Source organism: Alosa sapidissima, chromosome 15 (assembly GCF_018492685.1).
Source record: "Alosa sapidissima isolate fAloSap1 chromosome 15, fAloSap1.pri, whole genome shotgun sequence".
Classification (NCBI taxonomy): Eukaryota; Metazoa; Chordata; class Actinopteri; order Clupeiformes; family Clupeidae; genus Alosa; species Alosa sapidissima.
Window position 1 is genome coordinate 17327484 of NC_055971.1, and position 144179 is coordinate 17471662.

Sequence of the window (144179 nt, forward strand, 5' to 3'; positions counted from 1 at the left end):
TAATATGACATTCAATTCAACAAGTTTGTTAAAATGGTGATTTTTATTTATTAGGCCTACTGTAGGCTATGTCCGATTTATTTTAGGCTAACCTGGTCGGAGCAGGTTTGAGATGCAGCGTAAATTGCCATGGCAGCATACCTCGGTTAAAACCTATCCACCTTTCGTAGTACGGGTTAATCGGGAAGTTACGCCACACGTGATCAAGTTACTCTCGAAGTTACCCAGATAAGCCAGAAACCCCGCTTCGTAGTAGCCTACAGGCCCCTGGTAACTGCACATTTGTGGTAAACTCTAATCGATTTGTAAACAATACAAAATGTTGTGTTTTACTATGCAACTTGCTGTAATATGTTCATTTTGTTTCCTCTAATGTCACAACATAATGTTGTGTTTTACTGCTATGCAACTTGTAATATGATTTATTTTGTTTCCTATAATGTCATATTAATGTTGTCTATTATTGCCTTCCCATTTGACAGCTCTCCCTGGGCCCATGCTCATATTTTCTACTTGTTTATTTGACTGAGTTGAATACATTTGTCGCTTGAGTGAGTTATTGTATAGGTATTCAGTATGTACATATTTATGACAAGCCCAACAGTCTGGGTATTTTTGCCAATGATACATGCCTCTGTACGGTCACTGTAAAACAAACTGCTGAGCTAAAATAAAAGTTTTTTTTTTTCAATATGTTGGACAATCTGTAGATCTTAACAAATAAACCATAAGTAATGAACCATATAGAAGACAAGACTTAAAGGGAAACTCTGGTCTATATTAACCTAGGGTCTATTTATGGATATTTATGGATATTAGTCCGGGACCAAAACAACATCAATGGGTGTAGTTTTGAGTAAAATCAGATTATGCATTTGCAACTGAATAGCATAGCATTTGGAGCAACGTTGCTACGTCACAGTATTTTGCTCGCTTAAGCCATTAACTATCTATGCTATTATGGAGGGGTCTTTGCAGACAAAGTAGAGTATTTTTTACTTTTGTTAGTGTAATGAAATGGTATTAAAATGGCTGTTTGTGCAGTCAGTTCCCTTGATCTTCTTCAAGTCGCTGCTACCTTGTGAGGAGAAAGTCTGAACAAGTCGTTTATTGAACTTTCCTCCTTCCATCCATTGACAGTAGCTTATGCCGCATTTGGTAATCGACTTGTACAGTGTTTACAGTGTTTTTCCACACAAAATGGTAGCAACTGGAATAATAGCAAGGTAATGCACTGACTGTACAAACAACAAAGGTAAAAAATACTTCATTTTTTGCTGCAGAGACCCTCTCCATAGTAGCATAGCCAATTAATGGTATTTTTGAACCTAGATAATGGCTTTAAAAAGGGATTTATTTTGACGTAGCAAAGTTACCCCAAAGGCTATGCTATAAGCTATTCAGTTGTAAATTTATATTCCTGTCTCACTCAAAACTGCCCCAATTTATGTTCTTTTGGTTCGGTCATACATATTATGTCTGACAGTTCTGTACTTATTTGGATTGAATTTAACAGAAATGCTGTAATTGATAAGAACATTTATTTCTATTTGGCAACCAAACTAAATTGCAAGGTTTTGGCTTTTGTGTACTCTCAGAGGAACAGACTCCAGCCTGGTATTTTAAAAAAGTATCTGCTGGTTAAAAGCTGGTGCAATTCTAGGGGTGTATGGTCCTGAGCAACTAAGCATGCCAAAAGCACATGTGACTTTCTATTAAATAAAATAATAATCTTGAAATAAAATAATATACTTATTTTTTTAAACAATAAAAGATATTTCTTTGTACCTCATCTCACTGCCAAGTTAAACACAGATGGACAGCTTAGCTTTTGAAAACAGTATTGAGCAAGAGAGTCTGAAAGTGCTCCCATATTTGGCTGGACTTGCTGATTTCTGGGAAATCATGTGACTTCTTCTCCAACTCCAGGGGTAATTCATGTAATTATTATACATCTGTATGTCTGCAAGCAACATCAAGCACACATTGAGCAGTTTTTTTCTGTGGTTTCATGACAGCTAGATGTTGACTTTTCCCATTTAATACTGTCCCCTGGATTGTTTCTGGTGTCAGTTGAACAAAATAAATTAATAAATAAATAAATGTAAGAAGTTGCATAAGAGCTGTTGAGCAGAGGGATAAAGGCAAACTCGACTAGCTCACAAGCCACTCTGGTAGCAAGATGGCGATCACACTCCTGATCCTCTGCTGTGTGGTCACTGCGCTGGACGCCCAGCCTCCCAAGTGAGTCGGTCAGTGGGTACTGAGGTGCTGTGGAAAGCTTTGTTTACAGTGGTGATTGTTAGTATGCATCGTATTGTGTATGCCGTAAGTGTGTGTGTTTCTATATGTGTGGAGGGGTGGATGAATATGTACATTCTATGGGGCATACATTTTATTTGTGTGTTTGTTTTGGTTTTCTTTGCTCTTTGCTGTATGCCTGTGAGTTGTGCCTGATTTGAAAGCTTATGGTGGTTGTGTGCATGAGCATTGTTTTGGCCTTGCTTGCTTGATGTCTGTGTGAATACATATTTTAGGTAATACTTGATTTCTCTCTCTCTCTCTATCTATCTATCTCTCTGTGTGTGCGTGTGTGTGTGTGTGTATGTGTAATTGTGTAATTGTGTGTGTGTGTGTTGCATGTGGGTGTGTATGTGTGTGTGTTTGTGTGTGGGTGTGTGTGTGTTTGTGTGTGTGTGTGTTTGTGTGTGTGTCAGGTGGCTCATCACTGCTCCCAACATTATTCATCTTGGAGCAGAGGAGACAGTGAGCATGCAGATTCATGGAGCAACTGAACCTGTGGATGTTGATCTCTATATAAGACACCATAGAACACAAGACATTCTCACATCAATAGAGAACATAACTCTCAGTGAAGATAATAAATTTCAAGCCGTGGTCAAACTAAAGTTAAGTTCAGTGGAAGCCCGCCGTTGATTACTTATTAACCCATTTACTCCTAAAATGCCTGCTAAAAACGCCTATAGAATCCTATGGCATTCTAGACTAACAATAACCTTATTTCCTGAGGGTTTTCTGAAAAAATTCAAAAAATTGTCAACGTCTACCAAAATTTAATATCTAAGCCTCTGTAGCACCTAGAAACATGAAATAAAAAGCATGCTGCGCTACGCAGCAACCAGCGGGAGATTCAATGTTGCGCTATGCAGCAACCGGCGGGAGATTCAATGTTGCGCTATGCAGCAACCGGCAGGAGATTCAATGTTTCGTCGTGCAGCATCAGGTGCGAATGGGTTAAAGGAGAATTCCGGTGTGATATTGACCTAAAGTGTATTGAAACATGATACCGAGTGTGAACGTATGTCTCATAGCCCATCTCGACTTGTCCCCTGCACTCCAAAATCTGGCGCTAGTTAGCCGATGCTACCAACAACTTTTTCAGTAGTGGTGCTTCGGCATCGGGCTAGCCATGCAAATAAATCACTGTTTTACACCCATTTATGAGGCTCAATGTATCTCCACACTTCATTGGTAGACTTCCTAGGGCCCTGACATTTAAAACGAGACATTGAGAACTTTGAAAAAGCACTGGTAGTTTACTTACAAGACGATTTATACAGACAGTATCTTCACGAAGTTTAACGTTTGCAGCCATCTTGAATTTAGTCACGAGACAAAGTCGAGCAACGAGTAAGAATGAACAGGTATGATAAGGGATCAGATTCCAAAAATAATTCAGTGGAAATGCATGGATTCCAGTTGCTAGCAGGGTTAGGGATTTATTTGCATGGCTAGCCCGATGCCGAAGCACCACTATTGAAAAAGATGTTGGTAGCATCGGCTAACTAGCGCCAGATTTTGGAGTGCAGGGGACAAGCCGAGATGGGCTATGAGACATATGTTCACACTCGGTATCATGTTTCGATACACTTTAGGTCAATATCACACCGGAATTCTCCTTTAAGAGACTGATGATGATGATGATGATGATGATGACGATGATTAATGATAATTCATTAATGATATTTATTTATTTATTTATTTATTTGTTTTTTGTGTTTAGGTGGACCCTAAACTATTCAAACATGCCCAAGAAAAAAACCCTGTGAAAAACATGTATATCCAATTGTATGCCAATTCCCCAAAGTTTTTTAATAAACCACAAATGGTCAACATCCATGTGTCAACCAAAAGGGGTTACATTTTCATTCAGACTGACAAGCCAATCTACACTCCTGGAGAGACTGGTAAGATGGTTAAAATGAAATATTTTTTGATATTGGGATATGATGAATTCATTAATTTTGTTATATATTGTTATTTGTGATATATCCCAGTCAAATACAGGATCTTCACATTAGACCAGTACATGCTTCCGAAAGATGAACTGATCAACCTTAGAATATTCGTAAGTATGAGTTCGTATCTCACCTCACACAAGAGGAAAACTTACACTTTTGATCATATTTTGATTACATTTTATTTATTTTTATGTATCCCTCCATAGAACTCCAAAGGCTTGGTAGTCCATGGCACTTTATTAAAATCTAATGAAATCACTCAGCAGATTGTCAACATCCCTGACACTGAACCGTAAGTTAGCAGTAACAGCAAGAAGAGCAACAACAACAACAGCAACAACAACAACAAACATTTATGTGTTTCTTTGTTTGTTTTTTCTTTTGCGCCATCATGTTGCATACCAACGTTTTGTCTATGAACTCTCATATATGCTTTTATTTCATGAACCTGACATTTCTACATGTTTCAGAGCTGGACACTGGAAAATAGAAGCATATTTTTCTGGTGCACCTGAATCAAATACCATAGTCGAGTTTGAGGTGAAGGAATATGGTGAGAAATGATGACTAAATTTCTGTGTTCACAAATGTCAACTAATTATCACCCATTTGCTACAATATGTTTTTGTGTATAACATTAGTGTGCATTCCTTTTTTATGTTAAGTATCCTCCTAAATTCCTTATTTCCAGTGCTGCCAACATATGAGGTGAAGATTGAAGCAGTAAAACCATACTACACACTGGGAGAAGAAAGCTTCCAGTTCTCTGTTTCTGCAAGGTTTTTAAATCGATTCAAAACTACCAAACCGGATTAGTACATTTTTTATTTAGCTATGACAAATTAGTAAGGCCTAATGTATGTTGTCTCTAGGTATACCTATGGGAAAGCTGTTGATGGTGTCGCTTACATCCGATTTGGGATCATAGACCAGAAAATGAATAGAATCTATCTACCTGGTCTTGAGATCCAGACACCGGTCTGTATGACTTACTGGCACAGCACAGCTGCGAGGCACCATTAGTGATTCTACCTTTTCTTATTATTGGGGGCCAAGCAGCGAAGCTGCAATGCACCATTAGTGTTTGTACCTTTTCTTATTATTCTTCTCCTCTGGAAGTCTATGGCAGGCCATAGAACCGGACTGTAAAAAGTTGTAAAATTTGGCACATTGATTCGGGACAGTCCCATAATTAATTTCACTAAGTTTCAGATCTGAACTACAGGCAGTCTAGCGCCAGCAATGGGTCAAAGTTGACATTGCATTCATGTCCGATTTTGAACATCAAGATATAGTTGGAATCCTTGGATGAGGCCGAACTCAACACACCCCATGACGTCAATATTCGCCATGTTGGATCTTCCTCCATATTGGATTTCATCAAAAACACTTTTTTCACAGGTCACAAATTTCATCAAATTTTCACGAAACTTGGCACAGATGATCTTCAGACCATGCCTCAAAGTTACAGTATTTGTTGCATATTGATATTCAAAAGTGTTTGCCCGTCACGACCAATTGAATTTGCCCGCCAAACAGGAAGTGAACTCATATCTCGGCGAGGCTTTCACGTATCAAAACCAATCCAATCCAGTCTAGTCCGGTCCAGTTCAGTCCAGTCCAGTCCAATCGAATCCAATCTAATCCCAATCTCAATCCCAACTCCTGCTGATCTGCTTGGCCCCCTCATTGTTGCTTGCAGCTATATTTAACGATAGGTTAGATTGAACTAGTAGGTTGGTTGTTAAAAGTAATAATAGGCTGTAATGTTATGACTGTGAAGCTGTACTTATTTTCTTCATCAACATTCAACATGAATATATTGAGTTATATTTGTTTTTCATCAAATCATAATAGTTTAATGTCTATCAAAGCTTTTTTTATATTGAGTTCTTCGTCTGTGTAAGAAATATTGGTAACACTTTACGGTAAGGGTACATGAATTATCATGAATTCATGCATGAAATAATTAATGATTTATGCATGATTTCATTCATTTATATCTTATGAATCATCAGGAATTTACATGAGTTCATAGTCTCTCATTAATGACCTCATGCATGGACAACACATCAACTAAAGCATTAGGTATGGTGGGTCCATCATTATGATTTATGATTTCTTAAGCATGATTACATGTATGTCAGGTTAATTACTCATGAGTTCATCATGTTTGTGGCCCCTCAACTAAAGTGTGAACAATGGCATGTGTTTAGAGAACTGCACAAATTGTGCTCAAATCAGAATTTACTCATGTAAATTCCTGATGATTCATGAGATATTAAGGAATGAAGTAATACGTAAATCATGAATTAATTCATGCATGAATTCATGATAATTCATGTACCCTTACCGTAAAGTGTTACTGAAATATTAAGCATGTGTGCAGACATTTAATACATTTTTACAGTTATTGTTTTCTCTCTTAAACTTCAGATTATGGATGGCCGTGCAAGTGTCAAACTCCTTACTGAACATTTTCAAGAAAAAGTAAAAGAAACAAATATCACAGACCCAGAAGGCTGCAGTCTTTATGTGGCTGTAACCGCTTTGGAGAAGGCCAGTAAGTCACGCTACAAAGACTCACACAGAAATCCACGTAATGCTGAGAAAAATATGTGTATACTATCATATGGTGTAATCAAATTAATATGCTGACTAAAGAGTATGGTTCATTGTTATGTGTGAGAATGCACAGGCCTGGCATAGGTTTAGTAAATTCTGTTTTTTGAAGGTGGAGACTTTGAAGAGGCAGAAACCAGTTCTGTGAAAATAGTGACATCACCCTATATGATTGACATGTCCAAGACCAAAAAGTACTTTTCCCCTGGCAGCAAGTTTTCGATTTTGGTATGCTATCCTTACTTTAAGCTCTCTGGTACACAGAAAAAATGTGTAGTTTATGAAGACTACATTAAAGAACACAAAAAAACATGAATTTCTGTGGTTACGTTATCAACTAAAACAATCATCTTAAGGCACACCACCAGCGCAGCCCCATTACTTGGGCATTTATGCACCCCCCTCCATGTAGTCTTAGCAAAGGCTATCGAACAAAGGCTATCAACCAATCAGGGAAGGACTGTTATTACATTTACACAATATCAAACCGTACTGTTCTTTTGGAATGTAAACTGATTGCAGTACCCTACTACAGAACCAACTGCTTTTAGGATTAGCAAAGCCACAATGCAACTGCATAATCTATCCTTGTTTTTTCCAGGCCACAGCCACCTATCCTGATGGCACCCGCATCCCAAACGTGAAGCTAAATGCTGCCATTACTGTGAAATTAACTGACCAGACAGAAAACATCATTAATAAAGAGGTTGTAGCGACTAAAGAGGGAGTTACTGATATTCCTTTTGAAGTCCCCAAACAAGCTACATCCCTAGATATCAAGGTAACAGTCTAAAGGAAGAGGTTAACAGTGCCATAGCCTTCTTATCTTTATCTAACTATAAAGCAAAGGAAAGAATGCTCAACACTTGTAAGTGCAGTGTTTAAAAGTTTTCAAGCCTATATGAGTCACTCTGACCACTCATTCCTCTTAGCTATCTGCTGAAGGAGAGAACACACCCTCTGGACAAATGATGGTGAGAGCAGTCGAAGACACACAGGATTATCTCAGCATTGAGATGGAGCATCGTGTTCTTGCGCCAGACCAGAAGCTAACAGCTCGCTTCAGAGACATCTCTCCAGCTGGCACGACCCGGCCCTCCCACATCTACTACATGGTAACTGGCATAGGCTACTTTTCTTTTTCTTTTTATGTTTTACTTGGTCTTACATGACGTGACAATATAGAGGAAACAAGATATCTTAAATGGCAAGCTAATTTGAAACACTAGACGCATCATTCTCGGATTAATTTAGCTTCTTAGCCTCCAGTGAAATAGATAAACATTGTCAACTGACCATGGTGTTCTTTACTGAGTAGTTTATTCCAAGGAAACTCTGAAACCTTGTGTTAATACAATGCAAATGTAGCTTTTACATCAGACTGTAAATGAATATAAGATGTAAGGTATGATATACTGTACATTTGTCAACAAATTGGCTATCTTTCATCTTTGCATACTGCTGGCTGTTAGCTATTAGCATAGGATCATGTTGCATTGTGATCATGTTAACATCACGATCATGTCACTCTCCCAACAGTTTTAGCTAGTTAGCTGGCTAGTTTTAGACAAACACTCTACAATGATTCTTTGACATTAAATTAATTGTACTTATAGGCCTAAGTGAACTGTTGAGTACATCTGAAAAAGCCAAGCACTCCCTTATTCCCTCTACAGGTCCTGAGTAAAGGTAAAACCTTACAGACAAAGAGTGTTCAGACAACTTCAAGTGAACTCACAGAAATCACCCTCCCGTACAGCACTGACATGGCGCCCTCTTTCCGTCTGCTCGCATACTACTTCAGAGGCTCGACAATAGTGGCAGACTCAGTCTGGGTGGATGTCATGGATATCTGCAAGGGGAAGGTGACTTTATTTTTTATAATATCAAATAGTTTCAGAATGTTTATATGGGAGACATTACATTACATTACGTTTGGCTGAGGCCTTTTAACCAAAGCGAAACAATATTTGGGAGACGATCACCACTTTTGCATCATGTCTCGATAGATTGAGATCAGTCCATTGAAAGATCACAAGCCTGCAGAGATTGTGAATGTGGAGGTGAAAGCAGACAGCCGCAGTAAAGTTGCACTGGTGGCTGTGGACTCAGCTGTGTACATCCTAAACAAACAGAACAAGTTGACCACACAGAAGGTGAGAGCACTCTTAACAAATCTAATCTGTTTTTCAATTCGGCAGCCATGTTTGTGCCTCCTATAATTTTTAAAGCAACAAGCAATATTTGCCCTTTGGTATCAATTTTCAACTGATGGGTACACCTTTAGCGTCACTTTTCAAATTACAAATACGCCATTTTCCTTATAATAAATCAGTTGCCTTTGAAGCAGGGGCACTGTGACGCAACTGGCTACAGCGCCCAATGTCCATACCACATACTGTATGGGTCCATGTGCCCACAGGGACCTTGGGTTGAGCCCTACATGGGTCATTTTCCGATCCCACCCCCATCTTTCTTATCCAATTGCTTCCTGTCACTCTCCTCACTGTCCTATCAGATTAAAGGCATAGCAAAAATATTTAAAAAGAAAGAATTTGACGCTGTTATCTAAAGAAAAAACCTACATAGTGTTTCTTTACTATTACATAATTTGCTTGAATTATTTGTGTAATTGTTCAACTGTCTGTGCTTTGGTAGATGTTTGATTACATGAACTCTTATGATCTGGCCTGTTCTGTCGGAGGAGGGAAGAATGCCCGGTCTGTTTTTTGGGATCTAGGCCTCATTTGGATATGCAACTGTGACATGCCAAATATTCTCTCCAGGCACAGTATGTGTTTAAGCAGTTTATAAAATTGTACTCCAGCCATTCTGTATAGAGATGAGATATTTGCCAATATGTGATTATATTCCCTTTGGTCGCTGTAGGTCACTCTTGCTCCTCTGAAAATAAACGGTCCAAAAGAGCAAACACAGTTATTGACTTTTCTTCTGTTGGTGAGTTATTGTATTGTATTGACAATACTGTTAGATACAATATGTTACTATGCTGCATACTATATTGATAGGTAGAGATGAAATGTCTCTTATTTATTACAAACTCATCAGAACTGTTTTATACAAAAATATTTAATGTAAACTCAACCTTGGATCCTGTGCTCAGTGATGAAGCACGGGGAAGACGTCCGGCCATGCTGTGCTGATGGAGTCCGGTATAACCGGATGGGACTCACCTGTGAACAGAGGTTTAGAAGGACTGCTGGCAAGTCCAAAAAGTGCAGAGACGTGTTTTTTCAATGCTGTAAAACGGCTACTGAGATGCGAAAGGCAACGCGAAAATACAGCCTTGCAAGAAGTTAGTACAACTATTCTGTGGGTTACACTGGTATTGCTTTTATGCCATCCCTTGAGCTAGATGGTGGGTTAGATCAAATCTTTGAAGAGAGGAAGGTTAGCTTTGACTATTGTAATTTTCCTCTCACACAGCCCAAAGTAATGAGGCAGATGAAGCCATCGATGGGACAGATGTGCACCTGAGGAGCTATTTTCCAGAGTCTTGGATGTGGCAGCTGATGGAGACAGATGAGAGTGGTCAGCTCAGGTAAAACCCACTCAGAACTGACACAAGAGAGAAAGTGTTCCTTTTTCCATGCATTTTTTTGCATCTAGATAGAACAACATGCCTATTGCTACTCCATGTTTCTCTGTTAAAAAATGAAATAAATAATGTTGGCCATTTTTGTGTACCAAAGGCACTCTGTACCAACTCCCGATTCTATCACAACCTGGGAAATCCAAGCGGTGGGGATCTCTCCAAGCAAAGGCAAGTGCTCTCTCTTTACTTGTATAACGGCATGACCACAATTACGCCCTGCAGTAGTGTAAACATGTGTCTGGTCCCTCAGGCTTTTGTGTTGCAGAGCCCAAACAACTGAGGGTGTTCCAGGACTTTTTTGTGTCTGTGAAGTTGCCATACTCAGTGAAAAAGAATGAGCAGCTGGAGTTGAAAGCTGCGGTGTTCAATTACAAGGACACAGAGTTGAAGGTAGTGTCAGTCAATGTAAATTCTAAATGACTCTTAATTACTCTTAGGGCCCTATCATGACATTCTAAAGTGCATCGTCACTCGTCAAAAGTCTATTCAAATTCAGTAGGAAGTCCAGTTCACATTGGGAGGGGTTTCGTTATCAAACGTGGAGCGCATGGCGCAACAAGGTGTTCCTAGGTTTTTTTGATCAGTCATATGGGTGTGTTTGGGGCGTAACATCATTTTAAACCAATGAGAATGACATCTGTCATTCCCTTTAACGGCGCAACGCGCGATATGTCAAATAAATGCATCGGTATTTTGGCATTCAACTGCGCATTTGAAGGAGGCTGCTTGCGAGACCGTATGGAATAGTCATTCTTAAACCATGCTTTACTAAAACCTAGCATAGCCTTCACGCATTTGCACTCGTCTATTATTTGAACTCATTGGCAAAGTGAAACTAACTTCATCAAGGAGTCAGTCAACGACAAGACAGTTATATGCAGTTACTTTCACTACTGACTGACAATGGTTTACCACCGAAAACATAGGCTGGAAAAAGTACAAATGACTGAATAAAACAACATTTATCCTGCAGAGGAGTTGCTTATATCTCGTGACAGTGCGTCTTCAGCTGTGCTCCATACGTGTCTCTCGCCTCTCCCCTAATCAGTTTTAACCGTCATTACCAATTTGCAAATGATGGTGAATAACTACTCATTATGAGATGTACAGTGTATTATGTACTGCTTTGCATGGACGTGCGCTGTTGTGCGTTCATGAATGATAGAAGGATGGTGCGTGCACCTGCCAATATGACTGTTGACATGCGCTCTTCAAATAGCATATGAACAACTCGCCAGTGACTTCTGACCAGGTTTAGGTGGTGTATGATAGCGATTTTTAGACAACGCGCCAGGCCCCTCCCTAGGTTGTTAATTGCCACACCCCTGGGCGCAATGCTTAAAAAATAAACGTGCAAAATACCAAATTAAACTTTCCGCGGGTGAATAACGAGTTTTACGCCATGCGCTGGTGCCCAAAATACAGCCCATAAAGTGTAAGCTCGAGTGTACTTTACCAGATCCAATCACATATGCTGTGTCTAATTCACACCAGACCGCCAAATGTTTTCCATCTTGTCCTGGCCAATGTCCATGACGTGTATCTTGGTTGGTTCACTATATCTGTCTACTACTATCTACTACTGTATATTTAGTGGTCTTGGGTGTGATGGATGTGTTAAGTATATATAACCATTAACAACATTCCAGGTGACTGTGGAGATGCTGCCCTCTGAGGGCTTGTGTACTGCTGGGGGAGACAGAGCCAAACAGAGCATCACAGTCTCTGCCAACTCGGCGTCTTCCGTGTATTTCACCGTGGTGCCCCTCGAAAAGGGCACATTTCCCATCACCATTCTGGCCCACAGTTCAAGCAATGTAGCTGATAAAATACAGAAGGAGCTCAGAGTTGAGGTACAATGTGTGGTCACTTCTGCACCTTCATATATCCTATATTTATACACTACCAGTCTGGAGTTTGGAGACACTTCCATTCCACTCCATTATAGACAGAATACTCATTTGCATTGCTTTTTTTACTCAGGGCAGCAGTTTTCAGATTACATTATGTGCTTACATAATTGCACAAGGGTTCTCCAATGTTTTCTCAGTTAGTCTTTTTAAAAATTATATCAGATTAGTAACAGAATGTTCCTTTGCAACATTGGATGAATGGTTGCTGATAATGGGCAATGTAGATATTACATTAAAGATCAGTCATTTCTTTCTACAACAGTCGTGAACCCTTTTGCCATTATGTAAGCACATAATGTAATCTGAAAACTGCTTCCCTGATTAAAAAAAAAAACAATGCAAATGATCTCAGCAGGTATTCTGTCTATGATGGAGGGGAATGAAAATGTCTAGGTGTCTCCAAACTTTTGACTGGTAGTGTACATTGTATTATTATTATTATTATTATAATATATTAATTAATCTTAATTAATTATTAATTAATAATAATAATAATAATAATAATAATATGATGATGATGATGTTTTTTGTGCAGGGAGAAGGGGAGCTAGTCTCAGTTTATCAGCAGCACATCATCAACAGTAAAGGTAATACTAGCCTATACATTGACTAAAACACAGTTGTGGGAGAGTGTAAAGCTGCACTGTAACATCCATTCATGTCTATCTAGTTGACAAGCTGGACTTTGACATCCCAACACCCTCGGACATGGTGCCGGGAGATGAACCAGAGACCTACATGAGCTTGAAAGGTGAGAAGGGGATTTAGGAACATAGGAAATAAAACAGCTAGAGTCTTGCTTATAACTGTACTGTCAATACAGTGTTAATCTTTAGGGTACAAATGTTTGTTGTTTAACCCTTCAGGCAGAAATCAGTGTGCAACAAGTGCATGCACTAGAACAAACACCATCATTAAATCTTACATGTGTGAGAAGTGCTGTGAAGCAGAATAGAAATAGAATAGAAATTGACTAAGGAGATGGTATTCATAAATTGGGGTGGTGGTAGCGTAGTGGTTAAGGAGCTGGGCTAGCATGTAGTAGCCAGACAAATTGTGGGGTCAATTCCTGGCCTCCACCGTTGTGCTCTTGAGCACTTAAATGTGCTCTAAGTGATGCCATGCGTTTTTTAGGCTAAAACATTTTTTTGTCACTTACTGTACAGCAAACATCACCTCACCATCTGCTAGCTGCCTGTGTCCTGAATACACTGTAAAAAAAATGTGATCTCTGTGGACAGCCCAGGCTCCAAAAATGGCAACAAAAACAACCTGGGCAAACCTAGCCCATAAAAACATAACAAACTGTTCCAGCAAATCACAGACGAGATGCTCGTTTAGGAGAGTTTCTATTGCACGGGAGGGAGGGGGAGGAAGTAGCGAGCTAGCTCTCTGTTTTGTTTGAATGTCAACAGAAGTGACGTTACCCAGCATCGCTTAGAGCACCTTTAACCCCGAGTTGCTCTGGGGACAATAGCCCTTGTAATATAATTTGTAATATAATATGTAAGTCACAGCAGCTGGATTAAAGCTAACTGCTAAATGAATAAATGTAAATGTAAATTGAAATGTTGAGCAGGATTGAAACGGTGTGAAAGAGCTCTGTGTATGGTACTCTTCCAGGGGGTGTGATGGGAGAGTCTGCGGGTAACTGTCTGAACCTGGAGGGCATCAAGAAGATGATTATTCTGCCGACGGGCTGTGCAGAGCAGACCATGACAAAGATGTCCCCTGCCGTCAACGCCATGAAGTACCTGGACGCCACTGACCAGTGGATCAACCTGAGAGCTGACCTCAGAGATGAAGCCCTGTCCATGATCAAGAGTGGTGAGCTGGGGAGTGGCGCAACTGGCTACAGCGCTCATACCATATTAGGGTCCACATGCCCATGGGTTGAGTCCAACCCGGGTCATTTCCCGATCCCAAGCCATCTCTCTCTCCCGTTCGCCTCCTGTCACTCTCTCTACTGTACAGGGGCGTGTTTCCCAAAACCATTGTTGCTAACCTGTTAGCAACTTAGTTGGTTGGTAATGGGAAATTGCATTGCAACCAACAAAGTTGCTAAATTAGTTAGCAACTATGGTTTTGGGAAACGCGCCCCTGTCCGATTAAAGCCCTAAGAAGCCCAATGCAATGCAATTGAATGCAACACAACCCATCACAAGCCTGTTTGATTCACATTCTATTAATGTCACTTTTATTTTGGCAGGTTACAGCAAAGTCTTGACATACATGAAAGCAGATGGTTCTTACGGGAGTTTCTCTTCATCCCCAAGCATTATCTGGTGACTTTGCTCTGTTTTCAACTCCTTTTCTCTTCATCATTTTCTTCTTGTTCCTCATGTCCAAGTATTGTGCTCAGGCTTGATATGTCCATTTTGTGATGTGTTTGTTATAACTATGAAATGGATATTTTTCAAAAGGATTACAGCATTTGTTACCAGAGAACTCACTAAAGCCAGATCCGTCATTTCCATTGAGGATTCCTACATAAAGCAGTCCATAACCTACATCATCTCCAAACAGACCCAAGGAGGCTCTTTCCAGGGCATCAGTCCCTCTAATGGCAGAAGCATACAGGTATTACTGACTGGCAAAGCCCTACAATAGCACTATAAAAGTAGTACGACATTATAATTACTTATAGTATTACAAACATTTAATACAATAATTATTATTAAGAGAAAATAAACACCAAAAACTTCACTGTTTTTATAACATATGAATCCCCTGAATATGATGTCATTTGAATGTCTTAGGACACTTTTGGACACTATGATTTATTGACTCTTCTTTCACTCGCACTGTAGGGTGGAGTTGGGAAATCATCTGGAGATGAGGCACTGACTGCTTATGTTCTCATAGCGATGCACCAGGCACTGAGTGTCTTTCACACTTTTGAGTCTACACAAGTGGTAATCCAATACTTTCAAAATAAGTCGTATAAAGGCCAACGGCCACTAGGCAACGGCATTCGCGTCTACGAATTTGCTCAAGAGAAGTTTTAAAACTTTGCCGTCTAAAAGTAATGGAGTTCGGAACTTTGGCGTCACTTGATGTGCGTCAGACGCCACCAGTGGCCGTTGGCCTTAACTCTTGAATAGCACATCACAAACTGAAGGTCTTTAAAATAAAAATGATCTCTAATCCACCTCAGAGAATGGCCATGGAGAGTGCGCAGAGCTACCTGGAGCAGCAGTTGAACTCCCTGGAGGACCCTTATTCTGTAGCCATCACAGCCTATGCCCTCTCACTGACCCAGCATCAGAGCTCAGCAGCAGCTCAAGCACAGAAGCAGCTTATAGGCCTGGCCATCTGCGATACAAGTAAGTCCAGCCTTTGGGCCCCATCATGACATTCTAAAGTGCATTGTCACTCGTCAAAGGTCTATTCAAATTTAGTAGGATGTCCAGTTCACATTGGGAGGGGTTTCGTTATCAAACGTGGAGCGCATGGCGCAACAAGGTGTTCCTAGGTATTTTAATCAGTCATATGGGTGTGTTTGGGGCGTAACATCATTTAAACCAATGAGAATGACATCTGTCATTCCCTTTAACGGCGCAAAGCGCAATATGTCAAATAAATGCATCGGTATTTTGGCATTCAACGGTGCATTTGAAGGAGGCTGCTGGCGAGACCATATGGAATAGTCATTCTTAAACCATGCTTTACTAAAACCGCATTTGCACGTCTATTATTTGAACTCATTGGCAAAGTGAAACTAACTTCACCAAGGTGTCAGTCAACGAAGACAGTTATACGCAGTTACTTTCACTATTGACTGACAATGGGTTACCATCGAAAACATAGGCTGGAAAAAGCAACACTTACCCTAATATTGCTCAATGACTGACTGAACAACATTTATCCAGCAGAGGAGTTGCTTATATCTTGTGACAGTGCGTCTTCAGTTGTGCTCCATACGTGTCTCTCGCCTCTCCCCTAATCACGTTTAACAGTCATTACCAATTTGAAAATGATGGTGAATAACTACTCATCATGAGATGTACAGTATTTCGTAATATCTTTATTATGGCCGCCGCTAGCGAAGCTAGGGAAACGGTCATATAGGGATTGTCAAAGTTTTTTTTTTTTTTTCTCGTCATCTACTTCCTGAATTTTTGGTCAACGATACCCGGAACACCGAACCACCGGGGCACATGACATTTGGTGGGTATGTAGCCCCACTAGACTTTTACGGAAAAATTTCGTTTCGTCCCCGGGGGCCACTCCCCCCCTGCTGGGCCCCCCGAACCGCAAAAAAAGCAGTTTTTCCTAAATAACTACCTGAACCGTGGCACTGAGGATGAAGAATCTTTTATGGTATGTTGGTCTCAAGGGCCCACATCAACCTGGCCCATAATCACTCATTTGTGATTTGCACCCCCCCGGTAAAAAATGAAAATGCAATATTATTCTGCTTTAATCGCCCCTATCTTCAGTTAAGATGTTCAGAACTGCACCAAATTTTATGTGTATGATTGACCTGGCATTATCTGGGGGTATGCCAAGTTTCGTGGAATTTCATCCATGGGGGGGTCTAAAAAAAATTAGGTTATGTGTACATTTAGTGACTGTACACTCATTGGCCTGTAGATGGCGGTGCACACATATACACATGCACACACACACACAGGCACCCACATACTATCGGTATTAGAACGGCCGATACATAAGTACAAATTAAAGCCAAAATAAATATTCATCATCATGGCTGCATTTCCAGTATTGGCGATAAGTAGTCGTTTGTCCACTAGATGGCGCATCATTGCAGTGAGACGTAATTTTGTTGGAAGTTAAAAGTGGGTTGGAAAAACATTGGACGCTTCCTACAATGATTAGTTTACCGCAGATAACGTCTAATAAGGATAGGACGATGTTCACATGAAATGTAATTCCCATTTCTTCTTGAAGCCGAAATAAATCTGAGGATGTTTATCGGACATGCTTGGTTTTTACTGCAGGTACGTTAATCTTGTAATATCAATAAGGACCTAGGTAATGTTACCGTTAGCGTTGGTTGAGTGATGGAGGCCAATTTGATTGATTGCATTTGTAGAAAACTATAAATGCGGTTATACCAAGCAAATTGATAGCAGCACTGTAATTGTATCTTTCGACTGTCATTTGTTGCACGTGCTACAAAAATAATTCTGTGCAATGGAAGATTTACCAACGTTACACCGGTCTGATACAGTTTTGCCTATACATGCGTGAGACTGAGACGCCTGTTTATTTTGTTTTAAGTGCGTGCAGGGTGTGAGAGGGGAATTGATGTGCTTTGATTCCAGCTTGGTAGTTGTAGTCTGTGAAATTAAAAAGCACGTGTGTGTGAAGTATCCAAACAATGACACCTTCATTTCATTATGGCTGCTTTAGCAACACACCTTAAGCTACTGTGTAGCTTAGTGGGTCCCATTTAGAAGTGGCTACTTCATTCGCGCTTTCCTTGACTCATGGAGCTGCATGAATTTTATTACAACTTTTCGCCACGATATGGCAGTTTAAGTCCGCTTGATACTGTAAGGCGTAAGCCATTGGTCTCCAAATGAGATTTTATTTGTGTCGCCAGCATAGCCTATTGACAATTTATGTTGTAAATAGGCCTACCTTATAAGCCTACCTGTAGCTTAGGGAAGCTAACAGCTTTCTATTAGGATCTAGTTTGTTAGTTACAGTTTTGTCATATAACTCCCTGATGCATTTTTGCATTTAGAATAGCCAGAGCGTGGATATCTCAATCGGAAAATTAAACAATATCGGGTGCCTATGGACTAGGCTGGGTGAACCCAGCCTGATCTGCCCGCTGTTTATTTTTTGATTTCTTAAAAGATTGAGCTTGGTCTGGTGAAAGCCAGACTAGCCATGGACTCAGTTACACAATGCAAGGGAACATGAATCAGCCTATATTTGCATGAACAATAACGGACAACAGCTCTTCAACTTTGGCCCGTTAAAATGTGTGAACAGTCTAGCGACGCATTTCATCAAGGCCCATTTGGACATGTCAGTTATTTGGACCACTGGTTAGATGTAAAACAGCATTTCGTTTGAGACTACTGTTACTTAATTTCTGCATTAACAATAACGTTTCAGACTACTGTTACTTAATTTGTGCATTGACAATAAAGTATCACATGAACTAAAGATGACTAAAATCTTATGTAGAAGAAGAAACATTCACAAAAAATCCATCCATCCAAAAATGACCTTTGTTTTTGATAGCTGTTGAAAACGGCATGGAACTGACAGAGATGTTTTTGTTTATAAATAAATAAATAAATAAATAACATTATGCTGATACCTTTTGCTTTTCCCAAATACAATGTAGCCTACAGGTGTAAGTGACCTTTCATCATTCCAGTTGCAATGGATGAACTGTGATGAACTGCCCTACTTGTGATTGTTTAGAGATTTTAAAGGTTTTATAACAATGCTACATCTTCTTTGGCTATTCTACAATCTATTCACCTTTTCAGCACCAGTAGGCTACTTTCTGTGCAGCCACACACACACACTCAGGCATGCCAAACAAGCATACACAAAAGTTTCAAGAGTGGGGGATGGAGTAAAATATGGAGACAAATTGAAGTGTGATTTATTTTCGCGGAACAGATGTACAGGACTGAGCGGCGGTCATATTTTGTACCGCTGTGCGGTACATCTAGTTCTAATCATGTTTCCCATTATAATCGTGCAATTTGTAATGTTTTGCATGGACGTGCGCTGGTGTACGTTCATGAATGATAGAAGGATGGTGCTTGCACCTGCCAATATGACTGTTGGCAATGCGCTCTAAAAATAACATATAAACAACTCGCCATAGACTTCTGACCTGGTGTACAATAGCGATTTTTAGACAATGCACCAGGCCCCTCCCTAGGTTGTTAATTGCCACACTCCTGGGCGCATTGTTTAAAAAATAAACGTGCAAAATACCGAATTAAACTTTGCACGGGTGGAAAACGAGTTTTACACCATGCGCCAGAGTGCAAAATACAGCCCATAGGACACCTTATAAGACACACTGCTTTCAGTTCTTGGTGTGTTAACTTTATATACAGTGGGTTATATCGAAACAGAACATGGATCACAAACATCGATGGAATTCTGTGGTACCACTAGAGGACCATATTGCTCACTGCACTGATAACTTTAATTAGTACAAATGTTACCATAGTCCTTATAACTCGTTCCACACCGCAACAGAAAAAAAGTACATGACAACACATTTTAAAGCAAAATTTAGATTTATTGAAAAAGACTGAAAAAAGATAAAGCTACTAAATGTCTAGAGAAAAGTGAGTGCATGTAGCAGCATGCCTGTGTGGTGCAATGAAAGCGTCTCCCCCCAATCTAACATTAAAAAAGATAGAGAGATAAGGGGAGAGAGAGGGAGAAATAAAACAATGTGTCAGTGCGAGAAGGAGTCAAAATAAGTGCCTGCCAGATTGAAGAAAGGTGCCTGCAAGAATGAAGAGAAGTGCCTAAAGAGGATGCCAGGAACCTCCAATTATACAATTAGCCTAATCAGGCCCAGTCATGCACTGACAAGAGAATACCTGAAGGGGGCACAAGGGAGTCGTAACACATTATATCAATGTTGTGGCTGTACACAATGTATTACTTGAGGCCAAATTAAACTGTATCTAAATCACCATCAATGTTCTTTGCTTGCCCTGTGCCTGGGTATCATTATATTTACTTTTTTTGTGATTATGATTTTTTATTTTCAATCAATAAACAACACATATCATACAGAGAGAGCATTCGGATGAGAATAAAAATAACATTTAAATGAAATAAAGTAAAAAATAAAAACACACAGAACACAACACACTTAACAAATACTGGCAGCAAACTCATATTGACTAAAATATTTAAAGAAGCTCTTTGAGGGCAGAGGCTATATTCATCCAGGTGTTTACAGTGGTTGTCTTTGCCTTATTAATCTTTGCAGTTGTACACTCAAGGCAAACTATGTAATGAAATGAGACTATCCAGAATTGCTTTAAGTTTGTATCTGGGGTTATCCATTGCTGTAAAATAGCTTTTTTCGCAGCTGTGAACCTTGCCATCAACATTTTTTTGTCACGTAAAGAAAATTGGTACTTTGAATCATCATTCAATAATAGTAAACAGGGGTCCAAATCCAAATATAGATCTGTAAGATCATGTAACATAACAATCACATACTTCCAGAATAGATGAATCACTGGACAGTCCCAAAACATATGTAGAAATGTACCAGTGGCGTCAGTGTTACAGAAACTGCAGTATGGATTGGGTATGAGTTTCATGCGATATCGCTTGTAAGGTGTGTAGTAGAAATAATGGATAGTCTTAAAATGAATAAGTACATGACTAAGGTTTTTAGAAGTAAGGCAAAGGTTTGACCACACTGTTTCCCAGTCCGGGTGGAATCCTAACCAAGAAAGTTCCAAATCCCATGTTGATAGGATCTTTAAAGGCTTATGAACACTACTGAGTAAAGAATTGTAGATTACTGTGACCGCCCCTTTAGGATCTTTGGCAGGATCAATCCAGCTAAACATTGGGTGGTCACTCAAAACAGAATTCCATGGCACGCCATTAGCTTTCATAGCAGATCGCAACCTCAGGTACAAGAAAAAAGAGAAGCCAGGTAGGTTGTATTCTGCTTGGATATCCTGGAATGTACGCAAGCCAGTCCCGTCAAAAATATTGGAAAAAGTAAAAACCCCTTTAGACGACCACAAAGGATAAACAAAAGGTCGTTGATCAGATAAGAAGTGAGCATTGTTCCATAGAGGAGATTGCTGAGAGAATTTCTTTGAATGGCCTATTGCTTTTCCAGCACTGTACCATGCAGCTAAAGTGGATGAAATAACATGACCAAATTTATGGTGCGAGTTGCGACGTCCTATACCTGTAAAGGGCAGATCTTGAAGTCTATGGGGATATACAATAGCTGATTCTATGCTTTTCCATGGCACTTTACTGTCTTTATCCGTCCATGTTCGCATAGCTCTGATCTGGAATGCCCAGTAATATATCTGAAAATTAGGGAGGGCAAGGCCACCTTCTAATTTTGTTTGCTGCAAAATAGAAAAGCTTATTCTGGGTTTTCTGCCGTTCCACACAAATCTAGATACAGCAGAGTTTAACTCTTTAAAATATTTGGGAGGTGGTGTGAATGGGATCATAAAGAACAAGAAGTTCAGGCGTGGTAGAATATTCATCTTGACTGTACTGATTCTGGCTTGCATTGAAATCTGAAGGTTAGTCCATCTTTGAAGATCAAGTTTTATTTTCTGGCTGAATTCACTGAAATTTAACTGGATGATACTTGACAGAGAATCCGTTATTTTGATTCCTAGGTATGTGAATGATTTAGTGAACACAATATTGTTAGGAAGGGGAATGTTTTGAGAGATATTGTTAAGGGCCATTAAGGAGGATTTATCCCAATTTATCATGTATCCAGACATGCTACTGAAGTGGTGGAATAACTTTAAGACATTTGGCCACTCCTGGTATATATGAATTTAGGACCGAAACCAAAATGTTCCAGTACTGTCCATAGGAAGTCCCACTCAAGTCTGTCAAAAGCTTTGAGCGCGTCAAGGGAAAAAACTGTGCAAGTGTCAGTATATGTGTGAGAGTGTTCAATGATGTGCAATAAACGTCGCATATTGTCTGCGGCCAGTCGCCCTCTAAGAAATCCAGTTTGATCAAAATGAATCAAAGTATCCATGAAGGGCTCAATCCGGGAAACCAAGGCTTTTGCCAGAATGTAGGATAATAAGGATATTGGACAGTAACTAGAACAACTCAATGGATCTTTATTTTTCTTCTGTAATAAAATGATAAGCGCTATATTCTGGTCCCTATGAAGCATACCATGTTTAATAGCATAATTCATAGAATTCAAGATTAGGGGCCCAACAACATCCCAAACAGCCAGGTAGAGCTCCGGGGGAATATTCCGTCGGGACCGGGGGATTTCCCTTTTTTAAGAGATTTGGCCGCATTATGAAATTCCTCCAACATAAGAGGTTCTTCTAGAAGGCCTCTTCTGGAAAGATAGGCAGGTTCAAGTTCTCTAAAAAATGTTTGCATGTATGTCAAGAACCACCTCTGAAGAATGTAGTGAGGAATAAAATGCTTTAAAGCTGTTATTAATAGCCCTAGGATCTGTAATTATTTTGCCTTCACTGTTTCATAACATATCAATATTTGCTTTGGACTCGGTTTCCTTTAACCTCAATGCAAGCAGATGGCTAGTTCTATCTGAATGAAAATAATACTTTTGCTTAGTTCTGTGAATGATGAACTCGGCTTTGGACATTGACAGACTATTGTATTATTTTTTCAGCAATAACAAATTCTGAGCAGCCTCTTCTGAGAAAGACTGGGTCTGCTGATGTTCCAAAGACCTTATTTCTTGTTCAAGATAATCAAAGCGCTTATTTTTAAGACGCTTGGTCTTTGAGGAAAAGGCAATGCAGTTCCCTCGTAGATAGCATTTAGTAACTACCCATAACACCTGTGGGTTTGAGCAATGATCCGTATTAATTTCCAAAAATTCTGTAAGCCCAGATCTGAGTTGGTCCATAAATGTAGTATCATACAACAGGGAGTCGTTAAAGCGCCATCTACGGGACTTAGCATGAGCTGTAGCAGGTGTGATATTACAAATAATGGGAGAGTGATCTGAAATCAAGATAGGCAATATAACAATATTGGATATATACTGAAGCAAGGGGGCACTAACCAGGATATAATCAATTCTTGAAAAGGATTTGTGCCTAGGAGAATAGAATGTGTAGTCCTTCGTATGGGGATTGTGTATGCGCCATGGGTCAATTAGATTTAATTCTGTAATGAACCTATTTAGAAAGGATGAGGACATTGTACTAGAGGGGTTACAACTAGATGAGCGATCAAGTTGAGGATGAATTGAGGCATTGAAATCTCCTCCTATGACGACATCAAGATCACTAAATTGTAGAAGTTTTCCACAGATATTGTTCAGAAAATGTTGATCAGGCTCGTTTGGAGCGTAGATGGATACCAGCAGGAGTTTGGAATGATTTAGTGTTACAGCCGCATACGCAAAACGGCCAAGGTCATCTCCTCCCAGTAAGTCTATGGATATATGTAGCGACCTCTTTGCAAGTATAAGCACATCTTTGGATTTATTAGGGGCGCACGAGTATGCCAGTAACTTGTAGTTTTTATTTTGGAAGCGGGACACATCCTCTCTTTTCAAGTGCGATTCTTGAACTAAAGCTATAGCTATTGCTTTGCGATGTAAAAATTCTAAACAACGGGTCAGGCCACGTACATTCCAGGATATAATGTTTAGATCAGACATAGTCTACTGATTGGTAGTAGTACAGCAGGATTGGAAAAAACTTTCCGGGAAACAACTTCAGCAATAAACCGTTTGGTGCCCTTAGAGCAAAACGCCATGGCCAAAAAAGAGTCGCAATAAAGTTATAAGCAAAATAATAACATTCCAAACTATATACAAAACATACTTTACAGGCCGCAAGGAGTTCAAGAGAGCCCCTTTGGCTAGTATAAAGTTAGAGATGGTAAGAGACGTGGCTCCTCCTAACGATGCAAACTCCCCCACCCCACTCGTTACAGTGATGCATATTCGACTGAAAATGAAGCAATATGATAATATGTCCCTTCGTAAGAAAAAACAAAAAATGAATAAATACATAAGTACTGGTTATAGCTGCAGACAAAAACAGTGAAATAAAGCCTCAGCTATCGACCCAAAGAATAACATAGCCAAAGAATAACATAGACTAGGTGCTCGTGCAGTCTATGCTAACCTATAACGCAAGGGACCCCAATACACAGCACATTGTCTCACGAGGAAGCTTCTCCAACACACATATTGCACACTGCCCTCTCCCCACATACACAGCACACTATCCCATCTCCCCTGTCATCCCCCCAACACACACACCAAGACCCCTGGCAGTTGGGTTAGCCCCTTGGTGCCCCCCGCCCAATCCCAATCCTCCCCCACCTTTCTTATGCAGCCCTGCCACTTAATCTACTAAACCCCTTCTACTGCACCTTTTACTTCCAGTAACTATATGCATGTGATAATAAACTTCCTTGTATCCTTGTATCCTTAAGTGAGAGATGACATGCCTATGTTGCGCTAAGCGTAGAGATAGTCTCAACTAAAATGAAACCACAAAAATCATACTGACTAAGTCACCCATATGACAGCATCAAGAGAAAAGTCCACAGTCCCAAACTGAAATATTGAACATGCTAGTTTGCGATGTTGCTTGCAGTGGCCAGTGTAGGCTGATGCTCTGCTGTATCCATCTGATGTAGCCTACATCTGTGAAAAGGTAGCCCCTCCTTTTCCCCAACTCGCCTGACATTCCCCGCGACATTTAAACTGACTACCTTCTCCTACACGATCAAACACGCTTACACGCACGCACGCACTTAGTTTCAAATGTTTGTAATTACACGCGGTGCCGGCAACCGCGACGCAATTCATTCATGCGCGATCGTTATTTACACATCTTTCTGTTACTCACCCAACCTCTGCAAACATCATAGCGAACGACGTGGTACCCGTCGATTCTGCTCCATAACCCATTGCATTCACCGCCGTCATTCTATCCGGCAAAAGATTCTTTGGACGCCGCCATTGGCCGAATACCGGCGCCCATTGACTTACATTGAACACATGTAAACAAAACGTCAATTATGTGCTCAAACTAACGCCGCTGATTTATGACAAAAACCATTCCACTTTGATACGAAACTACATTTTTGTACAACATTTATCCAGCAAAAATTACAGAATTAGGATTAAGTAATGTGGAGAAATATCGATATTAAGAAAATTGCCGCTGCGTGACGCCGAGTTAATGGCATTTCCCCTTGTCCATGAGTCACGTATAACAGGTCACGTCGGTGGCCGTTATCCCTCACATGTCAGAGTAATGACATTCAAAAACGTACCTTTATATTACATTACAATTTATAAAGGAACGAAATGTCAAAAGAATTAAGCAATATGTTTGCTGGATGACACGAATATTAGTAAGGAAAAACAAGATTTTTACCGTAATGTCCAGTGAAATTACATATGTTGTGACGCTATTGCGCGGCACGGCCAGCAGATGACATCATTGCACTACAGCAACCAGGAACCAACAATAAACCTAGACACTCGAGATTTTAAGGCCGTTGTCAGCCACAACGCATCATCTGAAAATCTGAATTGTGAAGTAGACCTACTCCATAGTAACGTGTGCCTGTTCATTCATTCCATGTCAATAGAACAAACCAAATTAGAATAGGCTAGTAATGCAATATACAATACATATGTATGCATGGTTATACTGTATGTGTGTGTGTGTGTGTGTATATATATATATACACACACACACACACACACACATTACATACATACACATATAAATGTAGCGTGACAAGTGTGTTTACATGCAGCACTAACTGTTTACAAGCAATAACTTCAGTTCAGTAAAACTGACAGTAAAACTGAATATATATATATATATATATACAGAGAGAGAGGGCAATACAGAAGTTTTTGCTGTATGTAAACACACTTGTCATGCTACATTTATATGTGTGTGTATGTATGTAATGTGTGTGTGTGTGTGTATGTATATATATATATATATATATATATATATATATATATATATATATATATACATATATATATATACATATATACAGAGAGAGAGAGAGAGAGCAATAGAGAACAGGTTGTCGGTCTGAACTGAAGTTAGTATATATAGGTAACACTTTATTTTAATGTGTCACAGTGTACCTACCTAATTAGGTACGGTGGTATAACCTGTGTAACAACATATACTATCAGGTACTATCATTGTACTTGCATTATGTATTTGTGGGTACCTACATATAAGCTTAGTTGTTACATTGTAATACTGAGTGCTTTTACAAAACTTTGCCAATTGGCCTACATTTTCATCAGAGGCAAAGAGCTGACCTGAGACCTGCTGGATGGGGTAAATCTGGTCATGATAGATTTGATATACAAGCCATTCTTAGCTCCAGTCAAGGCCTCATTGTCTTCAGTGTACATGTTTTTTTGCTCTTGGGTGCTCCTTGTTGGTGCCCCCCCCCCAACCCCCCAATCCCAATCCTCCCCCACCTTTCTTATGCAGCCCTTGCCACTTAATCTACTAAACCCCTCTTCTACTGCACTCCCCTCCCCCCCCCATAAATGCACAAATAGGCTGACACCAGACATAATTTCACTGCATTTCTTACTTCCAGTAACTATATGCATGTGACAATAAACTTCCTTGTATCCTTGTATCCTTGTAACAGCTGTGCTGCTACAACCTTGTTACTCTTTGATACAGTGGAATAAACCTATTAAGTGTACCAGTTAATTACTTACATGTACATATGACATGTATGTTGTGTCTTCGATGTCTTGGAACAGGTCTACTAATTCACTACATCAACTGTGTTGGTACACACTTATTATGACCGCCGCGCAGCGAAGCGGCGGTCATATAGGTTTAGTCAGATTTTTTTTTTTTTTTTCTTTTTTGTTTTCTTTTTTTTTTTCTTTTTCGCATGCCCAAATTTCCGTCAATGATTCCCGGGACACTGAAAGACCGGGGTACACAAAACTTGGTGGACATGTAACCCCACATGGATAGCATGGAACCATCGTTTTTCGTTTTGATCTGTAGCCCCCCCGCTGAATTGGACCCCCCGAAAGGAGGGTAGGGCAGACACAGTTTTCTGTGAATATCTCGAAAACCGTAGGGTTTAGGAGGACCATTTTTTTTTTGTATGTTGATCTCAAGGGTCCATGTCAACCCATTCCATAACCACTCATTTCATGTATAGCGCCACCTAGTTAAACACAAAAAAGTAAAAATGAGGTGGTGTAATTGAAGGTATCTGTGACCTAACATAGTCAAAACTGCACGAAATTGGAAGTGTAGGATCATTATGACACCCTCTGTATGCACGCCAAGTTTTGTGGAATTCCGTTCATGGGGGGCCACACAATAAATTCATTTATGTTACTATACACCAACTGGCCTGTAGGTGGCCGGAGACAGTTTTCTGTGAATATCTCGAGAACCGTAGGGCCTAGGAGGTCCACCTTTTTTTTGTATGTTGGTCTTAAGGGGGCATGTCAACCCATCCCATTACCACTTATTTCATGTATAGCGCCACCTAGTTAAAAATTAAAAAGCAAAAAATTTGGTGTTTTCATCACAATATCTCTGGCTGACAAGGTCAAAACTGCACGAAATTAAAAGTGTAGGATCATTATGACACCCTCTGAATGCATGCCAAGTTTTGTGTACTTTCGTTCATGGGGGGCCTTACAATAAAATAATTTATGTGTACATTTAGTGACGTACACCAACAAGGATTCCCGGGACACTGAAAGATCGGGGTACACAAAACTTGGTGGGCATGTACCCCCACATGGATAGCATGGAACCGTCATTTTTCGTTTTGATCTGCAGCCCCCCCGCTGGACTGGACCCCCCCGAAAGGAGGGTAGGGCAGACACAGTTCTCTGTGAATCTTTTATGGTATGTTGGTCTCAAGGGCCCACATCAACCTGGCTCATAATCACTCATTTGTGATTTGCCCACCCCCCCCGGTAAAAAATGAAAATGCAATATTATTCTGCTTTAATCGCCCCTATCTTCAGTTCAGTTATCTTCAGTTGTCATTCAAAAGATGTTCAGAACTGCACCAAATTTTATGTGTATGATTGACCTGGCATTCTCTGGGGGTCTGGGGGTATGCCAAGTTTCGTAGAATAGAATTTCATCCATGGGGGGGGCTAAAAAAATTAGGTTATGTGTACATTTAGTGACTGTACACTCATTGGCCTGTAAATGGCGGTGCACACATATAAACATGCACACACACAGGCACCCACATACTATCGGTATTAGAACGGCCGATACATATTCAGTAGGATCAAAAGAAAGCCAAAATATTCATCATCATTATCATGGCTGCATTTTCAGTATTGGCGATAAGTAGTCGTTTGTCCACTAGATGGCGCATCGTTGCAGTGAGACGTAATTTTGTTGGAAGTTAAAAGTGGGTTGGAAAAACAATGGACACTTCCTACAAGGACTGTAATTTACCGCAGCGAACATCTAATAAGGACAGGACGATGTTCACATGAAGTGTAAGTGAGGATGAAGTGAGGATGTTTATCGGACATGCTTGGTTTTTACTGCAGGTACGTTAATCTTGTAATATCAATAAGGACCTAGGTAATGTTACCGTTAGCGTTGGTTGAGTGATGGAGGCCCATTTGATTGATTGCATTTGTAGAAAACTATAAATGCGGTTATACCAAGCAAATTGATAGCAGCACTGTTTGTATCTTTCGACTGTCATTTATTGCACGTGCTACAAAATCATTCTGTGCAATGGAAGATTTACGAGAGGCGGTTAGAGCCGAAACTGTACTGTACCGTACTTTTGTCCTGTCCTCTGTCTTGCGGATGTTGCGTACTGTCTTGTGGCACTGTCTTGCGGAAGTTGCGTACTGTCTTGTGGCACTGTATTGCGGAAGTTGGCTAGTGGTATCAAAGATTCTAGACAGATCACGAACAAAGCTATTTTTTGTCTTTATTTGTTTCGTTGGAAAATACAATTTCAATGTCGGGATGTTAGGAAGACATGTGGCTTGTAGAAAGTGGGTTCATAACTTACAACGCTGAATGTAGGGCGACGTCTGGCCAATATTATTCTGCTGTAAAACATGTTTTTTGTTTATCCAGCATTGTCTTGCTTAAGTTACGTTGTGCCTGGCAGAACTGTCTTGTGTAAAGGTGTGCTAGGTGTGTAGCGCTGTCATGATGGTTGTCTCGTCGTGGAAAGTGTAAAGTTAGGTAAAACGCCAAATAAAAACACAAGTATCCGTTGTCGACCTCAGTTGCTTTGGAAATGTTTTGTTATGCCACCTAGGCCTATTAGGCTACCTTCCACCTCTTTCTGTTCTATTTGTTATTAACTTGTAGCCTAGGCTACTTGTAACCAAGAAATATATAAATCACTTTTTACTTACAACAAATAGCCTACGTATATTAAACACTTAATGTATATTGTTGATATTCCACAAGCAGCATTAGTTCAAGTTCAAGTAGTTTATCGTCATGCATGCATAAAGGGAAATATAATTAATGAAACTCCTTGTGCCAGCAAATTTTTTAAGAATAAATAATAATTGTTTAGATAATTATTATAGGCAAATGTGTAAATATTTAGGCATCTTACCAGGGGGGTATTCCAAGTACGAGGTTTAGTGACAAACCTGGGTTAGTTAACACAGAGTAGGTGGTAAACCTCCTAATAGAAGAGCTGTATGGCTTCATTCTCCTAACAAAACAATACCATAGGGCTCTTGTTGTAGAAGGTTTACCACTTACTCTGAGTTAAGTTACCCAGGTTTATCACTAAACCATGTACTTGGAATACCCCCCAGGTCTGTTAAGTCATAGGATTGCTTAACCAAATGTTGTAGCCATCCATGGGTAGATGATCACAAAAACAGACAACTGGACAGTTTTGGAGAACACATTTTAATTCTAAACATAAGAACAAAAAAGCTTTGTAAACAAAAAAGCTTTGTAAATCTAAATACGGAAAACCTTGCATGGTTCAGTTCTCTCTCAGAACAAAATACACCATAAACTTAACACCAAAAAAAAACAAATTTCCCCAGTACACACATATAGTAAATAATGAAATGAAGATAATAAATTTAAATCCAATAAGACATAAATAAATAAATAAATAAAAAACTAATACATGAAAAAAGAATGTATAAATACAGAAAAAAACAGCAATGGTTGTTACTCCAATGCTGGGTGCATGGACATGAACCTCTCCGCCAGAAACCTGCAGAAACCCTCGTGGTTCGTGACAATGTTGATGGAAACCTTCAAATGCAAACAGATTTCAAATTGGAAATAGCATGAGAATGTAGTGACAATATGCATGTTTGGTATGGTTTGGTTTATTTATTCTGGAGAAACCACACTGATCATAATATGGCATGGCTTTTATATTCAAATTTCCTTACCTCAGGCATCATTACGTCGAGCACAAGGTCAACATCTATGATATCTTCATCACAGATTATGGCAGTCTGTAACATTTTTGCTAGTTTCCTGGACTAATTGGGGCCACAAAAGAGAAATAAATCTTAGAACAAAAACTTTAGGCTACTAATTGCATTCCTAATTGTATGTTTACTTAAAATAGTTGTTATTCATAACCAGTGCATTATTACTACATAAACTGTACAGTGTATTCATATCAATCAGTTTTCTATGCAATCTAATGCTTTTCGGATGTCATCTTCAAATTCCTTATTTGACAGTGACTGTTCATAAGTTTGGAGATGTACTGTTTTGCAGCGACATGCAATGCCGACTCTACAACTGTTGCACTTTCCAGCCAGTTGGTGTAATAGATTGCCCACTATGAATCAGTGACAATAACTGAAAGACAAGCAATCCAAATAGATGACTGATTTAGAAATTTAAGCTAGGTAGCATTTTAACCTTTTAAGTTATTTAACACCATCATTACCACACTTATAGTGAGTTTCATCACAGTTGAATAATTTTGTATACACCTAAAACTGGTGTGTGCACAACTTCTATCAATGTAAATACAAAAAAAAAGTAAAAATAAAAATCAGGTTGTCACATTAATACCATCCAATCAGTTGAGCCAATTAGAAGGCAATTATTATGACATTATCAATCATTTGTTATTTAAAATGTGCAAAATTGGAAATGTCCTTGTTTGAGGTATCTTATCAAGTTACCATAGCACTGAAATATTTCACAGGTCAGAGAACATAGACAAATTTAAACTGTAAAACAGAAAAAAGAAAGGAAAATAGCAAACTCAAGTGTTGCAATATAAGCTTGTGAATTTAAGTCCTTGTGCTGTCCTTGTGTGAGCAAAGGAGTGTGTGTAACCTTAGCTAGTCGTGTCTCCTCAGTTGATGCCTTGAGCACAACTAACTTCTCAAACAGTGTTGCATTCAGACTATTTTTTATATATATATATATAAAATATTTTTTATATTTTATAGTTGTTTTGGGGCCTATTAATCATTCCAGCTTGACCATGCAAGGGTGCCACAAACAGACAGAGACAGACATTTCGTGCTTTACAGTATAGATAGTTAGATAGATGTCATCACAGTGTTTCACAGAAAGTATTTTTAAAGTATTTTGAAAATACAAAAATACACAATACTGAAGTATTTTGATACAAAATACGAAGGCATTTTCATCATCTCAATAAAATACAAATTACAAAATAGTATTTTGTATTTTAAATACATATTTTAAATACATGTATTAGAAATACTGCCCATCCCTGCCCATGCCCAGCCATGGCCCAATCAGTGGAAACTGACATAAAGATTTGCTCTGCCCCAAGTGTGGCCCATACGCCGTAAAATGACTTATTGTTTTGTTATGCAAGGAAAACAAACTCCCCAAGACCAAGGAGATGGTTGTTGTGGACTTCCATAAACAAGCACTTATGTTATGTTATATTGTATTTATTTATTATTCACTATAGTACTTGGTCTGTTCAAGGCCTGGATTTACCAGCATTCCATCCTGCCCCGCATCCTGTGGCCTCTGCTAGTATACGCAGTACCCATTACAACTGTAGAGGCCATGGAGAGAAAGATCAGCAGCCACTTGCGAAGATGGCTTGGCCTACCCCGAAGTCTGAGCAGTGCTGCCCTGTACGGCAGTAGCAACACCTTGAAGCTTCCATTCAGTGGACTCACTGAAGAGTTCATGGTGACTAGAACTCGAGAAGCCCTGCAGTACAGGGAATCCAGGGATGAAAAGGTGGCATCGGCTGGCATCCAGGTGCGAACAGGCCGGAAATGGAGGGCAGTCGAGGCTCTGGAAGTGGCAGAGTCGCGACTGAGGCAGAAGGTACTGGTGGGGTCCATAGCCTCAGGACGCGCAGGTATTGGCTATTTCCCATCAACCAGGGTGGACAAGGCCCAGGGAAAACAGCGGCAACATCTCATCCAGCAGGAAGTGCGGGCAGGCGTGGAGGAAGAACGAGCCAGCAGGATGGTGGGTATGGGACAACAGGGAGCTTGGACTAAATGGGAGAATGTTCTGCAACGGAAGATCACCTGGCCCAACATCTGGAGAGCAGACTCCCTTAACATCAGGTTACTAGTCCAAGCTGTTTATGATGTCCTGCCCAGTCCATCCAACCTCCATGTCTGGGGCAAAGCAGAGACACCATCCTGCCTCCAGTGTCCAGGAGGGGGATCCCTGGAACACCTCCTCAGTAGCTGCCCTAAAGCCCTTGGAGAGGGGCGCTACCGCTGGCGCCACGACCAGGTGCTGAAGGCGGTTGCTGAGAGTATAGCCAAGGCCATTACTACCACCAAGAACTACAGCAAGCCTCAGTCAATCAGATTCCACAGAGCTGGAGAGAAGCCCACTATCCAAGCGAGGGCCAGGTCAGGTCTCCTCACTATCGCCACAGACTGGCAGCTAGAAGTGGACCTGGGCAAACAGCTGAAGATCCCAGCAAGAATAACAACAACACGGCTCCGACCAGATATGATCATTGTTTCTGATTCCACCAAACAATTGATCATTCTGGAACTGACAGTGCCCTGGGAAGAACGCATGGAGGAGGCTAATGAGCGGAAGCGTGCCAAGTACCAGGAGCTGGTGGAGGAGTGTAGGAGCCAAGGCTGGAGGACTTACTGTGAACCCCTGGAGGTGGGATGCCGAGGATTTGCAGGGCGGTCCCTCTGCAAAGTCCTCACCATGCTGGGCCTCACCGGTGAGGCAAAGAGGAAGGCCATCAGATCTGCAACTGAAGCCGCAGAAAGAGCCACAAGATGGCTTTGGATCAAGAGGGCTGATCCGTGGAAGAATGCTGCTGGGACACAGGCCGGAGTCTGATCAACTCTGGTCGGGTCGCCTGGGCGAGGGTGTCTGATGTTGAAAGACCCGAAACACCCAGTGACCCCAGGTTACATCACTGATGATGTGTCCCAGCGCATCAGCAAGATGTATCTTTCAATCAAAAGGTCTGTTCTCTTCATACTCCCATGTCGTGTAAATGACAAATAAAGTGTCTATCTATCTATCTATCTATCTGTCTGTCGGCCCAGGTGTGGGTGTTATTGTTTATCAAAGTGTTGGCTAAGGGGTTGCCTGGGTCCCCGGGCATGCACTGGCCCACACACTAACTGATCTGACTGAGTGTTGGCTGAATGTCAGCTGTGCTTGAACATTACTTGATAACAAAACACAAATCCAGAGCTACTACTTTAAAGCACAAGTCATCTTTATTAAAAATTCTAACAAACAACTTTGAAAATTCAAAAATCATAAAGCAAAGAAGGATTTTTACATGTACAATTTTATGTAAAACAATTTACATCTTTTATCTAAAACAAAACAAATAAAAAGGTCTAAGATACATACATACATACATGTACAATGATTCAAAGACATAAATGATTCTACATAATAATAATAATAATAATAATAATCATAATAACAATAACAATATGCTTAATTATAGCACCTTTCATTCACAGAATGCAGCTCAAAGTGATTCACATTTGGAACATTTGTCATTGGTGTCACGGGACAGTGGCTTGGTGTCACAGGACAGTAGCAAACTGTCTCAGGACAGTGTCTAGGTGTCACAGGACAGTCATCGGTGTCACGGGACAGTGTCTGGGTGTTACAGGACAGTCATGGGTGTCACGGGACAGTGTCTGGGTGTTACAGGACAGTGGCTTACTGTCCCGGGACAGTGTCTGGGTGTTACAGGACAGTCATAGGTGTCACGGGACAGTGTCTGGGTGTTACAGGACAGTCATGGGTGTCACAGGACAGTGTTTAACTGTCTCGGGACAGTGTCTGGGGGTTACAGGACAGTGGCTAACTGTCCCAGGACAGTGTCTGGGTGTCACAGGACAGTCATAGGTGTCACGGGACAGTGTCTAGGTGTCACAGGACAGTCATAGGTGTCACGGGACAGTGTCTGGGTGTCACGGGACAGTGTCTGGGTGTTACGGGACAGTCATGGGTGTCACGGGACAGTGTCTGGGTGTTACAGGACAGTGGCTAACTGTCCCGGGACAGTGTCTGGGTGTCACAGGACAGTCATCGGTGTCACGGGACAGTGTCTAGGTGTCACAGGACAGTAATCGGTGTCACGGGACAGTGTCTGGGTGTTACAGGACAGTGTCTGGGTGTCTCGGGACACTACTCAGGACAGTACTAACAGGACAGGACATTTTTTGCTGCTACTGCTGCTGAGATTTACCAACGTTACACCGGTCTGATACAGTTTTGCCTATACATGCTTGAGACTGAGACGCCTGTTTATTTTGTTTTAAGTGCGTGCAGGGTGTGAGAGGGGAATCGATGTGATTTGATTCCAGCTTGGTAGTTGTAGTCTGTGAAATTAAAAAGCACGTGTGTGTGAAGTATCCAAACAATGACACCTTCATTTCATTATGGCTGCTTTAGCAAAACACCTTAAGCTACTGTGTAGTGGGTCCCATTTAGAAGTGGCTACTTAATTCGCGCTTTCCTTGACTCATGGAGCTGCGTGAATCTTATTACAAATTTTCGCCACGACAGTTTAAGTCCGCTTGATACTGTAAGTCGTAAGCCATTGGTTTCCAAAGGAGATTTTATTTGTGTCGCCAGCATAGCCTATTGACAATTTATGTTGTAAATAGGCCTACCTTATAATCCTACCTGTAGCTTAGGGAAGCTAACAGCTTTCTATTAGGATCTAGTTTGTTAGTTACAGTTTTGTTATAACTCCCTAATGCATTTTTGCATTTAGAATAGCCAGAGCGTGTATATCTCAATCTGAAAATTAAACAATATCGGGTGCCTATGGACTAGGCTGGGTGAACCCAGCCTGATCTGCCCGCTATTTATTTTTTGATTTCTTAAAAGATTGAGGTTGGTCTGATGAAAGCCAGACTAGCCATGGACCTTAGTTACACAATGCAAGGGAACATGAATCAGCCTATATTTGCACGAACAATAACGGACAAAAGCTCTTCAACTTTGGCCCGTTAAAATGTGTATGAACAGTCTAGCGACGCATTTCATCAAGGCCCATTTGGACATGTCAGTTATTTGCACCACTGGTTAGATGTAAAACAGCATTTCGTTTCAGACTACTGTTACTTAATTTGTGCATTAACAATAACGTTTCAGACTACTGTTACTTAATTTGTGCATTGACAATAAAGTATTACATGAACTAAAGATGACTAAAATCTTATGTAGAAGAAGAAACATTCACAAAAAATCCATCCATCCAAAAATGACCTTTGTTTTTGATAGCTGTTGAAAACGGCATGGAACTGACAGAGATGTTTTTGTTTATAAATACATACAAAATAAATAAATAAATAAATAACATTATGCTGATACCTTTTGCTTTTCCCAAATACAATGTAGCCTACAGGTGTAAGTGACCTTTCATCAATCCAGTTGCAATGGATGAACTGTGATGACCTGCCCTACTTGTGATTGTTTAGAGAGAATTAATAACAATGGTACATCTTCTTTGGCTATTCTACAATCTATTCACCTTTTCAGCACCAGTAGGCTACTTTCTGTGCAGCCGCACACACACACTCAGGCATGCCAAACAAGCATACACAAAAGTTTCAAGAGTGGGGGATGGAGTAAAAGATGGAGACAAATTGAAGTGTGATTTATTTTCGCGAAATGGATGTACAGGACTGAGCGGCGGTCATATTTTGTACCGCTATGCGGTACATCTAGTTGCTCTTTGATACAGTGGCATAAGTACTAAGTACTTGGGCAATTCCATGGAAAATTACGTTTTTTCTAACATCCATAACGCCGATAAAATGTGATGGTATGGTATGATGTGAATGATTACATGAAATTTGAGCATTTGCTATTTCTGGCTGAAGAATGTACATGAGAAAAATGCACAAAAAATGAATAGTAACATTCACATCATACAAATGCCAAGGCATTTCACTGGCGTTATGGATGTGACAAAAAGTCAATTTTCCGTGGAATTGCCCACTTACAATTACATATTACATTACATGTTGTGTCATTGGTGTCTTGGAACATGTCTGCCATTACCCTACATACTGTAGTACATGTATCAACTGTGTTATTTATTACTCTTTTGATACAGTGGAATGAACCCATTCAAATAAAGTGTACCAGTTAAGTACTTGTACATATACATGTACATATTATATACATCCTGTCAATGATGTCATGCATCCTGTAATTGATGTGTTGAAACGTGTCTGCTGTTACACCACACAGTACATGTGAATTAGTAGACCTGTTCCAAGACATTGAAGACACAACATACATGTCATATGTGCATGTAAGTAATTAACTGGTACACTTAATAGGTTTATTCCACTGTATCAAAGAGTAACAAGGTTGTAGCAGCACAGCTGTTACATGTACACTGAAGACAATGAGGCCTTGACTGGAGCTAAGAATGGTTTGTATATCAAATCTATCATGACCAGATTTACCCCATCCAGCAGGTCTCAGGTCAGCTGATGAAAATGTAGGCAAATTGGCAAAGTTTGGTAAAAGCACTCAGTATTACAATGTAACAACTATAGCCTATGTAGGTACCCACAAATACATAATGCAAGTACAATGATAGTACAGTACCTGATAGTACATGTTATTACACAGGTTGTACCACTGTACCTAATTAGGTACATGTAGGTACACTGTAACAGCGACACATTAAAATAAAGTGTTGCCGATGAATTTCCCCAGTAGTGGACAATAAAGACTTCTATTCTAGCCTACACGTCACATGTAGCCTACTAGACGTGATGTTTCAGCTAGAAGTGATGGTTCATAAATTAACCCTCCAACTTTGCTGATGCACAGAACAGGTGTGCTGAGCTTTGTTTTTGGCTCTTCAAAGTGTTGTAAGTAAGGTGGTGTAAGTAGCCTACAGTATAGGCAGGTGGTGAGACAGGTCAAGAAATATGGTGCAGTACTATACAGTTGATTTTCAGAAGGTGGTTTAGAGTAGTATAAATGAAATATAAATATGTGCACTGTATTACCTTATAAGAGCAGAATAAATATGGCTATGAATAACAATGTCAGTTGATATTATTACAGTGCATGAAAATGCACTGTACTGTTCTTCCTAGGCTTCTTCTTATTACAGTGCATGAAAATGCACTGTACTGTTCTTCCTAGGCTTCTTATTCTTCTGCTTATTACAGTGCATGAAAATGCACTGTACTGTTCTTCCTAGGCTTCTTATTACAGTGCATGAAAATGCACTGTACTGTTCTTCCTAGGCTTCTTCTTATTACAGTGCATGAAAATGCACTGTACTGTTATTCCAAGGCATTTTATTACAGTGCATGAAAATGCACTGTACTGTTATTCCAAGGCATTTTATTATTACAGTGCATGAAAATGCACTGTACTGTTCTTCCAAGGCTTTTTCTTCTTCTTATTCTTCTTCTTCTAACGCAGTTAATGCAGCTTAAACCGTTTAACGTAGAAACTTCATTCAAACTATGTTACGTAGGTCTTACTTAGGACATGTGGGCTTTGTATTTTTCAACTTTGTAACTTTTATACTTTTTAAACTATTAATTAAAAACTAGTCAAAATTTCCCCATAGACTTAACATGGGCTGATGACATCACAATAGAGCCGTTAAGCAATTAGAATCCTATGGCAGGTGTTCGGGCCACCTGGACCAACTGCCAGTCTCAGGCTTTAAGCATACAAACTGGCCCTATTAAGACTACACATCCTGTTCAACTGCTTCCTCTGCCAAAAACTGTTTCAAAATAAAAGTCCTCACTATAATATTTTACTGTTAAACAATTTAACCCTTTAAACTACTGAACTTTTTAACTGTTCAGCCATTGTAACTGTTACTTGTCATCAACTATGACTCCTACCCACTGTAGCTAGTTAGCTAAGTTAGCTAAGTCACATGGTTAGCATAGTTAGCATGCTAGCATGTTAGCATGCTAGTTAGCATTTTTAGCAAAACTGCTTAAAATGATTAGCTAAGTTAGCTAAGTCACATGGTTAGCATAGTTAGCATGCTAGCATGTTAGCATGCTAGTTAGCATAGTTAGCATAACTGCTAAAAACGATTAGCTATGTTAGCTAAGTAATGTGGTTAGCATAGTTAGCATGCTAGCATTTTAGCATGCTAGTTAGCATTTTTAACAAAACTGCTAAAAATGATTAGCTAAGTTAGCTAAGTAACATGGTTAGCATTGTTAGCATGCTAGCATGCTAGTTAGCATTTTTAGCAAAACTGCTAAAAATGATTAGCTAAGTTAGCTAAGTAATATGGTTAGCATAGTTAGCATGCTAGCATTTTAGCATGCTAGTTAGCATTTTTAGCAAAACTGCTAAAAATGATTAGCTAAGTTAGCTAAGTAACATGGTTAGCATGCTAGTTAGCATAGTAACTTTGTTAACATTATTATCTTTGTTAACATAGTTAGCATAACTGCTAGCAAACATTAGAGCCATTCCAACTGTCAGTTATCGTCAACTATCTACCTAAATAATTTAACCATTTAAACTATCCACCTATTTAACTGTTCAGTCATTCCAACTATATTAAACCTCATCTACTTAGCAACCAATATAGTTTGTTTTTACTCTGTATGATATTTTACATCATATTTTTGCATTTTCATGCACTGTATTTCCTTCAGGAAATGCTTTTCTAGTTATTATTATTCTTCTTCTAACGCAGCTAATGCAGCTTCAACCGTTTAACGTAGAAACTTCATTCAAACATTGACGCGTAGGTCTTAATTAGGACATGTGGGCTTTGTATTTTTCATCTTTGTAACTTTTATACTTTTTAAACTATTAATTAAAAACTAATCAAAATTTCCCCATTGACTTAACATTATGATTATGACATCACAATACGGCCGTTAAGCAATTAGAATCCTATGGCAGGTGTTCGGGCCACCTGGACCAACTGCCAGTCTCAGGCTTTAAGCATACAAACTGGCCCTATTAAGACTACACATCCTGTTCAACTGCTTCCTCTGCCAAAAACTGTTTCAAAATAAAAGTCCTCACTATAATATTTTACTGTTAAACAATTTAACCCTTTAAACTACTGAACTTTTTAACTGTTCAGCCATTGTAACTGTTACTTGTCATCAACTATGACTCATACCCACTGTAGCTAGTTAGCTAAGTAACATGGTTAGCATAGTTAGCATGTTAGCATGCTAGTTAGCATTTTTAGCAAAACTGTTAAAAATGATTAGCTAAGTTAGCTAAGTCACATGGTTAGCATAGTTAGCATGCTAGCATGTTAGCATGCTAGTTAGCATTTTTAGCAAAACTTCTTAAAATGATTTGCTAAGTTAGCTAAGTCACATGGTTAGCATAGTTAGCATGCTAGCATGCTAGTTAGCATTTTTAGCAAAACTGCTTAAACTGATTAGCTAAGTCAGCTAAGTAACATGGTTAGCATAGTTAACATGCTAGCATGTTAGCATGCTAGTTAGCATTTTAAGCAAAACTGCTTAAAATGATTAGCTAAGTCAGCTAAGTAACATGGTTAGCATAGTTAGCATGTTAGTTAGCATAGTTAGCATAACTGCTAAAAATAATTAGCTAAGTCACATGATTAGCATACTTAGCATTTTAACATTTTTAGCATGCTAGTTAGCATAGTAACTTGGTTAACATTATTATCTTTGTTAACATAGTTAGCATAACTGCTAGCAAACATTAGAGCCATTCCAAGTGTCAGTTATCGTCAACTATCTACCTAAATAATTTAACCATTTAAACTATCCACTTATTTAACCGTTCAATCATTCCAACTATATTAAACCTTATCTACCAAGTAAATCATTTACCTATATAAACTATCCACTTATTTAACTGTTCAGTCATGCCAACTATATTAAACCTCATCTACCTAGCAACCAATATAGTTTGTTTTCACTCTGTATGATATTTGACATCATATTTTTTGCATTTTCATGCACTGTATTTCCTTCAGGAAATGCTTTTCTAGTTATTATTCTTCTTCTAACGCACTTAATGCAGCTTCAACCGTTTAACATAGAAACTTCATTCAAACTATGTTACGTAGGTCTTACTTAGGACATGGGTGCTATGTATTTTTCAGCTTTGTAACTTTTATACTTTTTAAACTATTAATTAAAAACTAGTCAAAATTTCCCCATAGACTTAACATGGGCTGATGACATCACAATAGAGCCGTTAAGCAATTAGAATCCTATGGCAGGTGTTCAGGCCACCTGGACCAACTGCCAGTCTCAGGCTTTAAGCATACAAACTGGCCCTATTAAGACTACACATCCTGTTCAACTGCTTCCTCTGCCAAAAACTGTTTCAAAATAAAAGTCCTCACTATAATATTTTACTGTTAAACAATTTAAACTACTGAACTTTTTAACTGTTCAGCCATTGTAACTGTTACTTGTCATCAACTATGACTCCTACCCACTGTAGCTAGTTAGCTAAGTTAGCTAAGTAGCATGGTTAGCATAGTTAGCATGCTAGCATAGTTAGCATGCTAATTAGCATTTTTAGCAAAACTGCTTAAAATGATTAGCTAAGTTAGCTAAGTCACATGGTTAGCATAGTTAGCATGCTAGCATGTTAGCATGCTAGTTAGCATTTTTAGCAAAACTGCTAAAAATGATTAGCTAAGTTAGCTAAGTCACATGGTTAGCATAGTTAGCATGCTAGCATGTTAGCATGCTAGTTAGCATTTTTAACAAAACTGCTTAAAATTATTAGCTAAGTTAGCTAAGTCACATGGTTAGCATGCTAGCATGTTAGCATGCTAGTTAGCATTTTTAGCAAAACTGCTTAAAATGATGAGCTAAGTCAGCTAAGTAACATGGTTAACATTGTTAGCATGTTAGTTAGCATAGTTAGCATAACTGCTAAAAATGATTAACTAAGTTAGCTAAGTCACATGGTTAGCATACTTAGCATTTTAACATTGTTAGCATGCTAGTTAGCATAGTAACTTGGTTAGCATTATTATCTTTGTTAATATAGTTAGCATAACTGCTAGCAAACATTAGAGCCATTCCAAGTGTCAGTTATCGTCAACTATCTACCTAAATAATTTAACCATTTAAACTATCCACTTATTTAACTGTTCAGTCATTCCAACTATATTAAACCTCATCTACCTAGCAACCAATATAGTTTGTTTTTACTCTGTATGATATTTTACGTCATATTTTTGCATTTTCATGCACTGTATTTCCTTCAGGAAATGCTTTTCTAGTTCTTCTTCTTCTTCTAACGCATTTAATGCAGCTTCAACCGTTTAACGTAGAAACTTCATTCAAACTATGTTACGTAGGTCTTACTTAGGACATGGGTGCTATGTATTTTTCAACTTTGTAACTTTTATACTTTTTAAACTATTAATTAAAAACTAATCAAAATTTCCCCATTGACTTAACATTATGATTATGACATCACAATACGGCCGTTAAGCAATTAGAATCCTATGGCAGGTGTTCGGGCCACCTGGACCAACTGCCAGTCTCAGGCTTTAAGCATACAAACTGGCCCTATTAAGACTACACATCCTGTTCAACTGCTTCCTCTGCCAAAAACTGTTTCAAAATAAAAGTCCTCACTACAATATTTCACTGTTAAACAATTCAACCCTTTAAACTACTGAACTTTTTAACTGTTCAGCCATTGTAACTGTTACTTGTCATCAACTATGACTCCTACCCACTGTAGCTAGTTAGCTAAGTTAGCAAAGTCACATGGTTAGCATAGTTAGCATGCTAGCATGCTAGTTACCATTTTTAGCAAAACTGCTAAAAACGATTAGCTAAGTCAGCTAAGTAACGTGGTTAGCATAGTTAGCATGCTAACATGCTAGTTAGCATTTTTAGCAAAACCGCTAAAACGATTAGCTAAGTCAGCTAAGTAACGTGGTTAGCATAGTTAGCATGCTAGCGCTAGCATGTTAGCATGCTAGTTAGCATTTTTAGCAAAACTACTAAAAACGATTAGCTAAGTAACATGGTTAGCATAGTTAGCATGCTAGCATGTTAGCATGCTAGTTAGCATAGTAACTTTGTTAACATTATTATCTTTGTTAACATAGTTAGCATAACTGCTAGCAAACATTAGAGCCATTCCAACTGTCAGTTATCGTCAACTATCTACCTAAATAATTTAACCATTTAACCATTTAAACTATCCACCTATTTAACTGTTCAGTCATTCCAACTATATTAAACCTCATCTACTTAGCAACCAATATAGTTTGTTTTTACTCTGTATGATATTTTACATCATATTTTTGCATTTTCATGCACTGTATTTCCTTCAGGAAATGCTTTTCTAGTTACAGTGCATGAAAATGCACTGTACTGTTCTTCCAAGGCTTTTTACAGTGCATGAAAATGCACTGTACTGTTCTTCCTAGGCTTCTTCTTATTCTTATTCTTATTATTCTTCTTCTTCTAACGCACTTAATGCAGCTTCAACCGTTTAACGTAGAAACTTCATTCAAACTATGTTACGTAGGTCTTACTTAGGACATGGGTGCTATGTATTTTTCAGCTTTGTAACTTTTATACTTTTTAAACTATTAATTAAAAACTATCGAAATTTCCCCATTGACTTAACATTATGATTATGACATCACAATACGGCCGTTAAGCAATTAGAATCCTATGGCAGGTGTTCGGGCCACCTGGACCAACTGCCAGTCTCAGGCTTTAAGCATACAAACTGGCCCTATTAAGACTACACATCCTGTTCAACTGCTTCCTCTGCCAAAAACTGTTTCAAAATAAAAGTCCTCTCTATAATATTTTACTGTTAAACAATTTAACCCTTTAAACTACTAACTGTTCGGCCATTGTAACTGTTACTTGTCATCAACTATGACTCCTACCCACTGTAGCTAGTTAGCTAAGTTAGCTAAGTCACGTGGTTAGCATAATTAGCATGCTAGCATGTTAGCATGTTAGTTAGCATTTTTAGCAAAACTGCTAAAAATGATTAGCTAAGTTAGCTAAGTAACGTGGTTAGCATAGTTAGCATGTTAGCATGCTAGTTAGCATTTTTAACAAAACTGCTAAAAATGATTAGCTAAGTTAGCTAAGTAACGTGGTTAGCATAGTTAGCATGCTAGCATGTTAGCATGCTAGTTAGCATTTTTAACAAAACTGCTAAAAATGATTAGCTAAGTTAGCTAAGTAACGTGGTTAGCATAGTTAGCATGCTAACGTGTTAGCATGCTAGTTAGCATTTTTAGCAAAACTGCTAAAAATGATTAGCAAAGTTAGCTAAGTAACATGGTTAACATAGTTAGCATGCTAGCATGTTAGCATGCTAGTTAGCATAGTTAGCAAAACTGTTAAAAATGATTAGCTAAGTTAGCTAAGTAACATAGTTAGCATGCTAGCAGTTAACATGCTAATTAGCATTTTTAGCAAAAAAACTTGGTTAACATTATTATCTTTGATAACATAGTAGCATAACTACTAGCAAACATTAGGGCCATTCCAACTGTTAGTTATCGTCAATTATCTACCTAAATAATTTAACTATTTAAATGATCCACCTATTTAACCGTTCAATCATTTCAACTATATTAAACCTTATCTACCAAGCAAATCATTTAACTATATAAACTATCCACCTATTTAACTGTTCAGTCATTCCAACTATATTAAACCTCATCTACCTAGTTCAGTCATTCCAACTATATTAAACCTCATCTACCTAGCAAATAATTTAACCATTTAAACTATCCACTTATTTAACTGTCCAGTCATTCCAACTATATTAAACTTTGTCTACCTAGCAAATAATTTAACCTTTTAAACTATCCACCTATTTAACTGTTCAGTCATTCCAACTATATTAAACCTCATCTACCTAGTTCAGTCATTTGAACTATATTAAACCTCATCATGTTGGTTGCCAATTAGCACATCATCTGTTTTAACAATATATTTCACACCATATGTTTTGCATTTTCATGCACTGGTAATTCCCTGGAATTGCGTTTTCTAGTTCTTCTTCTTATTCTTCTTCTTCTAACGCAGTTAATGCAGCTTAAACCGTTTAACGTAGAAACTTCATTCAAACTATGTTACGTAGGTCTTACTTAGGACATGTGGGCTTTGTATTTTTCAACTTTGTAACTTTTATACTTTTTAAACTATTAATTAAAAACTGTTCAAAATTTCCCCATAGACTTAACATGGGCTGATGACATCACAATAGAGCCGTTAAGCAATTAGAATCCTATGGCAGGTGTTCGGGCCACCTGGACCAACTGCCAGTCTCAGGCTTTAAGCATACAAACTGGCCCTATTAAGACTACACATCCTGTTCAACTGCTTCCTCTGCCAAAAACTGTTTCAAAATAAAAGTCCTCACTACAATATTTCACTGTTAAACAATTCAACCCTTTAAACTACTAACTGTTCGGCCATTGTAACTGTTACTTGTCATCAACTATGACTCCTACCCACTGTAGCTAGTTAGCTAAGTTAGCTAAGTCACGTGGTTAGCATAATTAGCATGCTAGCATGTTAGCATGCTAGTTAGCATTTTTAGCAAAACTGCTTAAAATGATTAGCTAAGTTAGCTAAGTAACGTGGTTAGCATAGTTAGCATGTTAGCATGCTAGTTAGCATTTTTAGCAAAACTACTAAAAATGATTAGCTAAGTTAGCTAAGTAACGTGGTTAGCATAGTTAGCATGCTAGCGTGTTAGCATGCTAGTTAGCATAGTAACTTGGTTAACATTATTATCTTTGTTAACATAGTTAGCTAAGTAATGTGGTTAGCATAGTTAGCATGCTAGCGTGTTAGCATGCTAGTTAGCATAGTAACTTGGTTAACATTATTATCTTTGTTAACATAGTTAGCATAACTGCTAGCAAACATTAGAGCCATTCCAACTGTCAGTTATCGTCAACTATCTACCTAAATAATTTAACCATTTAAACTATCCACCTATTTAACTGTTCAGTCATTCCAACTATATTAAACCTCATCTACTTAGCAACCAATATAGTTTGTTTTTACTCTGTATGATATTTTACATCATATTTTTGCATTTTCATGCACTGTATTTCCTTCAGGAAATGCTTTTCTAGTTCTTATTCTTATTCTTCCGCTAACGCATTTAATGCAGCTTCAACCGTTTAACGTAGAAACTTCATTCAAACTATGTTACGTAGGTCTTACTTGGGACATGGGTGCTATGTATTTTTCAGCTTTGTAACTTTTATACTTTTTAAACTATTAATTAAAAACTGTTCAAAATTTCCCCATAGACTTAACATGGGCTGATGACATCACAATAGAGCCGTTAAGCAATTAGAATCCTATGGCAGGTGTTCGGGCCACCTGGACCAACTGCCAGTCTCAGGCTTTAAGCATACAAACTGGCCCTATTAAGACTACACATCCTGTTCAACTGCTTCCTCTGCCAAAAACTGTTTCAAAATAAAAGTCCTCACTATAATATTTTACTGTTAAACAATTTAACCCTTTAAACTACTGAACTTTTTAACTGTTCAGCCATTGTAACTGTTACTTGTCATCAACTATGACTCCTACCCACTGTAGCTAGTTAGCTAAGTTAGCTAAGTAGCATGGTTAGCATGCTAGCATAGTTAGCATGCTAATTAGCATTTTTAGCAAAACTGCTTAAAATGATTAGCTAAGTTAGCTAAGTCACATGGTTAGCATAGTTAGCATGCTAGCATGTTAGCATGCTAGTTAGCATTTTTAGCAAAACTGCTAAAAATGATTAGCTAAGTTAGCTAAGTCACATGGTTAGCATAGTTAGCATGCTAGCATGTTAGCATGCTAGTTAGCATTTTTAGCAAAACTGCTAAAAATGATTAGCTAAGTTAGCTAAGTCACATGGTTAGCATAGTTAGCATGCTAGCATGTTAGCATGCTAGTTAGCATTTTTAGCAAAACTGCTTAAAATGATTAGCTAAGTTAGCTAAATCACATGGTTAGCATGCTAGTTAGCATTTTTAGCAAAACTGCTTAAAATGATGAGCTAAGTCAGCTAAGTAACATGGTTACCATACTTAGCATTTTAACATTGTTAGCATGCTAGTTAGCATAGTAACTTGGTTAACATTATTATCTTTGTTAACATAGTTAGCATAACTGCTAGCAAACATTAGAGCCATTCCAAGTGTCAGTTATCGTCAACTATCTACCTAAATAATTTAACCATTTAAAGTATCCACTTATTTAACCGTTCAATCATTCCACCTATATTAAACCTTATCTACCAAGTAAATCATTTACCTATATAAACTATCCACCTATTTAACTGTTCAGTCATTCCAACTATATTAAACCTCATCTACCTAGCAACCAATATAGTTTGTTTTTACTCTGTATGATATTTGACATCATATTGTTTGCATTTTCATGCACTGTATTTCCTTCAGGAAATGCTTTTCTAGTTTTAAATGTTGGTGACACTACATTAATAAGGAGAATAGCAATAATAAACAATAATGTGAATGCAATATCAATGGGCAATAAATGGAAATCAACAAATACTATAACATACAAACAATGACTCAGAACAGCCTAAGTGCATGGTGAACAAATATGTCTTTACACCCCTGTAGACAGGTGCATGCAAAAACACAGAAAGCAGACAAGGATTTTGTTTTTATAACACATGTAATAAGCAATGAACATTTGAAGATGTATTGTTTTGTTCTTCTAACATCAATAGTAGTTGTGCAGAGGTTGTAACATAATGATGAATACATGCTGCCTGTCACATTATGAATATATACCCTGTCTTGTCTTGCACATCAGAAGCAGCAGCACTATGCTATTACATCGTTCACCGTAGGGACTAATATGAGGGAGACTGAGCTGCCAATCTCTCTTAACAGGTCCTGCACCATATCTACAAATATCTGTTCTGCTCTGCACAAACATAAGCAGGGTCTGATTTAGCGTGGCAGAGTGCTGATTGACAATAACATGGTTCCCTGCAGTGTTTGGTTGATTCCCATTGATGTTTGTGGGTTCTGTTTGACTGTACATTTTATGTGTGGCATCTCATTCCTCAGTTGTCTAACATGTTTTCTGACGGCCACTGATTGCATTAGCAGCTGAAAGACCAACTTGTAACAAGGTCCCAATTGTGGATACACCCATTAACAGTCCTTGCGACCAATGACATCCGGATCAACTACAAACTTTTGATTGATTTTCAACAATGAACAGTTAGTTCAGTGTAATATGTCCAGCTCTCTCCCCCATCTTAATAAGTCAACATTATATGATATGACCCTATTTTTACATTATAGCCTACATATGTTATAGCCTAACCCTTATCTATAGGTGACTGATGAGATTCATGTTAGCATATATTTATTGGCGACACAATTAATATTGGAGCTATTTCACTGTCGCAGACACAGACGTGCTTGGTAGCCTAGACTACGTAGTCATAGGCCAACATGAGACTTAAGCCCTCGTGTCGTCATGACTTAGGTTAGCCTATGTTCTTACTGTTGTGATTATCTGTAGGACATACTGTCTGTGCAACACAATTGTAGGCTAGGCCTATATTTGATTGAGCTTCTTTACTTTTTTGGTGTAATTATTTAGTTTTTTATCTATGTAGGCTATTTTTTTAATGTTACATTATTATTTTGTTAATACATGGAATAAATCACCACAAACACACGCGACTGTAGCCTATTGGCTTCTTCTGTAGCCTACCCGGCTTGCGCAGCGTGGCTAACAACGCCCATAAAACAAGTGTAACCGTCGGCTCCTCGAGGCTTAATACTTAAACGAAGTTACAGCAGCTATTAGGCCCGAGGTGCAGTGAAATGGCGTCATCTGGTGGGCATACAATTCACCCGCTATTAGACCCGAAGTGCAGGAGAAGTGGATATTCAACCACGCCATCCTTCAGGTCGCAGCGACACATAGGTGTACTTTATGTGCTGTGTCATGCTGCCATCTAGTGGTTGTGGAATATTTAACACCCATTATAGTTCTGGGAATAGATGTGCCCTCGAATAAATGTTTACTTTGTTACAAATTATTTGGGTAATCCATCTGATAAATTGTGTTTTTCTTTTTATACTTCGTACCTTTATAAATTTAAGTGTATCATTAAGGTACCTTTTTCAATGTCATTACTCTGACATTCGACATTAGTCGACCATAAATTTGGGCAATGGGCACATTGTTAGGGGTTGACACTTTGCATAAGATTTCTCCACATTACTTGATCCAAATTCTGTGATTTTTGTTGTATAAATGTTGTACAATTATGTAGTTTCGTATCAAAGTGGAATGGTGGTTTTCATAAGTCAGCGGCGTTAGTTTGAGCACATAATTTACGTTTTGTTTACATGTGTTCAATGTAAGTCAATGGGAGCCGGAAATCCATAAATAGCGGCGTCCAAAGAATCTTTTGCCGGATAGCATGACGGCGGTATTGCATTCCGTTAGTCCATACATTGTGCACACAAACATTAACAATACACTGATAGCTCTTACTTTCACTTCCTGGTCCTGCATCACTTTGTTTCCCCAAGGAACACGAGCCCAGGGCAATGGCTATTTTATTCCCTGTGTGGGACAGGGGAAAGTGTTGTTTTGAGTGGGGGAAACGATGGTTGCAATATAAAGAGACATTCTACATTGTAGTGTAATTATTATTTAATTATACATGCATTGAAATGTTATTATTGTATAATATGGAAACTATGTAGAATTATGCTCCATGTATAATTGTGATCTATGCATAAGGGATGATTATCCTTGTATAGAGGAAATGACCCTGTTATATTGGTATCTACCAATTAGAGGTGATGGATGGCTTTATTTAAAGCGAGGGATTTTTGCTCTCAGGTGGGAGTCTGGAGAGTATCAGCTTGCTGAGAGGTTGGATACAGAGTATTGGCGAATTGTGCACGTGTTTTTTATAGCACTGTAAATAAATCTGCACTTTTCACCACAATCCGCCTTTTCACCACAATCCACGTATCCATCACCGCCCAACCTCAGTGTGTCCTTGTCGCCACCATCCTGTGTGGACGTGGGTTGCAAGGCCCATTTTTCACAACATCCATCTCAGAGCTTCGGTTCTCCGGTGCGCCCTCTCGCCTAGGTGAAGAGTTGGCCTCTCTGCAGTTCAGGTTGTTAGAGAGGATGAACTGCTCCGCTTCAGATGGAGACCGACAGAGTTTGCCTGCCACGATAAGTGATCTTCAGTGTGGCTGGGAACAAGAGAAACGTTTGAATCCCAGATGCTTCTATCCGCTTTCTCACCTCAGCAAAGGCCTTTCGTTTCTTAGTGGTGTCTACGCTTCTTCCCGGACTACAGCGCAAAGTGTCCATGCCATGTTTAACGGTATTAGGCTCTTGCACTATTCAGGATTGCTTGTCTATCAGTATAGTCTAGCAACTTGAATATAATTGTGCGAGGGCGGCTAACATTGGTGGTTCTGTCAGAGTACAGGCGGTGGGCTCGCTCGCTCTATTTTTATGTCTCGGTCAGCAACAGATGGGATCCATGTAGGTAGATTCGCCTTTAAAAAGGCGATGCCGTTGTCACCCTCCACTCCTTCACTCAGGCCAACTAACCGTAGGTTGGATCTTCTACTTCGGTCTTCCATATCTGCCACCTTGGAACTCAGCTCATCAATTTTCAGCTTCATAGCATTGACCTGGTCTCTATCATGTCTAGCTGCTGCTTGCGTAGAATCGCACCTTGACTGAAGTCGTTGAACGGATTTCTCCAGCTGTTCAATCTGACCAGTGGCTGTCGTTATAGTGTCAGTGGCATTCTTCAGTTCAAGTCTAAGGTCCAATATTTGCGGGAGAAGCACATCATCTAAAGCAGCTTTTACCACAGCAGTGACAATGTCATTTAGCTCTGACCTCTGTTCCGCTAAGGCCTGCTTAACTCCTGCTAAGATGGCGCTGTCCAGGTCTGCTTTGGAGATGCTAGTCGGTGATTCCTTGAATTTCTTCTTGACAGGGGAAAGTTCGGTTTCCTTAGTCGCACCAGTATTATGTGATACCGACATTTTAGAGGTTTTGACGTAATTCAACATAATTTGCTTTCTAATAAACTGAAAGTAAGGAGTAGTAAGTGGAGCACACAAAATTCACGTCTGCACCGCCATGAATCAGTAACGTGACTCCGGTATCATTATATTAACATTGAAACATTGAAGTCACTTTTAATATTTTCACCATTCTTGTGCTTGAAGGTGAAAATATGTGTTTCTGGGGACCAAAAATGGACTGGAGCTCTAACGTCCATGCACGAGCAGACCCGCTGTCTTTGGAGACCACAGCGTACGCCCTGCTACAGACCCTGGCCATGAATGACACTCAGACTGCCAGGAAAATTGCGTCATGGATAATGGGACAGCGCAGGTTTGGAGGCTCATTCCACTCCACCCAGGTGAGTCTAAGGGCACAGTGGAGTAGCGTAACAAATCGATGGTAGGCCCAGGTGCAAGAGTGCTACGCGAGACCCGTATCGAATTAATTTGGCCCAGGATGATTTAGCTCTGATACATGCAATACACATTAAGGGTGACTTCAATTGTTTAAGCAAAGGGCCTGAGGCACCGAAGTAGTTTAGTAGTTACAGATTACAATTTCAAATTAAAAACACACGACTACATAGGATCCATTACATGTGAAAACATTACAAATAATTTTATTAACAGCCTGCAGGCCAGGGTAATCTAATATTACTGCATTAACATCAACTCGCATGGAATTATGGGAACACTCAATGCGCCTCTTCAACCCTCTGCTGTAACTGCAAGCGTAGATTGCTTGCTTATAAACTCGCACTGCGCAGAAACAAAACTTAATGTAGCCTAACTTATTTAACCGTGCAGAAACCAAATAAAATCATTCATATGCATACAATCCCCAATATGCGTGAATTAGGCCATTAGAAGAAGGCCATCTTACGAGCCTTTCGTTGTGCAAAATCGTCAACGATGTTCCCAATATTTAATGCTCTGGCTCTCGTATTTTCGTATGGACAGGATAGCTAACACACTGAGCCTCCCCTGCCTAATGCTGCTCCTTAGGTAGGTCTTAATAAGTTTGAGTTTGGAAAAAGATCGCTCAGCTGTTGCCACAGTCACAGACAATGTCAGAAACAACATGAGAGCAGTACACCCTTTCCCCTTGCTCTTTACGCTCCTGCCGCTTCTTGCAGCCGCTCTCGTGTTTGAAGGGCATTTTGGTCGGAACGATGACTGAAATGTGCAGCCACCATCCATTCAAAAAATCACAACAAATCACTTAGCCTACCCATAATATACATACATGTATATTATGTCTATGGCTGCACCTACTATAGTTACGCCACTGGCAGTGAGGTCCTCAAATCATAAACTTTCAGGACCGAGTACCTCAACTCACGGCATTAAAAAGCCCAAGCAAAAAAATAAGCTTGTACCCAAAATGTATCAAGGCCAGCAGTTGTTGGATATTTACACACCAATGAGTCCAAATTCAGATAATCTGGATTCTTAACTGTCTGAAGGATACAGTTGTTGCCCTGGAGGCCCTTGCCACATTCAGCAAGCAGAACAATGATGTGAACGCCCTGGACCTCACTGTGGAGATGTGTTTTCAAGATGGCCGAAAGAATGTGGTGAGATTGACGAAACATAATGCTCTCACCCAGTCAGCCATCAAGGTAAAGGTGACATTCATTAGTCCAGTAACAGTAGTCTTACACACAAGTATTTTATCACTAGTACAATTGTGTAATACAATACTTTTACAGTGCTGTGTTAACATATGTAATTAGGATCCATTTCATACAGTAAAAAAATAAATGTTGATAGTATGAAATGCATATGCAGGTATTGTACCTAACGGGTGTGATTCCTACAGTAGATGTTTTACAGACCGTTTCCATATCCTTAATGATGCCATGTTTGTGTTACCTCAGATCAAGAAAGGGGGAAAAGTCTCTGTTCGCATTGAAGGAAAAGGAGACGCCACTTTGTCGGTATATACATATTTGGGCTAAAAAATAACAATAATTACTCTTTCTCAGATGAATCATTTAGTTATGTGCTTTTGGGTTTTGACAGGTGTGCCCCTTTTTATGCAACAGGTTTTGCAGAATTACAGGAGCCTGAAAAGGCCTGACTCAGCCTGTGATGAATTTTTCCTGAATGTCACGGTTGAAGGGGAAGTGGAATATGAACGTAAGCAAAGGGCTTTACAGATTCATATAGAATTTGATATTGAATTTCCCCTGGGGATCAATAAAGTATCTATCTATCTATCTATCCATCTATCTATCTATCTATATTGGATTTCTCAGTGCACTACTGTAACACTCTCTCTCTCTCACTCACTCACACACACACACACACACACACACAGAGACACACCGGGAGGGAGGGGAGAGAGATGTCAAAATAACTTAATTATCGAGAAATCCATACCTACCCTTAAATAAAAGCATCAGTAACTATAGCAATATCTTCGTTGAAACTATTTTCAGCCATCGCCAGTTTTGGGTTTTCTTGGTAAAAAAAAGTAACTAGTTATTATTTTATTCACAGCAAACAAAGATGATGACAGCTTGTATGACTATGAGAACTATGAGGATGAGGACCCACAGAAGGATGACCCAATGAGCCGGATGGACTGGTTTGACCTGCGCACCCGTAGGAAGAGACAGGCCCCTGCACAAGAGAAGAAGGAGAAGTCTCTGACCTACACAGTCTGTTATGGGTGAGCAAAGACGAACATGTCATCATCCAAAAATGAAACTCTACACAACTCTATTCATCTCATCTGATTAGTACAGACTGAACATTGAAGTGTATCACAAAATGGATCACATATGTACTGTATGTAATATATTAAATATGTGGAATATTGAAATATCTCACTAAACAATGTAAACATCAGTGCCTTGTGACCAATGTTGCTGCCACTTCCACAAATGTAAGAGTATACATCTTGCTTCTATATCAGATTGAAGAGTTTTATTTTTTTTTAATTCATGCTCTAGGATGCAGAATGGGGCCTCTAAAGGGATGGTCATCGTGGACATCTCTCTGCTGAGTGGACTTATAGCAAATGTTAAGGACCTTGAGGAGGTACATTTTGACTGCACTGTCCTAGACACCATATGTCCACACTGACTTTAAAGACCAATCACTCTCAGGTTTAGAGAATTCCACTATTACAGTTTGAATGTTTAATTGTATCACATGAAGGTTATCACAGCCTAGTGTACTGTACATTCTCCTCTAGAAAGTAAAGGGCACAGAGAAGTACATTGACCACTATGATTTAGGATCCAACAGAGTGTACCTCTACTTCAATCAGGTGAGTTCTACTCACATCCTTACATTCTCTGCTGTTATCCAATGATCTCAATATCTTGTGTCTGATTATTAGCTCACTTGCCTGATTGATTTTAAAAGAGTGCTGCTCTAATGACTGGCTTTTACATCAGATAACAGACACCACGGAGTGTCTGCAGTTCACAGCGGAACAAATTGTACCTATTGGACTAGTCCAGCCAGCTGTTGCTGTAATCTACGACTACTATACGCCAAGTAAAAACATCTGCCTCTCTTCACTCTGGAAATACATCCTTTATGATTAAATGACTCACTCATTTCCACACTTGTATTATTTGATGTCAACAGTTCCCTTTTGTGATGGATTGCTGTTATTTTCCAGCTAAGAAATGTGGAGTTTTCTACAGTGCACCCCACAGAAGTACTATGGTTTCCAAGCTGTGTGATGGAGATGTCTGCGCTTGTGCAGAGGGTAAGTGGCACCTGAGGTATCTATTAAACCATAAACGTATTTGTATGAGTTGCTGCAAATTTGGATGTTACTACAACCCTATGTTCTGTGGTCACAGGTTCCTGTCCGACACCTAAAGTGACTTTCAGTGGAAACATGCTGTCAAACACACGCACTAACTTTGCCTGTTACAAGCCCATTGTTGATTTTGGTGAGTTTCTTGAATGAGTGATTTCATTCTTTTATCACAGATATTGCCTGGTCAAAAATTGGGATGTAACCTGGTCTGACTAATTATTTCTGGTAGTTTATGTTGTGAAGGTGGTCAACTCAACAGATGATGGCGTCTTCAATTTTTACTCTACAGAAGTTATCAAAGTTCTTCAAACAGGCAAGTCTTCAAGTATGGGAACATCTCCCAAGGCAATTATGTCAGTTCTGCATTGATTTATGTTAGTTATTGTATCACTTGTTTAAACAGGCAAAGATGAAGGAATTCACGTTGGTGCAACACGGGAACTCATTCAAAGACTATCTTGTGTAAATTTTGCTTTGTCCATGGAAGCCCAGTACATGTTCATGAGTACTAATACAGCCATCACACACACACTAGATGCTAATGGAAGGTAAGCAGTGAACACCCATTTCTCCGATTAAAACCAATCACTAAATGACTTCCTACTGTACATGACAACATAAGCCAAGTGCACAATACAATGACAATTTATGTCCTCTAATGGCATCCTGGATGTGACATCCGCAGCCCCAGGTACTTACTGAGCAGGGACGAGTGGCTGGAGAAGATTCCGGAAAAGAGCCAGTGCCAAGCCACAAGGAACCGCAAGGCCTGCCGACTACTCCAGACCTTCATGGAGCAGCATGAGATGACGCGCTGTGCCTTCTGAACTTGCCTGATGGACACTCGCATTACGCTTTTAACTCTCATGCAGTAGGCCCTTAAAGGAGTTGTCCTGTCTTTAAGCAGGGGATTTTACTTCAAATGACCCTGAATGTTTTTAATTGCATGCACCTCTACAGTATTTGTCTTCCCTTAAAGTTCAGCCAGTCTGTTAAGAGGATACTTATAGGATGCTCCATTAATACATGTAAGCACTGTTTCACATAAAAAAACAACATCACTACATATATTCCATTTCTAAATGTATGTTTGTAATGACAAGGCAAGAGACCAGTAGATCAGTAAACCATGTGCTTTTATTACCAGTGCATATTGACAGAAATAAAATCATGGTCGTATCAGTCAACATAGTCAATGTAATGCAACAGGGAGGCCCTGGGGTAGGGAGCACAGTTACATTCCAAAAGTGTTTTTTTTTTGTTTTTTTTTTAAGTCCAGCAGCCTGACCTTCAGAACGGAACTGAACAGAGCAGAGCTGTGGAGGATTGGCAAAGATGGAGAGGTCTCCGAGGCCAGGGTTTGACATGGCCGGATAATGTCAGGCACAAAAAAAAAAGATATTTTTTTCTCATCTAACACAATAGTTTTGTGATTACATGTATGTGAAAGGTTTCATCTTTGCAGTTGTTGTGCATGGTAGTGTGTGAAGGTCCTTTTCAGTTGGTGAAACTTAAAAAAAGACAGATTTACAAATCTGTAAAAGTTTCATCGTCTTTTAAATGTGAGTTTTGAAAATTCACAGTTGCCAGCTGACCACAGGTTGATTTAAGTAATTGATGGTAATGTCTTTCTGATGACTGAAGAAAGGAGGAAAGTTAAAGAGCATGGTCATGTGTGTGATTTCTTATGGAACCATCTTGCAATATTCAAAAGTATTACATTCACTCCCAACAGATAAATAATTAGTTTGTTTCACATTTACAATAGACTATTTTAACTTATATTAGCTAAACATGTTTGGGAGATGGAATCAACCCTTTCCATGTTATTGCACAATTTACAATGGATCAGGATACAAAGACTGATGGACATCTCATTTGCAGTATTTGGATACTGTAAGAGTAAAATGGAGGAATACTCCTGTATGATCCAACACCTTGGCCGACAGGCCCACTCACGCTCTTCTCAAGCTTCAATATGTCCGTTTATTAAAGCAGATATGAATGGTAAAGTTTCATTGTGGTTGCTTTAAAAATGAAGGCTTTCTATGTATACCCCATGATCACCAAGTCAGCCGTACAGATGTCACAACCTCAACAGGTGAGAACAAACGGAGCAGCTGATATTCTAAAGCATGCCTCCGAAGCTTCTAAGCACCTCTAGACATTTGGCAACTTCTGCTTATTTTGGTGATTAATGATACAGTTGTGTTCCTGAACGGATGATCTACAAAAGATGATTATGTTCCACAAATGAGAGTAAATGTGTGCACAGTAGCACTGACATACCCACGTCCATGTGTGTGTGTGTGTGTGTGTGTATGTGTGAAGGATGGGCCAGATGAATCACCTGACCAATGTATGTTAATTCTTGGCTGAATTAATCCTGACCAAAAGTTTAAAATTTGTTGTACAGACAACAGCTTGCTACAAAGGTAAGATTTCATGCATTGGGGCTGAAAAGGGGTGTCTCCTCATATCAAGGCATATACCAGCAGCAGCGGAAATTCAGATGCATCAAATTAGAAAAATAATTTGTAAACTATAAGATTGCGTACAAAATGAAATAAATTAATGTTTTCTTTTTTACCATTTTTTTCTGCATTTTGTGTAAAAGACCTGATAAAATAAAAAGAAATTGTGCTATTCAAGTCAGCAATACATAGATAGAACACACATTTGTATGGCCAGGCTTGTGTGAAGCTGCTGATGCCGCAAGCACAATTTGACTACAAGCTGCCTTGCTCACACCAAAATAGTATACTGTCAAAGCTGAGATGTTACACTCGCGAACCGCTAGACTAGAAACAAGATCAATCAAGAGAAATCGGCAGATAGCTATTCAATTTATACACTATACAAAGCAGTCATATACAGCAAGTCAATGTACAGAGATGCAGTTTGAAATGGTTTGTCCCCTCAGTGTTGGCGTACCCTTACAGGTACAACCTATATTGTGTAGTGATACAAATTTGGAATTCTTTTGAAATTAATTTTAGACTTATGCACTTTGTGACACAAACCATGGCATTGTTCTTGGTGTAATGGTCAAATGCTCCTGTGAAAGTCTCCCTGTGGAGAAGTAGTCATCACCTGCTTTTCCAGGTGAAACTGAATCAAGGCATGTTTGCAGTGTAATACAAACTTTTTAAAAAAGGCTTGGATGGGTTACATCAGCTAGCTGTCTTCCCACCCAGGTCGGATATTATCTGAAAGGAGGTTATAAGAATGTGGAAAGCCACGGTCATAGTGACTGTTTTGAAATCCTTGCTAAAATCCTCATCTCTTCCGATTTGCGTTCAATAGCCATTGAGCCTGTGGAAACTGTGGATGGAGATCCTATTTGTATGATGTCTGTATAGCTGTCTCTGTCTGGAGGTACTTTTTGTTTTTGTTTATGTCTGGAGGTATCAGCTGTAGTTGGTGTTGGAACCACCTTTTAAACTCTCTTACACCTTTTCTTTTATTGTGAAGCACTTTGGATGCAAATGTGCTATATAATTCAAATTTACTGACTTACACCACTTCAAATCATCTTAGGTCATACCATGGCTGTTCATAGATGAGACATGGGCAAGTGCACAACGTCTCAGAATTCCTTCTTTAGAAACAAAAACACGACAACAACCACTGTTATGTGATCTTCCCAGCATGTCGAAAATGTGGATTTGATATTGATATTTACAATATGGGGATAACGTAGGGCACCTTAGCTTCTAATTGTGGCCTGTCCTGCATTGTTCTTTAGCAGAATATGCATGACTTGTTTCTTATTGTGCTGCCACCTGATTCCAATACTCAAATGAATAATGGGAATCAGGGATTGTTTTGAAATGTGTTAATGTGTTTCACAACTACACGTGGATGGTCTGATCTGTAAAGAAGTGATCCTTCAGTACGGATAATTGGCCAATTATTATGTACAAAGAAGCCAGTGGAATAACCTGGGTTACTACAGAGAAGCAAACAGCAAATTGATCTTCTGCCATAAATATTTTGCTCATGCTAGCACAAAATCTGCATTTCAATAGTTTAACAATATGATATGACTTGCATGTTCTTCCAACCACTTCAGGTACTGTAATGGACAGGAACTACCTCAGCAGTTTCCTGCCTTGAATTCTCTTACGTCAGGTTTGATAGCAAAAACTGTACTCACACTTTGTAAATGGTTCCTACTACAGTATGTCCATCAGAGAAAACTACATAAAAGGAAGCGAGAATGTGCAAATTAAAATGGCATTAAAATGGCATATAACAGGAAGGTCATGGCACCCTGTTTCAGTACATTTAGTTGTGTCCTTGTTCAGTGCTGGATGTGGTCAAATCTTGCCCGCTGACCTGGCGTCCGTAGGTGGTGCTACTGCAGGTAGCGGTAAACCTTGAAGCAGTGGTTCCCGGAATCAGCCACTGCCACGTGGCCGTCCGAGGTCAGGGCCAGACCTTGGGGTCCATACAAGGGGTCGGCAGTGGTGTTGATGTAAGACAGAAAGGAACCTGAGCTGTCAAACACCTAAAAGACACACAAGCACAATACACAAGACAACTTAAACACCCTTGGTTGGAATCTACAGTTCATAAATGTTGAATTTAACTGAACACATTTCTAAAAGAACAGACCGGAACGCTGCTGCTCCTAAATATAAAGAACAAACGTTTTATTTATGGATACCTAGTACACAGTACACAGAGACAAGAAAAGGGTAAGGCTAGATCTTAAAGAAAATGGCAGCCTTTCAGTATTCAGGGACACATTTTAGGCAAGGTGTCTTGCAGTGAACTTTGCATAATAAAATTCCCTTTCCCATTCCACACTAATACCACAGGGTGGCGGTAATGCACCAGGTTATTGTCTGTGCCAGAGACAGTAAACGAGTCTGTGCACTACTAGCCTTAAAACACTGAGAAGAAGAGGAAGGAGCAGGCTAACGGCCGTCATAAGCTAAAGAGCATGCTGAAATGCACTCAATGCACGTCACATTTCTGAATTCACTTATAGCAAAGACAGTAAAAGGCAATATCAATAATACATTAGGCATTTGAGTTTGAGTTTTTGAGATTACATCTGGGACGAAGTGCTATGCAAAAAAACCATAATGCAATAGATTTATCATTGAGTATAGGGCTTCAGACTGTGACTAAACCTAACCTGTCATTACATCCACAGGAACTTCAGTGACATCCCTTTCCAAACCCATAGGTATATGGAGTGTCCCCTCCCCCTGTTGCAGCTGTAAAAGCATCCACTCTCTTGGGAAGGATTTTGTGACTGTACACAGTTCACAGAGCAAGGTCCCTAAAGACATGATTTTGGTATGGAAGAACTTAACTGGCTTGCAGAGACCAGGGTTCTCTACGTCATCGAACACCTTTGGGATGAGCTAGAATGGACATTGCAAGCCAGGCCTTCCTGTCCCCACATCAGCGCCTGACCTCACAACCACTCTTCTGAATAAATGGACAGACACCAGACACTAAAATCTTCTGGAAATCCTTCCCAAAAGACTGGAAATGGCTAAAGCTGTAAAAGGGAACCAACTCAATATTAATACCTATTTAGAATGCAATGTCATTGAAGTTCCTGTTGGTGTAATGGCAGGTATCCCAATACTTTTGTATAGTGTATGTATGGGCATGACATTTTTGGAAAATGGCATGCACTGTGCAGCATAAAAGGTTGTGTTGTGACATTTAAAAACTGAAATCTAGTTCATCCTAACCGACATCCAGCATAGGTTTATATAAGAAAACTAGGAACTGACTGAACTGAAACATAGACCTATCTTTAAACTCCTGACAGTCATCGGATTGCAAATGAACACAATGGGTTGCCAGTGTGGCTATCCATATATGATGGCTGCAGCACTTCCATATTCACTTAATGTTGTATCATGTGAATATTGTTATTGTGTGCATTTCAGATGTGGAATGTGGTAACTATCTGGCTGATCTCTATACCTGTATTGTTTGCAGTTGCTCCATATCAGATTTAAGCAAGATACTTATGTCCTTAAATGCATGTTTACAGATATGAAGACTCCCCAGACTAGGCACTAGAAATGGTGAGCTCTCATCTCCATCAAAGAAAAAATGCAGGACTGATGACACTCTGTCAACTCCATGATGGAACACAGAGAAAGAGGTCGATGTGGCACCAGCAGCGTTGCAATTCAATCATCTACAGCCTCTGGGTGTCCAGCTGCTCACAGCAGAGGCCCACACCTGCGGTCAAGACCGCTGTCAAGGTTTGCGTGCGAGAGAACCAACAAGCAGACAGCTAAAAAGCATTGCAAGAGGATGCAAGTACAAGTGGACCAACGTGGAGGTCAGCGCTTTCTCCAAGTAAATGAGGCTGTTTTATTTTACATGGCCAAGGTAAAGCTGGAGCATATCTCCCGATTGCTGGCATCAGAATAACATTTTCTCCGCACCGTTCCCTGGCAGTCTCATGAGTAGGGACTGGTACAGAACGATTTCCTGGAGCGTTCACATGAGCGATCCACACCAAGATGCGAAAAATGACAAGAGGAGGGCAAGCGAGAGACACGACAGCCTGTTCAGAGCCAGACCTCAGCTGGACACCATCCAGAACGCCTGCAAAGCACTCCATCATCCCCACAGGAACCTTAAGGTGGACGAAAGAATGCCAGCAACCAAGGGCTTCAAGTTGTCCATTCTCCAGCCATTACAGGAGCCATTACTGCTACTTAACTATTGCCTCAATAAGGACATAACAACTAAAACCTTTCTTTGTAAAATATTCTACTACCTAGTGAAAATAAAAAGTAAAACAAGACATGCAAACTACTTATACATATTGTAAAGTAGCAGTAACAAGAAATGCACTGGGATAAAACACCCAAGCATCATACTGTTTTTTTGAGTCTGCCCTCTGACTCAAGAGGGTTAAAGAAATGCAACTTCAAGCATTCAGTTGTTTATCAATTGAATGCATTAACCTGATCAAGAGTAAATATATATGCCAGTGAATACTAGTGATAATCAGGAAACATGATTCTAAAGGGTTGATACTGCCATCATGTTTTAGCAATACAAAGCAACTGCAGCACCATTTGGTATGACATGCACAAAACAGCACAGTGCTTTCAATAATCCATTTTACATTTATTTTATTAATTTATTTATTAATCCATTGTTTGAAGTTCATATCTATCTAATCCTTCTGTTTATTCATGTGCCTGTGTGTGCCCTCTGATTCAGGTCAGATAAATACTAGCCTAGTGATTGATACAGATGTCTATAGCTCTGGACAGCTAGCACTGTCCTACCTGTATCCGGCTGTTCCCCCAATCTGCCACGATGATGTTGCCATTGGAATCCACAGCCACCCCGGTGGGAGCATTGAACTGGCCGTTGCCCTCTCCGTGAGAGCCGAACTTAAACAGGAACTCCCCATCAGCACTGTACACCTAGAGGAAATGTGGGGCCGGGTCATTGTATATCAACCTCTTCTAAAACAGGATGTGGACTATCTGTCCCAGAAAGCACATGGAAACAGTCATTTGGGGAGCACAACAGGGAAACATGGAGTCTGTATACAACTAAATATAATACAGCTTGCCCAATAACAATGAAGTTTATTCATGTAACCAACTTAATCAAAATCATTTTATTTGAAATAGCAAAAAAAAAAAAAAAAACTTTGCCTGTAAATTGCTCTAAAACAAATTGTAAGCAAAAAAAAACTTTACCTTCACGGAATGATTGTGGAAATCTGTCACAATGATTTCATTCTTGTTGTTGACAGCAACAAAGTGTGGACCTTCAGGGAGATAAAAAAGAGATAGAGAGAGAAGAGAAAGAAGAGGAGTGGTAGAGAGGAAGAGAGGATGGTGAATCATAAATGGAGGAGGAAGATCTATTTTTGCCTGTACTGGGAAACCCTGTGTTAAAGTGATGACAGACGTCTTCAACTCAAAACAACAGTGAGACAGAGGACTATTTATTTAAATTGTCATGGTGATCCATCCAGCAGTAAAGGCTATAAAGAGATGAGACAATCTTTTTAATTTGGTTTATGTCGATGTCACAACCACACAGATATTACCACTTCAGTCAGATGAATATAAAATGCAAACAAGGACACAACAACACAAAAACAAGTACTTAACAAAACAAAAACAAAACAAACTCGTTTTAAATCACACACACAAAGAGAAAGAAAGAAAGAAAGAGAAGATGAAAGCAATATGTTGTGATAATAGATAGAGAGAAAAGGCAAGGGGGTGAAAATGAGAATGAAATAATGACTAAAGAAGACAACAAATGACCCTTGATGTGTTTACATTCACAGACACAGAGCGGGTAACTTACACATCCAGTAGCGTACTTACTGAACACTGGGCCTGATTTACTAAGCTTTTGCTCCAGTGTATTGTTTGCACCACTCTTGTCTGGAGGGAATAAAATAAAGGTTGACGTCAGCATTGCCATTCAGAAAATAAACAATGGAAGGGGACGTGTCCATGGCCACACTCCCATTGCTAAGATCTGACCAATCCACAAGTGGAGTAAATTACTAAAACAAAGATGAATTTATTTCAACAATATGAGTCTTTATAGCACTAAATCACAGAACTCCATAGCTATCTTCATGTTATAAAAGAATGTGTCTACACATTCTCAGTAAATCTGACACAGCAGTTGATCAAATGGAATGATCAAGTGTAACATCATGCTTAAATGTAATGATGTATTAGGAAAATAGTATAACTGTACAACGTTAGATGCTTCCAGTAAAGGTTAAATAGGACCATTTTGATCTTATTGAGTTCTGCGATGACAACCTATTAAACATTAACACATTTCTTTCACTCTGTCTTATGTTATCAAATAATTAGTATATAATCATCACTTTACTTGGAGTCAATTTCTCTTTGCCTTGATTAACACACAGTCTAATAATCTGCCCTACTCATGGCCCAACTTAATTCATGTAAATTGGCAGGCATGCATAGCAAAAAAGAGAACAAAAGAAGCATGCAATCAGAACCTTCAACTGTCTGCTCTTCCACCACATGACAAGTAGCTTAATGCGACGATTTCATGGTCTAAATTTACTGAATGCTCCCACTTAAAGCATTCTGGGTGACTTTCGACCCACTGAAAAGATCTTTCTCACATCACAACGGTGGCATCAAATCAAAGGACCATGGACTAATGCTGGACATTCAAATGACTACATGAAAGGATGACATGCTTGTTTGGGAGCATGCAAATCACTGGTAGCAAGCCTGGGTAAATCTGGCCCATCAAATGATTAAAGTGACTTCCTCTCCCCACGTTACCAGCCATTTCTGGTTCCTCTTTGTTAGACGTCTAGTCATTACCACAATAACAATCTCCTCTATGCCAATGACAAGGTTCATGTCTCACTGTTGACTACAACAGTCAGAGGGGAAACTGGATGATTGCGTGTTGACTCTATTGACTTTATATAGCATTGACTTGATCTAGACAGAGGAGTTGACAAAGTGTGGTTATGAAGAGAGTTAATATAAAATGATGAGAATATTAAACTCGCTTAAACTCTGCTAACCCAAAACTATCATATGACCGTATGGACAAACAGGGCGTCTGTGAGAGAGTTCCCACTGAACTCGAATACTGTGATTCATGTTTTATATGTTAATTGTTATGGTAACTGTGGTGTAATCTACACTGTGTATATGTTAATTGTAGTAATTGTAGTAGTCATGTTAGGCAGACATCAGTTCTAAATGCTACAGACATTGTTCTGTACCTGTAAACTGTCTGTCTGATGTTCCTCTCGCACCAAATTTGGTCACCAGTTTGCCATTGGACTGGAAGATGAACACGCAGCAGGCCTTATTGTCCACGGTGATGATGTGGCCATTTTTGTCCACCGCTACTCCCTTTGGTCCCATTAGTCTTCCTGCTCCGATTTTATTCTGTCCAGGAACAAGAGGGACAAGGTTTAGAAGTCATATTTTTACCGGTGGTGATTCAGAAAATGGCTTGGTACAGACATGGATATACATCTGTTCGTTCCATGTCTGTATCACATTCCTTTGAATTAAAAACTCTCATAATTTGAGCTATCAGTTAAGAGTTGCTAGTGATAGTACTGGCGCTTAGCATACAGCTAAAGACTAACGTTTTGATCTCTCTATTCGGCTCCCACACATTTACCTTAAACTTCCCGTCCGAGGAGAAGATGCTGACCCATCGGTTGTCGTAGTCGGCCACAATGATGTCACCATTTGTATCTACGGTCACCCCTGTGGGGCGCTGCAGTTGCCCTGGGGAACGACCTCTGACCCCAAATCTTAGTTTAAACTGCCCATCATTGGAGAAGACCTGTGATGGAGGTGGGTTTAGTTTGAAATAACTGGAATTATCTTTGATTGACAAGACCAACGCCTGCAAAAATTATCTATAATTTGTTTCTTAAAGGCTGTTTGCAACTAATCTCTTAAAAAGCACTTTCACTGACAAGCACTAACCTGTATGCACTGGTTGTTGCTGTCAGCCACCACAATTCGACCATTGCTGGAGGCAGAAATGCCTTGTAGGTTGGTGAACTCCCCTCTTTCACGCCCACGTGTGCCTGAGGACAGTCAAAAGTATACCGTAGCACACTCAGCCACTAGTGTCACAGAATTGTACAGTTCTCACATGAAATTCTTAAAGGTGCTATTTAGAGTTTTGCTTACTTTGAAACATCCAAAACAGACTTCCAAAATGGCAGGAGAATGACGTAATGTCAAAATGCCTATGGTCCGTATTGTTCAAATATCCAAGCTAAGTTAGCTTGCAAACCAGCTACAGCCAGCCCCAGTCTTATGTAATAGTCTGTCTAGTCACACAGTGTATTAAATGCATTATAAGTCAGTGGAAGTGTGTTCAATTTATCTATGGAACACAACAAAGGGGAAACTAGCATATACACTGGAAACAAGCTGATGGTCCACACCATAGTTACTAAGCAGAGGATGTCTCTACTCACCCACTCTGTAGATGAGCTCATCCTCAATGGGGTTCTCCTTCTTCTTGGTGGTGCTGTACATGCTGGAGGGCCTCCTGACCGCCTTCTGCCGGACGTGTCCACCGCCTCCACCGCTGGGCGACTTCACCCGCCTCTTGACGTCGTCGGGCGACTGTGGCACATCCGAGGCCTTGACGGCGCGCAGGCGGAAGGGGCTGCCCCGCACGGGCTGCCTGTAGAGCAGCAGCTGGAAGGAGAACTCGCCCTCGGCCCGCATGGTGTAGCTCACCTCGTACGTGCCGTTCTTGTTGTCGGCCACGTCGGCCTCGGCGTGCGTCGAGCCGTCGGCGGTGAGGATGCGTGCGCGCAGCTCGGCGTTTCCCGTGCGCACCAGCTCGCCGCCCTTGTCCTTGGTGGTGACGGTGACAGTGGCCGGCTGGCCGACCAGCGCGTGGCGCAGGCCCTCGCCCGTAGCCACGCTCGTGTGCCCCACGGCGGCGGTGGTCAGCAGCACGCCCAGGTTCTGGATGGAGCGGCGCAGGCCCTCCGTCTCCACCTGGCAGTCCAGGTGGCCGTTCTCGTGTGGCCGCTCGGGGAAGTCGTGCTGCGCCAGCGCCGCCACGCGCTCACCCATCTGCTTCTGCACCAGCAGCACCTCGGTGGCGCTGCCGTGCGACAGCGCCTGCTCCGTGAAGCTGCAGCTGCTCAGGATGTTCTCCTTCCCCTGGAGCAGCGCCGCCAACTGGGCCTGCAACACCTGCAGAAGGGAGGGAGAGACGGATGGAGGGGAGGATGAGAGAACAGGAAGGAAGACAAGGGGAGGATGAGAGAGCAGGAAGGACAACAGGAAGAGATTGTAAGGTGACAGGGAGAGTCTGCTTCTGCTCAATCTTCCAGATTGGGTATTCTGCTGTAAATCAAAACATTCCACCTGTACTCTCCCCACGAGACCTCACCTCACCTGCTTTTATTTCCTAACCGTTATTCACAACGCCTCATGATCACACACGCACACATACACACACACACACACACACAGCAAAATATTCATACAGAAATAGAGGCAAGAGAGGCAGAAGTCGAGTAGAGAAAAGAAGATGAGATATGGGGGAAGGGGAGAGTAAAATGGAGTTGTAGTTGACATGAAAAGGGATAATGCAAAAAATGACCCAACATTTTAAAGGACAGAGAAAGACTAAAATGATTTTAGACAAGCTTAGAAAAGGTCTACAGCTTGGATCTTCATTCAGGATCAGTCCATCAATACTCTGCACCATCCTATTGAGCCTTTCAGAGGTCAATTACGGCACAGGACAAGCTTCAAAGAGCACAGGTTCTTCGTGTTCAATTTAAATGGACCTTCTCCATAGGTAAAAACCTCTCTGGGGACTTAATTTAGCTAGACAGCTTGGTTAGAGGCAGCAGAGCGGGCTTGGAAAGCCGGAGAGGGTCAAGCCATAGCATGTTAAAAAAAGATTTAAATGGCCAAGTTGTTATTCAGTGGGAACAGGTCTGTCAGCCTGCCTAATCAAAATGAATTGGTCGAAGGAGCTGTGGCTTACATGCTGAAACCGCACGACAAAGAGTCTGGGACCTCTCAGAGGATGTGTAACAGAAGGAGAAGGGGGGGGAGAGAGAGAGAGAGAGAGAGAGAGAGAGATGGATGTGCAAGGAAGGACAGAGTCATATTTAAAGGCACAGTTCATGCTTCTAATCTCATATGCTATTTGTTCAATTCAGCTCATTGCACCTCACGGTCCTTTTGTTGTTCTTCTTGTGTATGTGCCCAAAAAGACTTTTGGCTGTACACTGGAAACAAGGCTTGGACTGAACCATACACTGCTCCAGCCAATCAACATGTTGCTTCAGCAGCAAGGAAAGGAGTGTTGGCTGATTGGCTAAACTCAAATATGAACAATCTTTCACCAGAATTGTGGACTATACCCAGAGCTGTACTGTAGAATGAATGAATGAATGAATGAACAAATGAATGAATGGATGAATAAATGGATGGATGGATGGATGAGTGCATGGATGTATGGATGGATGGCTGGCTGGATGAATGAATGAATGAATGGATAAATGAATGAATTAATTAATTAATGAAGTGATTGTGAGACTATGTGCTCACCTTCTGTTTGGCGCTGCAGATGTTCTCCAGGTCGGTGATGAGGGTGCCCTTGCGCTGGTGCAGCGCTCGCTCCAGTTCCTCAAATGTGCTGTTGATCTCGCTCACCGCCTCGTTCTTACGCTCCGTCAACTGCTTGGAGATGTCGTTCACCGTGTCAATGGCCGCCGTCAGCTGTGGCAACCTGTAGGAGGAGAGGGGACATGGTGTTTGGTCCACAGACGTTCTTGGATAGAGTTCACTACCAGCTTTGTTAAACAACAATATGTTTAGTGACTGCCAAGTTACACTGAAAGGCATTTTCATGATTAATCATGGCTAATCTTTCTTTGTACAACTTGAGTCGAACCTCTCCCTACACAAATCATTCTTTTGTATAAAATATGGAAAGTTAATCCTTTATTTGGCTGAAAGCTGAAAGCCAGGGGGCTTTTACAGAAGTCCACCGGAGTTTTCCTTGAGAGGGAGAGAGACACTGATGAACCCTCTAGGGCTCCTCACTGCACCCTTAATGAGGTGTGTATGATTCTGCACTACCGGTGTGTGGACACCGCAAATCTGTAAGCCTCAGGTGTGATGTGCAACAATATTTCCAAGTATATTTGGTTCATAATGAACCCTCATTGAACTTCCACAGACACATAAGCATACTGACAATACTGTATTTCTGAGAGAATTGTTAGCTCTCTGTGTAGAAGTGAAATGTTGTACCATATATTTACTGCATGTTGCCCATGTTCATGTGAATAGCTAGTTTAGCAGATGTTTTTTACATCCAAAGAATGAACTGTACATTCTGCACAATGTTGATAACTATGTTTAGCAAAAATGTACATGTGTTAAAGTACTGTATTGTGATGCATGTGACAGGAAGTGTTTCCACACATTTTAGGGAATTTTCAGTGGAAAATTATCTGTATGTTGTACCTGTTGCGAATGGCATCTAGTTGGTTCTTCAAGGCTGATTTGTGCTGCTCTAGAACATCACGCAGTGGAACCGTCACGTGTTCTCTGTGCTCCCCCTCTGTGCACTCCAGGCACATTGCGGTCTCGCATGACTCGCAGTAAAACTCCATCACCTGCAGGGGGAGCAGAGGAGCCAGCATGAGCAAAATATAAATGTTATACAGATTTTTAACTGTCAAAATCAAAACATTGACCAGTCTGTTCTTTCACTTAAGGAGTTCACTAATTTACAAACATTTATTTGGAAAATTTGACCACAGTTAGGGAGGGACAAACATTTATTTGGGATTAAATAGAGGTTTGAGAGTGTGCTTGTAAGAGTTATGACAGTGACATCAACAGCATGAGCCAGCAGTTTTTGCAAACACAGAAACTCTGCTGTGTAAGTGAGTGTGTGTTAGTGTGTGTGTGTGTGTGTGTGTGTGTTCAGTAACTGCAGTCTCAGCTGTTTGAGTGTGTGACAGCACCAGGGTGTATAGTTTAATCACTCTGGCCTGCTTGTTGGAGCGCAGCTAACCAGGGTGTATAGTTTAATCACTCTGGCCTGCTTGTTGGAGCGCAGCTATAACACTGATAAAAGTGCTAAGTAGCATTCATCCTAAAGCTAATGTGTATTTAATCCGTGGGTGAGGATTAACCATGGTTTGCCCTCATGAATAAAGGCTTGATTTATGCTGAAATCAGCCTTTTGAATGTGTGTGTGTGTGGGGGGGGGATAGTGTTTGCATACAGTATGTCTAAGAGCCCATGTGTGAATGTGCTAATGGGTGTATTTGATGTGTATGAGTGTGAGAGTGTATGCTTACATATACAGTAGTAAGCTAGTATGTACTTCGGTTACAGGTCCGAAGTGCTAACCAGTATGCCACGGCTGCCCGGATGGATGGATGGATTTATGGAGGCGTGTAAGTGTATGTGTCTGTATGTATGTGAGTGAATGAAGTAATGTCATCCTATGGTTGCTGAGTGACATTCGAATGAGTTGATGGTCATATTCAAATATGCAGTGGTCTCTTAATTTTGAATATGACCGTCAATTCATTCCAATGTCACTCAGCGACCGTAGGATGACATCAGAAAAATGTGCAGTGGTCTCTTAATTTCATCCAGAGCTGTATATGTGTGTGTGTGTGTGTGTGTGTGTGTGTGTGTGTCTCTCTCTCCCTCCCTACCTTGCCCTCGTGGTTGGGGCAGGAGAGGGGCTGGCAGGCGGAGGCTGCGCTGACTGACTCCAGCACGCTGCAGGCCTCGGGCTGGGCACACTCGGGGTCGCGCTGGAGCACCTCCATCAGGTTGGTGATGAAGAAGTTGTTCTGCAGCGCAGCCACACCCTTCTCAGGCAGGATGGACGTCTGGCGGCACACGGGGCACGACAGCGTCAGGGACTGAGGGGGGATGTAGTTCTGTAGGCATCTGTGGAGAGGAGGAGTGGACAGTTATGACTAATGTGTTAGGACTACAAATATGGGTACATGTCTGTGTGTTCATGCAGGATGTGTGTGTGTGTGTGTGTGTGTGTGTGTATGTGTGTATGTGTGTGTGTGTGTGTGTGTATGTGTGTATGTGTGTGTGTGTGTGTGTGTGTGTGTGTGTGTGTGTGTGTGTGTGTGTGGCAACGTTTGCATGTCTGTGTGTGGGTGTGTGTGTGTGTGTCTGGGTGTGCATGCATGTGGTGTCACAGTTTCTCACGCAAACACTGGCATCGTATCGATGTCTGTTAAATGTCAGTGCTGTACACATGTAGAATTCTAAACAGCCTCACAAATATCCATCAGGAGTCATGGTGAGCATCAGTATGTGTCCTGAGCATAATGAAAGATTACCTCAGCAATATGTAAATATCAAAATAATTTCTAATACATGGAATATAATCAATAATTTAACACAGAATCTTCTCGAAGAAATTGGATGTTTTGCTATCTTGAATCTATGCTGAAGAAGCTTCAATTGGCTGCAATATGGCAATCCTATGCTATCAAACACGGTCAGCATTTCGAAATCCTCAACCTCTACCAGCCTTGTATTGCAGTTGCAGCGTCATAAACAGCCATTAAGTGAGCTTACTGCAGGGCAACTGCTCGCTTCTCTATATTTAATGGCTTAGTCCGGCACAGTGGACGAGAACGGAAAATGAAAAAGGTGGAGGAGAAGAACATTCCGGATTTATGAGTCAAAGCAGTCTGCGGGAATGAGTGTGGACTGCCAGCAAGCTGTGTCATCACCGGTGTATGCGACTGCGCTCTGTTCATAGGACGTGGTTTCAGCATGACAACACAAGAAAAGCCGAACGTTCAACCCAAGTCAGAGACCAGCATGTTTTCACACTGTTATTCAATCCTCACTCTTCCTGGCCTATTTTTAGGGAGGGTTGGGGGGATTACTCTTGTAAAGTCAGGCTGATGTCATAGTATCATTTTTCTTAAAAAGACCACAGGGTGTAAGGGGCCACCCTTAATGGCTATTCAAACCCCAGTCACTGCCTTGTTATTGGCAGGTAATGGAGCGTGGCCGAGTTTTTCAGGAGTCCAATGGGGTCAGTCAGCATACAGATAGCACAGCAGAGAAGCGAAACCGCGGATAATGTGATTTTGCTGAGGCAAAAATAAATTATGGATACTGGTGCAAAAGAGTGTCAGACATCCGTAGCCAGAGTGTAGGACCTAAAACATATGTCCCTACATTTGTGCCAGTTTCCCAAAGTCTACATTATTTATACATCAAGGACTATATATATATTGTGTATATCGGCATTTCAGGGAGGCGTAAAAGGGTCGTGGTACCTACAGAATTCCCCTAACATGTAACTCTGTATTTTAAGCCACCCTTGAGGGCATGTGAATTTTAGAGTGACATGGGTTTGAGCAGCCTTCAGCATAGTTTATTTCCAACTGCAGGGTTAGTCACCAGAAAACCTAGTTTCGTTATTCAGTAGAGAGACATATTTATCCCCAAGCTCCATGGAAGACAGCACTAACCTCAGTGTTTGCTCACTCTAGTGAAATCATAGCCCAGCCAGTACAGTTACACTGGAGTCAGACTATCATTTCCCCCAGCATAGCTAATAGATTATGGTAAGGCATGACTGACAAATGAATGAATGTATACATATGCATTCAATAGAAGCAACCCCCCAGGTAATTTTCCCATAAATACTGTTAGGGATTGCTTCGACATTTAACTCTCGTAGAGATGTGTATCTGAAGCAGCTGCTATTTGGACTGAAAAAGGATTTCAAAACAAAACGTCAAAGAACCCTTGCTTACTGAAATTTTAACATCAAAGAACCCTTGCTTCCTGAAAGCTTTGTGGAGACCTCAGGCATTTCATCTGTAAGGAGACATGCCCCAGAAGCATCATGGACTTTGTGGATCAAAGAACGTTTGTTATCAGGACTGTGTATGTTGAGCTTTAAAAAGCTCCTCAGAACTAGAAAACAAAATCCCATCCGGGAGGCTCTGGGCTGAGTGAGACAGACCGGGTGTTGTTGTGTGAGAGTAGTACACGTACTTCTCGCAGAAGGTGTGCAGACAGGGCAGCACTTTGGGGTTGTGGTAGTGATCCAGGCAGATGCTGCACACCAGGAACTGCTTGTCTATCTGCCGCACCACAGGGCTGGTGCTGCCGGTCTCACGCTTGGCCATGGTGAGAGACATTCACGAGACGAGGACGAGACACCACTGGCACCGCTCAACCTGAGGAGAGAGAGGCAGAGGACATGGGGTTAAATGTCTTTCTTATTGTTTTGTTTGGCCAGTTGTATTGTTGTTTTGCCAACAGTATACACCTCTGTCATAACCATAGGTGAGGTGGATACAGAGATATGTAAAAAAGATAGATACGTAAAAAGACAAAGAATCTTTTTCTTATGTTTCAACCTACAACAGAGAATCAATTGGAACTATATGCATTGAGCCGGCATTGTCTCAAAAATCCAGAAGACAGATAATGAGACAGAAAGAAATCCTGCAGCCATGTTCTCAAATATTCCTGACACCACACCTATAAACTGAAGGCCTATTCCTCTACTCTAGGCAGGTCTCTCCACAGCCGGTCAGAGAAGGTGGCCGATACTACTGTAAGTAAACAGGGCAACGCTGCACAGAGTGTGGCGGAAGAGCCCGGGGCTGTTGGCGGAGTTGGGGACTGAAGTGCGACAGGTCCTAATGGGCGGGAAGAAAAACGAGGAGCTGTGATTAAGACCGCAAGGCCAAGCTCCAGTGCAAGCTAATTACCCGAACCAGCAGTGGGCTTATGAGAAGACATCCATCTCTCTCTCCCCCGCCCGCCTGACAGGACGGCCAGATGACACATCACACACACACACACACACACACACACAACACACACACAGACACTCACTTTAAAAAAAATACAACACCCACACACATACAGGACACACAGACAACATCAAAACACCCACACATATACTGTAGACACATACACAACCTTATACATTGTCTCTCCTGCTGACACACAAACATATACACACACACACACACACACACACACACACACGTATAATTTTTCCTGTTTCTCTGAGCGAGAAATTAGTTAAGTGAGAAATTCCCCCCATAGACAAGTACACACATACAGCAAAATAAATCTGCTTTTAATGGTATTAAGACAAACAATAAAAGAAATGTAACTAAATTAAAATATTGCTTGGAACCAATAAACATTATGGGTAAAGGTCATCATCTCTAAATGTTTACAGTTCTAAGCTCATCATCTCTAAATGTTTACAGTTCTCATGATGGCTGATACACAAATACATTTTTTTGATCTCTATCTTTTCTTTTCCCAAGTCCAGAAATCTGTAAATGATGTATAAACATTTCAGTACATGCCCTAAATTGGACACTGTAAAGCTGGATATGCAGCATAACTACAGAATTATAGATTACAAATCCTCCAACAGAGACTAGCCCTGCCCCCATGTCCCACAGTGTGCCAGCGAGCGAGTCAGTGAGTGAGTGGGTGCAGGGGGTGGGCACAGCTTTGTTGTTTACACGGATGACACGCATCTCCCCATCTGCAGCGACCCTGGTGTCACTTGAGCACAGATAAAGAGAGGATTAAACCAGTTTCTCCAACAGCAACATCATCATCATCATCAACAACAACAGCAGCAGCCACTCTTGTTTTCGCCACAGCAGGAGGCCTTTCCAGTGCCGGCGTCTATTCAGTCTCCCGACAGCTTGACCTTTCACTGGCCTGCGCGGAGCTTTCTTATCAAATCCCCCACTCGCTCACACACTCTGTGTTCTAGCTCTGTGGCCTAAGTGCTCTGGTAACTCGAGAAGGTTCCGCACAATGGCGATCCTTGGAACTCCCATGTCAGTTTAAGGGACGGCTTTGTGTTGATGAAGCAGGGCAGTGTTCTCAGGGGGAGGTGGGGTGTGTGTGTGTGTGTGTGTGTGTGTGTGTATGGGGGGGGGGGGGGGGTGTGAGGGTTTGACACATCCCAGCCTGGGACCCATCATTGTGACAGGTGCCACGTGCCAGCCAATGCCCTCAGATAGGAGGCCTATTTTAGATGTCCAGACAGAGCGCAGAAGAAGGAAAATGTATAAAAGGAGACTGGGGCTGCGGAGGCTGTGATGTGTCCATTAGAACTAGCCCCTGACCTGGTCACTGTGTTCCACCACACCACCACCGCCGCCGCCGCTGTGTCGGGGGCTTTCATCTTGTCTGCTGTCTGCGCCCCGCTGGTGCACTAATGACCAGATGAGGAGGAGAGCATTATGCACAGAGCCAGGCTGATGGAGTCACTGAGCCTTTAAGCAGCCTTCACTCACTTCACACACACACACTCACTCGTCTGAGGGAGACAGGGGCATGTAAGGATGAAATAAAACCACTCGTTTTCACTGCAGCCTCATGATTACAAGATGTAGCCTGTATCAGATAAGAGCATGTAAAGGGCATTTTGCTGGTAGGGAAAATGTGAATGTCTGAAATAAGCAAAATGGAATTTGATAATGTCTACAGACCGATGAAATGCACTGACACGGGGGTCAGTTCAGAACAGGTATGGCATACTGCCAAGTGTTTAAGGCAAATGTAATGCACACCAAGGACTGCTGGTGAGGTGCTGGCCACTGGTAAATTACTTACAGAGGGTAGAGAACCGCCACACACTCTGGCTCCTTATCGATGTATTTAGTAATTGATAACGTTTCGGCCTGGGGCCTTTTTCAGATCGTAAAAAACGGGAATACCAACCACATGATACTGTGAAGTGAACCCGAAATTGCATGTATTTGTACACTGTGAAATGAAGGTGTGCAAAAGACAAATGAAAATGGTGATCTAGACATGAGTTTATTTATCTGTCTGACTTGCAGGTTAAGTTCTCTGCAAAGTCATGCAATATAACTGTGACAACTGCATATTTTCTCATTTTCTGAAATGTGGACATAATATGAATCTGATTTCTTTCTCTTTCTCTCTCTTCCCTGATCCATCTCATTTACTCCCCTCATCTTTTTCCAACTCTCTCCCTCTCTCAATCTCGCCAGTGCGCGCATGTAGAAGGGCAGCCTTGGCCCACTGGTTAGCACTCTGGACTTGTAACCGGAGGGTTGCCGGTTCGAGCCCCGACCAGTAGGCCATGGCTGAAGTGCCCTTGAGCAAGGCACCTAACCCCTCACTGCTCCCCGAGCGCCGCCGTTGTAGCAGGCAGCTCCGGGATTAGTGTGTGCTTCACCTCACTGTGTGTTCACTGTGTGCTGTTTGTGTTTCACTAATTCACCGATTGGGTTAAATGCAGAGACCAAATTTCCCTCACGGGATCAAAAACTTATATATACTTATACTTTATATAATATATATATTTAATATATACTTTACTTTATACTTACTTATGTGTGTGTGCATGTGTGTGTGTATGTGTGTATGTGTGTGTGTGTGTGTCAGAATATCTATGAACCCATGCTTTCACAGAAGTTAATTAGAAGAGGGCATTGAACACTTTTAAGCAAACATCCACAGGCAGTCTATTTTAAAAAGCAAAAATATAAGAAAAAAAAAATCCCACCTCAGAAAAAGGCCTTTCATACTAGAAGAACCCTGCTGTGTGCTCACCCACAGATACCCCAAACCTCAGCAACCTCCAGAATGCCCCTGGAGACTCATCTTGCCATGCCATGTCAGGACTGCAGACAGAAGCCGCCCCCCCCCCCATCCCCTGCACCTGCTCTTAACAAAGCCTTCATCTTAAATCTCCCAGCTCTGCACCTGCTGGGAAGGCCAATCTCAGTAGAGCGTGTGGACCAGGCTGCCTCTCTTTCACTGCCACAGACCACACCCTCTCCCTGATAAAGCCCTCACATGAAAGATAACATCTCGGAATCCCCGTTGGCCAATCCAAGTCATAGTAAGTCCACACTGCAAATTGTTTGGCTACCTGAATACTGTTGGTCTTTTAAGAAAATCTGTAAGTATAAAAGTGTTACAACTTTTCGAGGGATTCAGATAATAGCTGAAAGAATATGGTCCTTGTCCTGTATACTGTAATATGTGGGTCTAACACTAACAAACATATCTAAGTCTGTATTGTTAGTTTAGGTACTTACAATATTATATGTCTCTTTTGTTTGCTTTAAAAAATATTTTTTTCATTATTTAGAACACATAGCATATAAAAACCCATATTATTTAACAACTAGGATATTAAATAGGCTTATCTCATCTGTATGAATAGGCAATACCTTTGATATGACGGATGTCAAAGGCTGCTGTCAAATTAGTGGCTATGAAACAGATAAGTCACTATGGATGTGAACCGTTAAGACAGGAATTAGCTAAAATGTCACTTACATAAATGAAACCCAGTTTGACTGTGAACCAGTGAGGCCAAATTAGTTGTCCATACACAGACCATTCCTATACTATATATATATATATATGTATATCAGAAATACATGAGAGAGAGAGAGAGAGAGAGTGGACAAAGCTGGAGTGTGAGTGGTCTCTTCATCTCATCACATACTGAGTAAATCTATTCTTAAGACTGCATTTCATACTCCCTAACAACAGACATGCCAGAGAGAAAAGATCTGCTTTTCATCTTCATCTTCAAAATGACTGGCAAAGGCATTAGTCCACTTTGACAGCAGAAAACCACCAAAAAAGACCAGATTCCAAAAGCAGCTCACCACATTAAACCAATACCCAGCAGGGCTGTAATGCAATGCCCCGGGAGTATCAAAATGAACACAGCTGCCTCCACATGGGGGAACACAAAGCCATTCATTCAACCTCTGTCTGGGTTGCATTGACCCGCACCACGTTTAGTCCGTCAACCGGGCTAACCTATGCTAATATCACACTCACGCTGCCGCGGGTCGTGACCTGGACGACCATAATCCCGGTGGCCCCGCACAATAGCCGCCGGGGGAGTGGGCTGTGGACGCTGAGAGGAGAGGAAATGCCGACTCACCCTCCGTTGCTACGGCAGCCTGCCTCCCCCCCCCCCCCCACGCCGGGGACTCCAGGGGTCCTAGACGAGCTCCATCCTAACAGCTCGTATAAGCTGTTTCTCGTTCTCTTTTCTCCTTCCCACCTCCTCCCTAGAACTGGCTGCGCGTGTGTGGGTGTGTGTGTGTGTGTGTGTGTGTGAGGCTGCTTCAGGGTGGGGAGCAGAGGAGCTGAGCTCTCTTTGATGGAAGCGGAGCAGCACTGAACTACGCCCCTCGGCTCAGCTCTGCTCACTGTGTGTTGTGGGCGGGCCTCTCTCTCTCTCTCTCTCTCTCTTTCCTCTCTCCTCCCTTTTCTCTCTCTCTCGGTCTCTCCCGCTCTCTGTCTGTGGACCTCTAGCTATAGATTGCTAATTATTACTGTCAGAGAGACAGAGCGGACATGACAGCAGTAGCACCTCAGACTGACAGACAGATAGACAGACTAAGGGAGACCATTCTCTTCTCTCTTTCTCTTGCTCAACACACAAACAGCCTGAACTAAAGCACTGAGCTGCAGCAGTGAGAGGGGGAAAAGGGAAGTCTTAAAATGGCAACTCCCAGCATGTACACACACACACACACACACACACACACACACACACACACACACACACACACACACACACACACAATCCTCCTCCCAGTTCCTTCCACAGGCTTCCAGCTGGCCAGGGAGTAGACACTGAACGAGAGAGAGGGAGAGAGAGAGAGAGAGAGAGAGAGAGAGAGAGAGAGAGAGAGAGAGAGAGAGAGAGACGGAGCTCAGTGGGAGAGAACCACCTGTCTCTCTTTTCTGTTCAGACGCGGGAACATGAGAGGAGGAGAGATAGAGGGGTAGAGGGAGGGAGAGAGAGAAGGAGAGAGAGAGAGAGAGAGAGAGAGAAGGAAAAGGATAGACGATAGGTTATGTACACTTCCTTGCGGGCTACCAAAAACCCGCTCCTTGCGGGCAGCTGCCTCTCTGTGCACTATGCAGAGCAGCTTGAACAATGGCATTCTTTCCTGAGTCTCCAACTTGGCTCACTACTTCCTGGCCCTGAGCTCACTCCCTCGCTTTCTCTCTCTCTCTCACACACACACACACACACACACACACACACACACACACACACACACACACACACACACACAGCCAAAGGCACTGTTCTATGCCACACTCAGCCGGGCTCAGGGAGTCTTGAGTAGGCTGAGCAGGCTCCAGGCTGAACCCTTGCTGTACAGACCAAACACTATAGATCCCTCACACTCTCTCTCTCTCTCTCTCTCACACACACACACCACCCTTTACTGCTTCCTCTCCCACCCTCCAACACTAAACGGGAGCAGCTGAACAGCTACATCACACTGCACACCCATTTAAGCCGTCCCCTCTGGCTCCACCCTCTAGTGGGCTCACCATTTCTCACACTTCATCTTTCTATCTCTATCCCTCTGTCTCTTCCTCTCTCTCTCTCTTTCGGACTCATAACACACATTCCTTTCATTTTTGCTGACCACTTCTTACTAAGTGTGTGTGCTAGTGCTTTAGAGACTTCTGGTCAATTAATTTTGACTTGCATAAATGGATGACCTTTGTTTCAACTGGATATATATATTTGGTGAAAATGCACGAACACTGCCTTGAGCATACTTCAAAAGCAGTGTGTGAATCACAGAAAACAATCTTTTCCATAAACACAAGTATCAAACTTCCTTGCCAAAAGCAGTTTTTGGTGAAAGTGCATGCGCTGGATTTCTGAAATGGATCTGTTAAATCACTTCACAGGAACTGGCTGGAGGAAGTATCCTGGGTTGAACGTGGACGTGGGGGGGGCAAAGACAAGACCCAAGACCCAAGTCCAGAATATGATCCCCACTGCAGTGGCTGTGTTACGGTAATAGCTCTGATTATAGCTCAGTCCTGATTATGTTAATCAGATCTCAGCCTCACGGTTCACTGTTAGACCACTGATCTGATTTTCTTGTTACTTGCACTATACCAATGTGGTTACTGATAACTGTGAAGGAGGCTAACTGTTTCCCACAAACAGATAAGCATTGAACAGATCATCATCATTATCTTGTTAAAGCAACACCAAAAACTTTTTTGTACCTTAAAATAATGTTTCCAAAATCGTTTCAGTGGTTCATCAACTCGTAACAGGGTGAACGGCAATTATGCATTCGCTTCGCGGCCCTCTATCGGCTATAACCGCACTATGTAAGTTTGCCAGATCGGGTAGCGGATCTGTAGTTCGATGGAATGAGACATAAGAAAAAACAAATTTGACTTGCATCTGATGTCGCAATACATCGTACTTTTATAAGTCATGCAAAATATTCTACCTTGTCTGTGGACATCGTTATTTGCAAAGCCGGTGCTGGATAAACAAATAGTGTGCGTGCGACAGAGGGAAAATTCTTTGGTGTTGCTTTAAAGAGTCAGGAATTAGTCGAAGCTAAGTGACTAACATGCCATTTAGGGGCATGAAGGCTATCTAGCCACTTGGGTATGATTCATGATCACAGCACATCACCCCTTATGAGATTCATGGCCACCCGTTCATTCATGACAAAGAGAACATGAATAAAACCATTCCTTTCCAGTATTGTCAGCAGCAGTAAATGATGCCTCGATGTACACAGAAATGCAAAAGAGAACTAAAATTAGAGCCACATTTAAAGATTTTATTTTGCCTTACAGTCTTGTAACAGGCTTCAGCCAGTCCACATAAAAACTTAATTAAAATGTTTTTTTTTTAGTAGCAAGCAGCATTATGCTAATAGGGAGACAATGGCCTGCAGGCCTTTGTATGATATGCAACACGTTCCCACTCTGGGTTAATGGGCTTAATGGACCCCTGCGGTCAAAGCCTCTGTGAAACGTCTGGACACCAATGTCTCGCCGCCCGCAAAAAACACACCCTCTAGACACGCACACCTACACGGGGTACACACACACACACAGATATATGCAGACAAACACATACAGCTAAATGCTCTCCTGTACTGAAATGCTCCCACAGACACACAGACACACACACACACACACACACACCTGACTAGACACAGCTCATTTACAGCTTTGAATCTTGTCTGGGTCTTTTAAAATGCTGTTTGAAATCTCCAAAAGGTTATAGAACTAAGCAAACTGAAAAGCCTGTAGACTTTTGTGAGAGTGAATACTTAATTTCAAAGATGTCCTTTGGTGGTATATTTTGGCAAGGTTGGAAGCACTAATAAAAGTTTTTTCTTGCAGTTTTGCAGGATAGTCAGCCCAGAGCATACAGCTACCAAGTATAGTGGGGCGGTGGTAGCGTCCACGCGCTCTTACACCAATTGAATGTGTGAGGGTTGGCAGCTCTGTTATTAAGGAGCTGGGCTAGCATAGCATGCAGAGCCAGAAAAATTGTGGGTTTAATACCGGTCTTCCACCGTTGTGCCCTGGAGCAAGGCACTTAACCCCGAGTTGAGGACAATGGCCCTGGTAATACAATTGACAAATGTAAACTTTGGATAAAAGCGTCAGATAAATGAATAAATGTAAATGTAAGTGAAATGCCCAGGATGCCTGGCAAGGTGTGTTTATCATCTCAGTCCCAATATACCATGAACATTGGAAGATAGTGAAAAATCTGCAAAAGACTCCCCAAAAGAAGAAAAATGTGCATAGTTTGCATGCCATTTAAAAAACTAAAGACGTTAAGCTACATTGTGCCGAAACACCCATGTGGACTGGTGCACTTCTAATGACATGAGTAATATCCTAATCATAAAGCCATTCTCTGCTGACTTCAGCTTAATTGGATTGGGGGTGCAGGCTTTGATTCTGAGAAATCTTCCTACTGGTGCTTCATCTATGCGGATTGACTGGCCGCTAGTCCTCTCCAAAGGTGTGAAGATGGATCACCCAGCCCACCATCATATTCTCATCCAGAATCCTAATGGAATTAAAGGCCCCAGTTTTTGGACAAAATGGGGCTTAGGCAAAAAGACTTTCATTGGGTAATTCCTATGGATTCCTGCTTCCATTCTACTCGAGCACAGATCAGAACTAGGGCTCTCTGACTTAGTCGTCAGTGAGCGTGGGCCAAGCTAATTTTCTGTTAGCTATGACTAATAGATGTAGGGTGAGGCTATCTGTCTGTCTGCCTTCATTTTGTGAAAAGGCGCTGTAAACCTCACCTGACTGTCTACATTAGGTGTTAAAGGCATTGACTAAGCAAACAGCCCGATTCGTCTCACACCGCGGCCTCACTTCTGAAGCATGACTTCAGAGGGCTGTTGGCTGGGCGCGTCAGGGGGGGGGGGGGGGGGGCACAGTGGGCAGCATTCCGAGTTGCAGGTAGTCTTGGGGTAGTGATGCCGATGGTGATGGAAGTTGGTGTGATGATGACTGCAGACAGGCGGTTTTCGAGCTTATAAATAGGCACAAAGAAATGAAGACATTGTCTGTCTGCGGCAGTCATCACAATAGATACATCATCATAATTATAATCATCATCGTCGCGAGCTACGCCTACACTCAGGGAGAAATCTTTCATCAATGACCTTAACAACAATGACCTCAGATTCATAGTCTCACTGAGGCCACCCAAAAAACAGACGACAGGTCCGGTATCATATTTCAGAGCAACCCAGTGGACCGCAGCTATCTGAGGAACCAGAGCCATAGGGAACGTGCCCGTTGCCAAGACATGCATTAATGGAGACTGCAAGAGAGCAGAGAAAGGGGCTGATGGGGGAAGCTGAGAATGTCAGAACACAACTGAAGCAGGAAGGCCAAGTCATTTATCAGCGCAAGAACCTGGCAGTGCAAAATGGAGCAGCTGGAGCCCAAAATATGTCTGATCCGGTTTCGGTCTGGGTCACTGTACAGGGCTCTACAAATAGCCGTGGAGGAGATCAGGAGTCACACTCAGGTCAGGTTTGGTCTGAAGGAACTGATTAGAGAGAGAGAGAGAGATAGAGAAGAAAAGGAAGCCAAATGAGCTATGGTTGAATACACAAGGTTGAGAGTTGGGCTGCAGAGAGGAAACCAAATCCACCGATGCATTCAGCTAGAGATGGAAATCAGAAATACAGTAAAGTAGCTGTACTGGAAAACAACAAATGTAGAGTTACAATATGGCACTGTGCAAGAACCCAAATGCCAAGGGTTTGAGGGAAGAATAATTCAGACATTCAGACCAGAATGGGCTGGGCACTGATGCAAAACGACAGAGAGGATGCGATTTCTGTAATACACAATGAACGACAAAAATATTATAGTGAAAAATATTACAGTACAGTAAACTAAACCTCCCAGCACACTGAAGCTTACAGTACAGTGCAGGACTCTACAAATAACTGTGGAGGACTGCAAGAGTGGGATTCAGGTGATAGCATGCATAAAACACTAAAAGTAAATCTAGAGCAAGTACACTGACCATGAATGCACACTGTCAGGGGCCTTTTAGCGGGGGAGATGGAGAGAGCCCTCCGATGCACTATAGCATGGATGAAACTCGGGGGCAGGACATGCACGACTGCCCCAGTATGGTAGTTCATTTGTCTGCTGTTTTATTTAAAGCCGACCTCGTTTGGAGTGAATAGTAGGAGGAAGAGGAGGAGGAGGAGGAGGAAGGTGAAAGGCATGCTTGGACTGTAAACAAGGCTGAGAGTCCTAAAGTCAATCACAGCTTGTCTGCATGCCAAAAGGTAAGATCAGGTGTGTGTGTGTGTGTGTGTGTGTGTGTGTGTGTGTATGTACAGTATATGTGTGTATATACAGTATACAGAGTGTGAGTGTGTGTGTGTGTGTGTGTGTGTGTTAAAATAGTGTGTGTTAGAAATTGATATTGTTGTCCATCCTTTAACTTCTGCCCACCCTAGGAAGACATTGCATAAGTAAGAGCTTATTTTATCTCCTCATTTCCACCACCACCACCACCACCAGCAGCAGCACCAGTACACATCCAGCACAGGATCCCACCGTGCTCCCCCGCAGTGCTTTGCTTTGATACCATGCACTGTTCTGATCCTTTGTGAGAGGGGAGATAATCAGTTACACAACTGCACTGTTTCTCCTGACAGAATGCAGCACAAGATGACCCAACCCTGTGATTACATAACACTCGTCTTCTACTTATAAATGCATCTGCTCGAGTTTACTGTGCTCCCCAGATGTTCAAATAAGTGGCTTCATTATACTGCCAATCAGGACAAGAAGAACCAGGCAGAGGAACAGGAGAGGGGAAGGGCGAAGGCATAATTAAGCTCACTTACATTTAAGTGCGGCTGAATGCCAAGAGACACAGTACTTAAACCTAAACACTACACCTAAAAGTTCAGGAGAATCATCTTTCATAACAATTAAAATATAGCTTAGAAGTCACTAATTGCTACTTTAATTGCTGATTCATATAGCGCCGAATCCCAACCTTTTGTCTAATACCTTAAATATTCCTCAAAGGCGGTTTTGGCGGAGTTAACATGCTGTAACAAAAAAAAAGTATTGGGCAGCCATTGTATTGTGCAGTACACCATGTAGGGTGGGGAGGTTTTTGAGATGGCTGGGGAGGCTTGGAAAGGGAAAAAAGAAGAGAGCCAGACCACATAGGACGTTGCTGTCGCCACGGCAGCTCTGAAAATAAAGTCTCGGGGTAAAGCGAGCTCTTCTGGAGGCTCTGGAGGGGAGCGTTGGCACAGGGCGGTCATCCAGAGGTCCTCTCTCTCTCTCTCTCTCTCTCGCTCTCTCTGAAGCGAGGCCCTGGACCGCGGGCAGCCGATCAATCACAACAACAACAGGACGCGACGCCGGGGTCCCACTGCACTCCCCTCTCGCATCCTGTGGGATGGGTCTGGATTTACTCACGCCGCCCTGTCAGGGCACGCTCACTCACATGCGCAGCTTTCTAAATGGTTGACCAAAAGTGCCCGGCCCCGTAGAGAACTGGGACGAAATATCCACTTGAGGAAGAGGATTGAGAGATCTAGAGGACGTTTTAAGTTTTGGAAATCTTTACCTCTGATGGTTGTAGGGGAGCAGTATAATTCTGAGTGTATGACGCTGTTCACAAAGTTTCTTTCAAATAAAATAATGTTTCCTTTCGTAGAACTGCAGCTTAAGGAGATATAGAGGGAGCTTTATCCCTGCCAGTTTAGCCTCTAGTTCTATAACAATCTCTCTCATTCACAGTCTCTCCTGGGGTTGTCCTAGCTGCACACTTAGCATTTTCTTAATTATCCTGAAGTTGATTTCCCACGGTACAGAAGTTATAATGCTTTTATACTCCACCGCTCGCATATACGGAGCGCCATGTGGGACTGTGGGGTCTGGACTGTGTTATATGTGAGTGAGTGCGCTTGTCTCTGTGCCTCATGGAGGCTGTGCTGTGGTTGCACGATGTTATCTCCCACTCCCGTTACTACTGCAGCAGTGGGGATGGAGCGGCCATGCAGCCGCCATGAGTGGCGAGTCTGGCGATGAAGGGTCCAGAAGCAAGAGATCTCTGCCTGCAGGACTGCACTCACCACAGCTGAAAAGTTCCTGGACCAGTGACCAAAAGTGAGGACCAGAAAAGGAAGGCTGGTTTGGATGGATATTTTTCATCCCACGTGTGTGTGTGATCACTACATTTTGATAGATACAGTACTATACAGTACTGTATATGTGTCTAGACTGGGGACAATGTACTGGGGAGGAGTCCACAAGAATCTGTGTAAAGAGGGTACAGCCGTAAAAGGCCAGCTTGCAACTACCACTGTAAGATGCTAACAAGCCAATAATGTTACAGGCTACACGTCCAGACATACTACTATCTGACTTGTATCTGACTGGTTTGTAATCAGATGCAGAACAGCAACAAGCTATTCATTTGCCTCTATACATCAGTTAAAGAGAATGCAGCCCAAGAGACTAGTCAGCAGAATGTCTTGGACAGGAAGGTGTGGTGACATCCCAAGCACATGGCATGGCTGCCTGTTCATTGTCTGCAGAGGGATGCGTACGTACTGCAGACGACACACAAAAGGTCAAGAGATGCTCCACTGTGAGTGTGGGCACCGCCCTAACTCCAATCAACACACACTACACACACACACACACACACACACACACACACACACACGCACGCACCCACAGGATCACTACACTTCCTTTCTGTCACACCTACACAGCCCAACACACAATCATACACACACACACACACACAGACATGGCGCATGTTTATTGATTTACCGGTGACGGATGGTTCCGCTATGTCACCACTATTGGATTCATATGGAAATGAGGGCAACATGCCTGTCTTCACACGGCAAGGCAAAGCAAGGCAGCCCAGACCAGCCCAGCCCTCCTGCACCTCAAGTGTCCAGACTACAGCACTCATACCGAAGGTACTCAAGACACAAGAACACGAAGACACAAGACACAGAGAGAGCAATAGAAATGAGAGTGTGTGTGGTGTGGTGTGGTGGGGGTGGGGTGCAGGTGGGGGTGGAGAGGGATTAAAAAAAAACACTTATCTTGAGATGGAGGAATATCTCTGCTGTTTGATCAATACCAGAATGCCGTGTGATATTCACTTTAAAAAGCAAGACTGAGAGATAAAAGGGCAAGGGTGAAAGCCTATGCTTTTATTTAGCTATTATTTAGCTGTTTGTGGTATTCGAACATAAAACTCCCCAAGAGGATTGACAACAGCCAACCTTTTTAACACTAGCCAGTATAGACTACCTGACGTTTTGGCAGGATGGCATTGACATTTTTTGAATTGATGTTGATAAGACACTGCTATTCTGCACAGAATCAAATCAGGTCCTTTTTCGTGCTGGCAGAGGCAACAAAGCACTGTGATGTGATCACACAGACATCATACAATAGATGTCAGGCAACACGAGAACAATGTTGAAAGGGAAGAGAGAGAGACGCTTTTCAGTTAGACTAAAAAAAAAAAAATGAGGCTGTAAGTGTGATCTCATCATGAGTAGTGAAATCCTGACTGTGTAAAGCCACCTAATAATCGCTGCACTGCTGGAGGAAAGACTATCTATTTGTCTGACACTAACTGCACTTCAACAGTCGTGAGAGGACAAGCGCAATGTTCCCTGAGAAACTGCATCTCATTTATCTGATGGTAGGAGGTCCAAAAGACACCAGACTATGGGTCAAGAGTAATGCCAAACCTTGGCAAAAAGTTATGGGAAATGCTTTACTTGGACATTTTCTTAAGAAACGAGTCGGCGAGTTGTTCACTCATCCGAGACAAACACTATGCTGGGCATTCATTTGATTTTAAGAGAGAACTATCGTTTTTCTCTGTGTATTAGATTGCAGGAACAAGACATTACCGTATAAGGATGACGATGAGTCTAATGGCTGTTTTGACTAGAGGCCTCTGCCTGCCTTTCTGGAGGCGTTTGACAGGCAGGATCCTGCTCCCCCATGACAGATGCTCTCGTCTGTCAAAGAGTACTTTGTGTGTGTGTGTGTACAAGAGAGGGAAAGAGGGAGATAGTGAATAGTGAGTGTGTGTGTGTGTGTGTGTGTGTGTGTGTGTGTGGTGGGGGCAGTAAGACAGGGAGAGAGAGACAGACAGAGAGATAGACAGAAAAGTCAGACCTCAAAAGAGCGAGTCTGAGATTAGAGATATAAAAATGCTGCCAAGAGAGCTGAGGAAGAAAGTAAACAGTCAAAAGACAGAAGATCTAGTACTCATTTTAAACTCCTTTCAGACTCAAGTGAGGCCAGTCGAGTGGGCCAGTCGTGGCAGGGGGACAGGGTTGCAGATCACTGGTCTAACCCGAGGAGCCCCCCGAGCCAGCTGCAGCCGTGGGCCGAGCGAAACGGAGCGGGCGACACCCAAGGTGCAGTCTGTTATTCCACGTGGCGTCAGACAGATAATATTCCCATTAGTGACAGCTGAGCAGCCTCCTCCACTGCCTGGCCTAGCCCCCCAACAACTGGCCCCTTTCCACAATGACCATTGCACATCGACAACCCGAAAAAAGCTGCTTTTGACAGAACTATTTCTGTACTTATATTTTAATCTTTGGAGAGTTATTCAGATTCCGAGTAAAGTTCATGTCAAGAGCCCCCACTTCAAAATATAACATGGGATAAACGTTCAACTTTTTATTTTGAAGGCTTTCGACATTAAACCATTGAAAATGTTGAGTTGTAGGGATCCTGACCTGAAGTTGTCAAAGCACAAATCACAGGGTATGGAAGCTATGTTGTATATGTGCTCCAAATATGAAGCGAACCTAGGAGACCCACTGATAGACCCCCACACCAGATTGAACCTGACAGTGGGATGGACTGGGAAGAGATCTGACAGAATCTCACCCGATAAGGGCCACGCATTTTCTTCCTGGTCCAAGACCTTACATTTACATTCATTCATTACATTCATTTAGCAGACACTTTTAGCAGAAACTTTTATCCAAAGCGACTTACATTATTTCAGTTATATTACAAAGGTCTTGGTCCCCAGCAGAGCTACTCCCTTGCTCAAGGGCACAATGATGGAAGCCGGAAATTGAACCCACAACTTTTCAGGCTACTGCCCAGCTCCTTAGCCACTACGCTACCACGACTGCTACCACCGTCCCCAAGACCTATTTGTATGACTCATTTAGATGTAGACAGTAAAACACATCAAAAATGTGTGTGTGGCCTGACCATGTGCTGCTGGTGGGGTGTGGTGTCACGCATGAGGACCACTCCCACCATTACTGAACCAGCCTGTTTATTATGGGCTGTTAGTGATCATCTATGATACATGCTTGGCCCTTGAGAAGAAGCACTTTGGACATACCAAATGTAATTTAGTGATTTGGCTTTAATTGCCTCTATCTTTTCCATTACACGCTTGTTTGGTTAATCTGCTTGCTCTACACACGCCACTGACTTTACCTCATTGGAGTTTATCAGTTGGGCTGTGATGCAAGATTGAGCGCACACACACTTCTGTTCCCGTTATCAGTCCCGACTTCAGTGGAGATTGGATGTTGTTCGTCTAAAAAGGACTCCAACTATCAGGGGATTTTCCATCAGAATAACCAAACACCGTTTCTTAGTGAGCCCAAATGCCTAGCTGCCTTGGTGTTCCGTGCACAAGCCATTGAGGAAGCCGGTCCACCTGCCCTGAACTCTGTTCATGAGTGGAGGTGTAAGGGGGTCTGGAGACCAGTTTGTCCTCAGAACAGGGTGACTCTCCGCCCCAAACACATGCCACTACAAACATCCACACATGGCCCCTGCTCTGAATGTGACCCCAAGTGGCAAAAATAGCATTCACTAAAGCTTCACAGGTCAACCCCTCATATCATCCTGAATTATATTCACATATGTAGACTACCATGAACCAGTGTGAACATGAGGACTAGTTCTACAAGAGACAATTAAATAAAACCATGTCTGAAATCATCCTTGCTGTAGAAGGAATTAGACAAAAAATAGTCAGACAGACATTTTCGAAAGTTTAAATCAAGATTTGGACTAACTATAAATGGTATACACACCTCACATGAAAACCTGTTTACGCAGGTACAGTCTACCTCCAATATTAAACATGCCAGCCTGAGCCACTGTCATCCTGTGCCCTGCCCAAACACTGCAGCACACGCACGAACACGCGCGCACACACACAAACACACACACACGCTACATGGGGCACCAGTCGTCGGCAGTCTCAATGGACAGATGTGAAGCTCTCCACCAAAAGAGGACGACAGACAATAGCTTTTTTTTCTTTCCACCATCCACATCTATCCTGCTTGCTCCATCATAATTTTAGTATATGTGACAACTCGACCATGCACCAGACAATAAGCAAATCACTGCCCTAACACCAGATTCCCTAGCCACGCAGCTGTCAGATGAGATAGTGCAAATGAATTATTCATTCCCTCAGTCGCCACCGTATTGTGCCATATGCACGTACGAGTAACGATTTGTGGATAGAGGAAAGAAACGAGGAGGAAGAGGAGGAGGAGGAAGACAAGCACTCCCAATACAGGGAGACAAAGGAGAAGCAGGATTATTGGAGGGTACTCACATGAGATTCAAGCTGGAAACCGATGAAGAGTCAGCATCGCTCGGCGCGCCGGAGGCTGCCCATTGTCAAATCCGCTCGTTTCGGCCGCTCCCCGGGAAGAAGACGAACCCAGACGACAGACGTCAGAGGCGAGGGCGAGCGAGAGAGAGCGAGAGGGGGGTCTTTGGCGTTGAGAAGGGGGGGGGGGGGGGGGAGTGAGAAACAGTCCTCGGTGGGCGAGAGAGGGAGAGTGGACAGGGATTGAGGGTGGGAGACTCGAGAGCGGAATGGAGATCAAGTTCTGTGCTCATTGGCTCAATTGGGAATGGGAGGAGCCATTAGGACCAATGGCTGCGCTGGTATGCAAAATAGGCTAAGCTTTAGCACCCGCCCACTACTGCCAGGCTGTAAGAGACGATGGGGTTGCCAGAGTTGTCTGCTGCAGTGGGCTACAGCCTCCACACACAAAAGCACACACCCCCCACTGCCCATAAAAGGTCAGAGAGGATGCTTGCTGCTACCTCGGCTGCCTGAAGAGAAGATGTGTTGAAATTCCAGCATCACCCTCTCTGTCTCACGCACACGCACACACAGACAGACCGACAGACAGCGACAGTGTAGAGACAAGAGACCGGCATTAGCGTATTCACAGGGATGAGGAGGAATGACATAACAAAGTCCTGTTTGTAGCTCTTCCTAGTGGTGCGACTAATGAGGTAGATTCCGCTGAGTGAATGCACCTTTGTTTCCGTGGGCCGGTGGAGGCTCGCGCTGCAGGGCTGATTAGCATGTAGAGCCCACAGCGTCAGGAAGGAGGATGGGATGGGATAGGATGGGAGTGACACAAGATAGAGGCTGGAGGAGAGATTAGGCTGAGAGGGGGGGTACACAACAATACAAACACGAGCAGCTGGGATTTGAGGGGAAGATGAGCTAGGCCTTCATGGGTGTATATATATGTGTGTGTGTGTGTGTGTGTGTGTGTGTGTGTGTGTGTATATATAAGGTCATAAAAACAGCCCAAAATACCTCTAAGTGAAAGACAAAGGGCAAATGGTAGTCTATCATAACAAAGGATTTCCTGTGCTTCACAGCTTTGTGACCATCTGACCATCTCTCTGATAGGCATTGTGTGTGTAAGAGCGTGTGTCTAGCAGTGCTCCCTGAGAGGGGGAGAGAGAGAGAGAGAGAGAGAGAGAGAGAGAGAGAGAGAGAGAGAGAAAAAGAGAGATCTGGTATTACAAAGAGACCCCACTGAACAGAGCTGCAGTAAAACCAAGGTACAAAGGTAGTAGTGCTCCCAGCTAGAGTGATGAACCAGTGGCGTTTAGGGGGCTTGCATTGTTTGTTTGCTGATGGGCGGGAGTGGGAGACGGAGTGGGAGGGGGGTTGGAGAGTGGCGAGTCATCTCAGGCTTTCATTGTGAGAGAGTGTGGGTTGCCATGGAGACTGCATCCAGCATAGTGCAGGCAGATGGTGGGGGCCAAGCCGCTCGTTGAGCAGCAGCAGCAGATTGTACAGTAAGAAGGGCGAGCTGGCCGGCTCTCTCTCTCTCTCTCTCAACGGCTGTGCAGTGGCAGGCCTCACCCCAACTGTCATGGCTGACTATCTCTCTGATGAGCATTGGACACAGTGTGTGTGTGTGTGTGTGTGTGTGTGTGTATTAAGCTTTCAATTTTCTGAACTGGGTCTGGTTAATCTTAGGCTTTTCAATTGCAAACATGCATGCACCCCATGTTGTTTCCAGCTGCATCTAATTTTAACCCCCAAACCCATTTATTCGGGGGATTTAATCCCTCTCCCTCCAAACCCCCACTACACCCAACCACCCCTCACGCCCCTCATTACACAGGGGGGTGGGAGAGGTAGGGGCAGCAGACAAAACAGAGGCAGAAGGTGATATAGGTGGGGAGGGGGGGCAGAGGTTTGTTTTGGAAAAAGCCAACTGGATAGGGAGAAGGATGTGAGAGAGAGAGAGAGAGAGAGAGAGAGAGAGAGAGAGAGAGAGAGAGAGAGAGAGAGAGAGTGTGACAGCAAGACATGGGGAGAGAGACAGAGAGAGTGAGAAGGAGTGAAAGTGAGGGAGAGGGGAAAGGGAGGGAGGGTGAGACTGTATACATGGCAGAAAGGAGAGCTTTGGGTTGGCACGGTTCATGCTGACGTCTCAGTCACACCCCATTATCAGGAGACCACCAGGTGTTGGCCCATGCCCAGCGTAAGTCCTGGATGTCTTTATAGGGCTAAGCTCTCTCTGGTTCACTGCAGGCCTGCTTGCCCCTTACACGTCGCTGAGAAACTGGTGCCATTGTTACGCTGACCTATTTAAGACCCTGGTCATACTTAAACCTAATCACGTCGCCCAAAACATGCCAAAAGGATCACACTGGAAATCGTTTGAAAGCCGTCTTAAAGTGAACCACAGAAATAGCTTTGCTCAGATGTTTTGTGTGACAAAAGCACACATTTAATAAGGCCAAGTAAGGTAGGTAAAACATAAATTAAGAGACAAAATAATCTCAGATAAAATGAATAGAATATGATTTAAAAACATGTGGCAGTATATTTTCAGGAGCCCTTCTTGTTATCTACTGCCACTTAGTGGACATTTTATGGTATTACAATAACCTTTGTATGTGCATTGTAACAGGCTTTGAGTGAAGAGTAAAGTACTACTACCATTGCGAGGCATTTTTAAAAGAAGTCCCAGTCTCAGGTATTTTAAATATCTCCAATCCAAGTTCATTGTGTGGTCTAAAACATGAGTGTAAAATGGAGGCAGCCAAAAGCGGAACACATCATGAACAGATAAAAAGGAAGAGGAAGTCACTCACAAAATGACCAAACATACAGCAAACAAAGTGTACTAATGCCTGAGTCAGACAGGCTTTGTTTTTTCACCAAGACGCTTAAAAAAGGACATTAATCCAGAGGGACTCCGAGATGAGTTGCGCCTTTGGACAAGGCTCCCTTGCATCAGGCTGAAGTTCAGTGGGGGAACCACCACCTTCTTGTCCCCATCCACCTTCGTATCCACAGAGGAGCCAGGGGGGTTTTTCACTGGAGTGTCCACAAACTCGAACGAGGAGTTGGCCGTGTCCAATACATGCTCGGACTTCATCTTCCCGACCTTAGACAGGTAAGGCGCTCTGGGTCTTTTGGGATCGTCGTCTGCGGGGATCCAGATGTCGTCCTCGTCGCTGTCCACCCCCTTGGCCACCGGGGGCAATGTGAGCGTGTGCCGCCGGTTGATGGCGTTGACTTTGCTTTGGAGGAAATGCTGGTGCGCCCTCAGGACCACCTTGCCCTCCCCATCTTCTCCCAACGGAATCTCCTCAGCAGTTTTCTCCTCTTCGTCCAGGAAGGTCCGTCGCCGTGGTGATGCCGTGGCACTGCCACAACCGCTGCCGCCGGGTGAGCACTGGGCGCCCAGCGAGAGGTCAGCTACGGAGGATATGCTGCTGCGGCTGTTCTGGTAGCGGAGGACCTTGCGAGACACCTCGCGCATCTTCTGTGCCTCTTCCTCCGCCAGACTCTCATCCTCGTCGTCGCCGTCATGCTCCCGGCTGTCCTCGGTCATCGAGACTGTGATCTGACTGCTGATCGACGATGCGCTCGCGTTGCGCTTCAAGACCGGGGTGGAACAGATCAGGTCCTGCGTAGGAGTGGAACTCCCGTCCCCTGTACTCTGGTCTCCCTCTTCCGACGGAACATGCACAACGGCGTTCTCCGCCACGTTCTCCATGTCGAGCAACTGCGGCAAGCTGCTCGTCAAATGTCTCTGTACCTCAGCTCCTTTGGTGGAGTCCCTCCCTCCACCCGCCTCCATCTCACCTCCAACAACACCAACACCACCACCACCCCCACCCTCACCGCCAGCAGAGTTCTTCTGGGCGAGGCAGCTCTCCTTGGAGGGAACCTCCGACAGGCTGCCGCAGCTGGAGCCGGAGGGCGAGTGCGAGCCTCCTCTCCGGCGTGACGTGCGGTTGTTGAGGAATCGCTGTAGGACGGACTCCAGGGCCACCCCCTCCATGTCCTTGTCCCTCGTGGAGCAGGAGGCTGTAGAGCGGCGCTTGGCGGCACACTGCACGCGCTCACGTTGTCTTCTCTTCACCTCCGCAACCTCTCGATCCCGATTTTCCTGGAGAGGAGAGAGGGCTGCTTATCAACTTTCGCATGAGAACTGGATGCTATCACTCATGATGAATAGAAGCTATTACTCATGATAACTGGCTGTTATCATAACAAGGGTTATGTGACTCATTACCACTGATAACATTACAGGCTAACCTTGTGATATTCTATTTGTTTTTTTTTTTCATTTTCATATTTGTTCATACTTCAGCAGGTTTGTAGCAACTTTCAATTTTTGCAGTGCTAAAATCTTTTAAACAAAAATAAGTCTTCATTTGAGGGAAAAAAATAAATCAAAAGGTAGTCAGACTCAATCATAACGTTAGTTTATGTGGAATATTACATTTTACAAAAAGTAATTACTAACCTATAAAAACTACACAAATAAAGAGCAAATACTGGAGGGTAGTTCACAGAATGGGATTATCATCATTCCATGAGATAATCAGTCAATTTAGTCTTGGATCAAACTCAACTAGAGATAGCTTTACCTGAATGGCTCGTAGGAACTTCTGACAGAAAGAGTGAAAGATGAGGCAACACTCCTCGAGCTTGAACTGTTTGGGATCCTCACAGAAGTATTCAGCAACTAACTGAGTCAGTGAGTTCAGGTCCTGGAAGGAGGTCTTAGTTTCAGCCAGACAACACTCCGCATCCTACAGAAAGAGCAAACAATTTAATTTCAAATATTTTTGAAATTAGGGTCTTTTTTGCTTTTTTGGGTCTTTTTTGCTTTTTATTTGGACAGGACAGTGGAGAGTGAGACAGGAAGCAAGTGGGAGAGAGAGATGGGGTGGGATCGGGAAATGACCACAGGTCGGATTCGAACCTGGGTCCCCGTGGGCACTCGACCCGTATATGGGTCTGCGCCACAGCGCCCCCCAATTTCAAACAGATTTTAAAAGGAGGGAAAAAAGCTACATGCAGATAGCATCAAATTACTTACTTTTAGGAAATCCTCCATTTGTTCTTTAAGGTCTGGTTGCTTTTCTGAATCCTCCTTCACCTTTTGAACTTTCTTCACCTTCAGCTGGAACTCAGCCTCCAGTTCCTGTTTCTGAATTCTGGACAGAATGTGTTTTCAAAGGAATGAGCTGCCAGTGAAAATGGTCTATTAATTGCACCACTACGCGGAAGAGCAGCAGCGGGAGACAAAGTCTAATCATACTTTTTGTCCACGAGTGAAAAATGACCATCATAACTCTGTCACCGATGACAACAGCAAAATCAATTTTTAGTGGCTCTTGAACACTTGAACACAGTCATCAGACTGTGGCCAGACTCTCAAACACAGCTGCAGTCATAAGGAGAATTCAGGTCATTTAATGATTTTTTTTTTAAGTACTGCAGAAGAATTGAAAAAGAGATCAGAACATATTGATATTTTTTGCTTGTGTGCAGAAATTTTTGTCATTAGCCAAACTATGACAAACTATTGACTACAAGCACATGTTTCTTGCACAGATAGTGCGGAATGCACAATATTCATTAACCTTCCCTTCCCTTCTCAGATTGTCGATGCATCAAATAAAAGCAACACCCACTCAACTGATTACTCAAGTCGACTATGAACTTTGCTCCTGTTGACACTCTCTTATCCATGTCTAGCTTTGAACACATAAGTAATAATTCAAATTCATTCTCCAGATGTGCCCCTCTTACCTTGCTGCATCAGCCAGATGCTCCAGTTGGTTGGGGAATTTCAGCAGAGCCATGTCAACCTTCTGTGCTTGCTGAGATCATTATAAACATAAAAGGCAGTATGAGATGCATGAATGCATGTTTCTAACCATATTTTCCAGTTTTTGTCATGATCTTTGCAGCAAGGTAGTTAAGGATTTAGTTTGTTACCATCACCACATAGTGCATCAGGTTCATGCCAGGCTTGTTGGCCTTGGTGTCAACTAGTTTCAAAAGGGAGGTCATCCGGAAGCCGATGGCACTGCCCGCATAACCACCCTGAAGTCAATGGCAATGAGAATATAAGGCTTCAGATAGAACTCCAGACAAATCAACATGAGGCCTGCCTAACAGTTACAAGATGTTCTGCTTGTTTATTTGTGCTTGTTTAGGTTTGTATGCATTTCTTGCCATTTTCCATAAAAGAAGAAACTAAAGAGACAGGACATACTGTATCTCCTGCATCATAACAATCAGAAACTCATTCTTCCTGCAGTGTCATCATAACAGTAAAATATATACATTTTGTGGAGTTGGATTAATATAACAACAAAAAAAAAAGACAAAAATGCCTGAACTTACAGCGTTCATGTAGTTTCCTGTTTTCAACACTAACCGGATGACAGAGTGGAGATCAACACATTTCAGCAACTCTGTGGAGAACAAGTAAATCAAAAGAAGGCTTTCAAGTTTCAACACACGTGTAACTCATACATTTTTGTCTCATATATTAACAAACACACAAAGGATTGGCAAAGCATCTGCGTTTCGCAGGAGGGGAGGCAGACTGAACAGAACGAAAAATGAGCTATTGGCTTTCACCTTGCCCAGCTGCGGTCATAGTGGCGATGGACTGATTAAGTTCATCCATGAAAGGGAAAAATTCTTCTTTCAGCACCAGACTCTGCAGTCTTTCCTCATAGCTGGAAGAGAAGTCATTGAATGAATTTACAACAGATGCAAACATCCTTCACGTGAAAGATTTAATTTGTCATGGTGGTTACGCGTGATGACCACTCCAGGAGTTATAAAGTAAACTGTGAGAAAAAAAAGGAAGAGACACTTAGTACAGGATGAAGCTAATCTTACCATGAGTTTACATTCACATGCATGGACTGCAGACTAGTTTAGATTGATGATTTTTTTTAAAGATTTTTAGACACTTTGAAAGTTAAGTGTAAGTTAGGAAGAATTTCCATCTGAAGAAAAATGTGCAACCTCTACTGCAAGAAAGTGACTAAAGACGGAATATATATTGTGTTTTACTTGTTTAAAGTTGTGTGAAATGACATTTGATCAAGTGTGCTGTAGAACAGGGGTTCCCAAACTTTTCAACCCGCGACCCCCAAAATAACCCTGTTACGAGTTGATGATTTTGGAAACAATATTTTAATGTACAAAAAACTCTTTGGTGTTGCTTTAACAGAAGAATATCTCAGTCAGGGTAATATCCACAAACTGTTGTAAACATACATTGTTGCGGCGCAAATTTACACTTTGGCAACTATGTTTCAGCGTTAATCTCATCTAATGAGATGGATGGAACACAGCAAGTCCATTCTTGGTTTAATTGTGGAGACGGCCACACGGAGATCATCCTCCACATTTAGACGCGATCTGTATTTGTTTTTAATATATGTCAGTGCAGAGAAAGTCTTTTCGCACAGGCATGTGGAGCCAAACGGCGTCAGTACGTCCATCGCGGCCTTGGATAGCTGTGGATATTCCCTCTCGACTGAAATCCAGAACTCAGCAAGCGTCTTGGAATTAAAATCTGTCTTTAAAGTGCGGTCACATGACAGCTCAACCAGTGCGTCCTCCATGCCGGCTGACAGATGACTTGCGGTGGTTACAGTGAATGGTGATCTTATCCAATCATAATTTTTCTGAATTTTATTTTTTCCAAATTTATTTGATTTATGGAAATCATTTCGCGACCCACCCCTCGCCGTCCCGCGACCCCCACTTTGGGAACCCCTGCTGTAGAATATAACTATACCCACCAAGGAACTTTAACAAGAAGCACCATGAAGAGGTCCGCCTCAGAAAGCACGGAAATATCGCTTTCATATGCACGTAGCTGTTTCACCTGCACGCACAAGCACACAGGTTGTAATATATTGTGCAACACAAAAGAATCCATTTCAAAAGTTTAAAATTCCAAGCTGGAATAGCTACCCGCTATAAAAGTGATGAAACACAGGTAGTCCCCACCCACCTCCCCTAGCTATCACTTTTCAGTTGTTGTTACTCCACCCCCCACCCCCTTACCCCCTCCTCCCCACCCCACACTGGAAAAAAGGTGTAGCAACTACCCACCCCACACTGGAGAAAAGGTGCAGCAGCCCATACCTCCTCCTCCTCTGGAAGCAGTTTGCACAACTCCCGGACCTTCCCTCTGGCGAACCCCTCCCTCTGGCCCTGGCTGATATCCGCTACCATGTCCACCATCGGCCTGTAGGGGTGGGACACAAACAGGGATCAATCTCCAGCAAACCAGTGACTCATCCACTCATGAAAACACAAGTTGGATCATTGGACGACAGCGAGCAAATCAAGGCCTTGCCAGCACAAACTTCTAGGGGAGCGAGATCCTGGCCATGTGGTGGCATTACTCATACCAGACTGGGACGGGCCTGGGCTGCACCTAGTGCTTGGCTGAATCACACGGCTATGCTGGACGTCTATGTGGAAAGCACCACAGTCTGTGGCGTGCCCTAGCCTGCCTGACAGCATCTAACTGGTGTTTCCTGTCATCATTCCTATAGTCCGCTAAAGACTGCATGAATATGACTTCATCGCATTTCAAGCAACAAGCTGAACAGGAATATTGACATAAAATGTCAAATCTTGGAGAATAAAAGCACATGAGAAAACAATTTTGAAAAAATAAACAGAGGGTCTGATTTTAGAGCCATAAATAGCTTTATCTACAGTTTTCATGCAAAAATCCACAGCCTGCTTAGACATGTAGACTATGAGACATACAGGTATGCAGGGCCTGTCAAGGAACCTTGTTGTTGTCTCCGAGTTGTTCCCTTGATTGTGTGCTTACCGTTTAAACTGCTTGAGGAATATGCCAATGTTCATGTTCCTCTTGGAGCTTAGTATAGATACCTGCAGGTACACATAAGGCAAGGCATTTCAGCTGATTTACTAGAATGTGTTGACCTTTGAAGATCATCAAATTCAAAGTTCTAGTTCTAGTTATAATAAGCACTGTTTAGTTAAATGTTTAGTTAAATACCCTTCTTTGCTCGGATTCCATTTACAGTATTCCAGGTGACATGCATTTAAAAAGAAACCAGAGGTGTGTTCATATTCGGCAAACGTGGCGAACGTTCCTAGCGACACATGTTTTCTCTGAACAGATAAATTTGATCGATTTGATGAAAACATTCATTGTAACAACTACCTTCTCAGACTGTTTGCGAGTGTTCGCAACCATTCGCCTAAAACTCAAGGCAAACAGAAAGTTGTTTGCAAATGTTTGCTAACGTTCACCTATGTTTGCGAATTTGAACGCACCTCAGAGTTCCCTTCATTTCAGTTTTTCAAAAAGAAAAACACCATAGCTGAGAGAGAATCAACACCAGGCCGAAAGTGTTAAGTAATCGCTCTAAAATGTGCAACAATGTTTTTCACTTGACCATTGGCTTCATTTGGAGCTAATTAATGAGGCTTTGCCATTGTGTGCTTTTGTCCTAGAGGTATTAATGGAAAACAGGGATTTGTTGCTGTTATGAGGATCTGTGTAACCAGGTGTGGCAACAGTACATCTACACCTCAGAATGAAAAGATGTTTACTGTTTTTGTTTACCATTTCCCAGTGGCACGCAGAGGGATAACTCACGTAATAAAGTAATAAAGAAGTGAATCACGTAATAAAGAAGTGATGGCAGGTGAGAGGAAGATAATGCACAATATCAAAGTTCATGTGGATAAACTGTGTTTACTTGCGTTTAGCCTCCACTACATCCCTGCCTAGCACATTCTAGAAAACAAATAACAGCAGTGTCACAATGCACATATAATTGTTTTTGAATATCATTTCCCACTGCAGATCTAATACTATAGCAAGTCAACAAGGCTAATAATAGACACCGACAGCATCTGACTTCAGTGGGGATATAGGCATGGCTTAGCAAAAGAGACCTAAGCCTACATGTATTCCAGTCAACCTCTCCACACCTGCTTGCAACCACATGTTGAAACATCACACATTATTGTCCACACACAAATGTAGAGCAATAAATCACCTACAGTACCAGAAATCATAGCTCCAGCTTGACATCTGAACTAGTTTCCTTAAAAGCTATACCATACAGAAGTAAAACTAATCCTGACTGTAAATATGCTGTATGAATGACCTGTAGTATTGGCAACATGTTCAGTTGATACACAAAAGTCAACAGCCTAAATGCATGTTCTTCAGAGGTTCATTATGGAGCTAAACATTCTTTGGATTTTTCACCCAACAAAGAATCTTTCATCAGTGATCTCTGCCTCACAACTGTGTCCCTCACAGCAGAATTTCAGGCTGTGCTACAGAAGACAGAAGATGAGCAAAGTGTAATACCTCAGTTCCCTGGGTACTGGCTGGCATCCCGTGGATACTGCGGCGAATGGAGGCCTTCCTTGGTGATGGGCTCTGGTCTGTGCGACTGAACAGTTCCTCCATGCGCTTTGTGTCCAGCTCATAGTTGGTACTGGTCTGCTCTGTTGTCCAGATGTTGTGCTTGCCCAGTACACTGTGCTGGGGAATGGCCTCCCAGTTGAAGTTGCGCATCTTGGAGCGCCGATTGTGGCCCTTGCGGGAGAGGGGCCCATTGCCTGGAGGAGGAGGAGGAGGCGGTGGAGGTGGCACTGGAGGTGGTGGAGGTGGAGGTGGAGGTGGGGATGGAGCCATTGATTCAGACCAGTTTATAAAATGATGTCTTTATCCACATCCATAGGGCACAAAGGCCCTATCTGGAGCTGAGTTACTATTTGGCTACAATGGATGTCACACGTATTTCTTCTGAGGTAGGTGGGACAATGTCCCACAACAGATTTTTTTTTCTGACAACACATGAGACAGAACAAAACAAACACAAAAGCAGAAGTTTAGCTTTATCTGGTAAGCTCTTTAGTTGAGGAACTAATGACCACGTGACTGCTAAATCAATATGAGAGTTTTTTGGAAATGTAGGTCTATCCATCTGGAAGATACTGTATCTGAATTCAGTGACAGTCTCACATTTTACATTTCAATTTGATCAGGAATGTCCTCGCAAAGACCATAGCATCTTTGATCATAGCATTAGGCCTACTACAATCGATATGATCACACCGCTGTTTACCTGCACTTTAGTCAAGGATCTGCTAACAGAAGAGTTAAGGTCAGTCGAATTTTATCTTTTAGAGGAAGCCTACGCAGCATCGTAGCCTACTTAAAACCATTATGATCAGCGTAAACTAATGTCAGAAACAGAACGTATAACACGGTCGATTCAAAGGCTTACCTGTACTGCAGGTATGATTTTAAGGAGGAAGTTCACCAAACGGTTTTATTGCCGTTGACGAGAGCAGCTACCATCCCTTCCCTTCTCAAAGGCTAGTTGTGACGAAAAAAGACGTGCAGAGCTTCCAGGTAAGCATGTGTTGAAATGTTCATACCTGTGATATCAGTGACGACACGCCCAGTTAACCCTTGCCTGCATAGCAATGTTTTGTGCGCACGTGTTGAGCCACAGACAGAGCAGATAGACTACAAATATTAGAGGAAGATGGGCTTTTATCGATTAACTCAACTATGCCCGCATCTTCTTTAACTGTGTTTGAATCCAGGTCAGAGTACTAACAACGGATTGGGATACAAATACAAAAACCCGGTCTGTTCTTGCCTTTGTTGAAAAACCCAGCCGTTCATTTGGTAAGCTGGCAGGTCCAGTGTTGAGCGCAACATTATTATGTGACAAGCAGCACACAGAAAAGCACCTCAAGTCATATCACCATCACAAGGTAAACTATTTCGTTTTTAATCATACCATGATTCGACTACTTTTGCCAATTACATAGGGGTCGCTGTAAGGGCATTTCACAAGACATTTACATGAGCAAGATAACTGGGTTACTTTTACATTTACATAGGCCCTATTGTTGATTAGTCCTGCTTTTCCATTCACGCACAACATTAGAATATGACACACCAGCCTAAAAAAATAGATTATATGCAAACAATATTCTTTTATAAACCTTCCATGATCCCATCAATCCAGTTAGGCTTAACAAAGACACATATTCATTGGGGGATAGAGGGAGAAAGTGTTGCATTATAGTGTTACAGATAAGTTTGCCTCGTAGTTCAGAGGAAAATCATGTATATACGCTTCATTGCCTCATAGTTCAGAGGAAAATCATGTATATACGCCTCATTGCCTCATAGTTCAGAGGAAAATCATGTGTGTCACTGAGCCCACTTTTTGAACATGAGAACTGCTCTTCCACAGGGGTATACAGAGGATTTGTGCCACTTAATAAAATAAATTAATAAACTCAGAACAAAAAAATTAACCCTCTCGCAATATGATCCAGAGATCTACAGTCCACAAGACGAGGTGTTTTATAAAATACATCACAGACAACTGATTGTAAACTATGCATGATGATTGGCAACACTAACAGCAAATGGCGATATTAGAGAGGTTCAGTGGATGTGCAGGTTCTAAAAAAAAATGTAAAAAAAAAAAAATTCAATAATTTAATTTCTACAATTGAAAAACTTCCATGTCATGTGACTTCAGGAAGACCTTCCATCAGAGTGGCTCAAGCACTGTTAAAGTTAAAGATGAAGATTGTATTCATCATTCAGATGAGCTTTGCCATAAAGTTAAAAAAAACATATTCCACAAAAATCAATGGAAGTTCCAGGAAGTTAGCCTAGAAATCTAAACTGCCAGGCTAATCTAGCAACTCTCCGTTGGCTTGTGAGCTCGAAAAATTAAACTTCTATCAGGCCAATCAAATCGTGTATAGAGTCGTTAGGCGGGCTTAACATAATGATTGATGGCAGAGTTGCAACGGTTTGGCTTGAATTTCCTGCTACTTGAAAACAAATAAGATAATGTTGCTGTTGGCGAACAGTGTGACACGAGTTAAGCTTTTATTAAGTTGGCAAAAGTTTGAACTAGCCAACTAGCTCCACTGGTGGGAAACGCATGGGACTCACAGCTGTACTATTGCGTGCAGAGAGAATTTGAAAGACAACCGATTATCCCGCCCCTCGGACTGAGCACTGCGAACGGTGAGTGCCCAGACCTACATTTTAATGTGGGTCTGGCTCGTCAGGCTACCAGGAAGTAATTGTACCATTGGTTGTACAGATCAATTAAGTTGAAAGGTCTAGTTAAATGGTGACCAAGAGACCACTGTGTCTTGAAAACGGCACGATCATTTGAGCAACGGTGGAACTGGGCTGATCTCTTGATTATATTTTGACTGTAAAAATTCCCATCAGTCACGCCATGTTAAACCAAGCCAATAGGTACAAGTAAACTTGAGTTTTGGGGTGACTTCTATCGTACCACTGAGTCTGTGAATGAACAGTGTTCCTGTGTATTTGGTCATCACTCCCTGACACGGTCCCAGCCTTCATGTTTGAGTTTGAGTGGTATTCAGTAACAAAATGCAAAATAGTAGACGATATGGAGTGAGTTTTAAATAACTGCCAGAGATACTGCATTGAAATGAACCATCATCACATAGCTGTGTGCATAGCACACAATGTAAAGGATGTAAGGTGCGTACTACAGTAACTCTATATACTATAACAACATCCTGGTTCTGTTATCATTGCATAAATGATACGTCTGAAAAACAAAATAAAAAAAAAATTACAACTACGATAAGCAATATAAGCATGGTTATAATGTTGAACGCAAAAATAACATGAAAATAAATAAAAGTGACAATTAGGTCTGATTAATTCATAAATAACTTCCATATATAAATCTGGCTATATTTTCTTTCCTTTTCCCTTGTTCTTCCCCAGCATAATAATGTTGCACTGATAACATAAGTGTAGTCACTAACATGTCTCCAAGTATGAACCTGCAAACTATGATCTAATATACAGTACAACATAATCCTAATCAACATTGACATAACTATAAAGTGACTCTTACTGATTCCATTCACTGACACTTTCTCCAAAATGACAAGTGACATTCATTCATCCATTCCACAGTACAAAACATTCCTATGGTTTAAGGACCTTCTGTGTAACTACAACATGGAGTGAAAACTGTAGTATTGACAATTCAACTTAAATCTGGAACGAAAGAAAGGCTTCCAAAAAAACAGATATAAGGGTGAAAAGAAAAAAAGAAAAAAAAAGACAACAAAATGAAAGAGAAAAACGATGGGGGAAGGGAGAGAACCCCTGCCACAATATTGCGCGTTGTCACTGGCCCCTCTTTTGACACTAGTTATATACAGTACATGCCTCTTCCTCCTCCTGGCATATTCCTTACATCTTCTTCTTCCACTTCTTCTGTCCACTTATGTAACCTTCTGCCCATCTGTTCATCAATCTGTCCATTCCTCCATCAGTCTCTCTCATCTGTGTGTGCATGTGTCTGTGTGTGTCTGTGTGTGCATGTGTGTGCATACTGTAAGAAAGATCATTTTTCGTTGCGTTTCTCTTGTTTTGGTCAGATGGTGGGGGGGGGGGGGGGGGGGGGGGTGTAAGGTCACTGTTCCTCCAGCCAGGATGGCTTGTCTGAGCCAGGGGGTTTGAGCTTGACGTTGAATTGTCTGAGTGTCTGTTCCAGCTGCTGCTGGTTGCCTGCAAAGTAGGCCGAGATGGCGTTGTGGAAGAGAAGCAGCTGCTTATGCATCACCTTCACCTGCACACAAACACATAAGACATCAAACATGATTAGCATTTGTGCCGTGTTAGCCTTTTAGGATTTATGGAACAATCCATGTTTTACTGGACAGAGAGGACACTGCAGTGTGAACTCTGAAGTAGTACAAAAGTTATCCTAAAAAAATATTATAAAAAAAAAAACCGTGGCAAAGGATATTAAACATAATCTTTTGTAGAAATTGAATTATTATAATATGGAACTCTTGATCATGCATGAAATTACTTCTGAGAGTTATGAATTTGACATTCAATTAGCCCAGGAGTGATCATTCACTTCGAATTAGAGGTCTGCCCGGGACAGATTTTTCAGTCCCGCGCCAGCCCCTCCAACATTCTGTCCCCTTCCCCCAATAATGTGTCATTTTTTGTCCCGCTCCCGCCCGCATCTGTAACATTAGGTCTCACTCCTGCCCGCAAAAGCCGGGGTATTCAGTTTTGCCTTCTGTCTCACAAAAGGAGACTGCCAGAAGTCTGATTTTAAGTTTCTTGATTCTGAACAGGCTACTGTAACACACCTATGCTTGCTGGCATCCATTCTTTAGAAAGGCACTAACATCTAAAGTAGCCTAGTGGTGTCCTCTTCCTCTGCCATGCTTTCAATTTGGAGTTTGAACCAAAGAATTGAACCCACATAGGCCTAAACAACAATATCCGTCACTTAAGCTGCTTAAACCCCGTTTTTAATGCTGCCTAACACAATATCCAGCACAACTTTAATTTTATACACTACTTTAATAATTTCTACTAGTGCTGTCAAACGATTAAAATTTTTTAATCACGATTAATCGCTGAATTCCTATAGTTAATCACGATTAATCACATATTTTATCGCATGATTAAAATTATTTTGCATTTCTGAACTTTCCAGGAGTCCACGTTAACAATATAAAGCAATTATTGTATATCTTGATTAGGATTCAAATGAAAGCAAAGCAAGTTACTTCATTAGCTTAACATAGACGTATGTCTATTTGATTATTTCAAATCAAATTTCAAAAGATGTGCAGCAGACCTGAGACAACACAATATATTCTTCAGAAATATAGCTAAAAAAGGGCATAACAAACATAAAATACTATATTCATTATCTTTGAGTTCAGTTGAAAATAAGGAACTTTTCGACATGAGTGCACTGCCATTTTATAGGCCTACAGTCTATGGTGCACTGTCACTTGCCACACACATCAGCGCCGCACACATCAAGTTTTTAACACGCAAACACTGGATGAACAATGGATTTTATGGAGCGGCGTCGACCAAATATAACTGAATCGTGATTTACACGGCGGCAAAGTGCGATGCTGGTGTGCAGAGTTGCCATTCATGATGGCAAATAATGTATTTTCTTTAAAATATTCATATAAAATACAGTGTGCATAGATTGACTATAAAAAGAGGTGTGTCTTATTAGTCCCACATAGGATAACTATTCTGCATTGGTTTGGAATCACTAGGTCACATGGCTTGGGAGGTATTGAAAAAAAGGAGTGTTTCTTATATGAAATAAAGTATTTTTTTTTATTTAAATCATATAAAATACAGCGTGCATACAGTGGCTATAAAAAGAGGTGTGTCTGAGTCTCATATAGGATAACTATTCTGCATTGGTTTGGAGTCCCTAGGTCACATGGCTTGGGAGGTATTGAAAAAAAGGAGTGTTTCTTATATGAAATAAAGTATTTTTTTTTTTAAAAATCATATAAAATACAGCGTGCATACAGTGACTATAAAAAGAGGTGTGTCTGAGGAGTCTCGTAAAGGATAACTATTCTGCATTGGTTTGGAGTCCCTAGGTCACATGGCTTGGGAGGAATTGAAAAAAAGGAGACTGTTTCTTATGGGAAATAATGTATTTTCTTTAAAATATTAGTATAAAATAGTGTGCATACAGTGACTATAAAAAGAGGTGTGTCTGATGAGTCCCATATAGGATAACTATTCTGCATTGGTTTGGAGTCACTAGGTCACATGATGTCAAAGCTATTAACAAAAAAGTCTATGAAGGTAATTCAGAAGGTACTTTATAGACGGTCCCTAAGTAGGTCGGCTGGGATCAAGTAGACAGGTCATCTGTTTGTACATTGTCTGCAAACACGGGGTGAAACCGGCCGCATTAAAAAAAAAAAATGAATATCTGTCCAATATCCGAATATCAAATATCAAACTAACTTCACCTCGGTTTCTAACGTTACTAGTTGTTGCAACAGCTTGTGAAAAAACTACAAAGTTTGTTACACCAAAAATAACGTTAATCTCGCGGAAAAAAAAATTACGCCGTTAAAATAGTTTATGTTAACGCCGTTAATAACGCGTTTAACTGACAGCACTAATTTCTACATGTTATTTTTACGCATATTGAGGGAGTGCAGTGAATCATTTGTTTTTCCCGCACCCGCAAACGCGCCATGTCCTACGCCACTCTTTTTCATTGCGACCCGCAGGAGTGCAGACCTCTACTTGGAATTTACTTTGGAATCTTTTTCTCCTGACCTCATACAACTGAACTAGTTGAGTTTGTGGAATAAAGTGCCCAACTGAAAGAACTGTGAATCAGCATTATACCTCTGCATGTACATGTGTATTTCTTGAGTTCATTTGTGATTTTGCACCCATGTGTATCTCCTGTGTCTTTGGTCTGTATGCAGTGTATCCTTTGTTTATCCCCAGGTGTGATTCTCTATGTATATACTAGGTGAGGGTATACTAGGGGGTGGGGTTCCACAGGTAACATACTTCAGTTTAGGATTTCTTTTGTATAGTTAGAGATACTGGTGAATCTTTTGGGTTTCATTGAAAGAAAGCCTGTTTCCTGATTGACCTGAGTTTCTAGATAACTGTGGTACTGGGAAAATTACCACCACGACCCCTGCTCTAAAGGAAGTGTGCGTACTGTAGGTATTGTCTTTCTGTGGTTTTCATGGTTTCCATACCTTATTCTCCTCGAGGAACTTGAGTTTGATGGAGACGTCGCTGCGCAGCCGCTCGTACTTCTCTCTTTGGACCTGGTACTGCTGCTGAGCCATTTCGATCCGCACCATGGTGCCCGCGTCACGGGGCCCCGCGCCCAGCTCCTCCAGGTCCGCCCGGTAGGCATCAAACTCCAGCCTACAGAGAGAGAGAGAGAGAGAGAGAGAGAGAGAGAGAGAGAGAGAGAGAGAAGAAAGAAAGAAAGAAAGAAAGAGAGAGAGAGAGAGAGAGAGAGACAGAGAGAGAAATATAATGTGTTTATTTCTGTCAAAATAAATGAAGACCAGGCCATCAAAAAGACGTGTCTCTGTAGGCAGCCTAGGCTCTGAGATCTGGACACAAAACAATTGCTACCAACAAGGGTTGGCAACCCACTCAAAGGCAAAGTGTTTTCACTCAAGGTGTTTCAACCAATAACCGTCAAGATGCGTGTTTAGGAGAGTTTTAATTGCACGGGACGGAGGGGGAGGGACTAGCGAGCTAGCTCTCTGTTTTGTTTGAACATCAACAGAAGTGATGTATCCCCGCGATGCAACCTTTAATGAACATGAACATGCCCCTAGAGTGCTGTTGGCTGCAGCAACTCGAGCTAGGTAGAACTGTTTTTTTTTCATACCGACAGTACTCGGTGACCTCGAGAAATAGAGATCTATGTGAAAGAATGCCAGAATTCTCCTTTAAGGGTTTTTTTTAACCTCATTTTGCAGATTCGCTGCTGACTATCTACTGCTCTTGACCCACTCTTTAGGTCAAGGAACATACTTTCCCTTTCTTCTCTCTCATTATTTACCAAATAACAAGATGTTTACTCAGAGCTGGCCCTATTTAGCCCTAACCCTCATCTCCTGACCCCCCCCCCCCCCCCCTCGCAGACTACAATGAAGAGAGGACTCTCTCTCTCAAACTAAATCTACGTCTTTCAGATGAGGGGACAGAGGGTCAGGGTACAATCAATACAAAGCACCTTGACTATCCGCTAAGCTTTCACTTCACTGGCTGATAGTTTATTATCTATTGGCCTGCTGCTGCTGCAGCCACGGGTTTAGCTTAGGCCACGCATTTGCAATCAATGAGCATTAATTAGTCAGCGTGTGTAGGTACAAACAGTAGAACAGTAACACAAATTCATAAAGAAGGGGGACACTTACATGTTATGTGCTTTTCACAAAAGTTGGTTGTTTCCAGAATCTGCCATTATTTGGCTTAGACACCTTGCTCATACAGCTGTAGAGGGACTTTTATTCAAAATATGGATTTAAAGAAAGTTTGTGTTGAGGATTGAAACTAGTTTTTCCCTTTGCCTGGCTTTGTTACATGTGTATCTACATGTGTATATACATCTATATATCTGCACTTGTACAGAAAATCATTTTACACATATACACATGCATATAGATGTACAGTATGTGTGTGTGTGTGTGTGTGTGTGAGGAAGACAGTAAACTCTTCTCACTCTAACGGAGGCAGACTAATCTGAGAGTAGGTAAGAGATATGCTTTTCTCTGGGATTAAATCCTCAACACACTGGATTAGTGCATCTTTTGAGAGGCCTTTGGCCAGCTTACCTGGCATTCTCATACATCTTGATGGTCATCAGCGTGTCTTCCATGGTCTTGTTTACCAGCGTGTTCACGCTGGACACAAAGAAGTTGATGGCGCCCAGCAAGGTTTCGCCATTCTTGCAAAGCAGCTTCTGGGTCTCGGCGTTGTACCCAAACTCGTCCTATGGAATCATCAAGAGTCTGCTTTTTTCACAGATTTAAATACACGTGCACACACACACACACACACCTAGAGGGTAAAAGGACTCTCCACTTTGACACTATTGATGCAAGTGTGACCCCAATAATGTCAAGTGTACTGCCTACGAGCCTTAAAGAGAGATTCTCTGTGTGGACTACTATTATATGCTACAGTGTGACTGGGGAGTAACTGAGGAAATGAAACACTAACAATTAACAATAACAGACTATTATGTTCTGATCTGTAAACTTCATTACACTTAATTTCACAACACTTAATGCAATTCTGCCATCTACTGGAGTTGCGCAAAGACACACTTACACACTTACACACACACACTTACATACATACACAAACACACACAGGAACTTGCTACAAGACCTTGCAAAAATGTTATGAGCAACACTTTCAGCAATAGAACAGAAAAGAATATACAGCATTGCATGCAGCAGACAAAACATGTTTTGCATGCTTATATCGTCACATAATTTGCAGGCCTACACACACACACACACTATCAGTGGCAGTCGTACCTGCAGCTCAGGTGACTTCTGGCTGAGGTCAGCAAAGATGTCCCCCAGGGCCTGCTGGGTTTGCACCATGTTGTAGAAGTGGCTGGTGAGGGAGCTGGCTAGGCGCAGCACGCTCTCATACTTGCTCTTGGTGTCGCGCAGCAGGTCAATCTGAGTCTCCAGCTCCAGGTCCACCGTGCGCGAACCCCGCCCGAAACGCTCCGAAAACATCTGCTTCGTACACTGGGGGTGTGTGAGAATAAGGGGGTATGGAAAGAGGCAGTAAGAAGGGAGGAAGGAAAGTTCAGTGTAGATCTCAATGTTCTCAATAGACATAAACGAATAGTGTTGCAAATAAGTGATGAAGCCATTTATCTGTTAACAAGAATCAGTTAATATTGGGCACGTACTTTGTATGTGTTAATGCCCCACTTCTTCACACTGTCAAACTTCTCCACGGCGACGCCTCGTGTTGCCTCCTCCGCCATCATAGATGGGTTGCTGTTACTGAGGTGCATGCTGGGAGCTGAGATGGAGGAGACCATTTTTTAATTAGGTTGTAATAACAGTCAGCACATATTCACATCGGCAGAGTATGTCATACTGACATATTGAAACAGATTAGAACTGTAAAGTATCATGATGTAACATGATGCATCATCGGCTCATATTATTAAAGGTGCTATGTGGAGTTTTTTTTGGTCAAAACATCCAAAAATGACTGACCTAGAAATAGAGAATGTTAAGAAACAACCATTTCGATGGAAAGTCAAAAACACCTATGCGCTGTGTTGTCCAGATTCCCCCTGAAGTTAACATGCAAACCAGCTAGCGCCAGGTTGTAATTCCGCATTGTGCCATTTGTGGTTGCTGCGTCAAATACAATGCAAGTCTATGGAAGAGGGCCACGTGGCTGCGTTCAAGAACTCAAAGCTTACAGAATTCCACATAGCTCCTTTAATACTCGCAGACACAGCAATAACGTGAAAATGTCAACACTGTAAATTGGAAACCTTGATGTTGTGAAATAATAACGTGAATAAAAGATGTGCTGTGGAGAAGATGGCGTGGCGTGGTGTGTGTGTCGGGGGGGGGGGGGGGGGGGGGTGGGGGGGGCGGAATGAGATGGACTGGGCAATGGGGCCCATGGGATACCTGGATACTGCTGTGCCTGGTTGGCTATCCGGCTGGCTGCTGATTGGCTGGGGGTGATGCCACGTGATTTGTTGCGCAGGTCTGAAATGGGTGCGTAGGAACAGGGAGGAGGGTGCAGGGGTGGGGGTGGTTGGAGGGGAAAGGGTCATTTCAACAACCAGTTTTGGTGTCGAGGGCGATCATGGGGACAGTGTCCATGCAGTGATTCATTGGTTATGTGGTGGGTGGGTAGTTATTGTTGGGATTGTTTAAATTACATGTAGAATAGCACATATCAGATTTATAAATTGTCATATGATTGTCAAGGTAGAGACAATAGGTATGGGGAGGTAAGATGATTAAAGATTGAATTAAATATTAGTAAATTATTTATTAGTAGAGTAAAGGGTAGAGTAGATTATGTCAAAGCGGCACACATATTAGGCACGTTTAGTGTAGTAGTAAGTAGAGTGTGGGATTTGGGTTAGTTGAAAGTATGAAAGAGGAGGGAAAAGAGCATGCATAGGAAATAGCGGGATGGTGTTGGGTGGAGCAGAGAGATGACAAAATGAAAAGTGAGTAGTGGATGAAAACGAGTTCAGTCGAGACTGACAGAACTACATGATATAAAAACATGTACATTATAGAAGTTAACGCACTAAATTACTGCTATCCAGACATTACTTGCTTGTTGTAAGAATTAATTCACTTCAGATGTAGTTGTGTGCATGCAACAACATACACAGGCCCACTGTTAAATAGAGTACAGAAGTGTAACAGTCTATTAATAACCTTGGTTAGTTTGCCTTCTTCATATGGATTAGACCTCTGAAAACATGCTGCCAACAGGCCTCTTTCTTCAGCCAAAAAAGAAGTATGCACTTCTGCTAGACAGGTAAAGAGTGGAAGGCTTCGAGATACAGAAGTGGAAAATAAGCATTCAGTTCTGGAGGTGTACGACCACCTTCTTTGGGTTCAGCTGATTTCCTTCTGCCCAAGTATTCAGGGTTATAGCGGATGGCAGGGCCTGAGAAAATTGGTTTTAGAATGGCATTATTTACTGAGATTCTTCAGTTAAATAATCAGTCATCGGAGGCCTTAAGACAGTTTAAGGCCGGAACCTTCACAGTAGCAGAGTGAATTAAAGGTCTAGTCTAATTCCAGACAACAGATGTCTGTCCCCAGAGAGAAGTCAGACAGAATAAGATGGAAGGAGCAAATTCAATTTGTGTAAGACAGAAGTAATCAACGCGGTCAGTGCCCCTAAAGACTTCTTCAGCAGTTACCTGAATTTATTACTTCTTTCCATTAAACAATTTGGGAGATACTGTAGAAAATACCATATTGGTGAAACCACATCAATTTTAGTAACAAATTTAGTCTCAATGGAGAAAAAAAAAATTCTTTATGAGATGGTATAAACAAGGGAAGTGGAATGTTACATGACCGACTCCAACAGCACACAAAAAAATGGCCGAGCCACAAGCAAATCCAAAAAACGGACTAAATAAACTTCTCTAGTTTGTTCCCCAAAATTGCAATAGCTTACACAGTGTTCTATTCCTATGAAACATCCTGTGCTGCCAACACAGGAGAACACACTGGTGTTTACCGGTGAAAACACTCTGGCCTAAAGAGACCAGCAAATCATGATAATGTCCACTACGCCCTAGCCAAACGAGAGCAGATACCTGGATCTGTGTTATATTATGCTGTTACAACAAACCTCCAGGGAGGTGAATGCCTGGCCATTATCATGCTTTCAAGAATACAACCACTTTAAAAAAAGATGATCTGTTCTGTCAGCAGAGCTTTATAAATCAAGCTAACGGCTCCTCTGTGCTCCGTCAGGACTAGAGCACTCGTGCCACGGTACCTTTGATGGAGCTGGTTGGGATTATGCCATCTGCTGCGCCTCCGTAGCCTCCGGACACGATGCTGGTTTCGTTCAGGTTGGGCCCGGACACCATCACCTGTTGGAGGTCCTTTTGGAGGCATGGAGGACAGACCATAAGCTTAAAGCACAGGGGGAAGAGGGGTGGGGATGGTTTAAGGCGGAGATGTGCTTCAGTGTAAATAATTCCCAGTGAATGATGTAAACTGCCTGGGGTTGGGTTTGTAGTTTGTTGTGGAGGTCTGGTGCAGAGGTGATGTCCACCTTACCAGAACATCTCAAAACTACCCAGAAGGGGCCCATCACCTGTGCAAAATCTGTCTCCAAACTCACCAGTGTGCAGACCTTGGTGACATTCATTCTCTGTTTATGACCATCATCAATATACTGAAACACATATCCGCCTTAAGAGGCACTGTGCACGCAAGTATACCTAGTAGAACTATCTACAGTACAGACACTAACACTGTTTGGCTACACAACAACAGGGTTCTGGGGCTACTTTTGGGGCCAGGTTTATCAGACAGTCAGCAATCTCAGCACTGCAGTCTGTGGAGATTCAATGAGCCACTCAGTCAAAGCAGTGCTTTGTTGTTGGGTTTCAAGTGCTTCGAATGTGGGGACTAGTGTTGGGCACTTGGCAAGCAACAGTTCTTGGCATTCAATACCATTTAAATGCATTGTATCCTATTACTTAGACAAGGACACTGATAGCCATGGCTGAGTGGAAAAAACATTGAATGACTTGATATGGCCTTTCTGATATGGAGGGTGTTGGAGGCTGAATCATTGGCCTCTGTACTTTCACACAAAATTGTGTGAGACATTGAGGGCCAGATGTACGTACATTTGCGAACGTAGCGTTATCAGCGTCATGGACACACCGCAGATTGCGAAAGCTGTCAGACCCAAGTTTCCGTCGTATTTATCAATCGTTCAAACCTTAGTGTAAACTGCGCCTTTCTCCGCCCATAAACGCAATTTACGAACGTCCACAACTGAATGACAGCACCTACATACAAGCGCAGTTGAATGAAGTTAACTGATGACAACATTAAAAAGAATCAAAGTTAAGAGATCATGAAATAATACCATACATGATCAGATGTAAACAAGCTGGGAGATAATGAAGATCAGTAGTTCTACTCAAACTACTTGTGCACGTATATACTGTAGGCTATGGAAGATTGGTCAAATCTAGCAAGTAGGAAAGTTTAAGTGAATGACGTGAAAGTGAAAGTAAGACATTCGAAAGGCCAACGAAAGTTAAGGTTGCTTTTGGTAGTACAAATACTTTCACCACAAAAACTGGTGTTCTAAATAACGATTCTGTAGTCTTTGAAAGGTTCTCTTATTGACGCATTGAACTGCAATTTGGATTAACACCTGCTTTTACAAGGCGGAAGTATTTAGGCGCAGAATAGACGTGCGCTTTCAGGAGCAGTCTTTGTAGGCCTACATACCGCGGAATACATAATTAGGCGCTCTTTACTCTTTCCCTCCCATCTTTTTACGCTAAACACCCACTTTCCCCTGGATCCTCCCATGAATGCATATGCATGACATGACAAATGCAATCGGTCACTTTCAGCTCCTGCGACAGGCAGTTTGCGCTTTTATATCATTGCGGCCTGTTTGTACATACCTCGCAATGATTTTACACGCACATTGCGAAACAAATACGCCTGAAGTGGGCGCAAAAGCGTTAGTACATCTGGCCCTGAGACTTTAAAAAAGGCATACATAGAGAGTTTATTTATTTTTATAAGACCTACGGAAGAACAGCCCCAAGTTGCTTGACATAAGGCACATCAAAACAAGAACAAGCCACATGACAATATTTGCAAGGTAGACATTTTCTGATAATAGGAAGAAAGCTTGAACACAATCTGGCATAACGTTACACAGACATATAGGAATCCCCACAAAATAGGTCTCCCATACATTAGTTCATTTCAATGTCAATGATGCATTATGTTAATAGCCTGTATTATTACATGCTGTCTAGTTGTGTTTAAAGGTGTGTTCTCAGATAAAGTAGGAAAGGGTCAAAATGAGTTATTATCACTTGGGTATTCAGGACAGGCCTGAAGTTACTATACAAAACGCAGGTCAGTATGAATGCAGCCAATTTACGCCTTTTGGAGGTTGATTAAAAACAACACATTCACAAAATGGAAAGGATGGACAATGCAGATCTGTGGATGTTACTTCAGGTGCCACACCAACATAATACCAGACAATTCAATGCAAATTTAGCTCCAGAACCACAATGGTTAGTTAGACTGCCAAAATGCACACACAAAGGGAGGTAACCATGGGAACATTGACCCTGTGCCCACCACTGAACCTTCTCTGAGCCTGTCCTACCTTCTCATCTAAGTTCCAATGTGTAGCCTGTACGGAGAATGAGACACAAAGACACATAAACAAATAGAACATTTCAAATAGGGACTATCATGTCAGGGATCATAACAAATGTCGCATAATCACAAGACTAATTGTGGCCATAACAGCCACCAGTTGTAGGCTACTAATGAGCACCAGCCTGTCTGATGAGAAGGTATCACTGGGACTGAATGCCAGCCTAATAGCAATGCAGGGGCAGATAAACAGCGCACACACACAGACAAATGGATTTCAAAGGGGCGCCCACCTGTTCGAGGCCATCATCTTCTCCCAGTGTTCTGGAGTCTCCGTTACTGTTGATGGGGATTTCCATGGTCGCTGCTTTGCTCATGATGCTGTCTGCCATGTTGAGATTCTTCAAAGTTTGACAGAGGAAAGGTTGTCAGTGCAATGTAAAGAAAGCCAAATGTCTCAAGTCTTACAAGTTACACAGGCAGATTATGAGTATCAAAGTGGACTATTCTGCATGGTATTGTGGCCCTCGACACTAAAGTAGTTAAGTCTATGCCTAAAATGAACAACTAGATGCACTCTACATGAAAGTGCCATTAAATAAATGTAGCCAACACAAGAAATGCAGACGATTAAGCTCATCTGAGTGCAAGGGCTCCACATCCTATTGTAGCTTATCGGTACACTGAAACGCTCTGTAGCCTACTACATAAAACGGTATTTCATAAATATGATATTTACCGGCAGATAAGCATCCAGCAACTGCAGGCGCACTAACAGTTATCCGCAATCACGACTCCTAGCGCCGAGGCCATACCTTACAATAACTACAGCAGAGAGAACGGGAAAAGACCCGCTGATTCATAAAAATAAATATATGTAGCAGCTATAGCCTACACGTACCTACAATGCCCTAAGTCATTGTGTGTGTAAGTCTGCCACTTGATATGACATGCTGATAGAATTTATTGCGGTTTCTCACTTCCTGAAACATTAGAATGATATTCTAGTTTGCCTTAAGCTACACTACCAAAAGGAACTCATGAATTTTGCTAATTGATGCATCTGTTAATATATTCAGAATCGCTCGTTCAGATTGAAAACGTAATGATGATGCTGGTCACTAAACAAAATCATTTTCTCAATTCAGCGGCGCATTGACTATCACCATCACCTAAGCCCATAAACAATGTAGCTATGCTAAAGTTGCCATATGACAATATGCTTCAATTATTATAGGCCTAGCTAAGTTAGCAACCAATTACCAAGGCACAAATATCCTCCAAGAAGTGCCCATAATTCACACGATCAGAACAAAAATGTAGTATTGAAAACGCTGCAAGACCAACTGGCCTAAGGAAATTTATGTGACACGTCACACCCCCGTCTGCTTTAGCTAGCTAGCTAACCTTGGTGAGCTACCTTTGCGTCTTCGCTAACCTACGTTAGTTATCCCAGAGAATGTCTCGGTTATCTATTAATCCCGCTAGCAAAAGCGGCTAGCAATCCATACACGACATTCCACTCAAGCATGCCCCACGAGCCATTTACCGTTAATTCTCAAAATGCACAGTCAGTAGAAGCAGTATCTGTTGAAAATTGGTTGCATATGTTACACTGTGTGCACACATACAATGGTTGGTTTCACAGCCACAAACAGTTCCCCTGACAGCTAAATGGCTGGCTACTTCGTAAACGCTTAGACAGTTATCTTGCTAGCGAGTTAGAGGTACTAGCCGGCTGGATGCATTGAGAGATGATGCTCTTAATTTTTCTTACCTGTGACCACTTCCCAGATTCAACCACAACACTGCTTACAGTATTCCACGAGTTTCAAGTGTAAACTAGCATCCAACGGGATTGTAGAAGAATGACACCGTGGAGATTTTTGTTAAATATCTTCTGAATGCTTCATGGCCATCGGCTGCACCTACGGGATTTCTGACTAATGCAAATCTGCTCAACCCGACTGACAGAAAACGGAACTGACGACACATCCTATTCGCCAAATGCCCACTATCTTTGCCCACTGTGTCCGAGGTCCATCAAAGCTAGACCTGACAACGAGAAAGGAAACTTGTGCAGAGAGAAGCCTTATTATTATTATTATTATTGTTGTTGTTGTTGTTGTTGTTGTTATTATTATTATTATTATTATTATTATTATTATTATTAGTAGTAGTAGTAGTAGTAGTAGTAGTAGTAGTATAAGTATTATGAGTATTATTATAACAAATGCATAATGAAAAAGTATTCTTTTTCCAGCCGGTTGCTATAAATCTAAATGATGAATCTTGCTATGCAATTAAATGACAATAAATGTTATTATTATTATTATTATTATTATTATTATTATTATTATTATTATTTATCCAGTCTCGTTGCGCTGGTCCTGAAGAGAAAGCAATGGAAGAGTTGTTGTTGTTGTAGCTTACTGTCAGATGGTGTCGCTATAGTCTTTGTGATAATAAAATTGAAACTGTTGAACACCGGTTGAGGGAAATGTACTAGGCCTATGTGATGCAGGTTGCACACATTTTTAACAATGAGTGAAGTTGTGATTGATAAAAAACTTTGTGGGATTTATATGAGAAAGTGTTGTATTATATGTTTCAAAATAGGCTTTGATGAGCAGTTACATAAATCTAGGCTATCAGTGCAAAACTATGTAACTCAACTATTTTGGCGACAACAGTTAAATGCTAAAATACACATAGGTTCAATGCAACAGATTCAATACATGCCATGGCCTGCTTATAGATTCAATTTATCTCTTTCAATGTGTCCTAAATTCTAAAGCCCCTTTGAAGTATGTTTTAACCCAGAACACAAACATAAATAAGAGTATATTGGTGAAATCTGTAAAGAGAAAAGCTTGTTTGATGTGTGGTGCCATAGACCTGCTGCTTAGAGTGCATGGGTTTGAAACGAAGTTAACTGTAAATCAATACACTCATGAATGTTTATTGTGTTTCGGTTGGCTGAAGAGTATGTGTTTCTTCGGAAGGCAACCTGTCAGGATCTCTATATGTGAATCATAAAACAACATCTTAAATGACTCTGACGCGCGGTGATACCGGGTAGTGAACTATACTCTCGGTGCATGTGGTGTTCTGTGTTTTGAAACATTGTTTTTGTTAGTCTTCTTGAATAGGGTTTTCTTAACACTTTAAATGTCATTCATACACTAATGCATATGTGCAGTGATGATTAAAAAGATGTAGTACACCATACATACAGTGACATAAATTAGAAGATTTTGCAGGCTTTTAAAATAGATAAAAGCGTGACTGGATGTGTTGTTTGGCTGGAGCTCAAAAAACCCATGCACGTGTTGTCTATTTTGAAGGTTTTAAATGCCTCAAGCCAACATGTTTTTGGTTTGCTGTTAAAAAGGAGTGGCAGATGCAACATCCTTTCTCCTGTCACCTTTGACCTCAGAATTATTCATGGTCCACAAGCGATCCGCTGCTCCATCAGATTTGATTTTAAAACCAGTTGTTTTGCTTTCACTGGGCAGAGAGAACTGTGAAAAAATATGCTGCTTCCATGTATTGCACAACAGCATGGGAAAAACAGAGAAGGGCTGAAGAAAGAAATCTACCTCCTCTTATCAGAGACTATAAGCCTTTTTAAACAGCCTGAGTAGGGCACAAACGATTCATACACATTCAGCCATTTGTACTGCATAGCCAGCTTCCTGTGGAGTTCTATCAAAGAGGGCCTAAGATCTCATATCAGACCACATACACGGTGGTAAGATAAAGAACCTAGTCATAAGACGTTTGATTCAGACCCAGCGTCTATATACAGGAAAGCCACACACAGACAAGCCCCTTGGATCTGACTTTACTGGTAGTCATAAATTGAAAACAAGGCGCTGTTAAATTTAAAGTTAGGAGGGAAGGTGGGGGTGCACGGAGTTGAGGGGGAAGGGGCGGGGGGACTCACTGTATTTGGGGCGCCACGTGAGGGCACATGTCACAAAACTATTCCAGGACTGCGGGGCAAGCTGGAAACCTTTGTAACCCCCCGCACCCCTCCATGCGCCCCTGTACCCCAGCTACCCCCCGGGTATTCAGTAAAAAGTTTGTGTCTTGTTTTTAATGATCATTAAGTGCCCTTCCAGATGTTGGCAGGGCCATTCCCCCTCAGTGGAGCCGCCGTCTGTGTACCTCAGCAGCATTGATTGTAATGTCGTCATAAAATAGACGAGACTGTGAAAAAAGAAAAAAAAGATTTGGTCATGATAGCATGTGCGCACGCGCACACACACACACACACATACAAACACACACACACTTGTACTCACAACACTCTCAAGATGTCTTGCTGGCTATGTCATTATTCCACAAGGAAAACACTTACAAACACTTTTCCATGTTTATAGTGAATAGCATATGGGCTTGATCCTTTTATAGTTTTTGTAATGTGCAATTTCAAACAAGCTGTCAACATTTTTTCCTCTCCTGTTGGTGGTTTAATCAGAGTAAGTTTAATTCATCACTATTATGGATCTCTCTTATGCGTGACTGTGAACAACAGGCTGATAAAAGTTCTCAGTAAAAGTAGAGAGAAAGGAATGACTATAGATGTTATTCTTGTTTCTGTTTCTTTCCATCAGCGCTTGTCTGTTGTGATAAAAAGGGAAGAAATTACATTGCCTCGCCTCTATAGAATTTGTAAGAGAGCAAATCTGTGCTTCTTCAAACAAGCCACAATTTATGTTGCAGAAAGAACAAAATAACTCATAAACAAAAACGAAAACAAAAACATGACTCACCAGAAGTGAGTCAGCACGTTTAGGAAGTTGCGCCGCAGGGGATTAAAAACAGTTCTAGCATTACTTTGCTGTTGAAATCATGCCCTCCTTTGTTTCATCCTGTTCCATTTTGTTAGATGGAGTTTACTGAATCTTATTTTAGTGTCACTGACTGTAAGAGGGTTTAACACTTCCACCACCTCCGTGCAGTTGGCCTGGAGAGAGACTGAAGGCCATCCAGATGGAGAGAAGATGTTGGTTCTGCCTGAGGTAACAAGAACCAGAACCCAGGCCTAATCACCCTCGCATTCCTGAGGTTGAATGAGGGGCACAATCACAGGAAGCTAGAGAGATATTGGCGCCACGATCATTTTGGATAGACAGACAGACAGTCGGAGAGGCAGACAGACAGACAGACAGACAGACAGATGTATTCACACTCACAGAACCTTCTGCAGCGCCTACAGGGCCAGCAGGCTCTCTGTCAGACAAACCTGACTCAGCACATTTGTTTGCACTCCGCGATAACAAACGATTACATGGCTAAACTGACAGCTGATACTCTTGCAAGTCAAGGTTGAATGGCATTTCTGAGAACGGCAATCGATGGGGTCCCCTTCTCATGTCAGAAGAAGCAACTATGTGTCCCTGACTGCCAACGCAGAAGAAGAGCTTGGGACTAGTGCAGTTTGGGTCAGGCTGCCAGGACCGTGGAGGCCTTTCTGGAGGAACAGGAGACGTTTCTTTGGAGGACAAATGGCGCAGACATCTCATGAGCAGCGCCAGTAGGATGTTTCTCTAGGCAATGGCGATGATGAGAACTTAATCTGTTCCCGATGAACATCAAATAAGAAACATATATCTTGAGTTGCGTGCATTAGAGTACATTTTTATTATTGTGTGGGAAAAGAGTTGTTGATAATGTTCGTGAAAATCTTACGGCTGTATCCTACTGACACTTTGATTATGTTCCAATTTTCCACCATGCAGATGGAGTCAGTTATTATCAACAAGAGCAGTTTGTGGATTCATCAACATCTTTAGAAACTATTAAGAAGAAAGTGTAATGTAAAGTTAAAAGGTTCTCCTTAAAACTTTACTGGTTAACAGGTGACGGCTGAATCATCAATGTAAATGACAACTAAATAAAAAAACTTATAAAGCAATATGGAAAGTGATATCAGGCTACAATATGAAGGTTCAGAATTATAATAGGAATACATTTAACATGAGCTTACTGATATATTGTATGTTATTCCTATAATAAAATATGTGAATAACTTATATGTCTGTGTAAGAATGCATTGGTTCATAAATTATGAATGGTAAATGACCTTTGTGTCAACTGTTATGTGAACTTTAAAACATTTTAAAACATGCTGATTTCGCATAAAAATACTATTGGAATATATTGTATTTACGTGATTAGTCGTTAATTCAAGCATTAAAAAACATTGTACCCAAGTACATTGGTTTAGACAGAAGGCAAAAAGAGCAGACTATTTACACAGTCCCTTTTACCCTCCAGCTCTTACTTGTCGTTCTCAAGAGTCTTTCGCAGAGGAAAAAAAGAAGCCAACCAGCCTCAACCCTTCAAGAGGATTTGGGACTTGAGCATTAGGGTCTGTTCTTGCCAAAAGAGCAGACTGTGATGAAAGTTCAGGGAAACCTCATAACACAGAACCATTAAAAATATTAGCCATGTTTTGAAAGTGAAAAAAAAAAAAGATAGAATAAATAAATTAAAAAAAAACCTTCCCACTGAGATGCTTTATGGGTTTTAAAGGATATTTCAAAACATCTCTCCAACATCATCAAAATATAATGCGTATTTGACTGTTCCAGGGATCCTTTCTGATTCGATATGGTGTGGTTTCACATCCAGCAGTGTCGTGATGCTGTGGAGACATGCTGGGATTTTTTTTTCACCCCTCTCACTCACTTGCATGCACGTCAGCTGTGGTGCTTGCATGACCCTGAGAATGTCGTGAGAGCAACTTGGCTTGTAAAAACCGACGGAGGGAGCCTAAAAAGCCGCCCAGCTACCAGCTGCCGTGCGCAGTGGGAAAACTCCGATACGGGCCCGTTAAATTCACCTGCATGGTCAGGAGGGGCGACCACATATAAGCCCGCATATAAACAGGAAAAGCTATTTGGGTGTCGTAAAACCTCACAAGGGCTCGCTGGCGTTTTCACTGAAGTGTTAAAGCATTTCTTAATTTTGTTTGCGTGTGAGCTACCTGCAATTGGCAGTGCTGGGACGGCAGCCACAAAACACTGCTTTGCACGCAGCAGTAGAAGCTGGCAGTTTACGAGTCCACTTCCTGTTGCTTTGTGTACTGAAAGTTCCCCTCAAAATGTCCAAAAACATAAGAAACACACACACAAACAGACACACACAAGCACACAGAAACACATATAAATAAATGTCACTCAAGTTTATAGCACATTAGTAGGCACACAGAGTCTGCTCATGGACAAGATTCCACCACTATGAGCTTCAAGGATTTATCATGGAGATATTAAAGTTACATCACTCACGTTGGGAGCCACTGTGCCAACTTAAGTCATTCGGTTTCAATAAATTTTATGTGGACACTAATAAATACCTAGGCGATGTTCATTTTCATCTGCACGAATTATGGATCAGACTTGGACACCAAGGTCCTTCCGAGGAGGCCATAAACATTAAAGGATGATCAATCACCTAGAGATGGCAGGCAATAAGACATTCACTTGGCCTTTTGCAAGGCAATCTGGCCATGGCCAACTGATGCAAATATATGGAGAAATATGCAGAGCCTGAGTGACTGAGCCGCAGAGAAAGAGAGACAGAGTGCATATCACAGAGAGGGTTGAGAAACACTAAACAATCTGCCAGAGGTGTTCTAATGAGCCCTTGGCCTTCGAGGCTGGGGAGGTGTGCAATCGGAAGGGGGGGGGGGGGGGGGGGGGGGGCCTTCAGCTTTGAGGTCGCTACTGCCATATTCTTCAGATCAACAGGCACAAATCTTCAAGAGCTTATTAACTTCTTTTTTTCTGTGGGCAGTGGAAAAGTTTGCAATTCATCTCTACCCAGCTCAAATTTCTGCCTGTCCTTGTTTCCAAATTATCATGCAATGCATCACCCATATTACAAATATGACTGAAGGATGTTTTTGTATTTGGTCACAGAATGACAATATTGGGTTTTCATCTATGAGTTGTATTTTCCAGATTTTTGGGACTTCTTAACAGTCACCCTGGATTTGCAGAGAGAAGTCTCCTCAGTCTGAAAAGATTGCAGGGTGTTAGAGTGTAGAAGAGTAGCCAAGATATTTTCAAAAAACTGAAGCTTAAACGTATGGACATTTGTGTTGGGCCCCAGCCAGCCACTCCCTCTACTAATTATAGGGAAATGAATGCATTTGCCTCCCTTAAGAACAAATGATAGTTTGCATCATACTATTTCTCATTTGTTGTTTAGGTTCACCCTTTAATTGTTGCACAGTGGCCAATAAGTCTTAAAGATACTTATCAGCCTGTCATTAATAACAATAGGAAGGAAGCAAATACTTTAAAAAAATCTCATTTTCTCCCTTTCCTTCTTTTTTTCCCTTTCTATCTCCCCTCTCTCTTCCTTCTCTGTCTACTGTAGCCCCTTCTTTCTCTCTCTCTCTCTCTCCCTCTCTCTCTCTCCCTCTCTCTCTCTCTCTCTCTCTATCTCTCTCTCTCTCTCTCTCTCTCCCTCTTACTTTCCCTCCTTCCCTCCCTGGATAGTACAAAGAAAAACATCCCCCATCCATTCCCTTCCCCGTTCACTTCCACTGCCCCCATTCCCCCTCGTCCTCCTATAAATCCACAGGACAGGAGAGAGATGTGTGTGTGTGTGTGTGTGTGGGGGGGGGGGGGGTGCTGGACTCCGCAGCAGCACTGTCTGACCTCCCTTTCCCCTTCCTTATCACGTGGAAACAGATGCTGTTTTTGAAAGAGAGGAGTGGACGGCTGCTTCTACCCCAATTCTCCAAACTATCGCCCCTACCCCCCACAGTACAGAAGGTGCAGAGCATTTTGGGGGGGGGGGGGGGGGGCGGAGCGGCACCTGTGGAGTACCCAGCCAGTGTAACTAACAGTGGTGTGGTCCAAAGGGGATGAAGCATCCGCAGCCGTCACCTGCTGTCCCTCGTGCCCCTACCCGAGTCGTATGGCCACCAGCCCGACTGCATCCTCAGGCCGTGTGGCTGACACCACTCTGTCTCTCTCCAAACTCAAACATTAACAGTACAGACCATGCATTCATGGTGGGCACAATTATGGTTATCTAATAAGTCTCTGCACCCTATTTTACCTGATGTACTCTACTGTGTCCAAAAGAGCCTGAAGCTTGTTTAAATGTAAAGGGCATGTAATCTATTTAGGGGAGAATGTAAACTATTCTTCGTAAATGGAAGCCCTCTCCATGAACTCACAAAAGAAATAGCTGTTCTCCAAAAGCTATCATTATTAGTAAAAAAAAAAAAAAAAGGTTCCATTTAATCATGCTAAATTACTCCATTAGGGCTAAAATGTGAAGCCATTTCCACAGGACCATAGGATTTTGAAGCGCTCGAGGACGCATATATCACCAAGTTTTATGAAGCTCCTGTCGCAGTTTGCTATGGTCACACTCTCACAGCTGTAAATTGCATGCATTCGGGATAACCAGCTGCAGCTTGCATTTATTCCCAGAGCAGCTTGTTTATTTTTTTCTCTCTCACACGCTTCTATTGGCAACCCTTCCTCATGTTTAATTCATTAATCACAAACATGTTTGCTGCCTCTGCGTCTGTTCCCTGTGCTTGGTTGGTGTCACGCAGCACGGGCACATCTTACATCAAACAACACGATGAAGCAAATCATCCCACTTAAAAGTAACCTAATATTATGTGTTTAATTAATTTTTCATCAAAATGCATTAAGAAGGAAATTAGACTCAAACTGACAAAACAAAATTAAAAAGCACCTGCACAATAAGCCTACTCCAGAAGGTTATCATGTCAAAACTATGCCTGGAAGAGTAAAGCAAGTTAAATGCTCTGCGTGGTAAATTATTTTCAGACTGTTGCCGGCTGTATTGGATAGTAGCACAATGTGTCTCTGCTCTGATATCTATGAGGCCTACAAATAATACAGCTTTTTGAGCAGTCCTTGCGTCATTGATGGCCCAGGGCTGTAAATACTGACAAGAAATTCTTTGGGGTTGTTTTTCATGCCACAACAACAACAACCAGTGCTGACATTTTTTCCTCAGCCCTTGGGAGATTCATCTGTGGATGTGGGAATGCAGATGAACAGCTGGATGTCAGCCGGCATTAGACTCAATGCAGATTTTGCAGAGATGTTGTACACAATAACATATGGCTGTGCGCCAGGATCTGATCTCTTTAACGGATATTTGTTACTAGTGGTGGTGTTGGGGAGGGGGGTGGCATTTCATTTGTGGTGGATGTGGTTGGCCAAGTCAGCAATATTTGCGAGTCTGTGTAATTTATCATTATCAACAAATTAACGAAAATTGACAAATGTCACATTGCTGAGTATTTTTTATTGCAGCATTTGACAAGCATTAAAGGAGAATTCCGGTGTGATATTGACCTAAAGTGTATTGAAACATGATACCGAGTGTGAACGTATGTCTCATAGCCCATCTCGGCTTGTCCCCTGCACTCCAAAATCTGGCGCTAGTTAGCCGATGCTACCAACAGCTTTTTCAATAGTGGTGCTTCGGCATCGGGCTAGCCATGCAAATAAATCACTGTTTTACACCCATTTACGAGGCTCAATGTATCTCCACACTTCATTGGTAGACTTCCGAGGGCCCTCATGGATTCCAGTTTCTTCCAGTAGCAGCAACTGGAATCCATGCATTTCCACTGAATTATTTTTGGAATCTGATCCCTTATCATACCTGTTCATTCTTACTCGTTGCTTGACTTATCGTGACTAAATTCAAGATGGCTGCAAACGCTAAACTTCGTGAAGATAGTGTCTGTATAAATCGTCTTGTAAGTAAACTACCAGTGCTTTTTCAAAGTTCTCAATGTCTCGTTTTAAATGTCAGGGCCCTCGGAAGTCTACCAATGAAGTGTGGAGATACATTGAGCCTCGTAAATGGGTGTAAAACAGTGATTTATTTGCATGGCTAGCCCGATGCCGAAGCACCACTATTGAAAAAGCTGTTGGTAGCATCGGCTAACTAGCGCCAGATTTTGGAGTGCAGGGGACAAGCCGAGATGGGCTATGAGACATACGTTCACACTCGGTATCATGTTTCAATACACTTTAGGTCAATATCACACCGGAATTCTCCTTTAAACTCTAGCTTTGGCTCAGGTCCATGAGAGAGTGAGAGAGTTCACATTCTGTGTGCTGGGCTCCTGGTCCATCCAGGTAAAGCAATTACATCTCATAGTGCCAAAGTGCGTGAAACTCAATCCAAAAGTTTGCCACTGACCATTTTATTTACTGATAGTGCTGTGGACTCCACTATTTTTCACAGGTGACTTAACAAGCCAAACATGAGTTCCAGCGACGACTCACTGTTTATAACAAGCTTGCTACTTTCTCTGGAGTGTGCACATAGTTGTATATCTCTTTCCTTTTCTTCTCTTCTTACGTTTCCCTTTTCCAAGACCCTCTCACGCGTTTCCCCATGGCTCCATTTACGGGACCAACAACCAAAACCCAACTAGGCTTGTCAGGGGGAGGAAATCTTTCATTTGTGTATTCCAGAAGGTTCCTTCAGAGAGGGTTATGGGCAGCCAGACGGGACACTTTTAATGGAGGTGTCTGGCTTGGGACATCAGGTCATGGATCTTCAGCTGCTTCTGTCACCTCCGTTATATTTACAGCATGTCTCCTCTGTTGGGCTTGGACCGCAAAGACACTTTCACAAAAGGCCACACCAGAGACTGCACACACAGCATCTGCTCATCCCCACCGAAGAAAAATGAGACAGAGGGAGAGAAAGAGAGAGAGAGAGACAGTGGAAAACCACTACAGGAATGACTAATTCAGTGTCGTGGTGGTCCGCTGAATTTATCTTCTCCTTGAAACCTCCCCCGTGTTAATATCTTGGGCGAAAAGAAGAAACCATGACTGACATGTTTTCATTGTCCGAAGGCATGAACAACATCCTTGTGTCAGTTGATCAATGTACCTGATTAAAAGACTTACTGAGGATCTGCTGTCTCGAGTGTTCAGAGAGAACCCGATGGATGTATTTGGGATCGTTTGATGTTGTTGACACATCACCCCCTCTCATTACTCCTCTCTAAACCTCAACACATAATGCTTCTTCCTTCTCTGAACAGAATTGGGCAGAGAGTGGTCGAAGTTTTGATTTGGTGAAGGAAAAATAAGGCGACCGCACAGAGAAAACTAAACATCCATTATGCAAAGTTCTTTGTCAATGTCCACAGCTTATCTGCCAAGATCCTGCAAGGAAGATCCTCTCTTCACTCTGAGTAAATGTAGGAGTGGAAAAAAAAAATTTGTGAGATCTGTGAAGCTGGCATCTCATTTTGAAAAATCCCTTTCCATGCAGGTCTCATTCAAAGACAGTGACTTGTACTGGAAATAATTTGTCACTGCTCAGGACTCAGAGGATCAGAGGTCACTGGTGCCATACTTGTTCAAGGATCAGCTGGTAACCTGGTACCACTACCATTCACAGGTATAGCAAAATGAACAGTTGCAAAGAGAAAATTATTTTTTTAGATGCATAATTGCACCGTCAAAAAATTTGTCCTGTTTTCACAGTCTGCTCACTCTGTGTGGGTGAGGAATTTATGGTGCGCAGATGCAGGCCTGCAGACTGGTGTTGAAGTGAGTATTGAATAGTGTTTGTAGGCAAGCAAGGCTGGGGGGGGGGCGGTTACTGCTTTTCACCAAGGCCTGGAAGGATTTTCTCTTCACAGAAGATTTCCTTAAATTTGTGTTGGAGCTGTTTCATTCATTCCTGAACTCAATATTGACACTGACTTTGTGAGTAGACAACAATAAACCTGAGAGATGAAGTCAAATATTTGGAAATAATTTAGCATAGCTAAACTGATTTATTACCGTAACTTCTGTCAGAGGACAGGTCTTGAAAATATATTTCAAAGGACCATTTTACTGTGGATTGCTACCTTTTAGCGCTTTCTATGAAAAACATATTGCAATGCAATACTTGTTGTAAATTGTAATGTGCTTACTTAGAACAAATCCATAATGTAAAACATTGTAATTCTCCTTTCCCATAAATGATGTGAACCACATTGAGGGAACACAATACCACACAGCGGCATTGAACTAAAGGTGTTGGAGAAATTTAACAACCAGGGATTGTTGGACAGGAGACAAGGATATATAGGTGTTAAGAGAGGACTTGTTATAAGATGGCCTCACACACACACACGCACACACACACACACTGCATTCCCTAGCTGCCAATGGTTTATTCTAGAATCAAGTGAAGGTGTCATGTACAAAACACACATAAAGATTGTGTTGACTCTTCTGACATTTTAGCATAGCTTTCAAGTCCAGCAATTAAAATCTTGGCAAGGGAAATGCCAAGTCATACAAAAGTATGAATTTTGAGTAAACATCAAGGAGTAACTTTTTCATCCAGTCTTACTGGGCTCAAGGCCATAGCTGCAAGCCATTTGTAATGGTAGCTGTCTTTGTCAGTTCGGGGTCGAGGTTTTTCAATTGGGCTCCGACGTGTCTAATCTCGACCGACTGCGCACTCTCCCCCCCCTTCTGTGTGGGCTCCTGGGAATGATGGCAGACTCCAGGATAAACTGCGCAAAAAAAGTATAATCGATCACCGGTGCCGCCCTCTGTTCTTTGTGTGGGGGCACTGAGACACCGACCAGGGCGGGCCCCCGCCGCTAAATCGATTTCCACGCCGCGGCACCCCTTCACAACAGCAATGGGAAGGAAAATCAATTTATGCACCCCCCCCCCCCCATCTACACACACACACACACACACACACACATACAACCCACAATGGTGGATGTCTGCTCCAAACTCTTTGGAAGAAAGGAAGACCTAGCACATATCTTTCTTTTTGAACCACCAAAAGGAGATGGAGGCCTCCCTGGAGTGTCATGAATCAGTACTGTGTGAGGCAGCAAAATCAGAGAGGTAGAGCTCCGACACCTCACCACAAGGCCCCACACAGCAGGCCACAAGCGGATAAATATTTGAACGTGCACAAAGTGTTTTTGGTTTTATGGACGGGGCTGATACGGTGGTTTAAGGGCCGGCACTCCCCAACCTTTGATACGGCGGGTGCTGGAGGTCCAATAGGGGGTGCAGGACTTTTAACGACGTAAACCACATTTCATTTGGGGGTGCCTTTATACCAATGCCAAGCACTTGTCACGCCAGGCCAACCTGGGTCTGAACACTTACAAATCCACCCATGCAGGTAACGCAGCACAAATGCCCACAGACCACCAGTGTGTACTGATGGTATACAAACCCCGTCATAAAACCTATTGTGTGCATTGTTAAAAATAATTGCATTATACCTGTGGACTTGCACTTCACTGCAATACACCAACCTCCATACTTGATCAATAGTGACAGGCTTTGGCTCTGTGTATCAATTAAAAGTTTAAGACAAAAAGCAGAACACCTTTGATTGTGGGGATTGGCTGGGTGAAAGTCTGGGCAGGGTGAAGGTTAAGCACCAATCTTTAAGGAATACGATGGAGACACGCATTACTCTTGTTACATTATATGTTTCTTTCCGCAGTAGCTGTGCCAAGTTATCTGGAATCTTTTTTTCTTCCCCGTGCTCTCTAGCACCTGATAATCATAGATCTGGAAAGCCTCAAGAAGCCTGAGGTGAAAAAAAATAATCGTGGTAAAAATACGGCAAATGTGCCCAAACTATCCCACTTAAAAATCAGAAATAGTTCTGCATATTCTTCATCGAAATAGTCATTAAAAAGCAATCATATTACAATCCCCACCAACTTTTCATGACTGACTGTTTGTTTGAGCATCTGGCACATCATGTGACTTATGTCAGTGAGTCATTAATAACAGTGGAGCGACCACTAAAAGGTGACCTTACTGTTCAACTGCAGAGAGGCACTACTTCCCAATGTAAACATCATGGCACCCTCTCTGATATCTAAACAGTTTCCCACACTGTGCAACCAACTGACCCAGTATATATACAGTGAGGTATGCAAGGACTACAGCCCCATTCTCCCATGTCTGGCTCTCTATAAAATATACATGTGGCTGCTTTCCTGACGCATTATAAAAATGAAAAAAAGAGAGGACGACAAGAACTAAACACATAGACAGCAACTTTATTTAGGTGGAGAGGCGAGCTGTAAAGTAAAAGCAGATGGGACTTTGGGCTCGAATATTTTCCACTTGAAGTATGCCGTTCTTGTTTGGATCTCTCTCTCTCTCTCTCTCTATCTCTCTCTCTCTCTCTCTCTCTTTCCGTGGCTGGATCAAAGCCAAGAAACCAGCCCTTGTTATCTACAGGACAAGAGACTTGGCTCGCGTCAGCTCACCCTGACCATTGTTCATGAACGTAGGGTTAATTTGTACAGTCAGGTTATCAGGGAAGTCCGGCGTGAGACACAGTGCTGACAACCCAAACCACACGTATGAACACAAGGTGCAAACGCACTCACTCACCAGGCTTCCACCAGGTCGATTTTCACACTGCCAATAAAAATGATAGAGGATATTTTTCTTGTTAGATTGTGGTAAACCTTTAAAGGTGTTTTAGGCTTTTAGGTTTTTAGTTGTATTATCCTTACCTACAGTATGAGCAAACGCAATGTTACAGTTATAATAAAACGACAACAGTTTCTCACCCTGATTCTGGCCTCCACCTCGATGGACTGTTCTGGCTCTGCAGCTCTGCAGTCTTTTGTCAGATTTCAAGGCTAATGTAGAGGTGAATCATCGCAGAAAAAAGGTATTCACTAAAATTTCATCCAGTGATAAAATTGCACTCAATAAACTCAAGCTATAGCGCCAGCATAAAAAGATGGGCTTTTTGCATTGAGACTCACAATAGTGAAGGTCATTAATGTACTCCGATGGATAGGAACAGACGGGCACAAGATTGCAGCTTAAAAATGCAAACAATTTCGTCAATGAGATTGGGGGCATATTTGACGGTATAGCCAAAAAATTGCTTTCACCTTGCCATGAGAGAGAGGGGAGATAGGGTCATTCAGTTTAAGCATTCGCCTTGGAATTTGGTGGAATAAAACTGACAGCTTGATATCGGCGATAATTCTTAGGTGAACAAAGATGGGTTTATAAAAGTTGCAGTGCTTAGTGGATTCGTGTTTGATCGAACACCAAATGCCGTTAAATCCCGACTTCCAAAGAGCTGGGAACGAAAGCCTCGGCACACACCACTGTGTCTGTCTGACAGTTACTTGTGAATGTCCGTGGAAAAACGGGTCAGAGCTCAGAAACCACAAAGAAACAACAGTAATAAGCCAACACAACTACAGCATGTTCTGTGGTGTCAAATGATACAAATAACTAACATTGGAGAAGCATATCCAACCTCAAAATACAGTCAACACAGGTCATGATCGACTGGATAGGGTCTGGCATCCATGGGGGAGAGCAAAACAATATCTACATGATAACCACTGTTTCTCTCTTTTTCCCTCTGCTAATTCAATTTTGTCTCTCTCTCTTTCTCTATGTATATATCTTCACTGAGAGTTTAAAAAGATGGTCAACCCATTTTCATGTCCTTTCTAACATTATGTTTGCGGCTGCTATGCCAGCATTGAGAGAGAGAGAGAGAGAGAGAGAAAGAGAGAGTTGTGACAAACCATATTGTGAAAACAAGTCATGTGCTTGTTCAGAAGAAGTCCAATGTTCAAACAAATTTCATCCGGTTTGTCTCAAAAAGCATACATGCTTCTTTTGTGTACGTAATTCTACCCCATTTGGGCATATTTGTGTAAACCGAATGATCCCTGTTTTCAATAGTCTGCTTAGGCCCTTTTTTCAGGCCTCACTAAATATTATATAGTCAATTCTCATTGTGTTGAAAATGTACAGTAAACACACAGTATCTGCCAAACAGTCTCTTTATTCTTTTATTCTATCAAGATATGAGCATCCTTAATGTGCCTGTTACCTTCGATGGAATTTTTTTGCCCTTTTGGGGTTGTTTTATTTTCTCACCACGTGCGGTCCATATGTTAAAGCTATTCTCTTTCTCTCTCTCTCTCTCTCTTTCTCTCTCTCTCTCTCTCTCTCTCTCTCTCCCTTCCCTCGGTCCCTTGTGCTCTTCTCTCCCATTGTTATGATAGTCAGCAGGCATGAATGCAAAATCACATCCTTTATCAGACAGTGGATGAAAAAAAAAACATTGTGGTTTCTGGGCTATTCATGAGACCACTTGTTTAATGACAAATAAACCATATCCTCCCCTACTAAAGCCCCTTATTCCTAGGTTATGACTGCACACCCCAGACAGGGAAAGAGGCTCCCTTCATGGGTTCATTCTCTTCTCCTGATTCAGTGAAAAGAGAACAGAAGTGTAAGATGGTAGTGATAAAGCCTGTACAAGTTTGCTTTCGTTATATTAAGTTTGATTTAAAACAGTATAGTAACAGAATAGTATAGATTTTATTAGGATGTACGTCTTGCTGAAGTAGGCTTGATAAAGTGGGTCAGTTTAGACTACAAAGAAGTATCAAAGAAGTGGTGTATGTTCAGCACATTTTGGGAAGATGAAGTGTACTCTATAAGGCATGCATCAAGTACACTGTCTTTTCACTAGAGAGCAAGGCAGTTGCTCACACATACATGCTCAGCATTCTGTTTTGCTGAAATTTACAAGGCATCGCTCACCACTTGGAAAAGCTTGTCAACATGGGACTGGTACTGATGACCCCGTCTTACAAACAGCGAAATTTCCTTTTAAAACCCAGAATGTTTTCTGCAGTGCAGCAAAAAACACTTCCCGGAGTACACTGGAAATGAGTGTGTAGGGAATATGAGAGTGTGCTATGTGAAATAGCATTAAAAGATGTGTGTGTGTGTGTGTGTGTATGCACATGTGTGTGTGTGTGTGTGTGTGTGTGTGTTTTGAGGTAGGGGAGTTGTAAACATCAACAGTCTTGATTGACAAGGAGCCACTGTGGAAAATTCCCAATTGACTGTTACTCATCTTTCACCTTGACCATGAAGACAGTGAATGAGTTTTTTCATCAACAGTCTGTATGTGTAGGTATTTATGGGATGGGCTTGCATAATGCATCACCATCTTTGCCAACAGACAAATTGCAAATCGCATTCTATTTCATCTTCTTTGGAAAATATGCATCTGCTTTTGAGACAGTTTATTTCTTGGCAGATAGGTAGAAGCGAAACATTAGCCGTAGCCTTACGAAACGCTGACTCCAAACACATTGTTAAATTTCACCTGATCATTTTTAACCACCAGGTATGACCTTAAACTGAGATGCTCCCTGCAGACTCCTCACATTCCAGGCCCCTGAAACATGTCCAGAGACTCTGCATGTCCAGTGCTTACCAGCCAGATCGGTCTTCTTCTTCTGCGTAAGCAGACATCTCAAAGGGGAGTTGAAATAGGAGAGAAAAATAAACAACTGAGTTGGGCAATAAATAACCCCTCCTTTTCATTTACTGTTGTGTTTCCGCTCTGGGAAAAGTGGGCGGATAATCGTACCATTGTGGTTGCTCTGTCCACCTGTGTGTTTTGTAGAGTCCAGTGTTACAGTGGGCAGAGGAGGAATGGTTGGCGGTTGTGGTCGTACCTGTGCTATGACATAGATCACCTTTTGAGGCCCTGGCAGTAAGTTGCTCCAGCAAGCCTCCCCAGAATCCACTGGGCTTTGCGGCCGCTTTCAGGAGTCACTCGTCTGATGAAGTGGCTGTCTGCACCTCATCAGAATCCAGCAAGGATGCTGATTGAGGCAGAAAAACCGAGCGGTTTCTATGACTGGAATGTCTTGGTGCAAAAAAAATAAATAAATAAATAAAATACTTATTCAGCAGTCACGGCTGAATGTCTGAGGTCCAGGGGTTTGTGTCAGGACAGCTGTTAGTGGAGCCTTCTCCTGGCTGTGCAGTTCACGTGTAGCAGTGTTGAGCTTTGTCTACACTGCTCTGAACTCAAGTGGCCCAAGTTGAAAAAGCCCCTACGATCCCTTTGTGAGTGCCATGATTTTGAGTTTTCCTCCCAAACTCCTAAAAACCCCTCTTTTTTCCCACAGCGAAAGAGCTTGGAAGGCGAGCAGAGGAAGTTTTCCCCATAATGCTTTGCAGGCTAAATGCCCTCAAGTGTCCCAAGACTTTTATGTGAGCATCTGTGTGACCTTGGACTGAGTTTGAAGGTGAACCGCCTTGGGTGGGAAAAAAAGGATGGTGTGTCTTACAGACCTGCCATATCAATCAGTCTTTCTTTATATATATATAGTATAAGTATATATGCTTTTTTGATCCCGTGAGGGAAATTTGGTCTCTGCATTTAACCCAATCGGTGAATTAGTGAAACACACTCAGCACACAGTGAACACAGTGAGGTGAAGCACACACTAATCCCGGCGGCGCTCGGGGAGCAGTGAGGGGTTAGGTGCCTTGCTCAAGGGCATTTCAGCCGCGGCCCACTGGTCGGGGCTCGAACCGGCAACCCTCCGGTTACAAGTCCAGAGTGCTAACCAGTGGGCCATGGCCCCTAAAAAGAGGGTTTTTTTTATTGGGGATAAAAGAGAGCAGAGCAAAGCAAAGCAACCAAGACCTTTTCAAATCCTCCTGCCATGGTCATGGCAGCACTGACAGACCGTCTGCTGAAAACTCTCAAATCCCAAGCCTAAATTATGCATTGCTTTTGGCCTCCCAGACCAGAGTTGTGACCAACTCCAAACACAACTCGAGAGCCTTTCCTTGCATTTCCTTTAGAGTTCAACACAGAAGGCACATTTGCACATCAATGACTGTACAATAATTACGAGAAAGCATAAGATCAAAATTCAGTTGCACTGGCAAGCAGCCTTCCGGAGTGCAAAGCCAGAGCCTGACCATGATTAATAGACGCAGTGCTGCCAACCAAATGTGTAATCAGCATTGGGGCAAGTCGAGGTTTCTTGCGGCTCCAACAGACGCATGTATTGTTTTTGTTTGCGGGAGACATGCATGCCGCAGTATGTTTCAGTTGGGCTACTGTGCAAGGAAGAGGCCAAGGCAGATAGTCTGCTGCTTTAAAAAAGAACTGTAAATATGAGAAACAGCATTGCATTACTACATTGTAACTACATTGTAATAGAGAGTGGGTTAACATTAAGCCTGGGAGTTCTTACAACATTTGGTGTTCGACATTTGGTGAATCATAGGGCAAAAAGCAAGCAAGGAATTGTGTATGATGTCCAACTCAACACGATAATGTAATTTAGAGAGGTGCAATCAATATGCTGTGCATGCACTGTGCTCTTGGGCCAGCAAGCTTGTATGAGAGAGACCACGTTGGCCAAGGGCATGTCATCTCTATTCCTAATGGAGCTGTTAACCTTACTTCTTAACTTTATCATGGAAACTCTCATCATTTTAAGCCAGGTCTTTGGAAAACAGAAGGATTTATACACTTGGACTTTGGTAGAAAAATCCCCCTCAAAGTACAAGCCTTTGCACTTTGAGAACCTTCCAGTGCGTGACATGGATATGTCAGAAATAGGCACTCCGTTATTTATATAAAAACCATCCGTTTCATATGTTGTTATTTTCAAAAGAAATATAAGCTAATTGCAACAAAACTCAGGAGTAGAGGGAAAACTAATTGTAAAAAAAAGAGAAGAAACCTTCACCGTACTCTTTAAGTGATCTTGCAGCCAAGTGGGCAGCAGAAAAGAGCCTTGAGTAGATGTGTTATAGATGAACTCTGATAGAATCCAGCTTCCTGCTCTTGACACACACATTCACACACACACACACAGAGAGAGAGAGAGAGAGAGAGAGACAGAGAGAGAGAGAGAGAGAGAGAGAGAGAGAGAGAGAGAGAGAGACACACACACACACACGCTGGCAGGGCAGCCCAGGCAAGCTAAACAGGTCACTTTCTCAAAACCTCCACGCAAGTGAGGCTTCGACGGACCATTTGTCTCCGTTCTTCTCTCCCCGCCCATCACATCAGCTTTAAAACTCAGGGTTAGGATGTGTGCTTTGGATCTCCTTCAGTGAAAACACTATTTACTCACCCTAACTGCCAACCATGCCTACCCTTAGGGAACACTCCAGTCAGTGGAAAGCCTTTCGGGCGATGTCTTTCATTCGTCTGACCATTCACTCAAATGATCAAGCTTGTGTGGCTAGCTAAATAGGTTTTCCCCGTAATAACCCTGAATGACTTCAGTTTTATAACACTTCAGTGTTCAGGATACAACTAGCAAATGTCTGATTGATGAACGGGACCTATTCTGGGCTGCGTAGGAATAATGGAAAAGGCATCTTTTGACATCCTGTCTGAGCATATGAGAGTGAGAGGAAGAGAGACAGAAAGAGAGAGTGGTGGGGGAAGAGTGTGTGTGTGGGTGTGTGTGTGTGTGTGTGTGTGTGTGTGTGTGTGTGTGTGTGTGTGTGTGTGTGTGTGTGTGTTTGAGTTTGTGTGTGTGTGTGTGTGTGTGTGTTTGAGTTTGTGTGTGTGTGTGTGTGTGTGTGTGTGTGTGTGTGTGTGTGTGTTTGAGTTTGTGTGTGTGTGTGTGTGTGTGTGTGTGTGTGTGTGTGTGTGTGTGTGTGTGTGTGTGTGTGTGTGTGTGTTTGAGTTTGTGTGTGTGTGTGTGTGTGTGTGTGCGTATGCGTGTGTGTGTGTGTTCACAAGTTGGAGCTGAGTGGTTCTACACATTAAAGTGAAGGCGCTGGGGGATTTATCACTCCGAGCCCCGTGAAGGCCCTCGCTGCACCAGGACCCAGATTCTGCTAACACCTCCCCTCATTGCCCCTCTCCCTCAAAGGCCAAAAATCCCACCCTGCTAGACGCAGACTTCCACAGCTGCTGCAAGGTGGGAGAAATGGCTGCTGCCCTCACCTAAACGCAAGTCGATTGGACCACCATTGGAAGTTGATATGCCAATGGTGGTCTACCAAGGCACCGTGCAGGCAATCATAAATCTAACACTTCAAATAGAAAAATGAATGAACTGTGGCAAATGCATTTTCGAGCATCCTGCAGAGTATTTAATCTTCATATTAACCAGGGGGATTTCTGTGCACTGCTTACATTTTGGGATGTCATGATTTTTTTATACGCAGAAGGCACTGTCAGATTTTCTACATACACTCTAAAGGAGTTTCTTTTGCTGGGTTAAAGACTGACATGAGATCATTTGTACATCTCAACAAAAGCAAAATGGTCGCTTAGTTGATTAATACAACGAGTTACAAATTATCGGTTGTCTACTTCAATCAGTGCCTGAATGTTTGATTTGCAACTCGGATTGTTTTTGTATGACATATTCATGTTGCTGTGCGAACCTGATGCATTGAATTTGCCTAAATGTGAGCACTTTGAAGTGTAACGGGCTGTGGTTGGCACTAGGCAGGAGCTGTCAAAACACTGGGTTAATTTTCATAATCAGACAGATGGGAATCCAGTGCAGGGTGAACTTTTTAGATCAAAACATGTTACTCATTTGCGGTTGTTGACATCTCTTTCTGGCAAGGATAACTGAAGAAGCAACCATCTGTGTTTTAAATTAGTGGACGTTTTGAGACACAACATATGCATAATAGTGTGTTTAACACACAAAGAACAATTTACAGAGACGCTGAGGTTTGCCACAAATTGATTTACAAGGATGCAAATATTTACGTTTGACTCCTCTGTTTCTTTCATATGATAGGCCATGACATGACAAAACTGCTGTAGACTTTAAGACACCAGGGATTGTGGTTTAAGAGGTATTTGCAACCTTTTGTTTTGGAGAATACAAACATACTCCCCTTATAGATCATACAAAGACACCATACAGAACATCACTTAAAGTATTGGGCATTGTAATAGCAAACGTGAGTTAAGTCTAATAGTCATTCATTCAGTATATTTCAATAAGAACTCCTCTCACAAATCACAGATCATTCCAAATAGCAAACAGATGCAGTGTCTGTTGAAAATGTTCTATATTGTGAAACCTTTAATCAGTCATTGCTCAGAAAATGTCTTTCACAGCTGGGGTCTCCATTTTACTGGGAGGATCGGCACAAAGCTGCAGGGATCCTGGTCTACACAGGGAACAGGAGCAGATTACAAACCCTTCTCACGCTGAAAACCGTCCAAGGCAAAGAGTCAGATTAGTTATGAGCTAAGACAACAGGCTCTCCTCTCATAATGTCTGCATGTGCATATAAAAAGGTTCCTGGGAGAACACTCAAAGTGCACTCTACACAGGTTCTGTAGAGAGATGAAAGTTCTAAGCTATACATAACATTTTCCCACCACTAGGTGCTGTTTGCAAACTGGTAAGGAGTACTCTAAGATTCCAATGAGAACCCTAAACACTTACCAGGCCTATGGAAGGAACCAGCAGTGTACTTAACCCTTGTGTTCGTTTTATGTTTACTAGTTTTGTGTTCCCGGTCAAAAATGACCGCTGCGTTATAACTTGTTATAAATCCATAGTAACACACATATTATCATGTAATGTTGTGATAGACCTTTGTATCAACTTGTGTTCTATTGAATATAACCAGTTTTGTACTTTCATTAGCTATTTATGGCCTGCAGGCCTCATTGACCTGAGCTCATGCAAATCAGAAAGGGGAAGATTCTATTGGGGAAAGGTTCCAGTGAGGGTGTGTTTGTGTGTGTGTTCTAATGTACAGAAGCACATATACAGTCCATCTGATCAATAAGTGCCTGGACTCAATTTTATACATTGACCATTTTCTCACCCATTCATTTCTAATGGCCGGTCATTTTTGACCGGAAATACCCATGGGTGTTCTAAAGTTAAATAAAACAATCCAATTGTTATATAAAATATCAACATTTGTTTTGTGTGTTCAGATGCCCTGCACAAAGTCAAGGAGCCTCATGATGGTCAGAATAAATTAACAATATTTTTGAGAGAAAAGAATTGTCAATCGGTCACATTTGATGGCGAACACAACAGGAAGGTTAATACTGAAATACTCTGATGGTTCTATGATAGCAACGTTGACTATAACAACATTTAGTTGGTTCCCACCGCATACAAGCTCCAGGCGAAAATCATGTTTGCATTTACACTGGCCCTTCCCTAAAAGCGAGCATCTCTTGTGGTTTCGGGAATAGCCTGTCATAAATCCCGGCGAGCCGATGGAAGTTGTCAGTGCCTTCATCCCCCATTGGCAGACTCATTGTTTCTCTGCACCACCACCGAACCCCATGCTGGGATTGCAGCAGGGATTGAGACGAGAGAGCGCAAATATGTCCGTGTTTACCCTGTTAACACCACTTGGCCATCAGCAGAAAAAAAAAATGCATCTGAAAAATTTAAACCACGACCTTAAAAGGAACTGTGTTTAAAAGAACGTTTAGAAATCGTTTAGAGTACTTCCACGGGTCAAGTAAGTTGCTGTTGCCAATAAGGCTTTTTACTTTTGTGTGACAGACATCTATTTATGTTTGCATATGGTCATAGAGATTACTGAGACTCACTCTATGATCCAAGCTCTCTGGTGCGTAGCTCTTCTGCCACAGGTGGTGGCTCTGTGCTTAAAAGCTGTGCAACTCTGACCATGGACCATGTGCTCCCAAACTCTCCAACGTCAAACAGTGCTGTTGATATTTCATTGATATTTCATTGCTTATATATATATATATATATATATATATATATATATATATATATATATATATATATGTGAGAGAGAGAGAGAGAGAGAGAGAGAATGCATTTATGGGTATATTTTTGTCTCAAGAGGGTTGTAACGTAAGATCCTGGCAAGGCTCATAACAGAAATGTAGATAATTTGGTGCCTCAGATCTCCATAGGCTGTCAGGGATGATGCATCAAGATAAGAGCCGTAATGAGGGTGCAGTGGTTTTCCCTAATGGTTTGCATACATTACAGCACGTTTCCAACAACCCATGCTTTTCAACAACAGCCAGAAATCGGCTGACACCTTAAACTGTATGTCTGGCACGTACGCAACACAAAAATAGTTTGAAAGAGTCTTAAGAGCGAGCTCTTGCCCTCCTGCTTGCTCTCTGCCACCCTTAATGTAAAACTCGAGACGGAGCACTAACTCATGCTGTCATTGGACAGAGCCAAAAGCTACAGGCCTGCCAGCTAGAGATGGATAGAGCTTCGGTGAGGTTTCTATAAGACGGTGGGACGGAGTGGACGTGAGAGAGTGTGATTTGACGGTAACCACCTGGACAGAATGCGGTAGCGGCAATAAAAGGGGCCTGTTGTACCGAAATCGTACTTTAAGCCGTCTCTTTCCGCACTCTCCCAGACGGGACCGGAGGATTTAGCCCTAGGCGGGGTCGCACGGCCAACCTGGCGGGAAGTGAAAAGCTGTCGGGATGTCGGCGTGTGAGATGTCCAGCTTCTCTCATGGCTGGCCTCTTTATAAAAGCCTGGCCAAGAACAAAATAATTTCTTTCTCTCTCTCTCTCTCTCTCTCTCTCTCTCTCTCTGCCTTCTCTTCAGTACCATCGCATATGAAGGAGCTGGAAGCCGTCCGTGTTCACTCCATCAATCTCAGGCCTCTCCCCAAGAAAGCCCTGCCTAGTCCGAGCTCTCGGGTCCCATGGAGATAGAGAACTAAAGAAAATAACCCCGGCTCTCACAAGCAAGGTTAGATCAACATGGTAGCTACTCAAGAAAAACAATGTGACAATAAAATAACTTATTTTTCAGAGACTCCAGAGGGAAAAAAGCCCCTTGAAGAGGTTAACATTAGTAGGGAAAGCTAAAAAAAAATCATTTGTCAAATTGTGCTTTGTTTTGGTTAAATGTATGATTGATCAGTGGACCGGGGTGGGAATAGTTATTGTTTCTCTGCTGTGACAGCTTGGGTAAATGTATTGGTTTTGAAGTCATTAATTGGTTATTTATATGTGACAGTGCTACAAAATGTACCAGGCTTGCACCAAATTGCAGGAGGCAAGAGATTCAGAATATAAACAGTATATTAACTTGTCATAATGCACACCTGAAACAGACATCCTCAAGAGACTGGTACTCATACGGGGATTTGAACAGAGATTTGATCTCATGTAGCCATCCTCTCTGAAGAAATAAACCTTGCCCCGAACTCTATGACACCAGCAATGGAAACTTTGGTCATTAGAAAGGCAGTTGAAAAAATAATCAGAGTAAATGGTGAAAGCGTGCCAAGCTCTGATGTTTAAACCAACGAGTATAAACAGCCCTCTTGACTTCAAATGCTGAATTACCATCTCCCAGACACATTTGTTTTGACTTAACAGAGCCAGTTGAGGGCAGTGTGGTTTCTGAGGATTTCATGAGGGGAGCGTGCATGCGTGTGTGCATGTGTGTGCCTATGTGTATGTCCATGGATGTGTGTGTGTGTGTCTGTGTGTATGTGTGTGTGTGTGTGTGTGTGTGTGTGTGTGTGTGTGTGTGTGTGTGTGTGTATGTGTGTGTGTGTGTGTGTGTGTGTGTGTGTGTGTGTGTGTGTGTGTGTGTGTGTGTGCCTCTCTGTGGTGGGTGGAGGGCAGAGAAGAGTTTCATATGACCACCCTCATTCATGGGTTCTCACATTGAGGGGAAACACAGCATCATAAGGGTGCCGGTTCACCCTCGTGAAGAGAGTGTTATCCCTCCCTAGAAACCGCAAAGATCTCCCTTTTCCCTCCCGCCTCACGGACTGCGGTGGTTCATCCCCTCTGTGGAATCCTCACCACTAATCTGGCACCCAGACCGCCATAGAACAGTCTGGTGCCCGGCCAAAAACGCCCGTCAGCACCGAAACCTCCTCCCATCTCGGGGACCTCATAAACAATTACCTCATCAAGACTATGATCCTTGGCTCCTTCGTGGTCTCGTGAAATAGCTCGAGTCTAAAGACATGACAAGAGAATTCGCTGCAGGACACTGGGTAAACATCGCCATGACGAGATGGGCTTTTCAATCTTGACCAATGTGATACACAAGCCTTTGTTTCTAAAGGCATGTGTGGAGGCTGTGACCACAACATGGTAAAGTGAAAGTCATAAAGATGAAACTTTGGTAAAATGTAGATCATGATTCATGAAGCTCTACTTCAATGTTCCCTCCATGCATTCAAATAAAAGTGCCCACCAGTTATAAAAGCTTTTTTTCTAATAAAGTAGAAGATAACAAAATGATCAACAGTGCTTTGAGACAAATGAATATTCTGAGATTATCCCATGTTGAGGAAATGGACTGGGGGAAAGGCAACGAGCAGAAACTCAACATATACATCTAACCAAAAAGAGTAGATGGACTGAATAAAAACACAGCAATGCATGGAAGCCTGTAAAGCAAGCAGCTGGCCAACTAATGAGAAGCAGCTTGTGTTGGTTGCTAAGTGACAGAGGCCTAGGATGCGTGCTCGATGCGTCGCAAGCCGGAGGTTGGAGCTCAACTCCCCGTCAACGTACTCCACGTCTCCTTCTCTGTCTCTTACTCTCTCACTTTCAACCCTTTCTCCCTCACTCTCTAGCTGTATCTCCTCTCTCCTCCTCTATCGCCACTCCTTCCCCCCCCCCCCCTCTCTCTCCCATTCTCACTCTCCCTGCCACTGTGGTTCTGACACTGGCAACACAGGACAGCAGGCAGGGCTAGCTAAATGAGAACCAGACCCCCTTTTTTACCCTACTATTGGCCGCCTTACTCATGATGGGCGTTTTTTTCTCATGTGAGTGTGTATGTGTGTGTGTGTGTGTGAGTGTGTGTTTTACCAAAAAGAAGAAGGGGGAAGAAAAAAAAAACAAAAACACTCTCCAAAAATAGATTAGGGATCGCGTGCCAGTGGGTTTTGAAGACTTTTTTTTTCGTTCCTCCTAGTCACGCAAGTAGCCTGGCAAGACCTTGAAGAGTAAGCAGAAGAAGAAGAAGAAGAAGGGAAAAAAAACACAACAGAGCGAAGACACAGAGGAGGAGAAGGAAGAGGAGGTGGACGAGGGGGCAGGGGAACAGAAGCCCCTCTGGAGACGTTTCGGTAAAGGATGAGGCTGAAGCCTCACCCAGGAGTCCTGCTGCCCTGGGCCCTGTTTGTGTGTGTGTGTGTGTGTGTGGTGTGTGTGTGTGTGTGTGTGTGTGTGTGTGTGTGTGTGTGTGTGTGTGTGTGTGTGTGTGTGTGTGCGCGCGCGCGCGCGTTTGTGCGGTGCTTGCCGTGAGAGTTGCAGGTACGGGAGGCTTACAGTGTAATCCATGCTGCAGTGGAAAGCAGCCGCTTCGGTTCAGGCCTCATTTGAAATGGATAGTGGGGCCTTCTCTCTCAGCTGATTCCCCCACCAAAGTGCCTGCAGACAAGCTCAGCAGCCGTTTACACACACACACACACACACACACACACACACACATTGCACACTGCTTCCCTTCCTCAGAAATGCTATTACTGAATACGCCCAGGAGACCCCAATCTGTTGGAGGGTCTGCTGGTGCTGCACATCTAGCTCAGAAGTCTCACTTCCTATTGATACACAGTCACTCACTCTGCTTGGCTTGTTAATCGTTACTGTTGGCCTCTTAGGGATGATGAGGGCTATCATGGCGTAGGCCCGCCCAACTCGGTGGATGTCATTATAAAAAGGGTGCCTTTTTAAACTTGAGATACTACAAAGGCCGGGCGGCGTGGCCCTCTCGACCGCACACTTATGGTAAAGCCATTATATTCACCAGTCGTTTTAGTCATTATAATTTCAAGGCTGTACCAGTCTCCTGCAGTCAAGATGCATGAAAGCGTCCTGGAAGGACTGAGTGAAAGGTTACTTTCTCTGCTACCTTTATTATGACAAGCCACGAAAAAAAAAGTCTTAAAACTCTTAAGCCGATAAAATAATTGACCGACTGCACGGGCGTGTGTGTTGGGTTTTCCAGCATGTCGTCATCAGTGGAAAGTCTGAACTTAGACACAGAATAGCCCTTCATTTTTTTTTTTTGTGCTCACATTGTCCAGAATATTGGAGCAAAAATGAGAAATCTGTTTCTGCTCGAGTGAATGAGCTCCATCTTGCATCAAAAGCCAATAAACAAGCGCTACAAACAAACTCTGATTTTATGGTGCTTGGTATTGCACAGAGACTCGGGGAGCTGAATGGAAAGAATTTAGGAGCGATTGTTCTCCCGATGATAGTGTTTAACAAACACTGCATGGTCTATAACAAAAAGCAGAGCAGCGTTCCCTAGCACCTTCGCGTCCTTATGAAAATGTCAAAGTTAATCCCATGTGCTCATTAATATTCAATAGCCTAATGCTACCTGATTGGAAAAAGTGTAAAAGCTCTCATCAAGTGCATCCATTAAATCCCATGCTTTTTCAGGAAGGCTAAAGAAGGAAGCAGTATCTTAAACTGAGCAGAGGTCTCAGAGGACCGTAGCCCGGGGCCACTAGGGTGAAGGCAGTGGCTCGTTCACAAACAAAGGAGCCACTGTGGGGGGATATGGCCGTGGCATATGCACAGTGTAGGGGCTGGCTGTCTATGTGAACGATGGTTTCCACGACCACCCCTCCCCCCCCCCCCCAACACACACCCTGCCCCCCACTGACATAAAAATGATATGTTCCGTCCGGGCCTGACCGCGGGCCTCCTTAATTTGAACTGTGTGTGATGTGATGACTTGGCTCCTGACGAATGATTCATCTTATAGCATCATGGTTACCCCTAAACTGATCTCTGGGGGTTGGTGGAGTCTAACAAAAGAGGCTGAACATACTGTTCTTTATATTAGGTTTTTTTTTTTTTGGGGGGGGGGGGGGCTAGTGCAAGGCTCCAGTTAGGTCTCTCAACACATACACTCATACGTAATGGTTTTAGGTAGGTCTCTCAACACACACACACACACACACACACACACACATAGACTCATGCTTTCAGTATATGACGCAATCACACTCAACAACATCTGAAAAATGGTTTAGTGTTAATCTGCA

General features: G+C 42.0%; 4 protein-coding genes across 15 annotated transcripts; 1 reads left to right on the forward strand and 3 right to left on the reverse strand.

Annotated features, from left to right (window-relative positions):
- The first annotated feature begins 2102 nt into the window (after positions 1–2102).
- Positions 2103–55634, forward strand: LOC121684493 (complement C4-B-like). Its single transcript, XM_042064559.1, has 41 exons — positions 2103–2244; positions 2718–2910; positions 4025–4208; positions 4299–4369; positions 4469–4554; positions 4733–4815; positions 4954–5041; positions 5135–5240; positions 6699–6825; positions 6997–7112; positions 7486–7665; positions 7817–7999; positions 8561–8749; positions 8894–9040; positions 9543–9675; positions 9774–9842; positions 10009–10200; positions 10332–10446; positions 10598–10668; positions 10751–10890; positions 12150–12353; positions 12949–13000; positions 13084–13164; positions 14037–14240; positions 14623–14698; positions 14837–14993; positions 15224–15328; positions 15571–15739; positions 50823–51019; positions 52127–52282; positions 52541–52600; positions 52709–52802; positions 53166–53337; positions 53621–53708; positions 53866–53940; positions 54071–54173; positions 54301–54390; positions 54488–54580; positions 54677–54760; positions 54851–54995; positions 55133–55634. The coding sequence occupies exons 1-41, from the start codon at positions 2183–2185 to the stop codon at positions 55272–55274; spliced, it is 5082 nt and encodes a 1693-aa protein (XP_041920493.1). The 5' UTR covers positions 2103–2182; the 3' UTR covers positions 55275–55634.
- Positions 55567–89186, reverse strand: LOC121684495 (tripartite motif-containing protein 3-like). Of its 2 annotated transcripts, none has more exons than XM_042064561.1 (13): positions 88993–89186; positions 72018–72202; positions 69683–69923; positions 68472–68623; positions 67548–67728; positions 65438–66173; positions 64935–65038; positions 64621–64788; positions 64211–64379; positions 62802–62861; positions 62160–62230; positions 61737–61877; positions 55567–58960 (listed from the first exon to the last, which is right to left on the reverse strand). In XM_042064561.1, exons 2-13 carry the CDS (start codon positions 72161–72163, stop codon positions 58808–58810), a joined length of 2322 nt encoding a protein of 773 aa, XP_041920495.1. In that variant the 5' UTR covers positions 72164–72202; positions 88993–89186; the 3' UTR covers positions 55567–58807. The 2 variants fall into 2 exon arrangements, with proteins under 2 accessions (XP_041920495.1, XP_041920496.1); XM_042064562.1 differs by lacking the exon at positions 88993–89186 and adding an exon at positions 76954–77177.
- A 2219-nt stretch (positions 89187–91405) lies between these two features.
- Positions 91406–100452, reverse strand: fhdc4 (FH2 domain containing 4). Its single transcript, XM_042064404.1, has 12 exons — positions 100287–100452; positions 99362–99843; positions 97838–97899; positions 97135–97237; positions 96786–96871; positions 95605–95705; positions 95365–95435; positions 94954–95061; positions 94765–94835; positions 94049–94166; positions 93594–93758; positions 91406–93109 (listed from the first exon to the last, which is right to left on the reverse strand). The coding sequence occupies exons 2-12, from the start codon at positions 99689–99691 to the stop codon at positions 91847–91849; spliced, it is 2478 nt and encodes an 825-aa protein (XP_041920338.1). The 5' UTR covers positions 99692–99843; positions 100287–100452; the 3' UTR covers positions 91406–91846.
- A 3028-nt stretch (positions 100453–103480) lies between these two features.
- LOC121684119 (arfaptin-2-like) lies at positions 103481–116332 on the reverse strand. 11 transcript variants are annotated; one of them, XM_042064060.1, is made up of 11 exons: positions 116084–116332; positions 114600–114707; positions 114314–114340; positions 111926–112064; positions 111014–111076; positions 110071–110151; positions 109326–109441; positions 108937–109158; positions 108226–108383; positions 106624–106798; positions 103481–103670 (listed from the first exon to the last, which is right to left on the reverse strand). In XM_042064060.1, exons 2-11 carry the CDS (start codon positions 114696–114698, stop codon positions 103515–103517), a joined length of 1236 nt encoding a protein of 411 aa, XP_041919994.1. In that variant the 5' UTR covers positions 114699–114707; positions 116084–116332; the 3' UTR covers positions 103481–103514. The 11 variants fall into 11 exon arrangements, with proteins under 11 accessions (XP_041919994.1, XP_041919997.1, XP_041919995.1 ...); XM_042064063.1 differs by having other exon boundaries at positions 111926–112034; positions 116084–116331; XM_042064061.1 differs by lacking the exon at positions 116084–116332 and adding an exon at positions 115570–115637.
- Between the last annotated feature and the right edge of the window lie 27847 nt (positions 116333–144179).

What these genes read in the sequence shown, in the direction of transcription:
- LOC121684493 (XM_042064559.1), top strand. Translation starts at nt 2,183, where the DNA reads ATGGCGATCACACTCCTGATCCTCTGCTGTGTGGTCACTGCGCTGGAC. An exon ending in CTACATCCCTAGATATCAAG is followed by an intron (nt 7,666 to 7,816) that starts GTAACAGTCTAA and finishes CATTCCTCTTAG; the next exon opens with CTATCTGCTGAAGGAGAGAA. An exon ending in GCTCATTCCACTCCACCCAG is followed by an intron (nt 51,020 to 52,126) that starts GTGAGTCTAAGG and finishes AACTGTCTGAAG; the next exon opens with GATACAGTTGTTGCCCTGGA.
- LOC121684495 (XM_042064561.1), bottom strand. Translation starts at nt 72,163, where the DNA reads ATGTCTCTCACCATGGCCAAGCGTGAGACCGGCAGCACCAGCCCTGTG. An exon ending in CCTCGGACGGGAAGTTTAAG is followed by an intron (nt 64,380 to 64,620) that starts GTAAATGTGTGG and finishes GTTCCTGGACAG; the next exon opens with AATAAAATCGGAGCAGGAAG. An exon ending in TAAATCAGGCCCAGTGTTCA is followed by an intron (nt 62,231 to 62,801) that starts GTAAGTACGCTA and finishes ATCTCCCTGAAG; the next exon opens with GTCCACACTTTGTTGCTGTC.
- fhdc4 (XM_042064404.1), bottom strand. Translation starts at nt 99,691, where the DNA reads ATGGCTCCATCCCCACCTCCACCTCCACCTCCACCACCTCCAGTGCCA. An exon ending in CTTCTTGTTAAAGTTCCTTG is followed by an intron (nt 95,706 to 96,785) that starts GTGGGTATAGTT and finishes CTTCTCTTCCAG; the next exon opens with CTATGAGGAAAGACTGCAGA. An exon ending in CAGGAAACTACATGAACGCT is followed by an intron (nt 95,062 to 95,364) that starts GTAAGTTCAGGC and finishes CATTGACTTCAG; the next exon opens with GGTGGTTATGCGGGCAGTGC.
- LOC121684119 (XM_042064060.1), bottom strand. Translation starts at nt 114,698, where the DNA reads ATGGCAGACAGCATCATGAGCAAAGCAGCGACCATGGAAATCCCCATC. An exon ending in CCCAACCAGCTCCATCAAAG is followed by an intron (nt 111,077 to 111,925) that starts GTACCGTGGCAC and finishes CAATTTTCTCAG; the next exon opens with GCCCTGCCATCCGCTATAAC. An exon ending in ATCAGCTGAACCCAAAGAAG is followed by an intron (nt 110,152 to 111,013) that starts GTGGTCGTACAC and finishes CACCCATTTCAG; the next exon opens with ACCTGCGCAACAAATCACGT.